We start from the raw sequence: 109,974 nt of genomic DNA, 5'->3' as shown, positions 1-109,974 counted from the left end.
GGGTTCACTTTCTCAAGACCAGCCTACGCCATGTCAAGGGCAGAAGCCTATATTTAAACACATCCAAACTTTTAATACAAACATAGGCTCTGGTCTCACCAATCCCACTGCTCCATCTCCTTTCCATACACTGCTCTTTCTGCTCCAGATTCTCTCTCCCTCCTCACTCCCTTTTCAGCATCAGAACCCACAGCTTTTGGGCAAGGTTGATTCTCTTTTTAGATTCTCCACCACAGCACAGGAGAAAGTCTGCCCTGTGCTCAGCACCTTAGGATGTTAACATGTTAGTAAAATATATAATCTGAAAACCCTCTAAAAAGAGTGTAAGAAAAGGAATTAGAAATTGGCAAACCTAGAATAACTGGATGCCATGTAATTAGTTTATTTGCTATTACCCAGTGATAAGGCCTTTGAGAGCATTATAGTTGTGACTTCCGGGAAGGGTGACTTAGCCTGTGCCTGCTTTTGAGACGGGCTCCTGCCTCAAAAGAAGCTTATTCAGATATATCAGTCAGTTTTTTCTTTTTTTTTGACTGATTAAACTTCTCCCGGGTAGGGAGAAACGAAGAGATTAACCTCAAAGCCTATTTTTGTTGGGGCGACCAGATCTCATTAATTTATGGGACGAGGTCCAGCCGACGAAGGTGGGACGGATTTTCAACAGCAAGCTCTATCTGATAAAGCGAACGTTCACCTTATCTTCTAAGAGAGAACGCACTAACAGGCAAGCACCCTTCTTTCTATATTTTTCTTTTACTTGACTTAAATTGTTGCTGTTTAAAAGAGATTTGCCAGATTGATCGGTTTTTGACATCTCACTGGGGAGCCATAACTTCTCTCTGCTACGCACTAATTAATAGCTTATCTCTGTTTTTGTTGCAAAAAGCTGTCCTGGATTTGCATTCTAAAGATATACACAGAAGAGGGATTTCTATTCCAGATTTTTATTTTGAAGAATATTATATTGTCTGAGACTACTCTCTTTTTGGTCTATTTTATTTTGACGAATCTGTTTTCTGACGACTGCCATTAATTGTTTCGATCCTGGGAACTGCATTTTGTTTACTTAACTATGGAGAGATAAGGCTGTCTGCTCTGTTTATACTGTGATGTCACCAAGTTTGGAGTATTAACCCAATTGTTGCTGAAATAAGAAGTGGTTTTCCTATATTTTTCCTTTAAAATGGCAATTAAGAAAGTGGCTGAGAATCTGGAAATAACTATGTTTCAGAAAATAATGGATGAGATTGAGATAACGAAACAAAACCTGCGACAGGGTTGTAAGGAGCTGAAAATTGAATTGAGTAAAATGAAGCAGGAGATTAAAGATATAGGGGTCCCTGTGAGAGAGGTGACCCTGGAAGGGGTCCCTGTGAGAGAGGAGACCCCGGAGATTGGAACAAACGTGGAACAGGAAAAAGATTTGGAGTCTATGGACTTTAGAAACAAAATCTATTGTTTGGAGACACAGGAGATTAAAGACATAGGGGTCCTTGTGAGAGAGGAGACCCTGGAGACTGGAACAGGGGTCCCTGTGAGAGAGGAGACCCTGGAGACTGGAACAGGGGTCCCTGTGAGAGAGGAGATCCCGGAGATTGGAACAAACGTGGAACAGGAACAAGATTTGGAGTCTATGGACTTTAGAAATAAAATCAATTGTTTGGAACTCAATGTTATCTCTGAAGAAATTAATGAAGATTCTAGAGATAAAGTTATCAATGGCATGGATAATCTTCTGGACTGGAATGATGTGATGGAGCCCAATATAGAGAAAATCTATGGAATTAACTGCAGCCATGTGACAATGGAAAAACTTTCAAGAGATGACCCAGTGTATTTTGAAAAAAAGAACAGAGATATGATTTTACAGCAGTATTTCAGCAACCTATTCAGAATGGATGGCAAGAAAATATTTGGGATAGAGGTAATTCCCATCAGACTCTTACTATATGACTATGGCTTTGACAGCAAGATTATTATGGAATACTGATAATGGAAGATTGGATACTGAAATTACTGGACTTAACAAGACTACTGAAGATGGAAGATGGAAAATGGAACTAATAGGGATAATAGAACAATGGCTACTGAAATTACTGAACCTAACAGATTCTGATGTGATGGATTAATTGAAATGTTTATTTTGACTATGGTTATGACAATAAGATTATCATAATTAGTAATGAGATGGATTAATCGATATGCTTATCTGGAAAAAAAATTGATAGATATATTTCTTAAAGAATTGAAACCTCTCTTTGACTTTTTGTGGAAAGAATAAAGTAATGTTTATGAGATTTGATGATTAAGTAAGATAACTACTGGAGGAAAGTGATTTTATAATATGACTTAAGAGACAGGATTGTTATATATTATAGATTTATAACTGATTTGATCTTTGACAAATGGGAAGTCAATATTTTACTCTTTATTTTTTATTTTTGTTTTTTTTTTCTTTTTTTCTTTTTGTTTAACTATTTTTGATTTTGTTTTTTGTCTTTGAATGTTTTATGATTTCGTCTTGTATGTTTTATGAAAATCTGAATAAAAATTATTGAAAAAAAAAAAAAAAAAAAGAGAGCATTATAGTTGTGTTCCTCACGCAGGTTGATAGCTCTCTCCTCCTATAATGGAGAATGAGGGCCTCAGGGAAGGAGTGTGTCACTCGGAGGACGAAGGAAACGATCCCTTTGAAGGGACCCATCCCTTGGGGGACATGCAAATATACTCTCATGCTCAGGATACTTCTCCTAGGGGTGGAGGGATACTTCTCCTAGGGGTGGAGGGATATTGGTAGTGAGTGATTCGATCATTAGAAACAGCTAGTGGGCGTGCAGCCTGCAGAGTGATTTGCCTGTCTTGCACGAATGTTGCAGATGTTACCTGTCATCGAGATAGCTTGGTAGATAGTAATGTGAGGAAATTAAGTTTGGAATGGAGGTAGACCCAATGCTTAATTTACAGCATACACAAAACATTCCCAGCAATTCCTTGTGTTATAAGAGAAGCCTGCTAAATCAAGGATTGCCTTTGATTTGTAGATTGGGGGGACTGAGGCAGGAATGAGAGAGGAAGATGGTGGGATTAATTGACCCACACCATCCTCCAAATGTTTTTGCTATTTTATGTAACACAGAGTACACCAAGTGTGGGGAACCTCTGTTGCTGAGCTGCAACCCCACAGCCCAGCAAGCATGGCCAATGGCCAGGGATGATTGGAGTTGTTGTTCAGCAACATCTGGGGAACCAAAGGTTCCCCACACCTGGACTACACAAGTCCACCTATTCCAAGATATATTTTTTTCACTCATTCAAGGATTTTATTGAAAGCAATAGTGAAACAGTACTGTTAACAGTTATTTTGTGCTTCAGAAGGAACTGATTCGGTTGAGACTTAAGCTTGCTGCCCACCCTCCTCCAAACCTTTTCTGCCTTCCATCAAAAGTGTGTGTATCTGCTAAGGGATGCATAAGCACAGTGGGTCCCAAGCTTTTTTCCCATACAGACCACTTGAAAATTGCTGATGGTCTTGGCGGATCACTTAATTTTTCTGCCTTTTGTTGCAGTTGTAATGTGCTGTGCTAGGTGTTGTATGATTTTCAACTGTATTTGCATTGCTTCTGTTATTTCTTGGTGTCTAAGGGTTGCCATAAGTCGGAATCGACTTGAAGGCAGTACATTTACATTTGTAATATTACAGTTTGAATTCCATAGAATTCCATTTGGAATACACTAAAATATAATAAAAGAAACAAAAATAGTTAAAAATCAAAATGAGTATTTAATATGGACATGCCATGGGTCACCAGAATGAAGCTCATAGACCACTGGTGGTCCACAGGCCACTGTTTGGGACCCTCTGCATTAGTATCAATTTATGCCATCTATTATTAAGAGGTGGGCAGTAAAAACATACATTTGAGTCACTGCCACATGCAAATAGCTTTTTAATCTGATAATAAACTGTATACAGTGAGCAGATTATGTTATACTGGAGTAGCCACAAATGATAAATTTGAGTTTCCTTTCAAAAAATACCTCCGCAACAAGGGTGAACTGTATACCCTTTGCTGCATCAAGTTACCTTTTTAAAGAACACATCTTACACCACTCCACCCCCAAAAAACACCTATAGAAGCAGGGGAAATCTGTGGCCTCCAACTCTTATCAGCCCCAGCCAACAGTCAATGGTCAGGGACTATGGGAACTGTAGTCCATACATCATCTTGAGGGCGTTATTACAAGACAGGGAAGACAGAAGGCCAAAGCACTATTTGTATGAAAATTGTGCAATATTGGTAACCTGAAAGAAAAGACAACCATGTATACTATCCTATGAACCTGGGTCGGCAGTCGGTGTTAATTCACACAGAGGAAAGCTAGTTTAATGGTCAAGATGAGTGTTCTATCCCACTCTTAAGTGGCAGCATATGTTGGGTTTTTAGTAGTCTTCCATCCAGACACTGATCAAGCAGCATCTGCTTATCTTTCTCTGTATTTTAGTTGAGGGCAGGAGTCTCACCCTGAACTATTGTTTAAGTCATTTCATTTATTCTCCTTTCTGTTGCTTGGCTTTCATCTCAGAGACGGGTTCACTTTCTCAAGACCAGCCTACGCCATGTCAAGGGCAGAAGCCTATATTTAAACACATCCAAACTTTTAATACAAACATAGGCTCTGGTCTCACCAATCCCACTGCTCCATCTCCTTTCCATACACTGCTCTTTCTGCTCCAGATTCTCTCTCCCTCCTCACTCCCTTTTCAGCATCAGAACCCACAGCTTTTGGGCAAGGTTGATTCTCTTTTTAGATTCTCCACCACAGCACAGGAGAAAGTCTGCCCTGTGCTCAGCACCTTAGGATGTTAACATGTTAGTAAAATATATAATCTGAAAACCCTCTAAAAAGAGTGTAAGAAAAGGAATTAGAAATTGGCAAACCTAGAATAACTGGATGCCATGTAATTAGTTTATTTGCTATTACCCAGTGATACATTTTAATATATGCTTTAAATGTGAGTTTTGGGGGGAAATATACTATTTTTTACTTCAGCTGTTTTTGTAGTGAGTTTGACCCCCCCACCTTACATTTTACTCTCTAGCATCCAAGGCCAGATTGCCATCAGCTGCTGACCTCATCAGTTTTGGTAGGTAAGCCCCTTTCTGGTTTTTTTCTTTGGCCCCAAAAAATTTAGCTATAGGATAAGGCACAGCCCTTTATTCCAGGCTTCAAGGTATCCCTTACTTGTCATGATCACTTTCAGAAAGGAATTTTGGGGTGAGCAACACATCTCAGGTCTTAGGCCAACTTAGAAAAATATTTTTATTGGCAGGCTGAGTTTGGCGAGTAAAACCTGCAGTCCTATGGAGTGCAGCTGTGGTTGCAGCGCTGAGGCATTTCATGAACAAGAAATTTCAGGATAATAAGCAAATATTTGTGAGTGCATCATCTTGGGCTATCAAGGAAATCACTGTTTGAGATAGCACCCAAAGCCACAAATGGAGCTATGGACACCCTCTCTTCTTAGAATCATAGTAGAGTTGGAAGGGGCCTATAAGGCCATCAAGTCCAACCCCCTGCTCAATGCAGGAATCCAAATCAAACCATTCCCAACAGATGGATGTCCAGCTGCCTCTTGAATGTCTCCAGTGTCAGAGAGCCCACTACCTCTCTAGGTAATTGGTTCCATTGTTGTATGGCTCTAACAGTTAGGAAGTTTTTCCTGATGTTCAGTTGAAATCTGGTTTCCTGCAGCTTGAGCCTATTATTCCGTGTCCTGCACTCTGGGATGATGAAGAAGAGATCCTGGCCCTCCTCTGTGTGACAACCTTTCATGTACTTGGGAGTGCTATCATATCTCCCCTCAGTCTTCTCTTCTCCAGGCTAATCATGCCCAGTTCATTCAGTCTCTCCTCATAGGGCTTTGTTTCCAGTCCCCTGATAATCCTTGTTGCCCTCCGATTTCCTCATGCACTTATTTCTTACACAAACCACAGTTTGCCTTCAATCCATAATTGGAAACTATGGTCTGAACTAGGTCCAGTTGTTTTGGAGGTAAACTATGGTTTATCTGAACCAAGAAGTACAGGAGAGAATAGGAGTGCACAATATGAGAATGTGAGAGAGCCCAAAGCCTTTCACAGACAACTATACCATGGTTTGCCTCTTTACAGGGAAGCCTACCCAACCCCGGATTGTTTAATATGCCTACTTGTTCCATGGTTAGATATGAAGAGCCCATTATATTGTTACGGTTACCTCACCCACAGCACTTGAACTCCGTGATAATCACTTTTGTGCATGCCAAGGCAGTGGAACAACTATAAATGAAGACCAAAATCAGTCAGCAGTAAAAATTATACTTTTATTTTCAAATTGGTGTTAATCCAGAAGAGAACTGGTACTACATTTGATTCTATGGTGCCATTGAAAAAGGCCAAATGATTTTTGGAGAGGGCATGCAAGCCCATAAAGAAGAAACACAAAGACAACAGATGAAAACCCCAAAATATGCTCCAACAAAAAAATCATTCTAATTTCAGACACTGAAATCTATTTTGAAAAAGCTACAAGAGACTTGACATGAATAAAAATGGCTACACAGATGCAATTTTGCTGTTTTTCTTTTTTTAAACATTTTATTTAAATACAGGTTTAGGTGCGTTTCAGCTATTGGAAAAAAGGCAAAAGTGCATAAGAAGGCAGAAAAAAAAGCAGTGAGAAACCACTTCTCCCAGGGCAGGGATGAAAAAGCTAGGAGATTAAAAGAAGAGTACTTTATTTTAATTTTATTTGGTCCTCTAAAAATATTTATTCACATTGTTATTTTTGCTATCTTCCTCACGAAAAGCTGTCCTTTTAAGGATTGTCTATACATGATTTTGTCTCATTTTGTTAGGAAATCAGCCACTACTGTGTTTGTGCTTCTGCCTTAGCACCAAGAAGAATGTGACATCTCTCCACCCGTCAGTCACCCTTGTTGGCACCTTCAGAAAGTTCACCCCAAGATCAGGTGGTCCCCAGACACCTTTATCCCTCTAAAAATGGTCTTGTTAAAGAAAAACCTGCCACCATTCTCACTGGCCTTGTTATTTCTACAAATGGATCTCTCTGCGGCATGGATATAGTGAAGAGGAGACCAAAACACTCCTCCCTTTATCACTAGTGCAAGTGTTCAAAGGAAAAGCAGGAAATAGAATGTTTTATTTTAAAGAAAAGATTCTAAAATGTTTGGGCTTCTATTACTTTATGAAAAGAATGATTTGGTCATTATTTCTGCCACTGATTTGAGGGGTGTGCAGGAAGTTCATAACTTTAAATTGGAGCGGGGAGCCCAAAGGGGATTTAAAACCCTCCTGAGAGATTAAGCTAGAAATCACTAGTGTGTGGCACTCTTACCAGGTTCAAAGATATGCAAGAGTACTATGGGAGTGACACATCCCTTTTGCTTTCAACTTGAGGGACCAAAACATTGAGGGAGAAAGGTCTCCTTAACTTTTGCTTAACGTAAGCCTATTTCACACCTCTTGTAAAGAGACTAAGCTGGTGCTTTTAACATTGCATATATTTATTCTCTCTGCACCACAAAGTCCACAGACAGACTGAAAACAATGTGGGGAGAACACAAACCCCTGATATGCCTCCTCTATGCACAGAAGGGGAGAAAAGGGGAAATAAAGAGCACATACATGCAAACAGCACTGGAATGGCAAAGAATGTCTGAACTTGGTCCTTCCATATACCAGGTGTCACAGCTAAGAAACAGGAAGAGATTCAGTGGGTTGAAGCACCTCTCTCTGAATGTGCCTTTGACAGGCATTATTAAAAACAGTAAGGTTCTCAAAGTCTGCCTCCAGAGGTCCATTTACCAACTCTTTCAGTTGTTCTGGTTAGAACTGAGACTAAACTATTAAATAAAGTGGCTTAGAGCTACTACTCATGTTACATTAAAAACAATAGGTATGTCCCAGGTATCTCTTCCATATGTAGAGGTTTGCAATCACATTACATCTAAATGACTTAATAGTCATCGGCTCTAAGAACCATTTCTAAGGATTTGGAGCATTGTACAGTAGCTGATTTTGCCCTTCTGTCCCAGCACAGAAGTGACTTTAGTGAGTCAATGCAGTTCTTTAAACGTAACAGGAGAAGTAGCAATCAATGCAGAGAATGGTGACTTTCAAGAATCTCACTCCTGCTTAGAGGAATCTGCCCAGCCCTTGTTCTTACATCATACCAGCCCAACCCTATGCATTTCCAGTTATATAGTAGTTCCCTGCTATTTTGACAGCAACACTCCAAAGAATTTGCTTTTGGTCCATGATACTACCTCAAGTCACTAACAGCAGTTGTCAGCTTGATATTAGACAGAAAGGAGGAAGAGGTATGTTTCTAGTGCAAGGCATTTGTTCCCCTCACCCCTTCATCCAATTGCCAGGTTAGTGGAAAGAGGAGAAAGGATTGTAAACATTGCTTGGCTCAAATGGGGCAAGAAAGGGAGATGATGCTTATCTACAAGTCTGTCTTTTGGCTGACAGGAACTTGTGTTCAGAAGAAAGCTTCACACGAGCTGCCTTCAGAGGAGCCCTATGAAACCTCCAAAGGCAAGAGCAACTGGTCCCAAAGATTACACCTCAAGAATAAGTGTGATTGTTCTTGACTGTTCTTGACTAGGGCTGCTGTAGTCAAGGTTACTCAGAGAAGCATCCACCTACTTCTATACATAAGGTGCCAACAGAATTGAAACTCTGAAAAACAAAGCAAACACAAGGAGGATACTGACAGACGCTAGGGAGCTGGGAGAAGGGTCTATTTGCAGGCATTAGCTACGGGAGTCTTGCATAGGTTGGTTCAAAAGTTCACTCAAAGCTACTTTTGGAGTGGTGGGGAGGTCAGCAGGAATGGTCAGAAGCATCTGGAATATGCTGCTGCTCCTCATACCCTTTCAACCCAGGAGGTAGCACCAAATTAAGCTGTACAGAGTAGTACTCCATAGCTGTTAAATCTTGGGTAACAGAATAGGTCCTGGGCCCATTCTACTCTAAGCTGCTTATCCCCAGGAATACAGGGCACATGTTCTCCTCATGCCCCATATCAAGGCTAAGTAGGTGTACCCTCTTATTGAGCCATGGCATCCAAGAGCCAATGCTTGAGTGTGCTAGACTTTTTTTTTTATCCTAAGCCTTTGCTTCCATACCTCTGCACCAGATACTACTTTAGCTTTTATCTCCCTTGTAGACATGATAAACACGCTGGTTTCTTTTAACTTCAAAGGCTCTCCTGCTTTTAACAAATGGTTTGATTTCTTTCCAACGAATAAGGTTTATAGAAAGGAAGATTTTGTAGAAAATTAATGAGCAAGAGTCAACATGCAAGCAGAGGCCTTGGACAAGTTTTTCAATGGAAATAATCAGAGACTTGCCGAAGTTATTCACAGCTTTACATCCCTCAAAAGCAAGCATGGCTGTGGTCCCTACACCAATTCCTGGTTCCAGGTAGCAAATTGTGCTCGTTTAATTCAGGATTCAAATCAATTCCCAAAATGGCAGATCCCTAGGGAGGGAGGAGGGCACACTGCCGTGTTTCATGAAAGCAGGGGAAATGACAGAAGGACAACTGAGCTCTGAGAAAAGTCTCACACAACAGTAAAAAAGTCACCCACCCCGAGTTTCAATGCCTCCAAAACAAGGCTAAGTTGGCAGAAGAATAAAAAAAATGGCCATGTCAGAGGTTCAGAACAAAATAAATGATGTGACAAGACAGCAGAGAAGGGATAATGGAACAAGAAGCACACAAGAGCCCTCCCCCCGCTTGCTTTCAGGGTGGCACCCGAGTGGAGCTCATATAGCCTCCACGTAGTTGGCTGGAAGCATGCCTGTGTCTCCGGTCCGCTCAACTGTGCCATACATCCAGCCATCATCAATCTGTTGCACATTGATTATGGTGTCACCATCCTGGAAGGAGACCTCATCCTCGTCAGCTGCGTTGTAATCATAGACCGCACGGAACCGCTTCTGAGGTGGGGAAAAGAAGAGTAGGGATGGGTCAGTGCTCAATGACCTTGGGAGTTCCAAAAACAGGAAGGATGGGACTCTTATCCACCCTCTATTTTTAAATACACTGGACCTCCAAAAGTTGTGCCTTCTGAATCCCAGCAGAAAGGTACTTTCACCTCTGCCTTTTGATAGGCATTCTGCAGGGCACATGCTCACCTAGCTTGTGCCTTCTCCCTCTTTATGCTGCTTGTAGTGGCCTGCAGTGCTCTAGTCATGTTTTATGACTTTGTGAATGTACACACACACACACACACACACACACACACGTACGTGGCAGCAGAAACTTATCAATAGGGGGTCGCACTGGTGACAGATGGTTTGTCAAGGTTCGAAACTGGCATTTCCCACAATCTGAGAACAAATTGTACAATTTGAGTACAAATACAACCTGCTCCTTTACAGGTTTGTGTCTAAATTTTATACCCTTCCCCCTTCAGCAGTCAATTGGCATTCTCAGGGTGATATACAAAACAGTAAAAAAAATACTAATATTGCAAAAAGAAAACAGCACAGCATAGCACATAAATACTTATTACAATGTGTGATGGCTTTTGGCAAAAAGAAGTATCTTGACACACAGGGCTGACTTGAACATCTCAGGATCCTTTCTAGCCATATCACTTTAAGGAGAGTAATGTAAACAAAGGCTGAGCGGTAGTGCAGGCCTCAGTTCAATGTTCAAACAGCACAGTCACAGACTTAACAGGTAGTTTAGAGCAGGATATCCCCATCTCCTGACCTGCATTATACATGGTTTTCCACAAATATACCAAGAATAGGACCCGTAAAGCATGTTGTTCACTTCCAATAAATTGCACAAATTTGTCCAATTTGAACACAGTCACTTAACATGTATGCTTTACATACTTCCACAATTTGTTCTTTGGGTTAGGTGGATTTATTCAGAAGCAGCATTTTCTACCTTCCCCACTTCTCAAGGTCAGAGATAGAATATGTCACAGGGAAGGGCTGAGAGCGAGCATCTAAACCTTTTGCATGCTGGCATAAGAAAAGCTACTAAAAACATACATATCAATGCAGGCAAGTAGACTTCTGCAAAAAGCCATTAATGGTTCTGTTTCATTTCTTTTTTCTGTCACAACAGTGAGCTAATGCTAGGCTACTTTACTCCTTTCCTAGGACACACTTACCCCTCCTCCAGATGGGGCATTACGCTGTATTGAGACAGGTGCTGCTGGCTCCTTGTAGCCGTAAGACTGAGAGGCTGGTTGTTGTGGTGGCTGGTGGTGGTAAACTGGAGGAGACAAATGTTACTGTTAACTGTCTGTAGGTCAAATTGAGACTGCAGAGCCTGTCCCAGGCTCTTGGGAGACAATGCAGAATTCTTGCTGACGGTATTTGCAATAAGCAAACGTCACAGGTAGAAAAATTTGACAGTTACTGTCAGGCTACAAAATCTGGTTGAGCATAAGAGCTTCTTTCTCCTCTCTCCCTCCTTATCTACACTACACTTCTGATATTCTATACCAATAGTTTTTTTAAAAAACCCACTTTGCAAAAGGTATTTGCAGCTGTGGCATGCAATCACAGTCATGCATCTTGGCATTCTTCATTTTAGCTGGAGATTATATTGTTCTATCTTAAGGGCTCAAGGTGACCAACTGCAAACAAAACAAAGCCTTTTTCTTGAAAAGTATACAAATCTAAGAGACAATATGCTTGGGGATGCAATGAAAGAGTGAACCAGAAGGCAGGCAATAAACATCAATGATAGTAATCACACACAGAAGACTAGCTACTTCTTTCCCCTTTCCATTTCCTTGATTACCAGCTACCCATCATCTAGTTCATATTTTCCTTTATAAATATTCACCACTTCAGAAATTGAGAACCTGCAGCTCTCCAGATATTACAGTTCCCATCACCCTTGACCACTGGCTACGTTAGCTGGGGCTGATGACAGCTGCAAGTCCTACAACATCGGCAGGGTCACAGGTTCCTCATTCCTGGCCACGGAATAACTGGGGTGTATGGGTGTACGTCTAGGTACAGAACACTTCCAACTATCCACCAACTTTTCCTTGCTTAAACTAGTGTCCCATGCTCTACCTGGTTCCCACTTTGTTCCAAATCTTAAGCAAAAAACTGAACACAAGTTCCTCTCAACCTTATTGTTATTATTCTCTTTGGGGTGAAGGATAATTCCTGCCCTGCTAAATATCCACCTGGATAGGCCTTTTCCAGATTTAGTGGAGAAGGCTGAACTTTCCCTTCACTCAAGAACATTCTGTATCTTGTTTAAAGATGTCTGGAGCTTGGCATTTCTTTGTTGCATAAATCACTGTTTATCTTTGCAGTGTGCACAAAGTCCTCCTTCTTTAGTTTATCTTCCCAGTGTGCATAAGGTCCTCTTATCTTTAGAACATGGATCCATGTATCATGCTGCTAAGGTCCAAAAAATGTTCAGATAGTTAACTTAGCTTTTTGTTCAAGGAAGAAGCAGGCATATCAAATCAAATTAAGTTATTAATTAACAAACCTTGAATGTATCTTAACAAGTTCTAAACAGTAACAGCTCATAAAACATGCTGGTAAATGCATACAGATGCATAAAATAACTTGCCTATACATTCGACAAAGGAAAGGAGTCCCAATATCATTTTCCCTTGTAATTTGCTACATTCTTCTGTGGTTTCCTATTATCTTCCCACACAGCTGTAGATTCACCTATCCAGACTTTGGACACAATACTGACAGACCTTGTCCAAAGTGGTTTCACTTCAGTTCAAACTCTCAGTCCTCAATTACCCTGAGTCTGTGTCAGCTACTCTGTCCACATGTGACTAGGGCTACAATTCACAGATGCATAAGACATTTGGATCAGCTGTGGATGGATAGATGCAGTACCTGGCAGAATATTCTCTTTCCAGTCATGCCGGTCATCCTTGTCAGTCTACCATTGCTCTACCTTCAGCTTAGACTCCGCCTTCCATCTCCTTAGCGGCCATGAATTTCCCTGATTGGCACAAGCAGCTCATGACCATTCTAGTATGGGCTCTACAAAGGCACTACTTTATAATCACACAGTGAACAGAGCCGGACTGCTGGATTTTGGGGGGAGTAGGGAAGGCTGATGTATACCACAAGAAGACCCAGATATTCATGCAAGTATTAGGGTGGATTGTCATTATCCTCTACACCCTTTTTTCTCCAGCACAGCTCATTACCAGGGGTACTTGGTTGGACATGATGAGGCTGCTGGTGTGGTGGCGGCTGCTGCTGCTCCACTGGTCTCCTGTAGTTGGCACCTTCCTGTGAGTTGCGGCGTTCCATTTCTCCTCCCTCTCCACCAGGTGTGCCCATCCTGCTCTTCTCAAACTCTTCATGGTACTTTATCTGTAAAGGAAGGAGACAATATGAGAGCAAGATCAAGAACATACACACATATCAAGTTCTGAGACAAGTGGGAAGGCCTTCAGCTTGTTTGCAGTATAAGGCATTCCCCACATAATCAGTAGGAGCCGTTCTGTCTCGCCTATGAAGTCCTTACAATGCAAGGCTTGCACATTATGCCGCCCCTCCACTGCTGTCACTTTTCTGTCTAGTGCTCCAGATAAAACTCAGTGGTTGCGACTGGTGTGCTGACATCTACTGAGAGTTGCAGGTGAATGAACAGATAATTCTAAGGGTGGAGGGCTCAGCAAAATAGATTCTTTCCTATAATTTGACAGCTGGCTCTCTTCATAACAACAACTTCCCTCCCTGTCTGAGAAGTTACTGCAGCACTGCATATAAACCAGAAGGTGGCAGTGGACAACTAGCTCTTCATGTATTGCGAATTCTCCTGTGGCTGGGGATGCACAAACAGAAGAATGGCTTGGCACATCCTACCAAGCTCCAGACTTTTCAGTCAGTAGACAAGTCAAATACAAATTCTACAATCAGGAATACCAAATTATCGTTCCTGTTGGTTATATGATCAAGCACCTTAGTTGTATTTGATGTAGAGCCATTCAACACCTGCTATCTGAAGATGCAGGGCCAGCATCAGCATCTTTGGGAACACTACAGTGAGGCAGGACACAGAAGGATTGAACTCTGCTTTCTGCTGATGTCACCAAGTGAGGTCAGCTGACTGACAGGGTGGACATGATTTGGGGTAAGTGGCCTACCAGGCCAAACTGGGCCCCAGGCTTGAAGTTCCATATCCCTGCTCTCCTGACAGGGGAGTTCCACAGGGCAGGGACTGCCACACTAAAGGCCTGATCCCTACCCCAGTAAAGGCCAACGAAACCTCAGGAGTGTGAGGAATCACCAGAAGTGCCCCATCAGAGGATCTCACTGATTGAGGTGCAGCATAAAAGAATCAGGTGGTCCTTAAACTACTTTGGGCCCAGTTTGTATAGGGCTTTGTAAATTAGCCTGGTCATGAGCCTGGCCTGGAAGCAAATTGGCAACTAGTGCCACTTTGAGCAGATGGATAATATGCTGCCGGTAGCCTGATCCTGTGAGTAATCTGGCTACTGCATTCTGCCTTAGCTGAGCTTTTGGATCAGAGACTTGGATAGCTCCACAAAAAGCACACTACTCAGGGATAAGGGTGTGGTTCTCTGTGTATGCTTAAGGATATGCACATCACAGTATACAGCATGTTCATAGCCATGCAGGAAACTATGTTTAAGGATATGCACATTACAGTATACAGCATGTTCATAGCCATGCAGGAAACTACACTAACCTTTAGAAAAAGCCAGAACCCTGCACTGACCAAGAAAGGTTGCTACTGGTAACAGCCTTCTATCTCCAATTGTGTTCAGCCAGGGCAGAGTCTAGCTGCCAATTCCCTACATGTTATCAAGCAAAAGATATAGCCATCTGTAGTCACAACTCTGCCTAACAGCCCCAGATACACTTCCACCATTACATGCTATACTCCATCTCATTCTTCCTCTATTGCAATGCAGTACCTGAAGCGACAGGATAAAGGAGATGGAATAAGGACACATTTTGTGCATGCATATATCTGAGAGTTTAGTTGGGAGAGCATCCCGTGCTTGATTAGGGAGCACTGGACCAAACCTCATGTGGCCTTTGGACAAATCACCGGAGCTTCTTCTCAGTCCCTCCTCCAGTGAAACAGGAAACAGAGAGCAATCCTCATATCCACCTTGTAAACTGCCAGAAAATCAGATGGTGGTAGAAAATAATCCAAGTTCTGTTCCAAGAACAGCTTAATTCTACAACCTTAACAGATGAACCCTAAACAATTGGAATATTTGCAAGGAGATATGCAGAGCACAAGGGTCCATTCCCTCACCACTGCTAGTCCTATTAATTCTCTCACATATATACCTCCCACACCTTTTGGCTTCAGAGGTATTGGCCAGGCTAATGCTTCAAGATGACCTTTGCTGCCATTAAGGGAATATACACGGCTCTACTTTTACTTTCCCTTATGTAGCAGTGACCTATCTCCCCCTTTTAACAAACTACATGACAGGAGAGGGAAAAACCCCTCCCAAGGACTCTAGCCCTCTTAGGACAATGCAAACCAGCTTACAAATTAGTAGCTGGAATGTACACAGAGACAGGCTCAATTGCGGCTCTGTTGCTTCACAGATTTCTTCAAGGAGAGTAGGCCAAACTGGATTGGTCTATAAGCATCAGACAAGCCCTTTCCTAAAGCACACATCCAATTGCAGATCTGGGAGGTTTGCAGCCAAGATGGGACTGGACTGAGTCTGCAACTGAAGAGGAAAAAAGCAAAACAAAAAGGCAATTACCCGACTTAAAAACTCAAAATGTGCCTGGCAAAAGAGACCATGGAGCAGAGGGCCTGGGAAGGAAATCCCTGTGGGATTAAACTCATCCTGCAGGGCTCCCCCAGAATTAACTTCCAGAGCGCTAGCTCATGCCAGATGGCCAAAGCAAATTATTAAGGCCATATTAGTCAACAGGCCCTCAAGAAAAGTATTTTACAGCTAGGATTAAACAGAGAGCACACAAAGGAATCATCACACACTAATTTTAACCATTGAAGTCTTGATATTTCATGTCCCATTCTCTCCCACCCTGCTGCCGCCTTGCTTACATGATGCCTCTACTTCTGTCATTTCATGCATTTTTGTTCCTTGTAGGAAGGAACTTGCTTGTACAGTTTGGTCACTTAGTGTAGTCACACCCACATCAGTGTATTCCAGCAGAAAAAAAGTGCATCTAACTTGGCACTGGGGCACATGAGTTCAAATCTCAACTTAAAATAATTACTGGGTGGCCCTCAGAAAATGTCATGCTGTGTCCACCCTTCTTCACTTAGGAAAACAGGAATAAAACAACTTACTGGGCTGTGGGAAGAATGAGTAACATAAAGAGTTTTAAAATAATCCAAGGTGCCTGGTTACATGAGTACTTATTTTTCACCGGTGCATTCAGAACTTGAAATATTTTTCTTCAACCCCAACTGGAAGTTCTTTGTAGTTAAAATCACCATCTCCCACCCATCTCAAAACTGTTGTGGGAACAGGAACTGTAGGCCACATTGTATACTAAAAACTATAGAAATTATCCCTGGAAAAAATGAGTATAAGACTATTTTTGCCATTTTCCTGCATAAGGAAATCATGAAAGAGGAAATCAAGCTGGTCTCCTCCTCCTCTCACTGCGTGCTCACAAGCCAGCGTCAAGCTGTCTGTCCCATTCCATCACAACTTCCAGCAAGAGCAGGTGCTCAGAAGGCGGGGCCCAAGTCCTTCCCAAGTATATATACATTAGGGAGGAGAACAGCAGCTGGTTCAAATCCCCCAGTGCCTGGGCTACTGGAGCCCTCTGTATAAAGTTGGAGGTGGAACAGAGGTCAAGGGGGAAGACAGCCAATTATGACAATAGCAGGCAGTCTCAGAATGGGAGGGAGAAATGTTTGGCTACAGTTTCCAAATTTGGTACAGCAGGGATAAGTCAGTCTCCTTATGGGAGAAGTGGAAATCATGGACCCCTGTAGTCTGATCCTCCAGCTACGTATGGTTCATTACCGTATATTGCCGTGGAATAGTCACAAGACGTTTACTTCAAGGACTCATGGACTGGCTTTTTCTGAGAAGTCAAATTCTGCTACCATTTCCTCATTTTGCAAATCACTCATAGCATGGGGAAGGAGAAGAGGAGAGCACAAATGGTGAAAGTGTTCAGGTTATGCTGTTGGTTCAGCAAGGTTCACCCCTTGGGGGAGAACACATTGCTAGCTATCATGGTGAAAATCGAGGCTGCTTAATAATTTATAGGCAAATGCAAGGGAACGGGGTCTGGGAGATATTGTGGCTATTCAGAGAATGTTACCCATCTCAGAAAAAGTACTTAGCTTTTTCACATGGTTAACTGACTACCTCCAACATTCTTATCACTGGTATGCTACAAGCCCAAATTCTTCTCTTGGACTGATGACCACTTACACCCTGAAGAAAAGTAAAGGAGTCATGATCCAAACATTAGTTTGTATTTCCTGGCAGATATTTTCTTCCTATATCTTCTTGGAAGTGTTTACTAAGCTGCATGTGGGGAAAAGTTATATAGCCCAATCCCTTTAGCAACAGTGGACACTTTGTAACCCGAGTCCACTGTTCCTTCTTACTCCTTTGCTTCAAAGAAAAATTCAATTATCATCAGCTTGGACATTTTATTTTTGCTTAAAAACCAACACACACTATTAACTAACAGCCTCTACATGAAGCGGTTTCCTTTTATCAAGTTTTGAGAAATAGGCACAATCTAGATTTGCTAAAGCACCAAGCTTTTCGATAATATAAATTAAGATGCTGAATATTCTTAAGCAATATTGTTGAAATAACATATACACTTCTTAATCTTGTCTTCTATTACAACATTATAAAGCTCTCATGTATTTTTATACTTTTTGCAAAAAAGAGGAAAAAAAGACTTTTATGTAACATGCAAACTCACTTCCCAACATTTGGAAGTTTAGATATTACCTATAAAAAATATTCATAAGCTATGCAGAACAAGCAATGCTAAGAAGATTAACTACAAAAGGAATAAATTTATTAAATACTTCCCAGTTTCAAAAATTGGACTGCTTCTCCTGATATGCACACACCTGTACCCTTTGATCTTCCGAGGCCCTTCTCCAGGTCCTCTTTGTGGGGGAGGCTCAGAGTAGCGTGACAAGGGAGGGGGGGCCTTTTCGGTTGCGGCTCCCCATCTGTGGTATGCCCTCCCCAGTGAGGACCACCTGACATCTTTGACAACATCTTTTCAGCGCAAGGTAAAGGCTTATTTTTCCCCCATGCATTTAATAGCCTGAGGTTTTGTTGTTTTGTTATTAGTGTGCTGTCAAGCTTCCTGTGGGCTGTTCAGGGGTTCTGCTTATGGTACAGGTATTCATATTTAGGGTTTTCATATGTTTTAAGTCACTTGGAGACCTTCGGGTAACAAGTGACTAACAAGTCTAATAAACAAACTAACGAACAGATTTAAATATAGAATTCAGTAGTACAGCCAAGATTCTGAGAGCCAAAACTATGACCTGCAAGGGGAAAACCAGTTAAATAGCATAAAATATGCAAACAGAAAATGAAATAGGTAGGGTGGCTTACATTACTGATCTGATCCTGAGTCTTCTTGATTCGCTGCAGTTCAGGGGTGTCGGCCACCACACTGAAGCCCTTCCCTTTATTTTTTTCAAACTCCTCCTTATAGCGGACCTGTGTATGAGAACGAGGAATCATAGATACATATATAATACTCACCTAGTGTCAACAATTCCTTTTTAACAGGCACAAGCCCTTACCTGCAGCAGCAGGAAGTGGGTCACATGCCCCTTTGGCAAGAAAATCTATTACTGTTGAGGGGAGCAAGCATTCAAGAGACTGTAGCAGTCACTTTTCAATCTTATTTCAACTAGCATTAGACACTAGTGGACTTCCAAGCTGGAGCATAACAAGCACAAGCTCTTTAGAACAAATGGACACTCAAGTTTTTTCTAGAGGACATATCTAGCTGGATTTTTAAAGTTAGTAAAAGCATCACTAACGTCCACGAGTTCACATACCCATCAATCAGATGGAGTATTGAGTTATTTGCTGAAATATTGTGCAAACGCTAACACTTGGCTAGGGCAATCTTTAATATCATGTTAAAAAATCCACCAAAGAGGTCCAGTGAATTTTCATGGGTTTCACTGAAATATATTATATGATGGGGGCTGAGAGCAAAGGCATAGCCTCGGCCCCATTACACTGTTCCTGGCAAACCTCTTGCTTCTTCATCAAGGCCATGCTTCCACAGAATTTATTGCACTAACTATGAGGGTTAGATTTAAAAAAAACTACCACCAAGTTCTGTGACTTATACATGTTCATTCAAGATACATTTTATTTGATTTTAATGAAGAATACGGTATAGTCCTGGCCTCCCTTCTAACCACTATGCCATATACTATACTGTATGTTGCCCCTTCACTTCGGGCATTCAAGAAGGCCTTCTATTTTTACTATTGCCTTTCCTTAAGATAATTTTGGTGATCTAATTTAGTTTCTCTAATGTGTGTATTTGTTTTCACTTAGTGCTTCTTACTCTACCTGCCCACCGCTTTCAAAAAGCATTGAGCACCTCAGAACCACCACATAAGTGTAGGATGAATTCTACAATGTCAACATCACATTTCAACTATCCTGTGAGTCTCCAATACAGAAATCTGGTAGGCTGACAATGTTCTGTATGATCTTCCAATGCCATCAAGATTGATGGAGGTATCTGTAGCTATCAGGACCAAACATACTGTCCAGTATGTGCTGCTATTCTCTAAAAATAGACATGCAAAGATGAGCGTAGAGGGGGGTTTAATCTATCAAGGATCTTGGTGGTTTTAAATTCCCTGAAAACATAATTCCATGAGACTCTTATCTCTGGCTAACCAGCAAGACTGCAGTGACTCAGTTCAAGCTCCAGGATGGGTACATCTGGAAAGTTCTCTCCTCCAAAGGGAATCATAGCTCTTGGTAGCTGGATGGGCTCACACGTAATATTTCTCAAAACATAAGTCATTCACAAATGTTGGTTAAACATTGGTGGTTGGTTTCAATCTGATAATGCTAATATGAAACCAGTTTTATGGAATAACCCCAAGATTAAAACTGGATGGAAATGGAATGCAAAAAACAAAAGAAACAGAAGTATCTTTCAAATCACCTGATTGGCTCATATGATACCTCTGACTTTCTTTTTTTCATTCCCAACCAGTAGCTGATCAAGTAACTGTTTTCACATAAACCTGAAGCATGCCTTTGCTGAACATATGTATAGCCAACGTTTTGTCTATTCCTCAGAAGCTAAGTTTTAAGACTCCCCAACTTAAAAGATTTCTTAATTTGGCCAGGACGTTATACATGCATGTGCTCTCATGAAGGCTGGAAAGGAGAATAGTCACTAACCGACAGTGGTTGCCATGTTGGCTCCACAACAGATACAAAATAGTTCGAATGAATTGTATTGGCTCAACTTAAAATGATTGAAGTTTGATTTTCCTGAATACTTCTGCCTGATGAAGCTTCCCATGATGCTAAAAAATATAGTCACCCATACACCAACTTCAGATATATTCTTTACCCAATAACTCAACTCCTTCATTTAAGCAACGACAAAAGCCCTCAAGCCATCTGCTTCATGGATGCAAACAGCCTTGCTGGCACTCCCAATGGGAACCAGTAGGAAAAGAAGACAAGGAGCCTTGCTCTCATAGGCTGTGAAGAAACTGCAAGCAACTTCCTAGATCTCATTTGAGAGCCTTGAAATAAATAGAGCACACCAATACAGAGAACTAGTGTGGGTTTAACAGGCACAGAGATATACACAACTACAATTTTAGCAAGCAATGAAGGATCACCCTTGGGAGTGTTCCAATGTGTGTGTAGCCTGTTAGTGAAGAGGCTCTCCAGGAGAACTGCTTCCCAACGCAAGATGTCTAAACAGCCACTTTTTAATTCCCAACTGTATCAGATGTTAGAAACCCTGTAGGTGGCTGCCACATTTGTCCCAAAGGTAGGATATGTGACACGGGCAAAGTGAAAATATTGTAAAGCTTTGGCATTAGATACAAGGAAACCAATGTACGGATGCCGAACATGCTGTCTTACAAGTACCATATATTTGCACAAGGCAAATTGTAAAGCTTTGTATTCTCCATTGTGCATTAGTATACTAGCCAGCTGCTCTGTATAGTTCTGAAAATTGAGCCCTTTAAATTCTGCCTGCTACATAGTTTTATTAAACTTGCAAGTTTGTATACTGCTACACCAACCAGATACTTTTCAAACATCAGAAGATCTCTAGATGCCACTTGGGCTCAATCTCACTTGGGTTACAACACAGGAGAGTTCTCTAGGCTTGGCGAGTCAACATTCTAGTATGGTGCAAAATAATTGCCAGCTTTTCTTCTGCAAGGTGCATTTAATTCTCAACCCCAGGTTTTGGTGGTCCCTACCCTATTTCCTCACACATTCTTCCACGTTTGATGCCCAGGATTAGGAGAAGATGCCTCAAAGTTGTCTGGAGCATGGCATACCATTATCTTACACTTAGTGCCCAAAGGAACAGAAGCCTTCTCCTCTAGTACAGAGCAGTTTCTTCAGCCCAATATGGTGGTGGTGGGACTGCACCGTTCTGGTTAATATGTACCAGGGTGTTTGGGGGCAAGAATGCAAATGACATAACCAAAAGTTATCAATCTGCCTCATGCTGAATATGTCAGTCATATCTAACAGAACACACTTCACAAAATCAATCACAGCTGGTGCACTAGGGCGGCCAGTCAGGAAAGTATACACCTTTAATAGAAATTGAACAGAGATTCTCCTATTTATATATCTATAGTAATGCATTCTCAATACACACAGAATGAAATTGTTCCACCAATAAGGCCCATGAGGAAGTATACTATATCAAACCCTGAATCAGCAGGTGGTCAGACTGGGCACTCATTTTTAAAAAAAATAAAATTAATTCAACAGCCACTGCAGAAAGAAAGTTATGAAAATTATGTGCTGACCCATTTGAAGCAATTCCTCTATGAGATATGAGTCTGCTCCTGCCTTTCAGTGTTTTTAGCTAATGAGTGAAGTCAGAACTGTGATTGACACGTGCTAGAGAGAAATTCAGAATCATATGAACTAATTGGCTTAAGTGAACAAGTCCCTTTTCCAGACAATAGCAAAGGAAGTTACTAGTTCATTTTAAAACTGATTTTGGGTGTTCTATAGTGTGTGTCATTCTAGTTTTTTCCTAGATTCAGACAATGGATAAATACTTGCTTGTTCATTTTGAAGTGGTTTCCCCCCCTCTTTCCTGGCAGAGAAGCGATTGCTGTCTAGAAAAAATAATTTAAAAACCCAGGATTTTTAGTGTAGCTGGACAGTGACTGAACAGTAGTGTGTCCATCCAAAAGCAAAAGGTTGCAGCCAAGACAGGACTTCATGCTGTAACTCAGGCTTAATTTCATGGAAACAATAGTTTCCCCCTCCCGGTACATTAAAAATTACTCTGCTAAACATTAAAAATTACCCTGCTAATGCAAATGCAAGTACAGCCCACTATTAGTATATCTATACTGCAGGGGGAGTACTATACTTGAGAACTCTGTAAAGTAGCCCCATGTTGCTATACTAATATGGGGTGTGTGTAAGAAAATGTAGGCTGTTAATTTGATCGTAGCAGCAACATGGGGGGAAATAAAGAGATTCTTGGGGTTGAGGTGTTGCTGCTGGTTAAACACTAAAATAGGTATATTCATGTTAAAGGTTCAAATCCTTTTTTCTCAAAAGAAAACGGGAAAGGGTGGCTACTTGACCTGTGCTGACAACACTGCCGTAGTTATGAGGTATAGATAAAAAACCACAATGAATGCTCTCAGAATATTTGTATGGGCATCTGAACCTTGGGTGCTGTAAATCTTAAATCTCTTTTGAAAGTGCCCTTCACCTCACCAGATCTTGCACTGAATGTAGTATGGCCAATGTAGATTGACAAAAAGCCTACAGTAACATAGGTAAACCAACTCATGAAACTTTAGTTCTTTGCATGGTGTAGGCTTGACATTGGTGATGGTGGTGGTGCAGGGCTCTTGTGCCTTTAACAGCTGTGTGGCAGGCATAAATTCAACAGGTTAAGCCATTTCTAGTATGGAAATACAATTAGAGGGAAAGCTTCACTTGTTGATATTCTGTATGTCACTACTTGTGACATACAGATTTATTTTTGGACCCTCCATTTTACCCATAAAAGAGGAACTGAATTTGCATATGATAAAATATGCAAATTTTAGGGACATTGTGTCCTCTATTGCAAGTGGGATGGAGGGGCCAATCTACATCATAAAGTTTATTGGCTCCAGAAAATTCTTTTGGCACCTATGCTCAAATATGCTTAGTGTTATTCATGGAGCTGCAAGCTGCAGCATCTTTAAGATATTTAAGCATATATATCCAATTAAAAAAAGAAATTTAAAATGGAAATGGTATAGTGACAGAAATAGTATGTCTTCAGCATCGGAAAAAGCATAATATTTATACAGAAAAATGTCAGAAATGTTCCTAGTAAGAATTATTAGTGGATATTTCAGAAGATATTTAAAAATTCCACTCCACTATTTTAATCCAAATGTCCATTTTCTTCATACTGGGCCGTGGGAGAGCTGGGCAGAGAAAATATTTTTCCCCATCTCTACCTTGCATCTCTCTCATACAACTGCTGCTCAGGCATAAACTCATTAGCTCATTACTGTCTGTAAAATGGGAATCTCCCAGAGTTGTGAGAATTAGAGACAGGATTAAAATTTGCATTGTGAGAGGTCTACTGAATCAATTACAATGGAGAATTTAACATGGGAGTGTGATCCCTGCTGAAGTTCTGCAGACTGTGTGCAAAGGGTGACATTTCTCTTGCACACCAGAGTGAAGCAACAGAATGCTGCAAGTAGAGGAAGTGGCCAGACAAGGCTGGCTTTCATTTTTTTCTTTCCTTTTATGGGCACTAAGCTGGAATCAGCTCAGCATTGATGCTTATGGAAGGCCAGACGTAAGTGAGTCAGCCAAGCTGGCTAGCTCTTTTACATGTCCTGCTCAATGCTGGGCTGTTATGAGTTTGTAGAAAGAGGGTTGTGGGAGTGGAACACTAAGAGAAAGCAGCAGTAATGGGGCAGTCAGAAGAAGAGGGACCTAGCAAGCACCAATCCCCTCAGTAAGGAAGCAATTCTATTCAACAGACCAAAGAAAGAGGATTTATTTCCAGGGCCTGCCACCTCAGTAAAGGAACTATGGAAGTTTTATCCAAGCCATGACTACCATCCCTTCGCTCCAAAACAGTTCTAAAATCAGCTGGGTATTGGGCACAATTCAGCATCTCGAGAATCTCAACATTCATTTTATAAATGAAAATCAAGCTTCTAGCTCTTAATGATATAAAAATGCTTGAAACTGTGGGCATCTAGTGCAAGCTCAGAAGCTAAGGTGGAAGGAGGATGGTCTGAGCTGGATTTCTAGCAGAATTTATCCTAGTCCTAGGAGAAACAGAATAAATCCTGCAAAATAAACACATGCACAGGTTTCCAAGATTTACATGGGTTGGAACCTTCAGATTTCCCTGGTGCAGTTTTTTTTTTTTTAAGTAGTTCAAAATATATTGCCAGGGCTCTGCCAAACCTGCATGGACAATATGCAAAGAAAAAAAAATTAACAGCAAGCCATTCTGTAATTTAACAGTAAGCCATTCTGGTAAAGCCATAAAAAACCCAAAGCCTGTACTAAAAAATACAGTCAAAACACATTAATGGCTGCATTCATATGAACAAAATGAAAAATGAAAGCAGCCCTAATTCCTCTATAAGGAATATTCCCTACTTCTGCATTGTTCACATGCTCTTGTTTTTACAGAAAGAAATTCCTCTCAAGGAAGATTATGCTCAGTTAAGCAATTTCATCCAAAGTTCTCTTCCGTTTTCCAGGAAGAAACTAGCACTCTGTATGGTGGAAAGAGTTGTATGAAGGAACGGGCTTTATACTCATTTATAAGAACCAATGGTTCAGGGTTAAGACCTCATTTTTAGTGAAATAGAAGGAAACATGGTAATAACAAACCTGTGCAGATTTGCTGTATGGAAAACAGCTGCTCAGCTACAATATGCAGCTGCCACATGTCTTCCATGAACAAGGTTGGGCAGGCATCTTTCAAGAATGCTTAAAGGAGAATATCCAACCCTTGAGCAGAACCAAAGAACTCGTAAGTCCCAGGTACCATCCTGCCTCAAAGTATTCCTTACCAAAGGTGCTATTTTCGACATACAAGAAAGCAAAACCACAGGAAATAAGCCCTCTTATTTCACGGTCAGAAGTGGGCTGCAGGCGTTAAAATTAATCCAACCAGAGGACTTGTTTACTCCAACAGAAGATAATTGTGTGCTTCTGGTAAGCTATCGGAACTCACTACGCCTTCTCAGTTACTCAAAATAAAAAGACAGAACTTGTAGAGGTATGGGGGAGGGCCTTCAGTCCCAGAAGTCCTTGGGAGAGGTCCAGCAGGAGCTACAGATGGGACAACAGGCAGATATGATACAGTCCTTGCCCAGAGGGTGTAGAATCTATGTCACTTTTGCATCTAGCACAGTTTATACCATGCATATTCCTCATATGCGAAAAGCAAACCTAGAGCTATCTGCTCCAGTCACTGTGGAGCAGCTCAGTCCACCTCTTAACCTCACACTTCAGGGCTGCCACCTGTTCTGTGCCCTTCCTGCTCATAGTGGCTCTGTGTTCTCCAACATGCACATGTACTGCCATTATAAGAAAGCAATGTGAAGGGGGACAGAATTTTAATGCTACCACAAGCAGCAAAATATATGCCACACAGATAATAGAAAGAAAGGCTCAGATGTGGCCATGTGCACGGAACAGTAATGTGAAAATAAAAGGATAAGAACAGTGCAACGAATAGCCAAGTTTTAGTATTCTTCCAGTTAGAGAGGATGTGTGTGTTTGGGGGAGAACAGTATGAGTGATGCTTTCCAAATGAAAGCTATACACTTCTGAAATGCTGTCCAACAGAAAAATGTTAAACTTCCCATGAATTTGCTAAGAATTTAGCTGCTTTTAGATAAGAGATTGCAACATTAAGAACAGGCATCATTCAGCACATTCAAGTATTGAGCCCCTCCTCATTAGGCCTTGGCTTTGGGCATCCGAGACAGAAGCTTCTGGGTCACTTTGTCAGGCTATATACAAGGCTCTCCCTTCAAGACAACACTTTGGCACTTTGCCTTGAGTCTGTTGTTTCCTGAAGCCACTGCAACTGGGCACCAAAATCAAAACCTAGCCCCCCAGGTGGCAGATTAAAACAGAAAACGAGCACATCAAACATCTTAGAGCAGTGGTTCTCAACCTTTTTGGCTCCATTCCCCCCTTTCACCATTGTTCAGAATATAATTCCCCCCTTCCCAAGATAGTCTCTCATAGCGTGTTGACGTTTCGCGAGTGACGGTGGTGTTTCTTGTGAGAGAAAAATTTCTTAGTTTATATTACAACAGAATTTCTTGGAGCACTTTCTGGTCTTTAAATAATTTAATTTTGCAAATGAAAATAATGCTGCATGTTCAAGAATCGATTTTAATCTGTGACATTCAATAAACTTTATTGAATGTCGCAGATTAAATTAAAAACAAACTACAATTTTACAGATTGTACATAATCTACAGGACATCACACTTTGCTGAATAGTGGTCCCAATTCCCCCCCTGGAACCCTAAAATTCCCCCCCAGGGAAGAATTCCCCCCTTGTTGAGAACCCATGTCTTAGAGAGAAACAGCACTCCTGTCTAGGTGGGGCCTAAATCAGGAAGCAGTTAACAGGCAAAATCCAATCAAGCTGCCTGCCTGCTTATTTCTCACTAACTTGCTTGGCATGAATATGTTGATACTAAGGAGGATGTTTTGATCAGTTAATTGTATTTTATTGATTGTTTTTTGTATCTGCTATTTTAAGATGTTTTGACTTGTGGTACACTGCTTAGAGTTTTAGTTAAATATAAGCCGTATATCAATGGTCTAAACAAACAAACAAACAAATAAAATGAATATTGGAGAGAAGAAAAAAACATTCCTGAGCTGCCTCCTTCCCACAAGCTATCTTGCATCAGCTACATAAGCTGACTTCCTAAATACATTTCCCTGACTTGACCCTCTTGATCATATTAACAGTCTTAATTGTTATGCTGTTTCAATTGTTCAGTTTTCTTGCACATTTTAAATATGGATGTTTTTAATGATTTGATGAAACTGTTTTATTGTAAATTTAAATTGTGTGTACATATTTTTATAATTGGTTTTATACTTGCAAATGGCTTAGAAGCCATTTTCGCAAGTAAGCAGTATATAAATTAATTACTAAATTCCTACCTTAGAAGCAAGCCTACCTGATACAATACTAACACCCTGGCTCATCAAACAAGATTTCTAGCTGGAGGAACCTTTAGCAAGACAGTTCTGAAAGTACAGATTCACAAAACATTGAAGAATTTGAGCATTCACACACACAGCTGAAAGTCCTTGTGATTGCAGACATCAAATCAATGTTAAGATAGGAAAGTCAGGGATTGAAAATGAATCGGAAACAAGTAAGAGTGATGGAGGAAGAGATTAAGTAGTTGAAGAAAAACAACGTAGCTGAGCCACTGTGGAACCTCACTCATTTAACTTAGCCTAATGCAGGGGTCGGCAACCTTTTTGGACCAGCAAACACATTTCAAATTTTGAGAAAGTGCTGTACGCATCCATCATGACATGGGGACATGGCATTACACAACCTTAGAGTGCAGCTGTTGCTGCTTTCTCACCCACCCCTCTGGATGACCTCATGCTTGCTGTGGGACCTATGTCCTGCTGGTCCTGATTGTGGAGATCACACAAAATTGATTCCCTGCAACACACACCACAATGATGGGCAGGGGAACAGCTGTAGCACTGGGGGACCTGAAGAAGACCTGCCCTGGGAGTGAGTAGCTGAGCACCTGGGTGCTTGCTGCTCGCTCCTCTAAGTTGCTGTCTCTTGAGACAGCTGAAGTCCCTGGTAAGTGCTGAAAGGACTGGGACCTCCTGCCTGACTCTGGCTCCAGAGAGAGACTGCAGTTAATCTTGCAGCCTCTTGCATCAGCTCTTAGTTGGGTCAGGAGTTATAAAAGCCCAGCTGCCCTTGGGTGGCGGGGTCACCACCGAAGGGAGTCACCCCTTACAGAGTCCAGAGGGTGAGTGGGCTACCCCTTCTATTTCTTTCTCTTTTTTTAACCAATCTAGAGGAGATTAATAGTGGGGAGGGTATATGGCACATGTGCTGTTCCTGCGCAGGGTGAGAGCCTGTGCAGTGAACTGAACGATAGAAGAAAGTCACCAGATGCCTTCAGAGTGAGAGTCTGTAACTGGAAGAAGGCTGGGCCTCCCTGAGTGTGAGACAGAGGGGAGTAGATGTGCCCCGTGTGAAAGATATTGAGTGGGTCTGACTGTTCCCCTTTCAGAGGCCTACTGCGATAACTGGTTCAGGTAGATTTTGTTGGTGGGCTCTTGTTGGGTCCATATCAGGTGTTTAGGAGGAGTCTTACTAAGGAGGAACATGGGTGATGCCACCCAATTTCAGTGATCACAGGTAGAGGGAAGTATAGCCATGGTGAGTTGATGAACTACCACAGAAGATGAGGGCAAGGCTATCTACACCTTGTTCCTCACTCCCACTCCTCTCATGGATGGGTTCCTCGTTGCTCATCTGCTGTGCCCACTGGCTTGTGTGTGTTGTTGTTTAATGTCAGATCGATACACAATAAGACCACACTCATCCATGATTTGATCGTGGATGAAGGTGCCAATTTGGTGTGCATTACTAAGACCTAGGTGGGTAAGCTGGGAGGAGTTGATCTGACCCAGCTTTGCCCACCTGGATAATTGGTGCAACACCAGCACAGGCTGCAGGGACCGGAGGGGGGGAGGGTTGCTGTGATCTACAGAACTTCCATCTGTCACCAGGAAACCATTTTGTCTTGGAGCTGGCTGTGAGAGCCTGCACCTGGTGTTGGGCCAAGAAGACAGTAAACTAGGGTTGCTGCTGGGGTACCCTCCACTCTGCTGCCTGGTAGTTTCTCTGACTGAGCTGACAGAGGCCATCTCAGCAGTGGGGTATTGGAGGAGCCCAGAACAATAGTCCTGGGTAATTTCAATGTCCATGCTGAGGCTGCCTCTAGTGTTCTGCCTCAGGATTTCATGGCCTCCATGACGACCATGGCACTGTCTCAAGTTGTAACCGGCCCAACACATAGGGCAGGGCACACCCTTGACTTGGTTTCTGCCCCAAATGGAGGAAGGGGTGGTCTGGAGATGGGGGGTGGATGGATGTCACCCCATTGTCACAGTCAGACCACTTCCTGGTGAAGTTTAGGCTTATGGCTCCGATCCTCCCCTGCAGCAGTGGTGGACAGATTAAGATGGTCCGCCCCCAGAGACTAATGGAATCCACTGGATTCCTGAATGCCCTGGGGGAGTTCCCAGTAGATAGAGCAGGTGACCCTGTTGAAGCTCTTGTCATGCTGTGGAAGAGTGAGGCACATCAGGCTCTTGACATGGTTGCCCCTGAGCGCCCTCTCCGGCATTGTGGAGCCCAGTTTGCACCTTGGTACACCAGTGAGCTAAGGGCAATGAAACAGGCTGGACGATGGCTAGAGCGCAAGTGGCAAAAGATGTGCTGTGACGCTGATCGGGCACAAGTAAAACATCATAACTGTGCCTACTGTGTGGCGGTGAGGGCAGCAAAGAAGGCCCACTTCTCTGCCACCACTGCATCCTCCAGTAGCTGTCCAGTGGAGCTTTTCCATATTGTCAGGGGTCTGTTGCCATCAACTCCAGCAAATGGGAGTTTTAGACCCTTCAGAGGCCCACTGTGAATTGTTTGCAAGGCACTTTGGGGGTAAAGTTGCTTGCCTCCATAGCAATCTTGATGCCCCATCCACATCTACTGTAGTCCCCAGTGAGGGGTCCAGTGCAACATCTGCTGCAATTTCTTGAGAACGGTTTCAGTTGAAGTGGCCTGATGACATAGACAAGGTGCTTGCAATGATGTGGCCAGCAGCGTGTCCTCTCAACCCTTGCCCTTCTTAGCTTATTAAAGCTTGCCAAGGGGGTTTGACCGAGTAGATCCAGGGTGTGGTCAATGCATAGTTGTAGGAGGGAATGGTTTGAGCCGCCCTGAAAGAGGCGGTGACCTGACCGCTCCTGAAAAAGCCCACCCTGGACCCATTGGTTTGTGACAATTACTGACTGGTCGCAAATACCCCCTTCTTAGGGAAGGTGATTGAGAGGGCTGTAGTGCAGCAATTGCAAGTACTCTTGGATGAAACAGATTATCATGACCCATTCCAGTCTGGATTCGGGCCTGATTATGGGACCGAATAGGCCTTGGTCACCCTGATGGATGACCTTTATCGGGAGAAGGACAGGGGGAGTGTGACCCTGTTACTCTTACTTGATCTCTCAGTGGCTTTTGATACCATTGACCATGGTATCCTTCTGGGCTGATTAGGTGAGATGGATATTGCAGGCACCATTTTACAATGGTTCTGATCCTATCTCCAAGGTCGTTTTCAGTGAATAGCATTGGGTGATTGTCTTTTGGCCGCTTGGCAGTTGTGTTGTCGGTGCTGCAGAGTACCACCTTGTCCCCCATGCTGTTTAACATCTATATGAAGCCCTTAGGAGCAGTCATCAGGAGATTAGGGGCGAGGTGTCAGCAGTACACTGATGATACCCAGCTCTATTTCTTTGTAACATCTGAATCGGGAGAGGCAGTGCAAGCCCTGGACTGCTGCCTGGACTTGGTGGTGGGCTGGATGAGGGCCAATAAACTGAGTCTGAATCCTAGCAAGATGGAGACGCTATGGGTTGGTGGTTCCTAGGTTCGCATAAATGGTCAGTTGCCTGCTTTGGATGGGGTCATACTCCCTCCAGAAGAGCAGATCCATAGTCTGGGGGTGCTCCTGGATCCATCTTCGTCGCTAGAGGCCCAGGTGACCTCAGTTGCTAGGAGTGCCTTTTACCAGCTTCCGCTGGTAAGACAGCTGAGGCCGTTTCTGAACCAGCCTAGCCTGATCACTGTGGTCCATGCATTGGTAACCTCCAGGCTGGATTACTATAATGCGCTCTAAGTGGGGCTGCCATTGAGGTTGGTCCAGAAGCTGCAGCTGGTGCAAAATGCGGCAGCAAGACTGCTCACTGGGGCAGGGTATTGCCAACATGTCACTCCACTGCTGAAAGAATTGCACTGGCTGCCCATTTGCTACCGGGCCAAGTTCAAGGTTCTGTTTTGGTGTACAAAGCCCTATACAGATTGGGACCAGGATACTCAAAAGACCGTCTTATCCCTTACATATCCAGATCATTGCGCTCTGCAGTTGAAGGCCTCCTGCAGATACCATCTTATCAGGAGGTCCGTTCCACACAACATAGGAAACGGACCTTTAGTGTAGTGGCACCTACCCTTTGGAATTCCTTCCCCTTAAATATTAGACAGGCGCCATCTCTGTTATATTTTCGGTGCCTACTGAAGACCTTCCTCTTTCCACAAGCCTTTTAAGTTGAGACCTTATCCCAGTCTGCGTCTGTGTTGGAATTGCTTTTGAATATATTTTTAAACCTTTTAAAAAAAGATGATTTAAAGCTTTTTTAAAAAAATGTTTTTAAAGATGTTTTGTTTTAAAATATTTTAAAGTCTGTTTTTATGATGTTTTAAAGTGTTTTTAGTGCTTTTGTTTGCTGCCCTGGGCTCCTACTGGGACGAAGGGCCAAGTATAAATCAAATAATAAATAAATAAATAAATGACGCTGTTGCTACCTAAGAGGGAGCATTCCCCCGTACAAGGAAAAATATACAAGGTGGCCACACCACACTTACTCTCAATACAGCACAGAGTCAATGCACACATACATATCACAGCCATACATACATTTGTCTCTCTCATACACATACCTATAGCCACACAAATATCTCCCCATCTCACTCACACCTTGCTCTCCAGCATGCACACACACAACCTCTTATTCTCATAGCCCACCCATACACATCTCCCCCCTTTCTCTCTCTCTCTCACACACCCCTCCCACCTTGCCCAAGCACATCTCTCTTAATCACACATGCAGGACAAACAAATCCAAAAAAGCCCCTTCATAGGTCAAAGAAGAGCCTACCATTAACTCCCACCAAAAATATTCAAAACAAATTCTCCCATTAAAAGAAAAAATCAAGAGGACCATCAACCTGGCGCCTGTGGGCACTGTGTGGTGATCCCTGGCCTAATGATTAACTGAGCCTTAGGGGACAGTAGCATACAAATTCCCAGGGACCCCAAAAAACTGAACAATCAATAGCAAAAAATGGTAGCATTAAAATCATCACAAAGAAGGCTAAGACACATTTGTGCATAAGTCAGAAGACCAGTCAGCGAGAGAGACTTTAAAAAATGACTTTTCAAAACAGAAATGCACATGGGGATGTGCATGCATGCCAAGAGTCTACAGTCTCATACTATCATATCTAAGCATCAAATTCTGTAGCCAGAAGAGATCAAATTAAAAACTTCTAAACAACATGCTTTCCCTCCTCTCCATGCTATATCTAGAATAGAGAAACTTATCCAGTGTTTCTTATAGCTCATAACAATTCTCAATCAAGTGGGGCAGGGGGAAGAATACATTATAATACCCTTCATAGGAAGAGAAGCTGATCCTGAATTATCACCATTAATCCTTGAAGCATCAAGCAGCATCCTCTGCTTGGATCTTACAGTATAACTGCTTGTCTTCAAATGAGTGTTGCCTCTCACCCAGAGAGAAGGAATCTTTCCTTCCTCTACCAAGCAGGCTGTCTCTGTACATCACTCTCCCTCACACTACCCCCCTTGCCCAAAGATCACTAAGCTTACTGTACACCAGGGGTGGAGAACTGGATCCAGCCAATGGACTGGACAACCTCCACCACTGGGCCACTTTGACAGGTGGATGGGGCCACCCACTTGTTAATCACCTGATGTCATTATGACATCAAGTGTCAACTTCAAAGTGGCCTGCTGTCAGAGACTATTAGCTGTTTGGTGCTGACAGAAAGCCCTGTTTTGTCTGTTTGCAGGCATGGTTTGGATTCAATTTGAATCCAAACTGCATCTGCAAATGGACATCTTTCAAAGGGGCTTGTTACCAGCAGTGATCAGTTGACTGGTGATATCAAGGAGCATTACTTGTCAAGGAATAATCAGAAATGCAAAGCGTGCTCCTAACTGTTCATCTGCAGCCTCATCCTTATCTGTTCCATACCTGATGGCACATATGACATTAGGTGTGTGTAGTCTGAGGGAAGCAGCCTCATGGGACAAATTAGGCCTACAAGCTGGATGTTCCCCATTGCTACTGTACACAATGTAGAACATCCCAAGTTCTAACCTTGCATCTCCAATTAAGAACAAAGCTAAGGGAAACTTCAACTGGGGAGGATAGCACTGGGCTGGTGTAGGTCAGCTCCTTCTTTCTTACAAAGGGAAATCTGTAACTGCTACAGATAGCACACTGTCTGATAAAGCAGAGCTGTAGCTTTGTTTGTTTCTGCTGCAATAGACTGTAAGCCTTTAAAAATTCCACCAGACTTTTGTTGTTCTTACTATATTCTGTTCCTCTGTTGCAAGCATATGTCTGGAACACAGGGATTGGCTCAATAAAGCCTACTGATTGTTGAATTTCTAGCTCTTATAGAAAAATATGGAAACACACGACAATTTATGTGAAGGCTTAAAAGTTAAGCCTGATCTTATGAATGCTAGTCTGAGACTCTCACTTCTGAGTAAATGTGTGCAGCTCTGAGGTGTAAGAGGGATAAGAATATAATATGCACACTTGTTATCTTCTCTGCCATTTCTAGCATGCAATGAGCGTTACAATCATTTCTTCACCCTTACAACAAACCTGTGCAGTAGGGTATTTGTCTACTCATTTACAGATAAGTAACAGACTAAAGAGTGTGATGCATCCCGTGTTGCTATTACTACCACTCTTAAGCCATGACTGAAGGATTTGAAAGACTGGAATACACTTGTGCTAGAGAATGCTAAGAGAAAAAGAATTTGCATGCTGTAGCCCTCAGAGCTGACTGCAGTATTGGTCTACTGTAGACTGAAGTAACTAGTTCCTCATTCAGGGTATGAATCTCTTTTTAACTTATCACCCAATGCCACTTGATTCCTGCCCATATTGCCCCACTTGTGTCTCATTCCCATTCTGACTATAATATTCCAGAGTGCTTCGCGCATCATCACAACTTATTTGCTTACCTATTCACTGCACACTTTCAGCTTGCATCTTCCCCAAGCATTTACTGGGTATTTATTAACCTGCAACTCCTTCCATTTCTGCAGATTCCTCAGCTTTTTTTTTTAGGTGTTCTGAATTCTTGTCCATCAATTATTACATCATAAATATCACCTGCTTCTAGTGTGGATGCTTGTCAGAGCTTGTTAATTTCATTTTTTCCAGCTATATTTAGCAGTTTCCCTTTCTAATAACTAAAAGAGTTCTATTTTTAAAAATGTTGAACTTTTACACATTCTCTTTTGGTGCTATATGGAGACCAGTAAAAATTGGCTATAATCGATAAAATATAGCAGTTGGCAATATGTGAAGAAGCTTTAGTAGCCTTACTTGACTCTGAAGCTCGCTTTGCTGCTTTAAGCGCAGATTCTCTGGTGTGTCTGCCACCATAGTGAAAGACTGCTTCGGGTAGTGTCTGCAAAACGAAAAAAACAGGTTGTGTTAAAAGGGCACTATTCTTAATCTGGTCTGGCCAGTAATGAACCATAGCATCTGTAAGTGAAACCAACATCAGCACAGCCTTTATTCATAACAGCTACTTCCCACTTTGTGCCATTCTGAACCTGGTCCTAAACAGACCAACTGTGGATTTTACCCGGCTGTTCAAAGTAGGGAACCTTTTCTGGCCAGCAAAATTTGACAGGTGGGCAGAATGACCCACCTGTCTGTCACCTGACATCATCGTAACATCATGTGGTGTTATGCTCTGAAGCCCTGTTGGAACTTCAAAGTACAGTGCAGAGGTTTAAAGAGCAGCCAAGGGCTCTTTGCAAAAGACGTTTCAAAACAGGCCTGCATTAAGCCCTGGCTGTGTGCACCAGTTTCCCTGCTGGGAACAGGTGTGCACAACTAAACTGAGCAGCATTTAACCCCCGCTCATCAGCTGATGAATGGGAGTTAAATCCTGCCGCTTTGGCTGTGTGTGCCAGTTTCCAGCAGGGGAAGTGGTGTGTGCAGCCAAAACACCATCAAACCCCTCCCCCTGGCCATCAGCTGATAATCACACATCCCCATTCAGAGTGATATCAGTTGATTGGCAAGTGGGTGTGGTTTTTTTCTTAAAGGCCTCACAGACCAAATTTGATGTCCCATGGCAGGCCAAGATAAGCCCGTGGGCCAGAGGTTTCCCATCCCAATCTAACAGAATGGATATTTGGTTTCTACTGCAATTGCTTTCAGGAGGACTGTGAGGAATGATTGAAAAACACAAAGGAAAAAAATGACATTTCCTCTGTGACTTCACTGAATTGGATCAATTACAGTGTACCAAAATTGGAGGGGAGGGAGGAGAAGAGAAGATAACATATACACCTTTTTGCACAGACACCTTGTGAATACAGTAGGGCCCCGCTTTACAGCGCTTCGCTTTATAGCGTTCCGCTAATACAGCGGTTGTGAATTGTAGAAAGGCCCCGCTTTACAGCGCTTGTTCCACTTTTACAGGTGTTTTTTGCTGCCGGACGCCATTTTGGTCAATGTAAGTTAATGGGATCCGCTTTACAGCGGTTTTCGCTTTACAGCGGGGGTCCGAAACGTAACCCGCTGTGTGAGTGAGGCCCTACTGTACTACACTCCTAGCTGGCAAGTTTCACACTCACGCCCCCCCAATATTTGAGGCCTATGACCTCTCAAAAATAAAATAAAAACACAACCGTTTACTCTTTTGCAGATTATCTCACTTAAATGTATCCAAATTTAGACACAATTATCCACTGCCTACCTTAAGAAGCAAATATAAAAGCAGGTGGGGGCAATTGAAAGACAAATCAGGATAGTCAAAAATTTGTCAACCACAGGCTTTAATGCTTTTCCCTCACTGTTCATCAGCTAACCTCAGCACTGACCCAAGAATTCAAAATTTCCAGACCAAAGCAATGTTAAATTGCCTGATTTGGATTGTGAAAGTAAGAGACTACTTCTATGGAAAGTGCAGCTTGCAATGTTTTGGGGTGGAGGGGGTTGTATGTGCAAAACCACTGAAGATTTTCATGAGACTTGCCTAGTATCATTAATTTTGCTTCCATGAGGATAAAACTGTCACCTGCCCCTTCCTCTAGAAGAGCCAACAAATCACACAGCTCGACAGGGAACCTGTCTCACAGATATCTAGGGTGCTTGGCCAATAAGGGATACGTTCCAAGCTTAATCTAGAAACAGAGGTGACCATGTTGAATCCTTAAAAACACCTATACAGTAAAATGCACCAATTGTGTTACTTTGTTAAGATATTTCCGATTAGAAATGTAACTTTCATAAGATTTCCCTTTGTACTAACAGTGGGGCAGACATTTGTGCCACTGCACCGTGAAGAACCTAGTTGTCATACAGAAGAGCTGGTCATGAGTGCACAAGTCAGCATCAATCTGCTAAAAAAATCAGAAACTAGAATAATTCTACATGTGGGCATACAGTGTTTATGTTTCTGCATACTTACTGCCTCACACATCCTCCTAAAATATGCATACACAACTACAAACTATGAACAGAGAGATCTTGCAACTACAATAATTTGTAGATAATAATGGAAGTTACTTGTTCTACATAACTGGGCAGTTTTAGTGCCGTCATTGTACAAAAACAAAAGTTCTCCTACCTAGAGGGCATTGTAGCCAATCAAAATCATTTAGAAGATTATGCCTACAGAAATGCAATGTCATCTGGTGCAGAATCCCTAAGTGTTAACTTTTTAAAAAACCAAATTTCTAGCCCTTGTGAGTAAACATGAAAAATTAGGCCAGCAATTGGTGACCTTATGATTGCATGAACAAGACTCCATGTACTAGGGAGAAGAAACTTCAGTTCCCTTCTCTATAGGTAGCAGAAGTAGAATAAGTATCTATAAACATTCATAATTCTTTTGCATCTTTTGGTGCAAAATTCAGAGGCGTTTTTAAATGCAGTATACACAGAGCTGTTTGGCTCTAATAGCTCTTTCGTTTCAGAGCTTGGCAACCTCATCTGTTCTTGGGCCACACTGGTGAAATGTCTGAGTACTTGCTTCTCCCATCCCCCTCACAAGAACGGTCTGTATTGCTTTCTTGGCATGTGAAGATTCACTACATTCTCCTGAGAATTAACTTCCACTCACTGGATGACAACATCCACTTTGACATTCTGGATGATCTCAGGAGCAGTGAAAGACTCAAGGAGTGGGAAATCCCTGCGCTCTTTCTGATTTCAAAGCTCACGTTGGAATCATATGCCTAATACGCCTAAAATCAGTCCCAACAGAATAGCACTAGAGTTAAATCTGGGAGAATTTCCTTTGAATTCCATCCCTGCAAGGGCACAGACACAATTTCCCATAATTGTAAAAAGAGCCAGTGTGGTGTAGTGGCTAAGGTGTTGAACTATGACCTGGGAGAACAGGGTTCAAATCCCCACACAGCCATGAAGCTCACTGGGTGACTTTGGGACAGTCACTACCTCTCAGCCTCAGAGGGAGGCAATGGTAAACGCCCTCTGAATACCGCTTACCATGAAAACCCTATTAACAGGGTCGCCATAAGTCAGAATCGACTTGAAGGCAGTTCATTTCATTTCAGTGACCTCCCTCAAAGTATTGTTGTGAGAACAGATTACAAATCGCTGTTTGTTCTTGTATCTATTCTAATTTTTTCACCCCACAAAATAATCCACTGATGCTACACAATGATGAGTCATAGCAAGAAGGAGGAAAAATAACCTGTGAGCACAATTTAGCAAAAAGGCAGGAAATCCAGGGTTAAAAATAGAGTTGACTACTCAAAAAAACCAGCAAGCATGAGTGTGTGTTTAAGTGTGCTCTCTGAAAAGAAAAGCAAGAAGCAAGCAACAACCTGCTTAGTATCAGCAGTATTTCCCCTCATCCTGTAGTAGGATACAAAGTATGCAAAACTTCATGGCCATACCATTACCTCTGAGAAGGAGAAGGGAACAGCCTTCTTGTATGCAATTTTATGACATCAGCAGCAGATTATGCCGAATGACCAAGACACAGAAGCAGAAAGGACCACCCAGCTAAGATTGTTAGGTCAGTGCTCCAAATATTAAAAAGGAAAGGATGAAAGAGAGAAAAGAAATGGAACTGTGGCTACTAAGAGCCATTCAAAAGATCTCTGAAGAGGCCATATCCTGGAGGGGGAAAAGGAGAGAGGAGCAGAAATCTCCCTTTTCAAAAGAAAAAGTGGGACATCTGTCTTAATTTAAGGTCTGTTTGGCAACTCATTATTATTATGAGTACTGGTGAAACAGAAAGCAGCCTGCCAACATGAAGGACACCCCCCTCCCCGCTGCCTGTAAGCATGACAAGTCTTTAACAAGAATCTTGCAGCTCCTATGTTTGCCAAAACATTTAAACTCAAAGGGTTTCCCTTAATCCCAATTCAGGTTAACCAGTTTAGAGCAGCTAGATATTCTGTGTACACACGCAGTATGGTCACAGAAGAAGTAGATAGCTAACTAGAGCCTACATAAGAGCATTAGATCTTGAAGATTTAGGTTTTAGGTCTTCAGTTTTGCCTTGTAGCAAGCCACTCTTCCTCAGAGCCTCAATCTGTAATATGAATCAGAAACAACATTCACTAATAGCCAAAAAATCTTGTGTTTTAAGGATGTACCTATAGCCAACAGATATTTCTATCAGACTTCAAAAAGCAGGGAAATTGAGCAGCTATAGTGAATACATCAGGGGAGCGGGAGACCTGACCTCATCTCTGAGATATTGTACTGCCCTACAAATTTGTCAAAATGCAAACACAATTTGGGTTGGTCTTTCACAGTCCAATCCACTTGCTGTGTAGCTTGCAAGAATTTGGTAACATGTGCCTCTGAGCATACGGTGAATGGTGGCAACACCTGCCATCTCCAAAGATGGAGAATTACATTTTTGTATCTTTGTTGGTGTTCTTACTTTGCTGCTTTTCTGTTACTACTGTTTCTACGGAGAATCTAACCTAGAAAATTATATTTCTTTATTTATCCTAGAAATCTATGTGAAATTTATTTTTATTAATTTCAAAGCCTTTTTATTGGTCAATGTCATATGATGGTGAAGATAGCCTTTTTGTTTCAAACTGGAGGTTATGCTCTATTTCTATCATGGGCACATTAACAGTTGAATCTGAAACTGCAGTTTGATGTAAAATCAGACGGGTTAAAATATGTTGCTACTTAAGCAATGACTCTATCTGTTGGAAAAAACAAACTTGGCCTACATAATATGCATGTTTTCAGCCTGCTATGCTGAAACTACTCCACAAGGAAAAGTGGGCATGGTCAATTAAAAACATAGAGCACACCTAGAATTTTGCTAGAATATATTTCATCTCCCACTGTTTGATCTTGTGCAAACTCAGATACTCCTGAGGTCCACTGTAGACTATTCTGCAGAACAGTCAGTGCCATTATTCCACAACTGGTTTTTGGAGCCTTTTTTAGTGTTGCAAAGTGTTGCTATAGTTCACATATTCACAGAAACAGAAGCAAAAGAGAATGATTTACTATAGAAAACTTCACTAAAATTGCAAAGTAAATCAAACATATTTAAAGTGACTACCTGAACGATATCAACTATTTTATATAGTTGTTTCCTCCCTGCTAAAACAAGATCAGCACAGCACATGACTTGTTTCTTTTATTTGGGCTGATTGCAGGTGTTGCCACCACTCACCATATGCTCAGAGGCACATGTTACCAAATTCTTGCTAGCTACACAGCAAGTGGATGGGACTGTGAAAGACCAACCCAAATTGTGTTTGCATTTTGACAAATTTGTAGGGTAGTACAGTATCTCAGAGAGGAGGTCAGGTCTCCTGCTCCCCTGGTGCATTCACTATAGCTGCCCAATTTCCCTGCTTTTTAAAGTGACAGAAATATCTGTTGGCTATAGGTACATTCTTAAACTGCAAGGTTTTTTGCCTATTAGTGAATTTCCCTGCTTTATAGTCCAGGAGATAAGAAATGGGATCCTGTGCAACTCTGCTGAGAATGGATTGATCGTTTGCATGCTTATTGAGTTTAGTGGGATTTACTCCCCTGCAATCATGCTTAGGATAGGTGAAACTGACCACAGGGGATGGGGAGGGAAGGAGGGGGATGGGGAGGGAAGGAGGGGGATGGGGAGGGAAGGAGGGGGATGGGGAGGGAAGGAGGGTAGGTTTAATCATTTGCATGTTCATTGAGTTCAGTGGGATTTACTTCTGTGCAATCATGCTTAGGATAGGTAAAAATGACCATGGAGAGGGAAGCCTGGAGTGGGCAGGGGAAGAGGAAGAAGAAAGAGGGGAGGAGAGGGGAGGAATAAGAGGGGAGGAAGGGAGAGGAGAAGGGAAGGAGGAGAAAGGTAGGTCTGATCATTTGCATGCTTATTGAGTTCAGTGGGATTTACTCCTGTGCAATCATGGCTAAGATAGGTAAAACTGACCACGGGGGAGGAGGATGGGGAGGGGAGAGTAGAGGGAAGGAAGAAGGGGGAGAGGGGAGCTGAAGGAGTGAGAGGAGGAAGGAGGGGACTGGAAGGGGCAAAGGGGAGGTGATGGGAGGAACAAGGAGGGCAGGTTTGATCATTTGCATACTTATTGAGTTCAGTGGGATTTACTCCCTTGCAATCATGCTTGAACATGAAATGGATTGCCTTCAAGTTGATTGAGACCCTATGAATATGGTTTCCATGGTAAGTGGTATTCAGAGGTGGTTTACCATTGCCTTCCTCTGAGGCTGAGAGGCAGTGACTGGCCCAAGGTCACCCAGTGAGCTTCATGGCTGTGTGGGGATTTGAACCCTGGTCTCCCATGTCATAGGATAGGTAAAAGTAACCATGGGGGAAGACAGAGGGAAAGGAGTTGGAGGAGGGAGAAGGAGTGGATTGGAAGGGGATGGGAGGGGTGAAGGAAGGGAGAGGGAAGAGGCAAGAGGGAGGAGGACGGGAGGGCAGGTTTGATCATTTGCATGCTTTTTGAGTTCAGTGGGATTTATTCCTCTGCAATCATGTTTAGGATAGGTGAAACTGACCAGGGGGAGGGGAGGGGGAAGGGGGAGGGGAGGGGGAAGGAGGAGGACAGGAAGGGGAGGAGATTGGATGGGTGGGCACTGGACAGAGGAGAAGTGCCTTTCCTTTCCAAAAGGAAAACATTGTGAACAGTATCATTCTTTTTCAGGGTTTCCCCCACCTTTTTATTCTACAGCAGGCACATATAGCCTCCCACCCAAATTTAAACCAAAGCTGTCCCTGGCCACATCCACAGCAGACTGTTATTTCACTTTAGGCAATTATGGCTTCTCCCAAAGAATCCTGGGAAGCGTAGTTAGTGAAGGGTGCTGAGAGTTGCTAGGAGATGCCCCGTTCCACTCACACGAGATTTAATCAGAGCAGCTGACTGTTAAACTACTCTGGCCACTGGAGCTCTGTCAGGGGAATAAGAGTCTCCTCTCAGCACCTTTCACAAACTACACTTCCCAGGATTCTCTGGGGGAAGCCATGACTGTCTCACGTGAAATCAAAGACTGGTGTGGGTGTGGCCCCGATTAAGCAAGCCCAGCAGCTGTGAGTCTGGCTTTTAGAACACTGACAGTTGATTCTTATTGAGCATGCCCGACATTATCATTGAGTTCAAGCCAAAATTTCTTAAATTAATTAAATATCAGCCAGGCATTTTTTAAAATGTTTAAACTGCAGAAGATGGGGGAGTTGCTCCATCCCCTTAGTCATTTTGCTTGCCCTTTTCTGACCCCTTTTTAGAGTATTTGCAATGCAGTACAGCAGAAATTCATCTCAGAATCACAGACTGGGCTGATAAGAATTAGAAATTACAACAGTACATGTTTGAACTTAATTATCTACTATCTTAATTACTTCTGCATCAAACACACATGGTTTTTACCAACATTTAATTGCTTCCTGTACACATCATACTTAAGTCTCAGACTACTGGAGGAAATGAAAAGGAGAGGGATCTGATAAAGACACTAGCTCATAATGTTCAAAGGAACACAAGAAACTATCCTGAATGCTCAAATGTTCACATATTGCAGGGCTGTTTGGAATCATTACTTGAATCTGAGTGGCAGCTTAAGGGATTTAACAGCAAACTGTCACTGGGGAAGTGGATCTTTATAGTACGAGCACTGTCAGTGGTTGATCTAATATCTAGAGAGATTACAATTGCTTACTAAGTCCAGCATTTCCACACAGATTTTGGCTTCTCAAAGAAAGTATGCATTTGAATAGTCAAGCACTGGCATTAGCAATGAAATTTTAGAATCAGGACCAGAAGTCTGTGCGCATTTGAGGAAAAAAAAAACAACCACTTTCAATAAGAGGCCCAAGTGAATAGCAGCAAGTTATTTTGGCAGAACCAGCTATTCAAATCTGATCTGTGGAAAATGTACATTGCTACCATAATTACAAAGCAAGAGGCAAAAAGGAGTCCAAATGCAGAGAAGGAAAAGTTAGGATCCTCCCTCCTAATATGAATAAGAGAGGCCATGTCACTCTTGGTTTGCCAGTATAAATACAAATGCTTAGAACAAGGCGTAAGAAAATCTCATCTGCACAAGAACTCAGACAGGGTAAATATACAGTAGTTATTTTAAAGGTTTTAATTAACCAGTTGAGTGGCCTTTGCTCACATAAACCATCTTAATGGCTTCTACCTTTTAGTTCTATCACACACTTGAACGAACATGATCTCCATTTCCATATTTATGCCATTCCCAAATCTCAATCTCCTCACTTTACAAATGCCCGCCTTCAGTCTCTGCAGATTCCACCTCTTCCCACTTCATAACAAGGGGATAGGTGGAGAGAGAATCTGTAGCTGCTCTTTTTCTATTATATAGGCAAGTTATGAAGATATACCTACATTTTACCTTTACATAAGATAAGATGAAATTGGCACATGATTATGATGTCCCTAAAGCCAGTCAAGAGAAAAATCCCAGAATTATATGGGTCACAAACGGCTTGCACACATCTTAGAACACTGAGGAGGCACTCACTGATGTAGAAAATTAATCTGAGAGAGAATTTGAAGTTTGGAAAAATGTGTTCAGTTGGGAGGGGTGTCTAAAAACAATGCAAAATCTACAAGAACGTTTCATTTTCTAAAAAAGTGATGCATTTCATCCCTCATTACTAAGAAGTCTTTTCACAGTCCAAAGTTAAGTTCTCAATTTCCCACTTTATCTTCACTGCAAGTGCTTGTGGTCAGTCTTTTAGAACACATAATAGTGTACTACCTACCAGTACCTGTCCTGAACTCTTAAAGGCAGGCTCCAAAGCACAAGAAAACAAAACCAAGTACACATGGGAGGTGTGTTGATTGCCAGCTAAATACTTGATCCTACACTTTGGGGATGTAGCTATGGCACTGGTCACTGGAAGATTTATATTGAAAAGGGAATGGATATAGAGGACAAAACTGAAAAATATGACAAGTTTTTTTAGAACTGCATGGAAGCAGACATAACAGGTAAGAGGGAGCTATTTAAAATCTAGTCAGTCTTCCTACTCTACTGAAAGGAAGTCATTAGCCCCATGAACTACAAAACGTGACATTTGTATCAAGCCTGCTACTAGGCAACAGCAATTCCTGAGAAAAAGATCAAGCTTTTAAGACTCAAAAACAGCAGGATATAAGTAATGCGACGCAGACAAGCTTGGAGCTAGTTAGTTTATTAATATACGGCCATAGACCCATTCAAATAAAATAGTCAATAAAAAACATCAGAATAGTTAAGATACAGAAATATAAAAGTACATCATAAAAGAAATAGCAGTTAAGAGAGAAGAATCCTCTTGTGACTCCTTTGAGCAGAGAAGAGGAACTTAGCCACTGTCTATTGCAGACTTATTAAAATCAGCTAGGAAATATTTCAAAAACCAGACCAATGGCCTGCCAGGAAAGTTCCTCATAATTGGGCCAGACTAACTTGGAGCAAAGGCTCATGAATGGAGAGATTTCAAACAGAACTTAGCAAATCACTCTGAACTAGTTGTGCATATTAGATCACTGTAGTTTTCTGGAAGGACCCACATACAATACAGGAGACAGACTTGAACAGTGTTAACATCCTGCAAGTTCCATACAACTGCCACAATTTGGGCCTCATCATTGCTATGCTCCCCAAGTCAGAAATGAGAGTATCCTTCAGTCACCAGCTGCTACAGAACAATTCCTATGTTGATCCCTAGTGGAAATAAATGTAACTCATACAAGCAGTCTCTGTGACATATCCAGGCTCAAAATCAATGGCAGGAAAGTTGGTGATATATGGATTGCAATCACTCATCCAATCACCTAAAAGGAAAGGTTCGAGATGGGATGACACTCTCAAATATCCTTCAAAGAGGAAGGCAAGTTTTTATTTATTTATTTATTTATTTATTATATCCCACCTTTTCTCTCAGTAGGAGCCCAGGGTGGTAATTTATTTAAAGAATTTTATCTCACTCTTCAATCAAAAAGGCTCCTAGAGTGGCTCACAGTTCACTACAGATAATCCCTGTCCTCAGGCTTACAAACTAAAAGCACATGACATGAAAAGAAAATGGACTGGGAGGGAGGAAGAAATAAGCAAACTCAGGTACAAGTAGCTGGGGACAAGTTCTTCTAATAACTTCTTAGGGTGGAATAGTTTCAGAAGACAGCCAAAAGCTGCTGGTATCTCAGCTTTACTGTTGGAGTGGCTCTGCATCCCTTCTCTATTGAAGCCTGATGTACCTTGCCATGCGAAGAACAAGGAGGGTGGGAGGAGCCTGTCATCTCAGCAAAGCTGGTGGAAGACTCAAGAGAAGGTCACTTCTGGGTTGGTTTCTCCAAAATGACAAGGCCAAATTAAATAATAGTTCTTCATTCATCAAGGAATAGCATTTTTAGATAGCTTCAAGTATTTTTGAGCAAGGATTAAGAAACAGCAGCACTCCAGCAACATGACTATAGTAAGGTCTCCCTGGTATACTGCCATTTTAAGGAGCAACAAGTACGCAAATTAAAAAGCAGTAGCATTCAGACCAGAGATACAGCACTAGACAGTCAAGGATTGTAAAAAAAAAAAAAAAAAAAAAGCTTTGAATATGCCCCCAAAGAGACCACAGGCCTAAAAAGTGCTGATCACACAGAGTACCACATTTGACCTTTTGTGTGCAATTTGTGCTCTCCAACTCGTTACTACAGAACAGAGGGAAGGACGTGGAGACATCTGCACAGAATTTAGGAGTGAAGGGACAGTACATGGACAGTGTGTTGACCCACCAGAACAGCAGCACAAGAAACCAAAGAGGTGATATAGTCATTCATTCTTGTCCTCAGCAACTATAATAAATGGATCCCACTACAGGGACCGTATCAGTTTCCTAAAGTACAGACACTAGCAACAGGTGTTAAATAGCTCAACCCCAGAACTACTGAAAGAAACATTGAAATGTAGTCACCCAATAGCACTATTCCTTCAATATAAGTCCCAACAAATAATAAAAACAAAACTGTTTTAAAGCAGCTGTTCTACAAAAAAGAACATTGTATTTTCCTCCAAGGCAGGGAAGAGGAAATAACTGTGCAACTAGGCCACTAACTTCCTGCCAGCAGCATTTCAAGATATAAAGGGGCCTGCTCAGTGGGGTGTGTACAAGAGAGACGGTCTCTCCAATTAACCCCACTCAAGAAATTCCTTTCAATATCAGCACTCATTCCCTTAGTGTGGAAGGATGATTGCCTGTTCCAGATGCAGAACCTGAACACTCTGGCACAAACTTCCAAAGAGGAGATTGCGACCGATTTGCTTCTCCCCGCTTATTTTGGTGCTGCACTGCATTGAGTTAAGCTGTAGTTTGGCTTAGTTGTTTGAACCTGGACTCCTGATTTAGCTCTCTCCAGATGAACTGTAACCAAGGTTTGTCCTGTAGTTTACAGCTTGTAGTTTGCCCAGGAAAGCAAAACCATGAGTCTGGATTTAGTCAACACACTAAGCTAAATTATGACTTAGCTCAGTGTGGTATAGCAGCAAAATGAAAGAAAAGGAATCAAGTGGCCACTCTCTACGCTCCACAAGTGTGCACATTCATGTTAAATCATGATCTGGCTTAGTGTGACATGTGAACCCGGCCACTGGCTAAAGCCTGCATATACCTAAACAGGCAGCTGCATACGCTGATAAATTTCAAATGTGGCCTCATGTCTGTGTGTTTGTTCTACACTAACAAATCTAACCTTCCAAATAGCTCGAAAGCTGTAGTGTGATATACACGAAGTCACAGAAATCCTAATTATTAAAAAGGTCTGAGCACATGGCATTTTTATGTCTTAACAGACATAAGACATGTAACAAAGTAAGCATCATGCCCAAAGAGGACAGCACTCCAGTATAATAGGACAAATTACATGAAATGTTGGCTTGTGACGGCTTCCCCCTTCACACACTTGAATCAGATTGGTGGGGAAACTGGCACCTAGAAATACATCTGAAAATGGCAGGATGGGTATTTTTCATACATTAAGAATCCCTGGACTGAAGGAGAGAGTACTATACAATATCTCAAATGAAACAATCCAAGGTATGGCAGATTTGTGAGCCAGTGAGGTACATCGGTTGTCCAGCGAGTTCAGAGTTCACATCATCCCACTCAGCCACGAAGTTAACTGGGTGACCTTCAGCCAGTTACACACATGCAGCTTAACTTATCTTAAAGAGTTGTTGTGAAAATAAGGGGGTGGTTAGCCCATGTCCATGTATACCACCCTGAGCTCAATCAGGAGAGGGTGAGATACTTACGTAGTATTCATATTTTCCCACTAGAGTAAAATTCCATTGCCGGCAGCCAGAGTCAAAATCCTTTTTATCAGTATATTTCAGCTTTTTGTTGTGATCCTTACATTAACCCAGTAACATAGATCAGAATTATGCCTGTATTACAGATAGGGGGCAGAGGAATACTGGCTTGTCTAAGACCACCTAATTAATTCATTAAAGTGGTAACATTCAAATCAAGGGCTTCCCAATTCGTATCTCCATCTTTATCACTATGCAGAGTGGTAAGCGGTAGTAACGCAGCCGAACCTCTGCTCACGGCCAGAGTTCGATTCCAACGAAAGGAGGAAGTCGAATCTCCGGTAAAAGGGGTCGAGGTCCACTCAGCCTTCCATCCATCCATGGTCGGTAAAACGAGTACCCGGCATATGCTGGGGGGTAAAGAAAGGCCGGGGATGGAACTGGCAATCCCACCCCATATATATGGTCTGCCTAGTAAACGTCGCAAGATGTCGCCCTAAGAGTCGGAAACGACTCGCACTACAAGTGTGGGGACACCTTTACTTTACACTAGCTCTGTAAATTTGGGGCCATAGGTGTATATCATTCAGCCTAGCTCATTTTCAAATACATTATTGACAGAAGAGGCTTGAAGAAAACCTTTGAGATCAGAGCAAACATGCCCCATTCAACCCACCTCACTGATGCAGGAAAGCCTCAGAGGGCACAATCACACAGTAAAGGCACCACTGAAAGGTTATGTTCAGATTGCCGTATGGCATCAAGGCAGCCGAGAGGAAGCCCAGCCTTCTTCCTACTGCTTTGACTGAGAAATAAGCTTACAGCCTGGCAGGAAGCCAGAGCATGGACAGAAGAAAGCTTGTATTAGACATGCTTGAAAAAGCAAGCTTGCTCCTGCCAGCATAAACGTGGCCTTTTTTCCTCCCCACGCCACAGAAAATGATAGGACATTCATTATGCAATTCCAGTTTTTATGGAGGATGTTTAGAAAGGAGGGCCTTGTACAAGACTTTGCTAGCACTGATCATAGTTGGAATCCCCTCACCCCAAGAATATTATACCAAACAGTTTTCACTTTATATTAATATAGTGTTTTAGGCTTTGCAGAATTCTGCACTTTTGGCAAGAAATAAAGTTTCTGAAGAGGAGGTAGGTTATGAGGAAACATGAACTCAGATTAAAGGAAGGGCAATTCCATCTCTTCAACTCTAGAGCATTTTATACACAGTATCTGTATATTTTCAACCATGTCCTCACATTCATGAAGATTAAAATTAGGCTGTTGCCTCATCAAAGAAATCCCAGCCAGGTTAGTGGTATGGGGTTTACCTAAATCAGAAGTAATAAGCATATTAATAAAAACAGTGGGAAAAATAGTGTATGTACATGTCACAGTAGCCACCATCTTAGAAGAGGCATTCCGGGTTGTAAGAAAGAAAAAGGATGATCTCTAAGGTGGCATTTATGCCCTATAGTTTTTGTCACTATGAGTATTACCTTCTGCCTGATTAATTGGGGGCATTCATAATTCAAACCATTTTTAATCAAATATTGCAGGCCTAATTAGAAGGGTTTTATTTAAAATATTTTCAATCACATAGTTTGAACCTTAGCTGTGAAGGTTTTTGTTTTTAAAGCAAAATACAAGATTCATGAGGATAAACATTTCATGCCAGCTTGACACATGCTGAATGTGGCACATGTAAGACTAAGCCCAGAAAGACCTAGTAGCACCCCACCTTCTATAATATCCTTCCTCTGGATGTGGATTCTGGGTGCCCTTGAAGTCTCTCTTGCAGTTCTATCCCATATACAACTTCCTGAATTCCTTTTCATGTGAAGAATGCCCTGTACTCTATTACTCTATCCAATTACTCATCTTCTCATTCAGCACTGCCGAAGTTCTTATCTTGGTAAGTAGGAGGACAGAGCCTGTACAGTGATCTAAACTATCTTCATGTGCGTGGCAGGCTGAATAGAAAACTGAGGCTTGGGGAGGAGGGGTAAGAGGCGATGAACTCAAAGGAGCACACATTAGAGACAGTGGTCACCTGCCATCATCTTGGCTACTAGTCAACCTTAGCTGATAACTTAGCATTGTATTTAGCTGCCCTTTGCCTATTCGCAGCAGCAACAACCAGGAGCACAGAAATTGACCAAGACAGATGCTGTCTTCCCCAGGACAATAGAGACCAGTGTGAAGTGAAGTATTCCATATCTCCAGATAAAGGGGTAGTGGAAAACATAAGCAAAACCACTGGAACAAGAGCCTCTAGTCCAGCATTTAGAGCTGTCTAAATGTACCATGAGCTACTGGTAGAACAGCATCATTCTTTTTGTTACTACTGAGTCAGTCTTACAGACGTTCAAGGCTAACATAATTTTTCCAGCTTTTGGGACTGCCAGCAGTAAATAGCGTAAAAGCATTTCACTTCCAGCTACTAGCTCCAAATTGCAGATTATAGCTGCATGTACAGGCATACCCCACTTTAACGTTCGCAATGGGACCGGAGAGTATACTTTAAGTGAAGCAATTGTCTTCACTTGTACTGCACGCAATCACCAACTAGATGGCAGCGGCATCATGCCAATAAAATGTACGTTATTGCAAAGCGCGGGAACGTTAAGCGGGGTATGGGGACGTATGGAGCATGTACGTTATAGCGAGGCAACGTTAAGTGAAGCAACGTTAAGCAGGGTATGCCTGTATATTGTATTTTGAAAATCTTCCATGGTCCAAAGATGAAAACAAGATGAGAACATTATTAAGAAGTGGTAGATAGATTACAGAAACAAATGGAACATGTGACCAGCCACAGTGATTTGTCAATGTAAACAAAGGTTTGTGTAAAGCCTGTGAAAATTGTGACTGCCTGCAACCCTTGACCCATGTATTAGTCCAGTGGTTCCCAACCGGGGGGCCATAACCCCCAGGGAGGCCACAAAGTAATCCAGAGGGGGCCACGAACAGTAAAGAAATGAATTATTATACAGCCACAAGAGTGGCTGTATACTATAGCCAGTGGTGATTATTCACATTCCGCAATGTTAAATTGAAAATACCCCCGATGCCATTCTGCTGCTTCCCATAAGCTCACTTCAAAACAAAACCTTACAAAATGTATAGTCCTAAACGCAGAAATGCTTGCTTAACAATACTCTCAATTTTCATGGTGCTACACAAAACAGTCAGAGAGAACAGAGAGTTCAAAGTCTAAAAAGAGAGGGGAAAAACCCAGAGACCTTTTGGACTTTCTTCTCGCAGAGTTCTCATAATCTGTTGAAATTAATTAAAAATCAGCCATGTTCACAGAGTACCTGTAATCCTAATACTGACCTTGCCCCATACTCTGACCTTCATCTTCTGCAGTTTAAAAGTTTAAAAAATGCCTGACTGATTTTTAATTAAATTAAGAAGTGTTGGCTGGCACCCTATGATAACGAGGGGCATGCTCAGTAAGAACCAACTGTCAGAGTTCTAAAAGTCAGACTCACAGCTGCTGGGCTGGCCTAATCTGGGGGCCTCACCCACACCAGACTTAGATTTCATTTGAGACAGTCATGGCTTCCCTCAGAGAATCCTGGGAAGTGTAGTTTGTGAAGGGTGCTGAGAGGAGACCCCTGTTCCACTGAGAGAGCTCCAGTGGCCAGACTGGTTTAACAGTCAGCTGCTCTGATTGAAGGTCTGTGAGGGGAACTGGGTGTCTCCTAGCAACTCTCAGCACCCTTCACTAACTACACTTCCCAGGATTCTTTGAGAGAAGCCATGACTGTCCAAAGTAAAATAAAGGTCTGGTGTGGATGTGGTCAGGGACAGCTTTGGTTTAAATTTGGTAGGAGGCTGCATGTGCCTGCTGTAGAATAAAAATGTGGGGGAAACGCTGAAAAGCAATGATACTGTTCACAATGTTTTCCTTTTGGAAAGGAAAGGGGCTTCCCTTCTGCCCAGTGCCCACCCACCCAATCTCCTCCCCCTCCCTGCCCCTCCCCAGGTCAGTGTTGGACTATGACCTGGGAAACCAGGGTTCGAATCCCCACACAGCCATGAAGCTCACTGACTTGGACCAGTCACTGCCTCTCAGCCTCAGAGGAAGGCAATGGTAAAACCACCTCTGAATATCGTTTACCATGAAAACCCTATTCATAGGGTCAACATAAGTCGGGATCGACTTGAAGGCAGTCCATTTCCATTTTCAAATATGATTGTACAGAATTAAATCCCATTGAACTCAAAAAGTATGCAAACGATCAAACCCACACTCCCTTCTCCTCCCTCCTATCCCTTCCCTCTTCCCCTTCCCTCCCCCTTCCTTTGCCCCTCCCTCCCCCTCCCCTTCCAATACCCTCCTTCCCCTTCCCCCTCCCCTTCCTCCTCCCCATGGTCAGTTTTACCTATCTTAAGCACGATTGCACGGAAGTAAATATCACTGAACTCTATAAGCATGCAAATGATCAAACCTGCCCTCCCCTCCCCCTTCCTTTGCCCCCTTCCAATACGCTCCTCCCCTTCCCCCTTCCCCTCCTCTTCCCCCATGGTCAGTTTTTCCTACCCTAACCATGATTGCATAGGAGTAAATCCCATTGAACTCAATAAGCATGCAAATGATCAGACCTGCTTTTCCCCTCCTCCTCCTCCTCCCCTCTTCCTTCTTCCTCCTCCCCTGCCCACTCCAGCCCTCCCCCTCCCGGTCAGTTTTACCTATCCTAAGCATGATTGCACAGGAGTAAATCGCACTGAATTCAATAAACAAGCAAATGATCAAACCTGTCCTCCTCCTCCCCTCCCCGTCCTGCCTGCTCCCATCCCAGTCCTCCCATCTGCGTTTCCTCCCCTCCCTCCTCCTCCTTCCCTCCCATCCCCTCCCCATCCCCTGTGGTCAGTTTCACCTAACCTAAGCATGATTGCAGGGGAGTAAATCCCACTGAACTCAATAAGCATGCAAATGATCAATCCATTCTCAGCAAACTTGCACAGGATCCCATTTCTTACCCGGATTAAAAAGCAGAGAAATTTACTAATAGGCAAAAAACCTTGCGGTTTAAGAACATACCTATAGCCCACAGATATTTCTATCAAACTTTAAAAAGCAGGGAAATTGGGCAGCTATAGTGAATGCACCAGGGGAGCAGGAGACCTGACCTCCTCTCTGAGATACTGTACTACCCTACAAATTTGTCAAAATGCAAACACAATTTGGGTTGGTCTTTCACAGTCCCATCCACTTGCTGTGTAGGTTGGAAGAATTTGGTAACATGTGCCTCTGAGCATATGGTGAGTGGTGGCAACACCTGCAATCAGCCCAAATAATAGAAGACATGTGCAGTGCTGATCTTGTTTTAGCAGGGAGGAAGCAACATTATTAAGACAGATATAGTTCAGAGGGTCACTTTAAATATGTCTGATGTATTTTGCAATTTTAGTGAAGTTTCCTATAGGAAATCATTTTCTTTCGTTTCTATTTCTGTGAATATGTGAAGTACAGCAACACTTTGCAAAACTTACACTAAAAAAGCTTGAAACATAATTGTGGAATAATAGCACTGACTTCTGCAGAATAGTCTCCAGTGGACCTCAGGAGTGTCTCAGTTTGCAGAAGATAAAACAATGGGAGGTGAAATATATTCTAGCGAAATTCTAGGTGTGCTCTATGTTTTTAATTGACCATGCCCACCTTGCCTTAAAATAAAGTGGTTTAAACATAGCAGGCTGAAAACATGCATCCTCTTTTTTCCAACAGCTAAGAGTCATTGCTGAAGTAGCAACATATTGTAATCAGTCTGATTCTACATCAAACTGCAGTTTCAGATTCAACTGTTAATGGACCCGAAAACATAACCTCCAATTTGAAACACAAAAGGCTGTCTTCACCATCATATGACACTGACCAATAAAAAGGTTTTGAAATTAATAAAAATAAATGTGACACAAATTTCTAGGATGAATAATGAGGGAAATAACATTTTCTAGTTTAGATTCTCTGTAGAAACATTAGTAGAAGCAAAGTAAGAACACCAACAAACATACAAAAAAATAATTCTCTCTTTGGAGATGGCAGGTGTTGCCACCACTCACCATATGCTCAGAGGCACATGTTACCAAATTCTTCCAAGCTACACAGCAAGTGGATTGGACTGTAAAAGACCAACCCAAATTGTGTTTGCATTTTGACAAATTTGTAGGGCAGTATAATATCTCAGAGAAGAGGTCAGGTCTCCTACTCCCCTGGTGCTGCGCATGCAGTTTTAGAAACTGCAGAGGCTCCATTCTTTAGTTTAATTCCACATGAACAAACAGGTACAATCCTTTTTCCACCCGTAATCATAGGTCAGTCTCATCATTCAATTGTTTGGTGCTGCAGAGCCACCACACAATGCGGGCAGTCAGGCAGGTGGGTGGGCGAGCAGGCAGACATCAAGGCATGGGGGGGCATATCCTGGTCTGCAGCAAGGGACGCCTTTCTGTCCTCCAGGAGACGCCGCCCATCAGCTGCTGATACTGCCACCACCACTTCCACCATGACTATTGTGAGGCAGGGAGATGGACAGAGTCTGTGCAAAGCTTAAAAAGCTCAAACTCCATCAGCAAGTTGCAATAATAATAATGATGATGATGAACTCAACAAGAAAAAACACGTGATGAAACACATGCGAGCAAGCTGATCCTACATAGCTTCTTTTTAAAAACTAGGTATATTAGCACTATCTGGAAGTGTAAAATCTATTAACTTTTTTCACATTATAATTATTGGCCTGCATGATTCAAGTATTCAAACTGGCATGTTTTGGGCTCCCGTGGTGCGTTCACTATAGCTGCTCAATTTCCCTGCTTTTTAAAGTTTGATAGAAATATCTGTGGGCTATTGGTACGTTCTGAAACTGCAAGGTTTTTTGCCTATTAGTGAATTTTTTTATTTTATTTTTTAAATTCTTCACTCCCTGGACATTGTCTGCTTCCCACTGCCACTGCAGATGACACCTCCCCCTTGCTCCAAACGAGAGGGAAAGACTGAAAGGCTGAAGCGCCAGAGCACCTTTCAGGTGCACCGAGGGCAGGCATCTGCCTATAAAATACATGGCAGATGCCAAAAGAGGCTGAGTGTGGAGATACCAGGAAGAAGAGGGGAATACTATCACCGACTCGCACTGCCACTGCTGACAACACCCTTACTCAGAACGAGAGGAGAGGGCTTTTTGTGAAGCAAAAAGAAGCAAGGCTGCAAGGAAAGGCTGCTTTCCCCCTTCCTTCCTGGCAGCCAGCCTGCCTGCCTGGGGGGAGGCGGTCAAGAAATATTTTAGCTTAGACTTCCGGGAAGGGTGACTTAGCCTGTGCCTGCTTTTGAGACGGGCTCCTGCCTCAAAAGAAGCTTATTCAGATATATCAGTCAGTTTTTTCTTTTTTTTTTGACTGATTAAACTTCTCCCGGGTAGGGAGAAACGAAGAGATTAACCTCAAAGCCTATTTTTGTTGGGACGACCAGATCTCATTAATTTATGGGACGAGGTCCAGCCGACGAAGGTGGGACGGATTTTTAACAGCAAGCTCTATCTGATAAAGCGAACGTTCACCTTATCTTCTAAGAGAGAACGCACTAACAGGCAAGCACCCTTCTTTCTATATTTTTCTTTTACTTGACTTAAATTGTTGCTGTTTAAAAGAGATTTGCCAGATTGATCAGTTTTTGACATCTCACTGGGGAGCCGTAACTTCTCTCTGCTACGCACTAATTAATAGCTTATCTCTGTTTTTGTTGCAAAAAGCTGTCCTGGATTTGCATTCTAAAGATACACACAGAAGAGGGATTTCTATTCCAGATTTTTATTTTGAAAAATATTATACTGTTTTGAGACTACTCTCTTTTTGGTCTATTTTATTTTGACGAATCTGTTTCTTGACGATTGCCATTAATTGTTTCGATCCTGGGAACTGCATTTTGTTTACTTAACTATTGGAGAGATAAGGCTGTCTGCTCTGTTTATACTGTGATGTCACCAAGTTTGGAGTATTAACCCAATTGTTGCTGAAATAAGAAGTGGTTTTCCTATATTTTTCTTTTAAAATGGCAATTAAGAAAGTGGCTGAAAATCTGGAAATAACTATGTTTCAGAAAATAATGGATGAGATTGAGATAATGAAAATTGAATTGAGTAAAATGAAGCAGGAGATTAAAGATATAAGGGTCCCTGTGAGAGAGGTGACCCTGGAAGGGGTCCCTGTGAGAGAGGAGACCCCAGAGATTGGAACAGGGGTCCCTGTGAGAGAGGTGACCCTGGAGACTGGAATAGGGGTCCCTGTGAGAGAGGAGATCCCGGAGATTGGAACCAACGTGGAACAGGAACAAGATTTGGAGTCTATGGACTTTAGAAATAAAATCTATTGTTTGGAACTCAATGTTATCTCTGAAGAAATGAATGAAGACTCTAGAGATAAAGTTATCAATGGCATGGATAATCTTCTGGACTGGAATGATGTGATGGAGCCCAATATAGAGAAAATCTATGGAATTAACTGCAGCCATGTGACAATGGAAAAACTTTTAAGAGATGACCCAGTGTATTTTGAAAAAAAGAACAGAGATATGATTTTACAGCAGTATTTCAGCAACCTATTCAGAATGGATGGCAAGAAAATATTTGGGATAGAGGTAATCCCCATTAGACTCTTACTATATGACTATGGCTTTGACAGCAAGATTATTATGGAATACTGATAATGGAAGATTGGATATTGAAATTACTGGACTTAACAAGACTACTGAAGATGGAAGATGGAAAATGGAACTAATAGAGATAATAGAACAATGGCTACTGAAATTATTGAACCTAACAGATTCTGATGTGATGGATTAATTGAAATGTTTATTTTGACTATGGTTATGACAATAAGATTATCATAATTAGTAACGAGATGGATTAATCGATATGCTTATCTGGAAAAAAAAATTGATAGATATATTTCTTAAAGAATTGAAACCTCTCTTTGACTTTTTGTGGAAAGAATAAAGTAATGTTTATGAGATTTGATGATTAAGTAAGATAACTACTGGAGGAAAGTGATTTTATAATATGACTTAAGAGACAGGATTGTTATATATTATAGACTTATAACTGATTTAATCTTTGACAAATGGGAAGTCAATATTTTACTCTTTATTTTTTATTTTTGTTTTTTTTTTTTTTCTTTTTTTCTTTTTGTTTAACTATTTTTGATTTTGTTTTTTGTCTTTGAATGTTTTATGATTTTGTCTTGTATGTTTTATGAAAATCTGAATAAAAATTATTGAAAAAAAAAAAAAAAGAAATATTTTAGCTTATAAAGTGGGACCTGTACTCGTAAAGGTTGGGAACCACTGTATTAGTCCACACTGTTAGTGTAAAAACATTTCACTTCTGGCTACTAGCTCCGAATTGTAGATGATAATTGTATATTTGTTGTACTTTGAAAATCAACTGGGAGACACTCCTAGAAAAGATAATGTCTAGCTGTGATGATGTCATCAAAATGGCCACTATACTATATTATTTATCTGTAAATATCTCAAGAACTACTTGTTCCATTTTAATGTGCGAACTATCATTGGCAATTGAATTTTTGAAAATAGACGTTAAGTAATTGTGCTGTACACTATATTTTTAGTTTATTTGCATGACAATGTAAAATATAGGTAATTATTGCCGTTCTTTTTTTGTCTTTTGCTTTGAAAATACAAACTATTACAGATGCAAATATAAAGCATTGAATATTTATCATTATTGAAGTCTGTAGCTTTTCCTAGCAGTATCACATTTTTCAATATGACAATTACTGACTGAGATAGGCACTATTTTGCATGGGCTTCGTATGGTTGCGATATTTTCTGATAGTTCAATTATCATTTCTTGAGCAATGGCCTTCACAGTCACACAGAAATGTACAGCAGAGCCCACTCTTAACACAACATCATCTAGTGCATCTTTCCTTACACTTGCAGGTCACTAATACTTGACAGCGTGTGCTTACATCTGGAAGTGTCATGAAGTCAGATTTATACATTAAATCATCACTTGATATGGAGGCTATGCTGTCTTCATCACCTGAAGTTATTATTGTGTCCCTGTATGTACATAACATTGCTTTCCATTTGTTTACATCATAAATTCTTCATTAACAGGGTAAAAAGTTCTTCGTTTTTATCTTCTGCCAGGAATTGCTTGAAATTCTTAGGGATGTCTACTCCATATTTCACAGCTATTCTGTCTCCTGAACTTCTAGAATGCTGTGTGTCCAATTTCAAGCTTTCACTAAAATATTAGTCAAACACCACATCCCACACAGCTAACTGTTTTTAATCTCATCTGTATGCACAATTCAACAACACATTCACTGTACTGCTGAAGTGTTTAATTTGTTCCTGGTGCCAGCATATGAACAAGAGCAGCTCCATCAACAATAAAAGCAGATGCATCTGGCTACAAAGAAACTTGGCTGCTAAAATTGCATGTTTGCTCAATACAAGAAACAATATCAGATTTACTGGATAGCTTCCGCAGTTTCCCAAATTCAGAAATGGAAGGTGGATATGCAGGGCCCACACCAGGCATGCCGGGGCCCTTGGGCACCAGCCTGCCCCAGCATGTGCACACATCCCTGCCATCAACCAAGATGGCGGCAGGGGCATTAGCCCCTTAGAGAAACCTCAGCTGCCATCTTGGTTAATGGCAGCCCTGCACGCATATCCGCAAAAGACAGGACAGGTAGGTGGAGCCTGTGAACAGGCAGGCAGCTTGGAAGCTCCCTCCCTGCACGGATTGCAGAAGGGGAGTGCTACTCCTCCCCCACCCTATCAAGGGGCCCCAATGCCCCTCGGCCAGGGCCCAACCTGGCCACCCTTTGGTGCCGGCCCTGTGGATATGGGTTGTTTACATGTGAATTCTCCGTGTCTCACTTGACCTCACATACAATTTACAGAACAGAATGCTACCCTTTCTGAGGTCTACTATGTTTTGTTTATCTTTGGACTTCAGTGTAACTTTCTGAGGGCTGAATAATAGATTATTTAATAACATTGTGAATCATATCTTCCCTAATATCAAACAATCATTTATGTATGCTGTTTACTGGTGTTATCCTTTCTTTTAAGTGTCCATAACAGATTTGTGTTATGCTTCATTCATAACTATTATATTATTGTTGATGTTAGCAATTTCTTTATCCTCAAAAGGGTTACCATGTTCTTGAAACACCTTCAACTAAATCAACTACATGTTTCTGGAAGCATTTTGGAAAATAATTGCTATCTTTATGGTGTTTATTTCCAAAAACATTAACATCATGATCCAAGTTAGCAACTTCCTCCGATTTGGAGATCATGAGTGCTATTTGCAGACCTTCAACCATCCACCTCAGCAAAGCACTTTCATTACTGAGAAGTGACAGCGCTGTGCCATCTATTTTTACTAGTTTGTTGTTTTGCTTGTGAATTCAATCACGAGCCATGCATGAGAAGTCTTCCTACTTGTGAAGTTTACTTTTTCAAATTCACTGTACACATCAGTGTGAAGGTCTACAAGATGGTGAAGGCTGTGTACAAAGATGGACAGCAACTTTGCACAGTTCAAGTGGTCCAGAGAAAACATCCAACGGCATATATTTTGAAGCATGGCAATTAAGTCCGAAAAATCACACTAGAGGTAGAGTTTCCAGCTCCATAGCTTTTTTATAGGATCTGAATTGACACGATTCCTTTTGCCTTATTTCAGCCTACTCTCAGAAGATTTCTGCCCGGTTATTATCTTTGTTGTTATAGGTTTCCACCTGAAGAATATGAAGGGTTGTGATGCTAATTTCATGTGCTTCTTTTTACATGCAGTGACTTCAGAATGCTGTCTGCTCTTCCTGATATTGTAATACTAGGTTCTACCAAGTTGTCAGTCCAGCCACTACCTTCTAACCATGTGCCAATCACTGAAATGACAGCCATTTCTATGTGCAGGCCCCTTAGCATGAACAATAGTCTACCCCATATGGTTCGGTATATACACACTGAATTTACTTAGCTATGGCATATACCAGATGGTCTGCCTTTATAATTGGTGTCTGTCTTGGATTAATCTGTTTAAGAATAGTAATTACAGTGTTCATGGTATGGTGAATCATGGATGGAGAATGTGCATTGAACTTTGTGGACTTCAGAACTCTCTTTGCAGGAACTGAAGGCTTCCCATGAGATGATTTCACCATGGTATTCACCAGCGCTTCTTATGTATTCTAATCAGTCATAAGAACATAAGAAGAGCCTGCTGGATCAGGCCAGTGGCCCATCTAGTCCAGCATCCTGTTCTCACAGTGGCCAACCCGGTGCCTACGGAAAGCCCGCAAGCAGGACCCGAGTGCAAGAACACTCTCCCCTCCTGAGGCTTCCGGCAACTGGTTTTCAGAAGCATGCTGCCTCTGACTAGGGTGGCACAGCACAGTCATCATGGCTGGTAGCCATTGATGGCCCTGTCCTCCATGAATTTGACTAATCTTCTTTTAAAGCCATCCAAGCCGGTCGCCATTACTGCATCTTGTGGGAGAAAATTCCATAGTTTGACTATGCGCTGAGTAAAGGAGTACTTCCTTTTGTCTGTCCTGAATCTTCCAACATTCAGCTTCTTTGAATGTCCACGAGTTCTAGTATTATGAGAGAGGGAGAAGAACTTTTCTCTATCCACTTTCTCAGTGCCATGCATAATTTTATACACTTCTATCATGTCTCCTCTGACCCGCCTTTTCTCTAAACTAAAAAGCCCCAAATGCTGCAACCTTTCCTCGTAAGGGAGTCGCTCCATCCCCTTGATCATCCTGGTTGCCCTCTTCTGAACCTTTTCCAACTCTATAATATCCTTTTTGAGATGTGGCGACCAGAACTGTACACAGTATTCCAAATGCAGCCGCACCATAGATTTATACAACGGCATTATGATATCGGCTGTTTTATTTTCAATTACCTTTCCTAATTATCGCTAGCATGGAATTTGCCTTTTTCACAGCTGCCGCACACTGGGTCGACATTTTCATCGCGCTGTCCACTACAACCCCGAGGTCACTCTCCTGGTCGGTCACTGCCAGTTCAGACCCCATGAGCATATATGTGAAATTCAGATTTTTTGCTCCAATATGCATAATTTTACACTTGTTTATATTGAATTGCATTTGCCATTTTTCTGCCCATTCACTCAGTTTGGAGGGGTCTTTTTGGAGCTCTTCGCAATCCCTTTTTGTTTTAACAACCCTGAACAATTTAGTGTCGTCAGCATACTTGGCCACTTCACTGCTCACTCCTAATTCTAGGTCATTAGTGAACAAGTTGAAAAGTACAGGTCCCAATACCGATCCTTGAGGGACTCCACTTTCTACAGCCCTCCATTGGGAGAACTGTCCGTTTATTCCTACTCTCTGCTTTCTGCTTCTTAACCAATTCCTTATCCACAAGAGGACCTCTCCTCTTATTCCATGACTGCTAAACTTCCTCATTTGTTTATCCATTTGTTTATCTTCAGTTGTGTAATTTACCATTTGTAACAAAACATCACATGAACATTTCAGCATTGAAGGAGGTGTTATACACCACTCTGGCAGGGAATTTCTGCTAGGTGTAATATGAGGGATATGCTGGAGCCATGGAAGGAGTCCACAGATGTATTGGAGGATGTATTATGGTCTATATTACCAATTGCAGTGCATGTGAACACGTTATAAATCATATTGTGTTGACAATCAGTTCCCCCTAGTTGGTTGTAGTGTTCACACACAGCACTAGTGACTCTTTCTGATACTTGTTTCACTCTTTCATATGATACTCTTATCTGGGGTGACTCATTTTATCAATCAGTTCTTTTCCCTCCATTGTGTTTGTGCAGCATAGCTCCAACGTACAACGACAAGGGGGTTCATTGGTTTGTCAGATGACATGAGAACTCTACTGATTGTTTTCTTATTCTCTTTCTGCTGTTGAATTTAACCATCTGTGCTATGCTCAATGTTGCTAAACATGTTGTACATTGGTCATCATTTGTGACTTCTTTGGTGGTGATTGGGTTTCCAGTGGACCCACCCTCCAGAAGCATTCTGAAGAACGTTACTGATTTTTTGGAAACACAGTTAACTCCAGTAAATGAGCCTCAGAAAGACCCATCCAACTTTAGATATTCAACAAACATATCATCATGAAGAGTATGCTTTAAAGGCTAGACACATTCCATTGTCATGCAATGAAACTAAAAAGTATAAGTAATTTTGATGTACATATTATAATGTTTGTTTAGAAAATTCATTTACCTTTCCAATGCTGGTTTGCACATTGAATTTGATTCAGTAGCTCTTGAGATATTTACAGATAAGGCATATAGTGCAGTGGCCATTTTGATGACATCATCACAGCTAGACATAATCTTTTCCAGGAGAATTCCTGGCTGATTTTCAAAGTACAATAAATATACAACTATAATCTGCAATTTGGAGCTAGTAGCCAGAAGCATTTTTACACTAACAGTGTGGACTAATACATGGGTCAAGGGTTGCAGGCAGTCACCATTTTCACAGGCTTCACACAAACCCTTTTTACACTGGCAAATCACTGTGGCTTTTCACATGTTCCATTTGTTTCTTAAATCTATCTACACTTCTTAACAATGTTCTCATCTTGCTTTCATCTTTGGACCATGTCAATGTGTGACTAATCTAGGATGGATTCAGAGTTAAGCATGCCTATGCAACTGCTGAAACCTCCTGCCACCTCCTATGTCTGGCAACCCCTTCAACACCCCCATCCCATTCACCATAGAGAGTCAGGGGAACTTACTGAATGCAATGGGCTCAAAAATTGGTGGAAGCAACTTTTGTGAACAGAATGTTACTGTGCATATCTGCCTGCATTTATGAGTAACTTCTACTCTTTACCAAAGCTTCCTAATCCTGGATTGCTTGCTCCTAGCCTTTCCTTCCCTTAGGCAGAAGGCTTCTCAACAAACTTTCTTGTCCCAAATCTTTCCTTTATTTGCATCTCTGTACATGATCTCCATTACTTTCCATTTAGTTTAAAGATCTTCCTGTCTTCTACTATTAGCACTGTCAATCTTTTCCTTCTATATCTACCATCTTACCTTGTCCCATGTAATTCTCCTTATCTGGAATCATCTCCCCAAATCCCTCCTCAGAATCCCTACTTGCTGTTTTGAGAGCTTTTCCTGAATCACTGTCATTAGTTCATCCACTCATCCTTCTTGCTATTCTATCATTTTTGTATTACCCATCTATTCTTAAAATTACAAACATTCTGGCATGGAGCACATCACTTTGAGGACTATGTTGCTGGTACAATCTTTTTGGTGCCAGGTTAAAACATTCTTATTTGCCTAGACATTTAAATTCGTTTTATTACCTCACTTGCTATATGAGGGGGGGAACCTCTGGATAAAGGGCCAGATCACCCCATTGGAAAATTGTCAAAGGCCACATTCCAATAGTGGGTGGTGCCAAACCCACATATAAATACACCATTAACACATACAAAATCACACTCACAGGCACTAAAAGCTGTTTGCTATGGAAAGAGACATGTATTAAATTCTTAGTAACTACACTCAAGTTTCATCTCCCATTTTCTCCATACAAAAACTCTGTCTTGACTGTGCAAAAGACAAAAAAAGCTCAGCAATCCATGCAGAAGAATGCAATGTCAATGCACAGCTGAATACAATATTCAAAGTCTGAAACTTCAAAATGCAACTGCATCCCCCCCCAAAAAAAGGCTTGCAAACAATTGCAAGAATAGGCAACTTTTTTTACATATTTGCAACTACAAGCTCAAATCTTCATGCAACTGGAGTTTCTTACTTCCTACAGCAGATCTCCTTGCACAAGAAGGAGTTGTAATTGCACATCTCGTAAAGCAGATTGCAAAGCGAGTTCTCTCCCCCCCCATGATTATGAAGACTCTACTGCACCTACACTCTCGTTCTCGCTTGTTGCCTCCTCCCTTCCCCCCTCCTGCTGTTTCCACACATCAGCAGGCATGCAGGAATAACTGAAGGAGAAGGGAGTGCAGCTCCCCACTGAACGGGTGACGGGTGAGAGGGAAAAGAGAGGACTAAAATAAGTCCAGCTGTGGGCCAAATCTGGACTGGGGACTCCCCTCCCATTTTATAATGTTATGAAGGATGTGGGATACAATGTTTATACTGCTGTATTTTTACTGTTGTACATCACCTTGAAATTTGTCAGAATAAATGGTGGTTTAGAATTTTTGAAAAGTAACATTCCTATTTATGCAGGTAATTAAGAAGATGCTCTTTTTGCAATAGGTGACCTTTGTTTTTATGTTATTTTTAATGTTTTTATTCTATGGTTGCTTTTTTTAACATGCTGTAAACCACTTTGATGCTTTTACTGAAATAGCGGCATACAAACGTTTTTATAAATAAATAAAATGTCACCTACCATGCTATTGCCACTAACTTCATAACAAATAACAGAAGTTCAACTGTCACAGTAAGTGACAAAGCTCTGGAAGAATACTTTGGAAGAACAGACTAATTTTCATTAACGCTTCCACGGGAATCAGCTCAGATTCTTTCCTCGTGTCTTGTTTCCTAAGCCCAACCACTAACACATGCTGAGACTTACAGATCCATACCGCCCCTTGCAATATACTTTCACACCCAGCTGTACATAACCAGCTCTACAGAGTGCAATGGCAAGGTAATATGAGCATCAGCAACTTACGCATTGCAATACGGCTTCTTCTCATAGCCCTTGTAGTTTTTCATGTTGAGGGTCATCTTGCAGACCTCGCAGTGGAAACATGCTTTATGCCAGAACTGGGAAAATATGAGAAACCAGTGTTAATGTAGGAAGTTTCTAGTGGGCTACTTCTTCCAAGCTGAAGAATGTTATTCCCAGTGGTGGCTATTCTCTACAAATTACATTCAGAAAGTGCTGCAGCAAGACTATTTCTGGAGTATTCACAAGAATTTCACTCCTTCCTAAAAGTCTGTTTAACCATATGCTTGACCCAAGAGCCTTTCCACTGCACTGACTCAACTCAAAACACACTGTTTAAAATTTAAAGAGAGACCAGGGGAAACATTCCTATTTGTTTTTAATAAATAAGCATTATCATCTTATACAATACAGTCAGCTTTAACAAAATTGTACTATATTGGCACATACTGTGCCTTGGAAAATATTTCAAACTCATCACCTGACTGCAGCGAGTCCTCTTCCCCATCCTCCAACAGGAAGTTGCCATATGTGGCCTTAGCAAAGAAATCTAATCCTGATATGCTGAGAAAGGTCTCCTTTCACAGTAACTTTGAAACCAACCTAGGCTTCCCCATCTGGTCTCAGTAAGATCGCTTATCATGCAAGACTGAGGTAAACGCAGCCTTGATTCCCAGACACTCCTCTAAAGGGAATATTTTGCGCTTTCTGATAAGCTGACATAAGACAAGAGCTGCACACTGAGAACAGGTAACACTGAACTGTCAACCAGCAACTATTCAGACAGCAAGTAGAACAACAAATCCCCACTACCACATGGTGAACTGGAGGTATCTTGTAGCCAACAGCATGTCAGCTTGACTACAAGCTCATGGATTTTGACAGCAAGAGCAGAGATCCCTGTACATTTTCAAAATTCATGGTAATTTCTCCCAACTTCTACAGCTTGAAAGTGTAATTATTTAGCCTTGTTATACAAGCTGAGTGAACAGGTCACTTATTTTATCTTAAATGCACTCCAAATCGTTTATGACAATTCTGAACATTATTCAGCACTAACAGCTTAAGAGAAGTGATACATTGAGAAATATGGGAGGTAATGCACATGTTCAGGGATGGCACACCAGCTACATGAAAAAGTTATAATTATAATCAGAAGTTTACATGCTCTGAAAAAATTCACTAGATCAGAGATGTTATAATATCCTTACAAAAATATTTTGTGAATGTTTGTGAAGTCAGCAGTTCAAAAATAAAGTAATGTAAGAAAACCAGAAAGGGATATTAAGATGAAAAACTAGCTTATTTCTAAAGGTGGAGAGCAAAGATGCCTGTGGTAACAATGTCTTTTTATGCCCCCTTCCTAGCAGTGCAAAAATAGTTATGCACAAGGATTTGTAAGGCAATTCACTAAGACAGGTGAGAGACTAAGTCTTACAAGGACTCCTTATCAGCTTTACTTTGCATCTATGAAAGGTAAAAACTTGCCTTAAACAAGTTTCTGTAGAAACTATCAGATACCCTGCAAGGTCAAGTCTGTATTTCATGATGTGATTCTACCTAGTTGGACCTCTCTGTCAACAGGTTCCACTAGCTGACCTGGGCTTTCTTCAAGTGCAAAAATGTCAGCTTTTTAAAGAAGTCTTATCATGAAGTAAATGCCACACTTCTGTTTAAAGCTAGGTTTGCTACTCTTGGAACACCAACATTCAGCAGCGGTGCATTATACTGAAAATACTGACGTGAATGAGTGCACCACACCCAATATTTAAACATAGCTACAACTCAGCATGACAATAGCATGTAATGACTCAGTATTGGAGCAAACCAAGCCTGCCTCACTTTGACTGCCCAGGGCAACAGATTTGCACCTTCACCTATGGCTGAGGGCCAATTCCTCTCGCAGAAATGAATTTCTATATTCAGCTCAGCAGGCCCCTCTGGTTGCCAACAGGCAAAACTGGTTCTTCACTCTTCCTGTGACCAACTACTAGCAGTCTCTAATGCACAGACATGATATACCATTTCAGCGTTAAGTCTTTCAGACTTCTTTGTGTATACACACATCAATAAAATTATTAATAAAGGGGTCATTCAACTCTAAGAACCCCTACCAAATTTTGGATTTTGTACCCCAGATTGGGAGATTTTTAGCGTAAGTAAACAGATTAAGATTTGACAAAATTAGCTATGCTTTTTTTCTGTAATCCATTGCAAAAAATTAGATATTTGGGCAATAACAAACCATCAGAAGGATGCAGGACTGCAGAGAGCCTCAAATAATTTCATAAACCACAATCTTCTCATCTTCAGTAAGTATGCAGACTTCAGGCTGTCTGCAGATTGAATCTCAAACACATGTTACCATGGTCTACTCTATGCAATTCCAATACAGCCCCAAGATGAGAAACTACTCAGCCTTCAAAAATTATTAACAGTTAGAACACACACACACACAAAAACTTTCTACCAAGTGTGTACTTGTAAAGTTTGCAGCCACATAGAAGTTTGTCCCATGGTGATAGCTTAAACTTTCTTTACCTTAAAGATAATAGGTAAGTCTAGTGCAGTGTAGGCCACAGTCACATGAATTGTTTAGTTTAACAGAGATGCTGTAAGTCCTCAACATTTAAGAGGCTCAGATTTATTTGAATACAGTTTAAAATTCAACCCTCCTCCTCACAGAATAAGTGAATGCTTAAAGAAATACCGCTGGCATCAAAAGGTTCCACTCATACTCACCTTTTTTAAACTTGGCAATTATAGTCAGAATTAAGGCACTAACTTCACAGAACAGTTGCGTTCCGTGAAAGTTACCCGATACACTTTCTGGAAAGTAAATATTATAGTAGTCTGCACATTAAGGAAAACCATAAAGCTTATGTCAAATCTCAATTTTAATATAACCTGCCTTTTGGATTCATATATGGTTATATGGAAATGAACCTTTTGTAAACACTGTTTCCTAACAGCAATCTGACACTTCTCCAATGTGTGACACCTATGACCCACTGCTTTGAAATCAGAACAAATGGATATATACCTTGAGTTTTGATGCTGACCAAGGGAGCCTATGTGCCAGTTTTTCCATTCCCTGAACTATCAGAGAGATTAAAAACAGCAGTTCTGAACAAAATGCTCAGGCACAGTTCCACACCAGTTCTACAGCATTTAGTTGAAACCATGTGAATCTCTACTGTGCAGTGAACACTATAATGTACAGTGGGCAATGGTGTATTTTTTGGTGAAGTTGGTATCTTATTCCCTCCCAAAAAACATCCCCTGAAATAATGGCACAATTCTAATTGTCAGTGTGCACGAGTACAACCTGCTCTGAATGAAAACTACCAGTGATTATTCTGTACATCAAATTATACCCCTTCACTGCATTCAATAAAAGGGATTTTGCTTTCTATTGTTTACATGAGGAAACTCCACAGAAACCTCAGCAACAATCAGTTGAATGAAGAGAGACTCCACCATTACTTCAGAACACAAATCTCTCATCAGTAGCTGTGACTTGTGTTAGAATACTTCTCCCCGCAAAAGGGGCACAGTGTGTAGGGTTGGAAAAACTCTGAATGCCTTATCCAGGCACCCCAATAATATTAAATTGTTTAAAACCCAGAATGTGTATGGAGGCAGGAGAGGAATATAATCCTGATGAACCTGTAAACATAGCATATGCCACATAATTGTACAATAAGCAAGCTGCACGTAGCACATTACCTACAGCTCATGACTTTGATTTCTTCCCTCACTTTTAAAACCGTGTTGTGTTGAAATAACATGCTAAACTCAAGCTTAAATTAGATAGGACAGCAGCAGGCTTATTTAAACCTATGTCTGCAGCAACCTTTTATAAAGAGGGGAGTGGTGTGTGATTTAAAAAAAAAATAGAAGGGGAAAGGAGATAATATAACCCCTCTTCTGCATGCAACTTTCCATCCTGATTTTCCCCTCAGTTAAGTTCTGATAGCAGAAGAGAACTTGGCTTGGCAAAAAGCACCTGGGTCCAGAGGCTATAGGCAGATAAGCAGAGGGCTTGGTGAGAATTCAATTTGTTCTAAATATCAGACTCTGTTAAGGATCTAAACCAGTCTTTCCCAACCAGTGTGCCTCCAGATGTTGTTGGACCACAATTCCCATCTTTCTTGACCATTGGCAATGCTGGCTGAGGCTGATGGGAGTTGTGGTCCAACAACATCTGGAGGCACACTGGTTGGGAAAGGCTGATTTAAACAAATGGGCCTGCCAGCATCACATGTAGTTTAATGTATATCAAAAGGTTTGTATGCAAAGCACTTGGTGGGCTATTCCTATCAGGTGGATGCAGTTACATCTAGTTTCAGCTTCAACTGTTAACAGACCAGGAACAAGGAATGGAAAAGAGGGGAGGAAAGGAAAGGAGTAGAATATCTTGAAATTTGGAGAGCTGTGATTGAGACATCTGCATTTTTCAGACTTTTTAAAGTCTGACAACATTTCACTGGGCAAACATTATTAGTGTAATTAAGACAAATTACCATTCTTCTGGTATTGACACTCAAGCAAAACCAAATCTGATCTCTCTTCAATCATGGGATATGACATAAGGATTTAAAAACTTGTTAAACCATCACAAAACTGCAGCAAAAGGAGGAAGTCAACCCTTTCAATACATCTATAAAACCAATTCTAAGTTTTTAAACTTTGAAACACTACAGAACAATCTGAAGGGAGGAGACAAGGGAACAGAATGTAATGTAAAGCAGATGATAGGTTGTTAGTCCCTTTTCATTTTGTCTGTTGAGACACCCAGCTGTGTTTGTAACTGTGGAAAATAAAAAGCACTGGAAAAGTTATCGTTGTTACTGGCTTAATCAGAAGCTAGTTTTAAAACCCTATTGGGAAAAAAGGTGATGTGGCACCTACACTGCTTTTTAAACAATGGTGCACACAAACAGCTAACACAGCTCAGAATTTCTTCTTTTAACCTTCACAATCAAAACTGGAATGGCTCCTACAACACATTCTGCTGTCCCACAGAGTTTTTTTAAAAAATAAACTGCTTTTCTCTAGTATTTTCATGTAACAGTATCTTGTTGGACTGGTAACTTGGTAGAAATGTTATAGGCAATAGCTTACTTATTTTCCTATCTAATTCACTGGCAAGTTAGGAAAAGAAAACAAGGAAAAGGACAGGAAAAAAGCTAGGTTGGAGGCTTGTTCTTGTTTATGTTATCTCAATGTACATACCCTTCAGCTAAAGAGGAAGGTTATAGTGTTAGAGCAAGAGGGCTCAGGGAGAACTACCTTCACATCCACTGTTGATAGGGAGGGAAACAATCTAAAAGAGTGCAAGATGAATGATCCAAGAACACGTCTCCTTCAATGATTTGCTGTGTTGACAGCACATGCTGTTTGCCTTTTTCCATTTCTGTCTGCTAAAGCCAGGTTTCTTCCCCAAAAGGAACACATGGTTGTGATTCAAGCTATTCACTGGTATCAAATTATTCTCAACCTCACTCCATCGTTTTAGGAAACAGCGCTGTCAAACCTACCAAGGCCAGAAATGAGAGTACTGTCTCACACATCCCTCATCACGCCTAAACTAAATCTTAAACACCATGTTTGACCCAAATTCCAACATTTCCCAAGTTTGTTCACGTTTTGGTCACAACCACCCCAGTAAAAAAAAAAAAAAAAAAGCTGCCACCACAGATCACCAGCCTTCCCCAAACACATTCCACATTGTGCACCTCATGACAGGCGAGAGTTGAATTTTAGCTACGGCTACCGCTATACACTAACCTCCATTCCCCCCCTCCCCCAACTCTCCACAACACCACTGCTGGGGGCTGCTTCTCATCATCCCCACACTGCAAGCAATGCAGCACACACTCCGTGCCTCTTTAATCTTCCCAAACACCTTCAAAGTTGCCTCTTCGCCTCTAGCACCCTTGCAACATCCACAAAAACCACATCCTATTCACCAACCCAGAAATTCATTCACGGGGAGGGGGATTTGGTCCCTAACTTAGCAAACAGCTCTGTACCGGTTCCCTTCAACAAGCAACCTGTTATTGCCACCTTCCTAGACTCGAGACACATACACCCCTCCCTCCTCCCCCAGGCTCTCTACTTATTTGCCATGTTCTTCGGCCTACACTCCAACTACGGACCCCCGTGGGTCCCTGCTGCCTAGAGATCTGCGCCCGTGGCAAGTAACGCCCTCCGCTCCCTTTTTATCCAACCCCCCTTACCCAGCCCCACTACCCCCCTCCGCCCTAGCCATTTTTAAAACTACCTCCCTCCCCTTCGTACCATATCTTGGGACTCTCTTTCCGGCAATTCCTCACTTTGAGGCCTGCCAATTCGGCCGTCTTCCCCAAGAAATCTCCCTCCCTTCACGGCACACACCTAGACTTCCCGCAATCCACCACGCACACCCAACTCCCCCGCCCCATTTTTGCTGTGGTTACCAGCGACTCCCCTCTTCCGCTTCCCCATCCCTTCTTCCAACTGCTCTCACTCGCCGCCTCCCCAAGTCTGAACGATGACCCCCAGACCCGTTCTTCTGCCTCTTCCCCCTACCACAACTCACCTTCCAGACAACCCCCTCCCCGGTTCAGTTCACCCTCAGCCCCACCCGACCCGCTCAACAGTTCTCGCGGACACCACCGCAGCCTCCCTCTCTTCACCGCAGCACCCACCTTGTCGAGGCAGTTCACCTTCTCGGTCGGGTAAACGATCTTGCCGCAGCGGGCACAGCTGGGGTTCATGGCGGCTGAAGCGAGGGGGGCGATGTCTGTACGTGCGAGGAAGGGGAGGGGAAGAAAAAAGACCCGAGGTAGGGGTGGGAGTTGGTCCCTGCAGCCAAGAGAACTGCGCCGGTGGCGGGTGAAAGGAGGAAGAGGGAGGGAAGGAAGGAAGGAAGGAAGGAAAAAAGCCGCCTCGGCAACGGCTGGAAGCGACTGAGGAAGGGGCGCGGCCAGGCAGGCAGTCGTTCTTTCCCCTCGCGGTTCTTGGTCTCCTCACACGCGCCTCCGCCTTGTTCCTCGTCAGCTTGAGGGAGCGCGCGCGCACACACACACACGGGGGAGGGAATGGCAGGCGGGGCTGGGGCGCGTACCCTGGAGCAACGGCAAAAAGGAAGGGGGGTGAACACACACCAGAAAAACAGGCTAAAGTCTGGCAGAGGTTTATGTGTCTCGTGTGGTTTTTTTTCTTCTGTCTTTCGTCCCCCGCCGCTTCCTAGGGAGGGTTTCCGGTTCCCCACGGCAGAGCTCTCAGAAAATTTAATCTTCTGTCTGGGGACTCGTAGGACTACTTCAGTCCTCCTATCGCCCACTTACCAAAGAGTAAGCTCCTTGGGACTCAAGCTTAGGGTTGTACTGTGAAGTGTTTCATAAGGCTGCCTCCCAGGAGGTTAGCGGGAGCTGGGTAAAATATGCATTGGATTGGGCTGTAAAAAAGATCGCGTAACAGTCATTACTGAATAAATAAAAACACCGCCAAACAACCCCCCAGGCAGAGTTTGATGTTTCCCATTTGTGGCAGCATTTTGAAACAATAATGCTATCTACTCCCTGCCCCCCAACTAAAACAAGGATGTCGCTTTTCTTTTTTCCCCTGGCAGCCTATACCATCCTGTTTCTTTCCCAAGAAAAAGGAGGTAAAAGAGGAAATTACAGCAGATGTTACTTTGCATGACAACCTGTACCTGTTGAAATTCCACTATTAAAAGTGCAGGAAACGTCTTTTTTTACCAGTCCGCTCTACATCCGCTTTTGAAAGTCGTGTGGCAGGCAGCAATGCAACCGGTAGATAAGTAGGGATGAAAAATGCATCACCTGTTGAAGTTCTTCACTTTGGCTAGATTTTAAAAGGCACATGAGGTGTCAATTTCTTTCTGGTTGCTGGACTCTGCAAAGCATTATGTCCTCTACAGAAAAGGCAAAAACAATGGGGAATGAAGTAAGAGCTCCTGTGTGTTGTGGCCTGATAGGCAGAAAGACTTTCCTCTTTCAACAAGCCTTTTAGGTTGAGACCTATCCCAGTCTGCGTTTGTTTTAGAATTGCTTAATATGTTTTTTAATAATATTATTAATATTTGTAACCCTTTTTTAAAGTTTTTTTTTAATGTTTTTAACGCTGTTTTGTTTTAATGTATTTTAAGATCTGTTTTTATGATGTTTTAAAGTGTTTTTAGCACTTTGTTCACCACCCTGGGCTCCTGCTGGGAGGAAGGGTGGGATACAAATTAAATAATAAATAAATAAATAAAATTCAACAGCTATAGCTAGTCGTCCACCATGGAACTACAACAATCTTTTAGAACTGCTGCTTTTAATAGTGTTTTGTTTGACTAGGTTATTTTGTTTTGAACTTTTGTGAGCCACCATGGGAACATGTTGAAGAATGGAATAAGCAACTGGAAATTCTATACTGGCTGATTGTCTGCCTATTGGGCAGCTTTCTCGAAACACAAGAAATATTCCTGGTTCTGTCTGTATCTCTCAGTGCCAAAGCCTACTCCACTTTGTCAGTGGGCCCAGAATTGTCTAGTGAGGTTCTCCAGGGTATCAGCCTGAAGTTTTTTCCAATCGTGAGATCCTTTAACTGGAGAAACAGGACTGAATTTCAGACTTTCCACATTGTTGGTGTTGTTGTTTTAGTTAGTTAGTTAAATTTATATCTAGCGCTTCTTCCCAGTAAGAGCCCAGGGCAGCAAACTAAAACACTAAACCATATAAAAACAGCCATTAAAATATATTGAAACAAAACATCTTTAAAAACATATTAAAACAAAACATCTTTAAAAACGTCTTCTTTAAAAAGCTTTAAAAACATCTTCAAAATCAATTCCAACACAGACACAGACTGGGATGAGGTCTCTACGTAAAAGGCTTTTTGAAAGAGGAAGGTCTTCAGTAGGCACCAAAAAGATAACAGATGGCGCCTGTCTAATATTTAAGAGGAGGGAATTCCAAAGGGTAAGTGGCGCTACACTAAAGGTCCACTTCCTATGTTGTGCGGAATAGACCTCCTGATAAGGTGGTATCTGCAGGAGGCCCTCACCTGCAGAGCGCAGTGATTGACTGGGTATATAAAGGAGTAAGATGATCTTTCAGTTATCCTGGTCCCAACCTATATAGGGTTTTCAACACCAAAACCAGAACATTGAACTTAGCCTGGTACCAAATGGGCAGCCAGTGCAATTCCTTCAGCAGCAGGGTGACATGCTGGCAATAGCCTGCCCCAGTGAGCAGTTGTACTGCATTACCAGCTGCAGCTCCCGGACCAACCTAAAGGGCAGCCCCACATAGAGTGCATTACAGTAATCCAACTGGAGGTTACCACTGCATAAACAACAGTGGTCAGGCTATCTCGGTCCAGAAACAGCCCCAGCTGTTTTACCAGCCAAAGCTGGTAAAAGGCACTCCTAGCCACTGACTGAGGTGACCTGGGCCTCTAGCAACAAAAATAGATCCAGGAGCACCCCGAGGCTACAAAACTGCTCTTTCAGAGGGAGTATGACCCCATCCAAAGCAGGCAACTGACTAGTTATCCCAACTCGGAAACCAACAACCCACAGCGCCTCCATCTTGCTAGGATTAGACTCATGTGCTGGCCACCGAGTTAAGGGCCCTACTCTCTTCACTCTTTTTTTTAATTTGCTGGCCAAAAACCCACTTCTCAAAGTGCTGTTCCTTCTAGTTCTATCTGCCCAATTCAAATCTCTCTTTCACACACATCCTGCCTCTCTGGCTAATCATGTGATCTGAATAAGGACAGACTAAATAATTTATTTAAATTCTTCCTGTTGAGTTACATCAGTTGAACTGAAAGAAAAGCACTGAGTTCCCAAAAATGCTTATTCTTTATATCTTGTAAACAAAAATTAAAATACACAAGTGTGCCAGCTTTTACTTCTCTACTCTTCAGTCTTCTTCCTAACAATAACAACTGTTTTGTTTTTTAAAACTGTGGAGCTGTTTTTTTTAAAACACCCAACAAGGAAAGGAGTGAGCAGCCAGAGCTGTCTCCAAACAGCAGCCAGGTGGGGCCCTGGGTGAGGGGCCCTGGGGCTACAGGTGCCCCTGAGGGACCCCTCCCCCTTTTGCGATTCACAGCAGGATTGCTGCCGCAGATTGCATGGTGAGAGCTCCGGAGCCCCCGCCATTCCCTTGCTTCAGCCTACCTTTCTTGGCTGTTGTGTGATTGCGCACGCAGCACTCCCCTTAACCAAGATGGCGGCCAAGTTTCCCTAAGGAGCTGAAGCCTCTGCCGCCATCTTGGCTGATGGCATGTATTTCAAAGAGGACATCTACTTCCACTTTGTTTTATTTGAGGTTCTTACTGGATTCCTATGCACCTCCACCACTCTTAAGAAACATTACACTGAGTCAGTCCATTTGTCCTGCTAGCTCAGTATTGTTTACACTGACTACCAGTGGTTCTCCACAGTTTCAGGCAGGCGTCTTTCCTGGCTCTACCTGGAGATGTTGGACTTTCTGCATGCAAAGCAGATACTCCAATACTGAGCTATGGCCCTTCCAATGCTCTGGATGTGGAGGTGTTTTTTTTTTTAAAAAACCTGCTAGTTGAAATAAAAAATGAGAACTGTGTGGAATCCTTAAGGGTCTATCACACGTCCATAGACATGTGCACACACTCCTTTGGGGGGATGCTCCATGGGGAGGGGTGTTACATGCTGGTGCAGAGGGAGAGGAGGCAGCAGTTTGTATATATGTATTTTAGACAGTATGTAATTCAATATGGCAAAGAACCAATGAGGCATAATCCTTTGTGGCCCAGTATGCAGAGAAAGGTTTTTCTCCCTCTCTCATAATACTAGAACTCGTGGACATTCAAAGAAGTTGAATGTTGGAAGATTCAGGACAGACAAAAGGAAGTACTTCTTTACTCAGCGCATAGTCAAACTATGGAATTTGCTCCCACAAGATGCAGTAATGGCGACCAGCTTGGATGGCTGTAAAAGAAGATTAGTCAAATTCATGGAGGACAGGGCTATCAATGGCTATTAGCCATGATGGCTGTGCTGTGCCACCCTAGTCAGAGGCAGCATGCTTCTAAAAACCAGTTGCCGGAAGCCTCAGGAAGGGGGAGTGTTCTTGCACTCAGGTCCTGCTTGCGGGCTTCTCCCGGGCACCTGGTTGGCCACTGTGAGAACAGGATGCTGGACTAGATGGGCCACTGGCCTGATCCAGCAGGCTCTTCTTATGTTCTTACGTTCTTAGTATCTCTGAAGAGGGAGGTGGGCAGAAGGGGCTAGATGCTGCCCCGACGTTGGCCAGAAAGGTCAGCCCCTTTCAGGAAAAAACGATTGCTGATGCAACTGAAGATTAAATGATTACAAAAAGGGAGAGGTGTAGCTCATCTTCTAGCACCCATCAATCACGGGCACCTTCTTACTTGCTGTGCCTCAGGAGCAGAGTTTTGCTATGGAAGAAAGAGCCACACAGCAAGAAAAGAGAACAGAGTGGTTATTTATTTATGTATAAAAGTATTTGATACCACCATATAATAAAACATCAGGGTGATTAACAATATTAAAACATAAAACACCATTTAAAAAGAAAAATACAGATGTTCACACCCATTACATTAAATATTGATTTTAATTAATATAAAACAAATAAGGAAAGTGATAAATATACAATTAAAATCATACAGCATCTAGCACAGCACATTGCAATTGCTACAACAGAGAAAAATAACTAAGTGAACTGTCAAGACCCTCAACAATTTTCAAGTCTGACTCCCCTTTCTGCCAGGCTGGATGAGTTGGATGCCGTGGATCCCCAGCTGCGCGGCAGGCTCTCAGCTGCTCTGGGCTCCGCCAGTAGCAGCCGTCTGCCGCAGCTGAGCCATGGCGCTGCCAGGGGCCTGCTGGCGCCACTGGGAGTCCACTGGGGATGGCCAGCCTGGCAGATGGAGGGATGGCAGAAGCCCCAAAACAGAGCCCTCCCGGTTCCGTTCCACCTGGAAACTCCACGGGCCAAAAGACCAGCACAGTAAAAATTTATAATGGACCACTACAGAGAGTGCTTACTCCCCAGGAGGCCGATTTGTGGGAAACGGTGCTTCCCTGTTGTCTTGTGCATGCGGCTCCCAACTGAGCCAGCGTTCAGCCAGGCCAGTGACTCCTGAACAGGAGGAGAGCTTTCTGCCGGCTCTTCCTCTGCCAACCCCCCTTCAGCTAACTCCCTGGCATTTGGATTGCTCTGCTCGTTAATTAAGATTGAGAGCAATGAGGATAAGCCCTGAAAAATGACCTTCTGCTTCTACTGCTCTATAATATTAAATGAATGATGTCTTTTCAGTGCACTTGTGATGCCTTTTAAGTGTTGTTATTTAGTTAACAAAATTTATATACTGCTTCATTGTAACAAAACCTCTCAGCTGTTTACAAGAAATATTAAAATTATGAATAAAAACTTTTAAAAGACAATTAAAATCAGCAGTAAACTAAAAAGAGATTAAAACACATCAGCATCTATGTGTCTGGATAAGCTTGCCTAAATAGAAATAATTTAAGCAGGCACCGAAAAGAATACAGTGAATTGTTAATTTCTTTTAACTGTCTATCCACACTACGCACCCAAAGCAACCAACAATGATAAAACATAACATTACAATATAATAAAAACACACATATCAAAAGATGTACAAAAAAAACCCAGTAAAAGCATTAAGCCAGATAAACCTAAGAATAGAGCTACCAATCCAATAGCAAGACAGCATTGATTGATTGATTGATTAACTGATTGATTGAATTGCTTCTTACTCTTCATCAGAAGGACCCTTACAGTGAAGGACAGGTTACAGCAATATAATAATACAATATTAAAAATCAGTTAAAACAATTTACAGCAAAGGAATAGGATGTAGGTCCTAAAAAATCTGTCAGCCTTCAAAGGGGTGAGTTAGGAAGTTGGCTGGCTTCAAAAGAAAGCATGGGGGTTATATTCAGGGAATCTCAGCACATGAAGAGGGTTAACCTTCTGTCCCGATGCACTCCCCCTGAAAATTGCCCCACTACACTTTGATTAAACTTGAAAAAGCCTTCTATTATAGGGCCCCCAATGATTAGGACCCCTTCAGTGGCAATTTGCATTAAATAAAACCTGCACTTAAGGTCACAGATATGGAGCTAACATACTGCTAGTTTGGCCCTGAGTTCCAGACAAATTTTACTGTGCAAGTGTTTCCAAATCCACTTCAATGCCTCTTGACATGAAAGCACAGATGCTTGGAGTCACAAATGGAAAAAAAGACTATTAGGAAGATTCTCTAGCCAGTTGGTGTGAACTAGATCCATCTTGTGGTGTTGTTGTTTTTTTAAATTAAGCAAACCAACAATTTTAAATCAATGAAGAATACAAAAACATCTGACACCATCAGCAAATGTTGGACATTAGTACCCTCTGGTGTTCTATCGTGGTAATGTCAAAAGAAATGTTTTGTGTGAAACGTTCAGCAGCAACATAGTGTTTGTACGCATAAAAATAAATAATAGAAATATTTCCTAGAGAAGGATGGGGAGGTGGTGGTGGTTTAGGCCTCTTCTATGTCAAACCATTTGGTACTTCTTCCATCCCCAGTTTCTAAACTTAAATTTCCTAGTCTTACAATTCAATCCTACGTGTGTTTTCTATTATTTATTACATTTACATTTATATCCCACCCTTTCCTCTCAGGGAGATCAAGGCAATATACATGGTTGCTTTCACCACCAATTACCTTCAAAACAGCCCTGTAAGTTAGGCCAAGATATGGTGAATGGCCCAGGATCAACCAGTGAGCTTCATGGCTGAATGGGGATTTGAACCTGGGCTTTCCCAGTCCTAGTTTGATGTGACATGCAAACCACTACACTAAACCTCAGAAACAAGTCCCACAGACTTTAATGCTGCTTACACTCAAGGAAGTGTACGTAGAATTGTAGCTTTATGGTGCGTTTATCGGTCATTGATAATTGTATGGCAGGGAGGGATTTGGCATGTTTTTACCCGCTAGTATAGCAATAGGTTTTGATCTGTACATATATTCCCATCATAATGGCTGTTTGTTCACCACTGTATTTAGTCTTTACACATGCAACATCAGAGCAAAAGAAGTGGCCTTTTGGTGCAGATATCAGAAAATTGAAAACATACCCTTTCTTTTAAAGTAAAGTTTCTAGGCATCATAACAGTGGAGTGGAGCCTGGTAATGCATATGTTGCATCTGCTGAAATTTCAGTAGGTCACTGGGCAAGGATGGCTCTTTGGGGTTGTCTTCTCCTAGGGCTATGCTTTCTCTCTTCCAAGTTCTTTACTCAGGTAATTCCCTCCCTTCTCCTCAGTTCCACTTTCTAACTGGTTTATAGACATGTACACACACATACACAGAGTAATGAGGGTGCACCCACACTCCTTTGGCTGTAGGGGGATACAAATACTGTTTCTATTCCCTGGAACATGCCTCCATTGCTGTTTCCCAGAAATCAGAGTGAAATTTGTGTTACTAGTTCAATCTGCCCACCTCCACCTCCACATTGCTGGCAGAATTGGTATGCACTTGTGCACATATAAGGTTAGTATTTAATTTAATTTAAATACATTTATATCCCACATTTCATCAAAGGAGCTCAAAAGCAAGATACATGGTTTTTGCCTGTCTCCACTTTATCCTCACAAAACCTTGTGTGGTAAATTAGGCTGAAACACAGTGACTGACCTAATTGTAGAGTGGGGATTTGAATCCTGGTCTTGGATTTGAGTTCATTTTCAGCCCCTACACCCAGACCTGACAACAGGGCAACACATTCCCCCAGGGTCTTCTGCTCTGAAAACAAATATCATGATTCTAGCTACTGTGCTTTTGATAGCAGCCTGCTTCCCTGGATCATAACTTGTGCCCCTGGTGTGCCCAAGGCAAATAGGGATGAAAAGACATACAGCTCCATGAAGAAAGGAGCTGGATTGTTCTGCCAAGAACCTTCTGCAGAGGCCGTGCTCTTCTCATATCTCAGAAAGGCCACTGGATCAGAACTGCTTCTGGTATCTAGTGCCCACTTTCTGCTGCTTCGCTGTGAGTCTCATAAGGCAAACAGGGTCCTCCTTCTGGCTGTCAAGATTGTTTCCTCCCCCCAATCCATTTTAAAAGAACAGAACTTTGCCTTTCTTGAAAAGAAGGCACAGAACAGAGTGAGGGCAAATGACTTCCTGCTTTGTAAGAACAATGACCCAGCCAGACACTTTTGTACATTGTCAGCGGACTTGAATGAGGAAATAAGGCCATGCCCCTTCATCAGAGTGGCAGGGCAAGGTGACGCAGAGCCAGACAACAAAGAAGGATCTATAAAGAGATTTCACAGGAAGTTAATTGTTCACAGAAAACTCAGTAGATCTCATACAGTTCTTCTTTTTGCTTAGTTCAGTGGAGCACAAATTACATCTATGCTTCATGTCTACAGACCCTCCAACATTTAAAAGGTGAAACTTGAGGAGCTTGAGCTCAGTGGTAGACATCTGCTTTATGTGCATGTAGAAGGCCCCAGGTTCAGTCCCTGGCATCTCCTGGTAGAGCTCAGAAAGACCTTTGTCTGAAATTGGCGAGAGCTGCTGCCAGCCATTGTTGACAGTACTGGGCTAGATGGACCAAATGGTCTGAATCAGCAGCTTCCTATATTTCTTCCTAAGGGTCATTAGCTTTTTCCCCGTGGTATCTTCAGTGTAACTGAAATCTACCCTCCCATTAAGGAGCCCATTAAATCTAGGCCTGCTGTCTGGGTCAGCAAAGAGAACAAGTCTTGCTCTCTTCTATGTGACAGCCCTTCAAGTATTTGAAGACTGCCATCAGGGCACCCCTCAGTCTTCCCTTCTGCAGGCCAAACATATCCTTCCAGTTTCTTCACCCTCCAGGCCAAACATACCCAGTTTCTTTGCCCTTTCCTCATAGGACTTGGTTTTTATGCCCCTGACAACCTTTGTTGCCCTCCTCTGAATCCGTTCCAATTTGTCTACATCCTTCTTGGAGTGTTGCATCCAGAACAGAACATGGTACCACTCCAAATTAGGTCTGATTTATTTATTTCAATAATCCTCTCCTCTGTTAACCAAAGGTTCTTGCTCTTTTGATTAAAGATATTATTGCAAAAGCAACAGAATACTGTGGCACCTGAAAGACGAACAAATTTATTATGGAATATGCTTACATGGACTGGAGTCTACATCTTGACAGTTAAATGAATGCAAAATAAGTACAATGACCCTTCACAACAGTAATCGGTGATAAAACAATCATCTTAGCATTGCTGAGTAAATTTAGTGGGACAGGAAACCATTGTCTATATTCAGAGCCAAATAAAAATAATGCAATTATTGAAAAGTAGTAGTTTAGCAGTTTCATGCTGGAGTTTCCACTTGAAGTTTATTTAGCAACCTCAGCAGGGAGGAATATAACAGGGTATGTACTACATGGCAATGTTCTGTTCATGTACATGAATTTAGATGCATGTCCACTAGAGAAATGATGAATTTATTTGTTTGTTGTTTTGTGTAATGTGTATCCTGCCTTTCAACCACTTGTTGCCCAGGGCTGCTATCCTCCCATGCAGCTGTCCTCCCACTCAGAGATTTAATTGTTAATGACTGGAAAGGGCCTTGAGTTGACCCTGAAGAACAACAACTCTAGTAATCCACAAAATTGTATTAAGGCATTCCTCTAAAGCAGGCATACACACACATATATATACACAGAGAGAGAGAGATCATTAGAACAACTTGTCACTAAGAACTTGAACCTGAGTTTGCTTATTTCCTCCTCTCTCCCAATTAATTTTCTTTTTGTGTCATGATTTTTTAAATTGTAAGTTTGAAGGCAGGGGATATCTTTTTGTGTGATTTGTAACTGCTGTTGGAGCCTGTTTTCGCTGAAGAGTGGAATACAAATCCTTTAAATAAATAAATAAACGAATAAGTTGCCTTCCTCTTTGAAGGATGTCTTGGGAGCATCATCCCATCTCAAACCTTTCCTTTCAAGTGAAGGCTGTTGGATGAATAGTTGCACACCTACATGTCACCAGGTTTCTGACCTCTGTCTCTGAGCCTAGACATGTGATGTTGGAGGAGAACTTTGTGGATACCACAGACCATGAAAAAGACAAATATTTGGATGTTAGAACAAATTAAACCAAAACTATCACTAGAAGCTAAAATGATAAAACTGATTTTGACCTATAAAGCCTTACACAGCTTAGGACCTGATGAACCGCCTCTCCCGACATGAGCCCACCCGTATACTATGCTTAACATCCAAGGCCCTCCTCCAGGTGCCTCCTCCAAGGAAAATTCGGAGGCTGGCAACAAGGGAGAGGGCCTTCTCAGTGGTGGCCCCCAAATTATGGAATGATTTTGACGAGGTGTGCCTGGCACCAACACTGTTAGCTTTTCGGCGCCAGGTCAAGACTTTTCTCTTCTCCCAGGCATTTTAGCATGTGTTTTTAAATTGTTTTTAATGTTTTTTAAATTGTGTTTTTAAATTGTTTTTTGTGTTTTAAAATTTGTATATTTGTTTTTAATGTTTTTAATTTCCATAAACCACCCAGAGAGCTTCGGATATGGGGCGGTATATAAATGTAATAAATAAATAAATATGTATTTTTACATCTGCAGTGTGTGTGTGTGGAGTCTTTCCACCAACCCTGTGGCGTAGGGTTGGTGATTGGAAACTAAGGCAGCTCACGGTAAGAAATAAATCCCTTTAAAATCCAATAACTATAAAACAAGTATAAACAGTTGCAAAACAGCTTAAAGTGGCATGATTCTGACACTTGGGTTGGGTGAATGACATTTATGTATTTATTATTTGATTTATACCCTGCCATTTCTCCCAGTAGGAGCCCAGGGCGGCAAACAAAAGCACTAAAAACACTTTAAAACATCATAAAATCAGACTTTAAAATATATTAAAACAAACAGTATTTAAAAACATTTTTTAAAGCTTTAAAAACATTTTTTTTAAAAAAAGAAAAGGTTTAAAAACATATTAAAAAGCAATTCCAACACAGACTCAGACTGGGATAAGGTCTCAACTTAAAAGGCTTGTAGAAAGAACAAGTTTCTTATCACTTGAGGCTGCAGTTCTCTGCACACTTCCCTGTTTGAGTAAGCCCCATTGAATACATTGGGACTTGCTTCTCAGTAAACAAACATAGGATTGTGCTATAAATATATTTACAGGTTGTGTAAATAATAAACATATTTGATAGTCATGCTTATATCAATATTTCTTCATACTGTGTCCCAGTAAGTATATGATTTCACATTATGGTTGTACAATACTTCCTCGACATTTTAAGTGTGCCCTTCTTCCTTGGGGTGGTCATGGTTCTCCATTATTTTCATCCTGAGGGGCAGATAGGCTGAGAGAGAGCCCATGGTCACTCAGTACATTTTATAGCTTGCAGTAGGGCCCGCTTGTCAGTGCCCCACTTTTCAGTGTTCCGCTAATACGGCTGCGCCAGCAGGGCGATCAGCTGTAGCGTGGGGAGCTCCAACCACCGCGCTCCAGCTGACAGCTATCAGCTGTAGCGTGTGAGCTCCCCAAGCTCCAGCTGATTGCGCACTCTAGCTGTCAGGGATCAGCTGGAGCACACGAGCTCCCTGCGCTACTGCTGATTGCACACTACAGCTAACAGGGATCAGTTGGAGCATTCAATCTCCCCGCACTCCAGATGATTGTGCGCTACAGCTGACAGGGATCAGCTGGAGCATGTGAGCTCCCCGTGCTACAGTTGATCGCACACTCCAGCTGATCAGCTGTAGCACAGGAAGCTTGCATGCTCCAGCTGATCACATGCTCCATCTGATTGCGTGCTCCAGCTGATTGCTCTGCTGGAGTGCGGTGGCTGGAGCTCCCTGGGCTACAGTTGATCGCCTGCTCCAGCTGATCAGCTGTAGCACAGGAAGCTCGCATGCTCCAGCTGATCACGCAATCAGCGGTAGAGTGGGGAGTTCACACGCTACAGCTGAGTAGGGCCCCACTTTCCAGTGGTTTTCGCTTTTTGGCGGGGGCCTGGAATGGAACCTGCCGTATGAGTGGGGCCTTACTGTATTTCCATTTTGAAAAAATAATTAAAACCATTTACATGCAGGCAAAGTTCATTAAGTAGATCCACACAATACATTTAAAGCACATCCAGCTCGCATTTAAAGCGCATGACTTCCCCTAAAGAATCCTGGGAAGTGTAGTTTCCCCCTCACAGTTATAGTTCTTACCACCCTTAACAAACTACAGTTCCCATGATTCTGTGGTGGGATTCATTTGCTTCAAATGGGTGTTGAATGTGCTTTAAATGAATTGTGTGGATCTGCCCTAGATGATGTGCATTCAAGAGTGAGTTGAAAAGAACCATTTTAAAAGTTTTTTTTAAACAGGGGAAGGGTTGTAGCTCATTGGTAGGGCATATGCTTTGCATGCAAAGGTCCAAAATTCAATTTCTGGAAAAGACTATTGCCTGGCATCCTGGAGAGCCAATGCTAGTCCAGGTCATCAGTACTGAGCTAGATGCTACCAGATGGCTTGAGTCAGTATTATGCAGATTCCTTTGTTCCTAAAGGTGGACAGAGACTCAAGGGCCACGGTGACTCCACAATTTATGTATTTTATTTACAACATTTATATATCACTTTATTGTAAAAACTCTCAAAGTGGTTTACAGAAAGAATTAAAAAATTATTGGCAAAAACAGTTAAAGACAGGTATTTAAAAACATCCAAAATAATAAAAACCAACAATGAGTTAAAAACAGATTTAAAAACACATAGCTTCTACATGCCTGGATAGACTTGCCTAAACAAAAATGATTTTAGCAGGTGCTGAAAAGAGGAGTGTGCCTAATGTAAATAGGCAAGGAGTTCCAAAGTGTAGGTGCTGTCACATTAAAGGACTGGTTTCTTACAAGAGCAGAACAAGTACTACGTGGCACCCATAACATGGAAAACATACCTTGAACTTGGCCTGGTAGCAAATCAGCAACCAATGCAGATTTCAGAACAGAGGTGTTATGTACTGATAGGATCTCACTCATGTCAACAGTCCTGCCGCAGCATTCTGCATTAACTGCAGCCCCCGGGTCAGGTTGTGCAGCATGGGGATTTCTGTGACATTGGCTGACTGGCTGACAAGAATTTTTTAGTTTTGGTTTTTGGTTATGAATCCTGAGTGGTTGTGGGATGCTGAGTTGTCTGCCTTACTCATAGGAATCTTGTTGTGGTTGGTATGGTATTGCATTTAAGAAATCATCACTGTCTTTTGTTTTTCTTTTCTATTTGCATTTCACTTATCTTTAACCTCCCTCCCTCCCTACATCCATAGAAGCCACAGCAATGGTTCCATGCACTCAGCTCAACCCCCTTAAACCTACTGATGATGCACCCTGTTGGTTGTATGACAGTTTGTTTCTTGCCCAATAGAGGTAAAAGAGAATTCACATATTTGAAAGTGTGGCTACAATTGTTGTTACCTAAGCTGCTGTCTGTGAAGGTAGACCAAACCATGTGTTTTCTCTCTGTCAATTATTACTCACTGGAATTGGGTTGGCTGTCAAATTGAGTTTATAGCAGCCCACAGGGTAGACAGAAAAGGGTAGAGAATCTTACTCTTACTCATTTCTCAAACCTCTTTCTGAAGTGAAGAGGCAAATCTGTTTGCAGCAGCCGTGTTAAAAGATAGGGGCAGGGCATTCCTGGCAGGGGGTTGCCAACCCTGCTTTGATATGGATATATTTGATATGAGTATCTTTGTAGAGGATCCCTAGTTAAGCTTTACCAACAGCACAATCCAAACCATATCTATTCAGAAGTAAGTCCTATTGAGTTCTATGGGGCTTCGTCCCTTATTAAGTGTGTTTAGAATTGCAACCTTCAGGGGCATCCATCTTTATCCTGAGTGCTCTCATCTAATATCTCCACAATCCAATCCAATCCAATCCAATTTTATTACGGCCAAAGGCCAGTATAAAAGTAAAACAAACATCATAAAACGATTATTAAAAGAGGAACATATCTCCACAATACTAGGCTCCTTTCTTCCTATAGTGGCCTTCTGGTGACTGGCCTGGCCTAAGGGAACTGAAACCTTTCTTGCCGAAAGCAAGTAGACTAGATTAAATGTTCCTTATCTAGGCCCCATGTTTTAGCTAAGATTTCTATCTTAATTTCCAATCAGTTAAATGTTTTTGTTTGAATGGGCTGAAAACAACAGAATGAAATTCAACAGGGATAAATGCAAAGTCTTACCCTTAGGAAAAAAAAACCAAATGCACATTATAAGATGGGGGATACTTGGCTCAGCAATACATGTGAGAAGGATCTTGGAATTGTCGTTGATCACAAGCTGAATATGAGCCAACAGTGCGATGTGGCTGCAAAAAAGCAAATGCTATATTAAGCTGCATTAACAGAAGTATAGTTTCCAAATTGCATGAAGTATTAGTTCCCCTCTATTCAGCACTGGTTGGGCCTCATCTTGAATATTGCGTCCAGTTCTGGTCTCCGCACTTCAAGAAGGATGTAGACAAACTGGAACAGGTTCACAGGAGGGCAACAAGGATGATCAGGGGACTAGAAACAAAGCCCTATGAGGAGAGACAAAGAACTGGGCATGTTTAGCCTTGAGAAGAGAAGACTGAGGGGAGATATGATAGCACTCTTCAAGTACATGAAAGGTTGTCATACACAGGAGAGCCGGGATCTCTTCTTGATCGTCCCAGAGGGCAGGACACGGAATAATGGGCTCAAGTTTCAGGAAGCCAGATTTCGACTGAACATCAGGAAAAACTTCCTAACTGTTAGAGCCATACGACAATGGAACCAATTACCTAGAGAGGTAGTGGGTGACACGGGAGGCATTCAAGAGGCAGCTGGACAGCCATCTGTTGGGAATGGTTTGATCTGGATTCCTGCATTGAGCAGGGGGTTGGACTTGATGGCCTTATAGGCCCCTTCCAACTCTACTATTCTATGATTCTATGAATTGTAGTACTACAAGCAACTGTCATTGATGCTTAATATGTCATGCTTAATGACATCTCTTGGTCCCACCCCTGAAATCTCAGGGTTTGGGATGCTTCTGACTTGGCAACCCTAAATAGGAGTACTGTATTTGCTTTATGATTACTCATATGCTTCCCAGTGGCCAAGTCCTCTGGGTGGCTTACAACAGCAATACAAGCATTTAAGATACGATTATAAGCCATTATTTAGTCACTGAACTACATTTGTATAGCTAGAGCCACTGCATCTGGCTACAGGAGAGGGAGAGAGATGGAACTGCAGGGCCTTCACATCTGCTCTGCTTAAAGACTAGCGACTTTTGATTTCACCTCTCCTTGAAATCTTTTCAGTTTGGCTGGTCCTTACAAAAATTGTGTAACCAAGAAACTAGTGCCTGGGTTTGCTTTTTTCCTCCTCCCTCGCAATCCCTCTTACTTTTGTGTTGTGACTTTTAGACTGTAAGCTTGAGGGCAGGGACGGTGTTAACACTGATGCTAGGGCAGAGCTTCGAAAAGTTACTTTTTTGAACAACAACTCCCATCAGCTCAATCTAGTGGCCATGCTTGCTGGGGCTGATGGGAGTTGTAGTTCAAAAAAGTAACTTTTCCAAGCTCTGTGCAAGCTAGGGGATCTATGTTTTCAATCAATCAATCAATCTTTATTTACAGTCTTAGACCCATACATAAAAGATAGCATAGGAATACACATTAGAAGCACAAATTAAATATGAGAGTAAACAATTCGTTTCTGCTGGGCTGCATAAATGAACTTAGCAACTTGGAAGGTAGTTTGTTTATCAAAGCCCGAGAGTAAATAGGCAACAGACGCTTCAGAGGACTTGTTGGAGATCTTTAACAGTAGTTCCTTAAGATATTTAGAACAGAGTTGAGAATACATACGGCAATAGAAAAGACTATGAGAAAGGGTTTCTATATCTGAGCCACATGGGCATATGCGCTGTTCGTAGGGGATCCCCTTAAATCTCCCTTCCAAAATCGCGGAGTGTAGGGAATTGAATCTTGTTTTAGAAAAAGCTAAACGGAATTTGGGAGTCGTAAGATGATCTAAATACGTACTTATCATTTCTGGGGGAAGATTAATATTCAAGTATAATGGGGAGCATCTTTTAGACGCTAGGGAAATTGATGTCTGATAATCCATATCCTTGATTCTTGATCGTAACATTGCTAGTGTGACCTTTGGTGAATAGGATATTAAATAATCTCTCGAGAGACCCATTTGTAGTAATTTCGCTTCCAATTTGAGGTTCCATTTGGAGGGCCAATTATCATTCCAGAGCAGGGATGTCAGGCCAGATGAAGAGTCAGTTGAGATTTTGACCCAGTATTTAACGGTTGTCAGCCAAGCCTGGGATTCCATTGACAGGAATCCGCATTCTAATCTCAGTGCCGCCGCAGGCACGCATCTGGGGACACCTAACAAACGTCTAAGGAAGGGAGAAAGGATAGTTTCAATTTGGGAAGCCCAGGAATGTATCCAAATTGGGACTCCGTATAAAATTTGTGGAATAAGTTTATTTTTAAATACCTGTATGATCGCAGGGATAAATTGTCCTCCTTTAAAATAGAAAAATCGGATCAGGCTATTTAGAGAGTTCTTTATTCGTCTTATCATTATTTTTAAGTGGAAGGACCAATTCAGTGAAAAGTGGAAATTTATTCCCAGGTATTTATAATAATTGACTTGTTCTATGGGGTGATTATTCACTATCCAGATCGGGGAAGTTACTCGCTTAGAAAAAACTAAATTTTTTGTTTTATCGAAGTTGATGTTTAAATGATTCTCGGTACAATAAGACATAAAAGCCCTTAAGGTGCGCTTTAAGCCGACTTTTGATAGTGAGAGAATCACGGTGTCATCAGCGTAAAGTAAAAGAGGACATCTCTCGTCTGCAATCTTAGGGGAATGAAAGTTATAAGAAAGGCAACAATCTTTCAGATCATTTAAAAACAAATTAAAAAGAAGCAGAGCAAGTACGCAACCTTGTCTTACCCCTATATTCGTAGGGATACGATTGGATAGCCCTCCCTCATTTCCACAGCGAATTCGTAAAGAGGTTTGTTGATGTAACTGGAATATCAAAAACAGGAGTCTTTTGTCTATTGAAGTTTTGGATAGTTTTGACCATAGAATGTCCCGGGGAATTGAATCAAACGCCGCCTTTAGATCTATAAAGGCGGCAAACAATCCATTTCCCTTCTGTTTGCTGTACTTTTCAGCAAGATGTTGTAGAATCAAGCAATGATCAAGGCCCGAAGATCCTTTTCTAAATCCTACTTGTTCCTTGCCAAGTATATTATGTTCGTCCATCCATTGCTGAAGTTTCACTTTCAGGTAGGACGCATATAACTTGGCAATTATTGATAGAAGGCTAATTGGCCTATAGTTAGCAGGGTCTTCTCTGTCCCCTTTTTAAAAGATGGGGATAACAATTGCTTCTTGCCAAGAGGTTGGAAAAAGGCCTGATTCATTGAGTCTAGTGAAAAATTTTGCTAATAAGGGGGCCCACCAATCTGAGAAGTTTTTTAAGAGTTCAGGTGGGATAATATCAGACCCAGGTGCTTTACCAGTTTTTAGACCAGCAATTAATGTCTTAATTTCAATTGGACTAACTGAGGGCCAAGGTGTTACCAAAGACGGATCCGGAGGTATAAATGTGTTATTCATTTTAAAGGTGGAATTATTGAATAAAGTCATATAATAACATTCCCATGTAGTCACAGGGATGTTACAAAGTACTGGGCGGGAGGGTCTGAAAGCTTTCGTAATTATTGACCAGAACTCTTTAGCGTTTTTAGTTCTTGACGCTCTAATAAGATTGTTCCACTCCTCTCTCTTCGCTATATATTTTTTGCTAGTTAAAGTTGCTTTGTATTTACGTTTGATTTGATAATAAATTGGAGGAAGGAGTTTAAGTTGTTGCTGGCGATAATATAAATAAATTTGCAGTAGTTGACGTTTGAGCGATAGACAGTCTCTGTCAAACCATTTATGGCCCCTATTTCTTGATACATTGGATCCTACAGACGCAGAGCTAATTTTCTTTCCTATTTGGTCAGTTAAAATCATGTATAGGTTAAGTAATTCTTCATGGGAGTCAGAATTCATTAGGTGACTCCTAATGTCCATGATTTTTAAAGAAAATAAGAAGGGTTCAATCATTAAAGCTAAGGAATTAGTCCATGAGTATCTTTTATATTGAGAAGTGTAATGACTTACAGAAAGATTAAATTTGGCATTTAAGCGAAATCTCTCATAAATATAACATGAGAGGTTAAGAGGGAGGTGATCACTGTTTAATTTTGTGCCAACTGTAAAGTTATCTATCAAAGGGAGCAGTGTAGAAGATGCCAAAGCATAATCGATTACACTGCTTCCTAGCTGGGATATGAATGTAAATTCAGCGCAATCATCTAGGTTCTCGAGGCCAATTAAAATAGTCAAATGGTGTGAAGTAACAAAACGAGTTAGGCATATTCCCCCAGTATTAATCTTTGTGTCTTTCGATTTTCTGTCAAATGGGAGGGCCGATTGGTCACAAACCTCGCCGTGCCACAATTTGGAGGAGAACAGGGTATAATTGTTAGGGCCTATCCTCGCATTAAAATCGCCCATTATTAATAAATGGGCATGAGGTTGGGCCATCTCCAAATCTAGTGTGTATTGGTCCAGTTCGTCCCAACGTTGTTCTGTAACAGCGTTGGTCAACGTAGGGGGAATATATACATTAATAAGTAATAAAGATATCGACCCAAAAGATAATAGAGCCGCCATCGCTAGAGGATCCAGGGATTGCAATTGGAAAGTTTGTATGTCCAAGGAAGTAGATATTAAGATCACCATACCCCCTTTTGCCCTGCCCTTCGTTGGAGGTTGAGCAGGTATATGAAAAGTGGTAAAACCGTTTAGGTATGGTTTGTAGGATATCCAGGATTCTTGGAGAAGAATGATGTCATATCGTGAAAGGTAGATGCTCCATTCATGATCGTTTAATTTAGCGTTCCATCCAGCGATGTTCCATGAGAGGACGTTTAAAACTTTGTTACTTGTGTGAATAGAATTGTGAGCCATTGAAGGTAAGGGACAAGCATTTTTAGAGATGAAATGAGCATTATGGCAGGGTTGGTGAGAATGTCAATTTAACTCAGTTATTTGGTTTAAGATATCTGTGTCGTCTATAAAAATCGCTCCATTTTTAATGCCAGAACGTTGCCTTAAATTACAAGTAGATGTAGTTGTAGCAGCTATTACTTTATTTTCTTCGGCAAAGAGATTAAACGTGTTTTGACATGAGTGTTGTAAAATTATCGAGTCTTCAGCATCATGGGAGAAGATATTTGTCTTTGGGACTGTTTTGCAACCGGCAGGAAAATTTGTCCTTGGGTGGTCCGTCTTTAGCTCGTTATTGTGGTAAGATATTTCTGTTTTACTTTGGTTCTGAGGCATCATTCTAAGGCGATGAATCAGATTTAAAAACCTATTAATTAAGGTCTCACATTCAGGTTCAGATAGTGAAGAATATAATTCCACAAGTTGGATTTCCTTGGGTTCCATCACTTGTGCTAGTATCCCTGCAGTATGTAAATGGGACTCCTTATCAGAATGGTTAAATACGTAGGGAGGAGATTCGTGTAGAGATGGTAAATACGGAGCTGTATTAGAGTTGTTAGTAGATGATACAGCGCTGCGAGGCGATGGATAGATACAAGGTATTTTCAATGGAATGGGAGGAGATAGGTCAACGTAGTATCTCTGGACAGAGAAGCCCATTTTACCCAGCAAGTGTCTTTGTTGCAAGATTTGATTAACTACGTCACGAGAATGGCATGTAATGATCACATGCCATTCATATGGAGCGAAGGGTAAGATTTTGAAAGATCTTATAAAGTTTCTGCGTCTGATGACACCCAGAGTTTTGCCTATGACAGAGTCCAAAAAAGGTATATTTGGTAGCGAGTAATGACGTTCATTGACTATAGACTTATAAGAAATAGCCACTTTATCAGTTTGCAAAACTAGGTTGAGTGGAGATACTGAATTGTAATTAGAGTGGTCTTGAATTGATTGCAGAGATGATTGTAGGTCACAGGTGGGCGGGGAAAGATATCTATTTTGTTCAGGTTGAATACTAAGGGCTCGTGACAATGAATTTTCTTCAGAGTTGACAGAATTTGGGTAGCAAGAGGTTTTTTTGTTCTTTATAGATGCTTGTTTTAAAGGAGATGGCTTTCGAGAGTCCAGCATTTTAAACAAGGGTTTATAATTCATCTTGTTTGTATTGGCCGTTTTGGGGTTCTTAATATTTTTTGGTTTCTTGGTTTGGTTTGAGGTGGGTAGATTTTTTTTTGTTCCTTTCTTCTGGTATTGTAATCTCGTGGAGAGTACTGAGGCATTTTGATTTTCCTGTGGTATAAAAGTCAGAGAACGAAATGCCTGAACCAGTGTAGTTAGTAGTTGGTTTGTTTTGGAGATATAGGTTTTTACAAGTTTCAGTTCGTCTAGCAAGATTGACTGCTCTGTCTGAGTTTTAGTCTGTGCTGGTAAAGGATGTTCCTTTCTCGATTCAGAGCGCGGAGTTATAAGCTCTTTAGATAAATGCAGGGAGTCAATTGTTAAAAGAGAAGAAGGGATTGTTGCGTTAAATGTGTTCAGCAAGTTGTTAAAGCCTGCATCCTGTAATTCCTCTGCCAAGGATTTACCCATGGGAGAGTATATAGAAGATTTAGCTGAATGGAGATGTTCCAGCGTCCAGTCGTGTGAGTTACGCGACGGAATGTTTGATTGTAGTTTTAAAGGGGACTGTCGAGTTTCAGGGAATGAGTCGTTAAAAGAGGGGGAAAAGTTTGTAATTTTAGTTTGCCGCATGCTTGGCTTTGAAGTGTCCGAAAAAAAGATTTCCAAGTGCTAAAAGTTGCTACTTGTTAGATTGTTGATTGTTGATGTCAGTAAAGCAGTGAAGCAGCACAGAAGAAAACCGGAAACGGAAGTTCCGATCTAAGAACATAAGAACATAAGAAAAGCCTGCTGGATCAGGCCAGTGGCCCATCTAGTCCAGCATCCTGTTCTCACAGTGGCCAACCAGGTGCCTGGGGGAAGCCCGCAAGCACGACCCGGGTGCAAGAACACTCTCCCCTCCTGAGGCTTCCGGCAACTGGTTTTCAGAAGCATGCTTCCTCTGACTAGGGTGGCACAGCACAGCCATCATGGCTAGTAGCCATTGATAGCCCTGTGCTCCATGAATTTGTCTAATCTTCTTTTAAAGCCATCCAAGCTGGTGGCCATTACTGCATCTTGTGGGAGCAAATTCCATAGTTTAACTATGCGCTGAGTAAAGCAGTACTTCCTTTTGTCTGTCCTGAATCTTCCAACATTCAGCTTCTTTGAATGTCCACGAGTTCTAGTATTATGAGAGAGGGAGAAGAACTTTTCTCTATCCACTTTCTCAATGCCATGCATAATTTTATACACTTCTATCATGTCTCCTCTGACCCGCCTTTTCTCTAAACTAAAAAGCCCCAAATGCTGCAACCTTTCCTCGTAAGGGAGTCGCTCCATCCCCTTGATCATTCTGGTTGCCCTCTTCTGAACCTTTTCCAACTCTATAATATCCTTTTTGAGATGAGGCGACCAGAACTGTACACAGTATTCCAAATGCGGCCGCACCATAGATTTATACAACGGCATTATGATATCGGCTGTTTTATTTTCAATACCTTTCCTAATTATCGCTAGCATGGAATTTGCCTTTTTCACAGCTGCCGCACACTGGGTCGACATTTTCATCGTGCTGTCCACTACAACCCCGAGGTCTCTCTCCTGGTCGGTCACCGCCAGTTCAGACCCCATGAGCGTATATGTGAAATTAAGATTTTTTGCTCCAATATGCATAATTTTACACTTGTTTATATTGAATTGCATTTGCCATTTTTCTGCCCATTCACTCAGTTTGGAGAGGTCTTTTTGGAGCTCTTCGCAATCCCTTTTTGTTTTAACAACCCTGAACAATTTAGTGTCGTCAGCAAACTTGGCCACTTCACTGCTCACTCCTAATTCTAGGTCATTAATGAACAAGTTGAAAAGTACAGGTCCCAATACCGATCCTTGAGGGACTCCACTTTCTACAGCCCTCCATTGGGAGAACTGTCCGTTTATTCCTACTCTCTGCTTTCTGCTTCTTAACCAATTCCTTATCCACAAGAGGACCTCTCCTCTTATTCCATGACTGCTAAGCTTCCTCAGAAGCCTTTGGTGAGGTACCTTGTCAAACGCTTTTTGAAAGTCTAAGTACACTATGTCCACTGGATCACCTCTATCTATATGCTTGTTGACACTCTCAAAGAATTCTAATAGGTTACTGAGACAGGACTTTCCCTTGCAGAAGCCATGCTGGCTCTGCTTCAGCAAGGCTTGTTCTTCTATGTGCTTAGTTAATCTAGCTTTAATAATACTTTCTACCAGTTTTCCAGGGACAGAAGTTAAGCTAACTGGCCTGTAATTTCCGGGATCCCCTCTGGATCCCTTTTTGAAGATTGGCGTTACATTTGCCACTTTCCAGTCCTCAGGCACGGAGGAGGACCCAAGGGACAAGTTACATATTTTAGTTAGCAGATCAGCAATTTCACCTTTGAGTTCTTTGAGAACTCTCGGGTGGATGCCATCCGGGCCCGGTGATTTGTCAGTTTTTATATTGTCCATTAAGCTTAGAACTTCCTCTCTCGTTACCACTATTTGTCTTAGTTCTTCAGAATCCCTTCCTGCAAATGTTAGTTCAGGTTCAGGGATCTGCCCTATATCTTCCACTGTGAAGACAGATGCAAAGAATTCATTTAGCTTCTCTGCAATCTCCTTATCGTTCTTTAGGACACCTTTGACTCCCTTCTCATCCAAGGGTCCAATTGTCTCCCTAGATGGTCTCCTGCTTTGAATGTATTTATAGAATTTTTTGTTGTTGGTTTTTATGTTCTTAGCAATGTGCTCCTCAAATTCTTTTTTAGCATCCCTTATTGTCTTCTTGCATTTCTTTTGCCAGAGTTTGTGTTCTTTTTTATTTTCTTCATTCGGACAAGACTTCCATTTTCTGAAGGAAGACTTTTTGCCTCTAAGAGCTTCCTTGACTTTGCTCGTTAACCATGCTGGCATCTTCTTGGCCCTGGCGGTACCTTTTCTGATCTGCGGTATGCACTCCAGTTGAGCTTCTAATATAGTGTTTTTAAACAACTTCCAAGCATTTTCAAGTGATGTGACCCTCTGGACTTTGTTTTTCAACTTTCTTTTTACCAATCCCCTCATTTTTGTGAAGTTTCCTCTTTTGAAGTCAAATGTGACCGTGTTGGATTTTCTTGGCAATTGGCCAGTTACATGTATGTTTAATTTAATAGCACTGTGGTCACTGCTCCCAATCGGTTCAACAACACTTACATCTCGCACCAGGTCCCAGTCCCCACTGAGGATTAAGTCCAGGGTTGCCGTCCCTCTGGTCGGTTCCATGACCAACTGGTCTAGGGAATAGTCATTTAGAATATCTAGAAACTTTGCTTCTTTGTCATGACTGGAACACATATGCAGCCAGTCTATGTCCGGGTAGTTGAAGTCACCCATTACTATCACATTTGGATGCTTCCTCAATTTCATATCTCATCTCAAGGTCTCCCTGAGCATTTTGATCAGGGGGACGATAGACCGTTCCCAGTATTAAGTCCCTCCTGGGGCACGGTATCACCACCCACAACGATTCTGTGGAGGAGGCGGCCTCTTTTGGGGTTTCGAGCTTGCTGGATTCAATGCCTTCTTTCACGTATAGAGCAACTCCGCCACCAATACGTCCTTCCCTGTCCTTCCGATCTATGTTTTCAATAAATAATACACAAATATAATGCAGCATAAAGGAACACGTTTGTGCCTCTAGAATTGTCACTGTGCAGTGCATTCACAAAAAAAGGACACCATCATGACATCCTCAAACTGGCAGCTGCAACACTATTTCGGTTCTTGGGACATTAAAAAAACAACAGCGAATGAGTCCCCAAACTCCCCTCTTTTCTGCCTCATAACAAAATCTTCCGTCGAGGGAAGAGGGGAATTCTTCCTTGCTTGGGCACGAAAATGGTTCTCGGGGCAGAAAACCGAAAGTAATTTTGTGAAATCACGTGGTGCCGCAGCCTGGCAGGCTTGTTTCGCGGCTCGCTGGGGAGGAGGAGCTCGTTGAGACGGAGGTCGGAGGAGAAGCCTTCCTGGCAGGTGAGTCCTTCGTTGCGAGATGCGGGGACAAGCCTTCCCCCCCGCACTGGCCCTCACAAATTCGACACAGCCTCGTTGCCCTCCCCACTCCAGATCTCAGATGGGAGGATCTTTAAAAGTTGGCCTAGCAGCCGCGCTTCCCGCAGGAATCCCAAAACTGCAGGTCAACCCCATGCGTGTTTACATGAGCATCATTCCAGCTCGTTTCAATGAGACTTACTCCCTAAGTGAGCTCCGCTGATTTCAGGGGGACTCGCCGCTTGTTATTTTTGTATAGGGTTACAGCCTGACAATGTAGACCGAACCATAGTCTGCTCAGCAGTAAGGCCCGTTGCGTTGCATGGTGCTTTGCAGCCTTCCTTCCCCCAGCGCTGCTGGTTTTCAACTTAGCGAAGCTGAGCTTTCCTCCCTCTCTCCCCCAGCGCCGGACTCCCAAGCAGGAGGCCTTCCTAGGCTAGTTTCTGGGCTGATCCAGCAGGGCTCTTTGTGGTCTTAAAGATTGAAAGCACTTTGCTTAGTCTGAAAAGGATCAAGAATCCCAGTAATGTAGTGCCAGGCCAGGCAGGCACACGCACAGTCTCTCTAAGAGACACACAGGCATGCCCCTTATTCAAAAGGATGGTTTGAGACGGTGTCAGAGCCAGTGTGGTGTAGCGATTAGAGTGTGGAACTAGGAACTAGGACACCAGGGTTCAAATCTCTGTTCAGCTATGAAGCTCACTGGTTGACTTTGGGCCAGTCACTGTCTCTGAGCCTAACCTACCTCACAGGGTTGTTGTAAGGATAAAATGGTAAGGGGGAGAACCATGTTTGTATGACACCTTGAACTCCTTGGAGGAAAAGTGGGATATAAATGTAATAAATAAATTAATGTAATAAATAAACATACAAGAGCAGACAAAATCTCTCATCTATACACACAATCTCTATCAAAGACACAACAATCTCGCTCTAAGGCACACAAACCCTCCCTCCCTCATACACACAGCAGTGCTTCTCCACCCACTGTGGTGTGTGATTCATTCTGCCACTCCCTTTTCTTTCCCCATCAGGTTAAACTGTGACATATCTTTTACACTCCTGCTTCCATAATCCTCCATGTGTACTCAGAAGCCTCTCATTGTGCCCTGGCTAATGGAACAGTTGGATGCCCAGCGATACCCAGGCGTGTCATGGCTAAACCCTGAACGGACACTGTTCCGAGTGCCATGGAAACATGGGTCACGGCAGAGTGCTAGCTCTGAGGATTTCCAGCTCTTTGAGGTAAATTGCTGTCCTGGCAGGGGTATACTAATCCGGGGTCTTGGGGGAATGTAGATCCTTTACTTTTTGGAGAGCAGAGTCCCAGCCAGGTCCCTAGGTACGAGGCAGTCATCATGAAAGGGAGCATATTAGCCACTGAGAAGAGTCTTTGTCCTTTCATGCTGATTGGAGCCAATCAGAGTGAAAGCAGGTGAGTTGGCCAGTGAGAAGACTCTTCTCAGTAGATAACACATAGACTTCCCTTTCATGTTGATTGTTGTTATGGAGTATGGACTCAGTGATGACACGATCAAGGGAGATGAGGGAAAGTGGAAAACAGGACATGGCTATGAGGGGTCATGGTGTGATTATTATGAAGGGAAACAACAACTTCAAAGGATGAGAACCCCACTTTAACCAAAGCTGAATTACAAAATTGGGCTAAGTGGTACGCTAGCTTAAGTTACTGGAGTGATAAATATAATGTTAATGTAAATTTAATAAATAACACAACTGAACATGATTTAAAACAACCAAAATATACAATTAAAATTTAATCAATACATATAGAAACATATATAGTGCCGTGAAAAAGTATTTGCCCCCTGTCTGATTTTCTGCATGGTTGCATATTTTTGGCACTGAATGTTATCAGATCTTGAACTTAACCTAATATTAGGGAAAAGGGAACCTGAGTGAACAAATAGCACAAAACCCCAATCTATACAGCAGTATGTAAAGGAATACCAATGTTAACATAATTTAACATCTTAAAATAAACAACATTGCGTAAAATGTTATGTATTATCACAGCACTGTCAGTGTGCATGGAGGTGCTTTATAGAGTGGAAGTGGTAGGTCCCTGCCCCAAGGAGCTTACAATTTAAAATTAAGCATAGGGGAAACAACAGAAGAAGGAAAAGGAAGTGGAGGCAGGGGTAAATAGGAAAGCAATATACAGTTGTTTCAGTTACACATGCTTAAGCTTAGTTACAGGATAAGTCACAGAAGGGCATGGACTAGGAGGTGGTGTCAAAGCCTTTATGGAAGAGGTGGGCCAGATTCAAAGTGTTGGTTTTAACCTATAAAGCCTTATACGGCGCGGGACCACAATACCTGCTGGATCGCCTCTCCCGATACAAATGTGCCCATACACTGCGTTCTACATCGAAGGCCCTCCTCCGAGTTCCGACTCAAAGAGAGGCTTGGAGGGTGGTAACAAGAACTAGGGCCTTCTCAGTGGTGGCCCCCGAACTGTGGAATAGTCTTCCCGATGAGGTGCGCTTGGTGCCGACATTGCTATCTTTTCGGCGCCAAGTTAAAACCTTCCTCTTTTCTATGGCATTTTAATCTAACTTTAAATTTGTTTTAAGTTTTCAGTAACTGATTTTAGATTTCTTATTCTTTTATATGTTTCTGTTGTATCATATTATGGAATTTTATTGTATATATTTGTATTCTTTGTTGTACACCGCCCAGAGAGCTATGCTAGTGGGGCGGTATAAAAATCTAACAAATAAATAAATATAGGTGCGATTTGAGGAGGGATGTGAAGGAAGAATGAGAGGTGGCATCACAGGGTCTACTGGGAGGCAGCTTCAAGCATATGGCGTAGTAATTATGGGGTCCTTTGAGGGAGCAGAAGACCTTCAGATGGTGGAGGAGACCACCAGGTTGTACAAACAGAGGTCTTTCTGAAGCACAACAATATACATATTGAATATCATCCAAAGTTGCCTCAAGATCTGCAGTCAAATGTCTTCTTTGCTCGGCTAACACCTGCAGTTTATGCTCACTGACACTCTCTGGTTGGGTAGTTGCAAGTTCCTGAGCTTCTTGTAGTTCTTTCCTATTAGATGCCAACTTCTCCAATACCAGTTTCTTCTTCTCAGGTCGTACAGTTCATTTAATCCCCTTTCACTGGGTCTTATAAATAAATTTCTTTGTGAATAAGAGCCGAGCTGTTCTACTGAGCCACTCAGTAGCTGAAGAGCTATTGATAAATCTCTAGATGGTTTGCATTAGATTGGCAAGAGTTTCTGTCTTGCATTGTTTTTAACAATAGCAACAACAAAACAGTCCCCCTCTCTCCAAATTAGCCTGCTGAATCTCAGAAAGTTGACAGAGGGCAGGGGGAACCAGGAATGGATTTTGAGTGGAAGCATTGCGAGTTCACTTACCTAGTACTGAAAATCAATTTGTGGGTTGAGTATGTGCTCAAGAGGCATCCCATTTTGTCATCTGAAGGGTATGCCTGCTCCCCAGAACCACTGTTTTGCATCTGGTTTCTGGTTGGTTGACTTCAGTTTCATTTTTAATAAAAGCATGAGAAATTATTAGATCCTCTGCCCAGTCCCAACAAAGAGGGTATAATTACTTCTCATGGGAATATATATTATGAGTCTTAATTAGCTTGGATATTTTAAGCCTGGTGGTACAGAGAACATAGGCTTCAGAAGTGAGGGGAAACACTTTCTGGCCTCTGCCATCCACTGGTGTGTGTGTGGTGTGGGCTGCTGGGTTGTGTATGTGTGTGTGTTTTTAAAGATGGAGAGGTCTACCTGTTCAGATCAGATGATAACTGCTCAGATTATGGAACTTCTGTGATTGGTACCTGAATTGGCTTGCTTTCCTCTTCTTTCACTTCTCATTTTTTTTGTTTTGTGCCATGTCTATTAGACTGTGAGCCTGCAAGCAGGTACTGCCTTGCCTTTTGGTCTCTGTACAGTGTTTAGACATTTTACAGCACTTTATAAGAGATGATGGTGGTGGTGGTGGTAATAATAATAATAATCATTTCATATGCTTGAAGGAGTACTCTGCTTGGTGGAGTGTGGCCCCCTGCCCTGGTTATGGATTTTTATATCCATTAATGCCTCCTATTGAGCCTATGTCCTCTTGTGTATTCGTTGTAAAAGAAATGTTCTTAAGGGTGTTTATCTATTCCTGTTAGGGATGGAAGGATCTGACTATTTCAATTCTCTCAGTTTCTCATTTTTCCAGTCTTAAATTTGGTTCTTCCACATTTCTTCAGCAATTTGTGATTTAAAAAAAATCTTCATGAAAGTTCTCAGGCATTTTAGTGAGAATTCTAAACACATTTTAGTAGGCAGTTTTGACTAATGTACAGATATCTGCAAGCATTTTTTTCCAAATGTAATACATTTCTGTATGTTATTTTCACAAATATATTCATTTTCATGCCTGCTTTTGCCTAATACAGCCTTTTGCAAACATTGCTTAGTTGGAGAACTGCATTGTAAAATTCAGATAGCTGCGAATTTTGAAGGATGGCTGTGTTTCAGTTCTTACACTGTTTTGGAAAGTGCAGATTATAAATTCGGCTTGAAATGAGAACTGAATTGAAACTTTCGTCCATTCCTATTGCCTATGCAAGAGCTCTCTTGATTATGGTCTAATCAGACTAAATGACCACACTGTGATGGATGACAACACATTTATCTAAATTTCATGATAGTATATTGGAGCCTCGTATTGAAGCACTAACCTGGTAGCCATAGACGGCAAGGAATTGCATGCAGGCGAGTGAACAGGCCAGTGGAGAAGGGATGGAGCGTTCCCTCCCTCCTCTGCGCTCAGCACAAAAACTAAGTGGGATGCCAGAGGTGGGAAGCCCCTCACTGCTTGCCCAGCATAGAAATGCAACAGGCTACAGTGCTGGAAGAAGATGGAGCTCTCCATCTCTTCTCTACCCCATAGCAGGCTAGCATTTTTTTTAAAAAAAATTGCAGGCTGTAACTTGTGTGGGTCCCTTGGGAAGGGGCCATAGCTCAGTGGTGGAGCAGAAGGTCACAGGTTCAGTTCCCAGCATCTCTCGGTAGGAATCCTGCCTGAAACTCTGGAAAGCTGCTGCCACTCAGTGTTGACAGCAGGGCTGTGGAGTCGGTACGCCAAACCTTCGACTCTGACTCCTCTATTTTTCTACTGTCTGACTCCGACTCCAACTCCTCTATTTTTCTACTGTCAGACTCCGACTCCACCCAAAATTGCTTCTTGTCAATCAAAATTTATTTGGAAGTCGGAGTCGGTACATTTCTACTGACTCTGACTCCACCCAAAATTGCTTCCGACTCCGACTCCACAGCCCTTGTTGACAGTACTGAGCTGGATGGACCAATGGCCTGTAAAGGCAGCTTCCTGTGTTCCAGTATACAAGGCTGGCCTATTGGATCTTTGTCCTAGTGTATGCTGAATTTCACATATTAAATAACGTTAAGTGGGGGGAAGGAATCTGTACGACACAATGTGTTAAGAAGGTACTGTACGTAACTTAGAATCAAACTCAGTCAGAATTGCATCATTCAGCAGGGCAGGAATGGAAACCTGCAGCCTTCCAGATGTGGCTGGACTGCGTCTCCCATCACCCCTAAACGTTGGCCATGCTGGCTGGGAGTTGGAGTCCAGCAGTGTGTAGAGGGCCACTGGTTCCCCATCCCAGCAGCAGGGTTTAGAACTGCCTGTGCCAGCTGGGGCTGACGGGAGTTGGAGTTCAGCAACGCCTGGAGGGTGCCAGGTTGGCGGAAAGCTGGTTTAGAAAGTGAAGAGCACACAAGCATATGGTCTTTCAAGTGTTGGCTGAACAAGGGAGGAAAAAAACACATACTCAGTTTTACAGGTGAGTGGAAGAGCCCTGAGACAACTAATCTGAATCAGTTAAGATGACACAAGGGTTGCCGTGGGTCTTTCAAGTAGGCTGTCTTGATGGGGAGAAATGACAGGGGTGTGTGCGAATGAGAAGCATGCTATAGGTGGGCTTAGAAATCTACCATGGCGGAGAAAAAAATAACTCTGGCCTGGAGGAGGCACCTTCCTTCCTTCCTTTCTTCTAGGATTGGGCCATTGCCAGAGGCCACTACTGCCCAGGGTTTGGCCTGCGGACCCCGTCTGAATGGAAAAGAAACTTCCGCTCAGCCCTGAACCGCAAGGAGGAGATAAAGGTGATTCAGGATAACAGCACAGACTCAGAAGATCCCCACAAAGTGTTTGAAATCCAGCGTACTGGAAGTAAGACTGGACAACCCAGAGGCCTGGGGAGGGGCTTCCGGTGGGGATCCCTAGGCGAAAGATGCAAGACAGCTGAGGAGCTGTGGGTCAGATGGAAGCCTCCTTGTTTATAATCTTCTCTTGCAGGTCTGGATGGCTGTGCCCCAGGGGCATCAAACCCAGCGTCTAGCGACATTTCCCCTCTGTCAGCTGGCAGCATGGGGCTATGTGGAGGTGGTTCATCTTCTAAGCAGGTCAGTGCTGCTTCTGGCCATCCCACTCCCAGCTTCCACGGAATGGGGAAGTGGGGAACAGAAAGAAGAACTAGAGCGGCTTGGAGGAGAGGGACCGGTTAGGATGTGGGAGTAGAATGAGGACTAAGGAACGTAAGAGCAGGAGAAGAATTGGGCTGGATCAGACCAGTGGCCCATCTGGTCCAGCATCCTTTTCTCACAGTGGCCAAGCAGTTGCCCATACCGGAGTGCAAGAGCCCTTGCCTTATCTGTGGTTTCCAGCAACTGGTGATCAGAAGTGTCCTGCCTCTCTGTGGAGACAGAGCACAGACATAATGGCTAGTAGCTTTTGATAGCCTCGTTCTCCATGAATTTGTCTACTCCTCTTTTAAAGCATCCAAGTTGGTGGCTGCCACTGCCTCTTGTGGGAGCAAATTCCATGGTTTAGCTATGCGTCGTGTGAAGAAGTACTTTTCTTTTGTCTGTCCTAAATTCCCCAGCATTCACTTTCATTGGATGTCCCTGAGTTCTAGTGTTATGACAGAGGGAGGAAAACTTTCCTCTGTTTACTTTCTCCACGCGATGCATAATATTACATACTTCTCTCATGCCTCCTCTTACCTTTTCTCTAAATAGGGCAGTTGCTCTACCCCCTTGACCATTTTGGTTGCCCTTTTCTGACCCTTTCCCATCGGTAGAATATCTTTTTTTGTGGTGAGACAACCAGAACTGTACACAGTATTCCAAATGTGGTTGCACCATAGATTTGTATAAGAGCATTATGCCATCAGCAGTTTTATTTTCAATTCCTTTCCTAACGATCCCTAGTATGGAGTTTGCATTCTTCACAGCTGCCGCACACTGAGTCAACATCTTCCTGGAGCTATCCACTACGACCTCAAGATTTCGTTCCTGGTCAGTCACTGCCAGTTCAGACCCTGTGAGCATACATGTGAAATTAAGATTTTTTTTTGCTCCAGTATGCATAACTTTACACTTGTTTACATTGCATTGCATTTGCCATTTTACTGCCTGTTCACTCAGTTTAGAGAGGTCCTTTTGGAGCTCTTTGCAATCCCTTTTTGTTTAAACAATTCTGAACAATTCACTGTAATCAGCAAACTTGGCTACCCCACTGCTAACCCCTAACTTTGGATTGTTTATGAACAAGTTAAAGAGTACAGGTCCCAATACTGATCCTTGGGGGACTCCACTTTCTACATCCCTCCATTGGGATGAGAACTGTCCATTTATTCCTACTTCCTGTTACTTAATCAGTTCCTGCCCCACAAGAGGACCTCTTCTCATATTCCATAGCTTACTCAGGAGTTTTTGGAGAGGTATCGCATTGAAAGCTTTTTGAAAGTCAAAGTACACAATGTCAGTTGGATTCCCAGTTTCCCCAGGACAGATGTTAAGCTAATTGGCCTGTAATTTCCAGGATCCCCATGTTATCCCTATTTAAAAATTTGTATTACATTTCCAATCCTCTAATATGGAGTTGGATCTTAGGGACAAGTTACATATTTTTGTTGGAAGATCAGCAGTTTCACATTTGAGTGCTTTGAGAACTCTTCGGTGGATGCCATCCAGACCTGGCGATTTGTCACTTTTTATTTTGTCTGTTAGGCCTAGAACGTTGTCTCTCATCACCACTGCTTGCCTCAGTCCTTCAATCCTGTAAAGGTTAGTTTGGGCATAGGGGCCCACCCTATATTTTCCACTGTGAAAACAGCTGCAGAGAATCCACTGAGCTTCTCTGCAGTCTCCTTATCACCCTTTAGCAGACCTTTGACTCCCTTGTCATCCAAGGGTCCAGCCACCTGACTCTATGGGACCCGGTATCAGCACCCACAATGATTCTGTGGAGGAATCTGCCCCTTTTGTGATTTCTAGCCTGCTGGACTCACTGCGCTCCCTGTCCTTCCTATAGAGTTTATATGCAGGGATAATCGTGTCCCACTGGTTCTCTCCATTCCACCAGGTTTTCATTATGCCCACTATATCAATGCTGCCCTCTAAAACCAAGCACTCAAGTTCACCCATCTTGGCTTGGAGGCTTCTGGCATTGGCATATAAACATAAATAATGCCTCTTTTCAAGACGTTTTGGCCTGCAGTGCTTTGACCTCTCTGAATTGCTATCCTGTGTCCCTCACTCACAATGCCTAGTTCTATGCCTCCCCTATGTAAATTACCAACTTTTTCATCTTCATCCCATGGGGGAGATTTGTTCTGAACTCAACACTCCTCAGCTCCTGTCTGCTTCCCTCCTGCAATCAGTTTAAAAGCTGTTCTGCCGCCTTTTTGATTTTAAGCATCAACAATCCATCACTATTCATGTCGAGCCTGTCCCTTTTGCACAGGCCCAGCTTGTCCCAAAATGTTCCCCAGTGCCTAACAAATCCAAACCCCTCCTCCCAACACCATTGTTTCATCCACGCATTGAGACTACAAAGCTGCCTCTGTCTAGCTGGTCCTGCATTTCAAAGAAGGCCACTTTGGCGCTCCTGGCTTTCAGCATCCTACATAGCAACCTCCATTTTGCTTCCAAGACCTCACAACTACATTCCCCATGTTATTGATGCCAGTGTGCACCACAATCACTGACTCCTCTCCAGCACTATCTACCAAGCTATCTAGATGATGGGCAACCTCTGTGCCAGGCAGGCAAATTGCCCTGCAGTCTGCATGCCCATCATCGCACATCCAACCATCGTATGTTCCTAATGATCCCAGCACCCACTACCAGGATCCCTCCATCCCCCTGGAGAAGTGTCCTCAGCACAAGAGGGTATCTGCGCATCCCCCAAGGAATGGTTCTCTTCTAAGAGATTGTTTCCCTCTTTCTCGAAGTTACACTGTCCTTCCTTGAGACCCTCATTCTCCATGATAGCAGGAGAGAGCTATCATCCTGGGAGTGGGACACAGCTATCATGTCCCCAGAGGTCTCATCCACCAACCTCTCTGCCCCTCTCAGCTTTTCCAGGACAGCCACCTTGGCCTCAAGGGAACAAACCTGTTTCCGAAGAGCCAGGAGCTCATTGCACCAAGGACACACCTACAACTTCTGTCCCAGGCAGATTGTTGAAAGGTGACAGACAGTGCAAAACAATGGAAAGCCCCCATGCTGCAGCTAGATTTCTACCTGCATAACTGTTTTTGTAGTTTATGGAGTTACTTTATCGGGAGCTTAGGTTTTGTTTAAGTTAAGGGAAGAAGAGGCAGAGTGGTATGTCCTGGCCCTCTTTCTCTGATAAGCCTTCTCCATTCTGGGGAAGGGCCATAGCTCAGAGTTAGTGCATCTGCTTTGCCGACAGAAGGTCCTTGGTTCAATCCCCGGCATCTCCAGGTTGGGCCCAGAGTGGCCCATCTGAAACCCTGGAGAGCTGCTGGCAGTCAGTGCAGACAACACTGAGCTAGATGGACCAATGCTGTCAGTATAACGCCGCTTCCTATGTTCTTGTCTTTCAGGGCGATACGCTGGAGAGCGTGCTGAATTCCCTGGATCTCTGCAGCCCCATGGAAGGTGAGTGATGTGGATCAGAGAGGAATCCCGCAAGGGGTTGAGTAGGATGCTGGGGAAAAAACGAGGGACTAAAAGGAGGAAATGAACAGAGGGGTGTTTCCCAAACCATGTTCTGCACTCATGATCAAGCCTGCAAATTGACTTATTTTGCAAGACTGCCTATTTTATGTAGAGATGCTCAGTTTTCTTGGAGACATAGAGGTAGGGTGTATGCTTGGGGTCAAGTGGCCATACAGACCACAGAAGCTCTCCCCCCTTCCAAATCCCTTGCACCCGTTTCCAGTTTGCATATCTTTTAACACAGACCCACATTGTTAGAATATGTAAGATTGTGTTCCTTCTTTTCCTGCTGAGCAGCATTAAGCTGACTCAGTCCTAGTAAGCGGAGCTGGAACTGGTAGAAGAGGGATGGGGAATCTGTCGTCTTCCAGGTGTGGCTGGACCACAGCTGCGATCACACTTGCCCATTGGCCATGCTGGCAAGAACTGATGGGCCTGACAGCATCTGGAAGGCTGCAGTTCCCCATCTCTGTCGTCAAGAAATTAAGAAGTTTTGCATGCCATTTTAATCTGGTTTCTATACTTGTGTATACTTATACTTATATATTTGTGTGTATATATAGATCCACAAATACTTTCCCCTATCCAGAGCCTGTGGGGTGGGTTAGAAGTCTAAACTAAGTTAAATTCTGCTCCATATAATGGATCATATGCATGAGACAAGAAACAGCTCTGCATAAAAGCAGCCGAAGGTGGTGGTGATGATGGTTGAACAATGGAGACAGGATTACAACTTGGACATTCTATTTTCAGCCTCCCATCCCACCTCCTAGAATGTTTTCTTTCCAGATCCAGAAAGAGGAATTCTGCATCCCAGCCCCATTACAGCCCATTCCGAAACAACAGCCAAGCAGCTGTAGCTCAGTGGCAGAGCATCTGCTTTGCATGCAGAAAGATCCCAGATTCAATCCCCAGTATCTGGGAGAAACCCCCTCTTTGAAATCTGGAGAGCTGCTGCCAGTCAGTGTGGACAGTACTGGGCTAGGTGGACCAATGGACAGACTCAGTAGAAGGCCACTTCCTATGTTCTGCCGTAATGCACCAGGGCCCGTTTCCCAAAGATTCCAAAATTTTGGCATTCTCAGGTTTGCACTCCAGAATCAACTCTTTCTGTTTATGTCTGTTGAATATCAAGTTTTGTCCATTTCTTTCCTACAATATCTCATATTTGGCTCTAGGAGGAGAAACTCCAGCTGGCTATGGAGGCCCACCCTCAATCAACTTGGATCTAGATCTTCCCACAATCTCAATGCCGCATTTGGAACAGATTTTGGGAACCATTGAGTTTGGTGAGCTTCTTGGATCTGGAAGAAATACTGTGCAGCTAAAGCAGAGATTGCCACCAATAACCCTTTTATCTAGGGGTTGGAGGAGAGAAGGCAGATATTTCATAGATCTTTGCAGTAGATCAGCAAGTGTTTTTGACTCCCAGTTGTTTGACAGTAGCAGCAACAAAACCCAAAACCGCTTCCACCATTTAAAAGGTTAGGCTGTTGAAATGAACAAAGCTTAGGACAAATCCAGGAATGTTTTTTTGTATGAAAGAACTGTGAGCTCGCTTAAGGTTCTGAAAACAAATTCCTGAACTGAGCATGCAGATAGGTGTGCTTCATCCAAAGGGTATGTTCATCCCACACTGAGCCTTTATGCTGCACATGGTCGCATTTGGTTGACCTTGGGGTTCTGGTAAGAAACCAAAATAGATCCCGCAAGCCTGGAATCTGCCACTCCTAATCTAGAGTAGCTGCCTTTCCCAAGGAGTTTCTGTGTCTCTAGTACTAGAATTCAGCATGTAAAGCAATGATGGGCAGAAATTGGCCTATTTCATTTCTGCCCACTTTGCGGCACTTAAACTGGCAGGAGTCTTGCCAGAAGAAAGGGGCCAACTGTCACGGTTTCCCTCCTCCTCCTCCATCCTTCTGTATGAAAGGTAGGAAGTGAAGCTTGCTGTGGAAAGAAAATCCAATCTGGAATACAAATACTTCTCCCCTTTAGGAGGGAATTCTGACCCGATACTCAAGGCTCTACCTTCCTATAACCTAATTTTCTTCTTGTTATTTTAATTCGGGGCGGGGAACATTTTTCACCTCAAAGGCCGCTTTCCCTTCTAGGCAAGATTCCAAGGGCTACATGCCAGCAGTAGGTGGGACCAGAGGCATAAGTGGGCAGAGCAACAAAAGTAAATTTTACCTTTGTATAGCAGACTCGTTGCTATACACACTCTTCTCTGTCCTCCATCCAGGCAAGCAAGCGGCATTCTCAGAGTTCGCAGACGCGTTCCAGCCAGGCAGAAGCACTTGAAGGGCAAAGCAAGGGCCAGCAAGGGGTGTAGCTTGGGGACAGTTCCACATAGGGAGAGGCCTGGAGAGCTGGGCTTGGCCTCCGGGCATTCAGTTCCTTGCCTCTCTTTTAAGTGGAGGACTCTGTTTTCTCTTTCCCAGAGTGATACTTGGAGCTAAAATGTTTATGGGCAGCTAAAAAGAAATGTTATTTGAGGAAGGTGAGGAACATAGATATATATGCCTGCCTAGTGCAATGATGCAGAGAGGAATAAGGGAGAAACCATTTTCTGGTTTGCTTTCATTCTTTTGACTCAGCAGTCTTCAAATACTTTTCTTTTGTTGAGCCAATCCTGGGCAGTTGGGATGACGCCAGGAAGGAAGTACAGGGATTTCAACGCCATTTTAATTTGGTTGGATATTTGTAGGCATTTTTTTTTAACTGTTGCCTGTCCAGCTGGAATAGAAGTCTAAACTGTATGAGTTCTGCTGCAGGTATCAGATTCTGGACACAAGGAAGGCAAATGAACAGCTCTGGGAGAAAGAAAGATCAAGTGCGGCTGTGATAAAAGTCAGGGATGAAGCTTGGAAATTCTATCATCAGCCTCCCATCCCACCCCCTAGAGTGGGGGTCTGGGACCCTTGGTCCTCCAGATGTTGCTGAATTACAACTCCCACCTGCTGCAGCAAAGATGACCAATGCCCAGGGATGATGGGAGTTGTAGTCCAGTAATATCTGGAGGGACAAGGGTTCCCCACAGCTGCCCTAGATCATCTGCTTTCTTTCCAGATCTGAAAAGAGGAGCCCCATGTCTCAGACCCGTTGCAGCCCATTCGCTCCAAAAGAATCAGAGGAACTTTGGGTCTGAGCATCATTTGCCCCAGTGTACCAACTACACCAGGGGTAGCTAAAGTGGTGCCCTCCAGATATTGTTGGACTCCCATCAACCTCAGCCAGCATGGCCAATGGTCAGGGATGATGGGAGTCGTCCTACACCTGGAGGGCACCGTGTTGGCTTACCCTTGGACTAGGCCATTCTCCCAGAGATTCCAAAAATGCCAGTCTTTTCTGCCTCCCTCCCTAGATTCAGTCGTGCTTTGCATGTTGGGTATTGAGTTTTCATTTGTATTTTTTTCTTCCCTGATGCTCCACATTTAGACGATGAAGGCCTTCCCCCATCTAAGATGGATCTGGTTCCACCCACATGCACGACACCGCCACTGGAGCAAATCCTGGGAACCGACATATTCAGTGAGCTTCTTGGATCAAGAGGCAATATTTTCCTATGTTTTTAGTAATAGAATCCAGCACGTGAAGCAGTGGATTTGGCTTGGCAGGACCACCCTCCTGTCAGTCATCTGATATCGTAATGACACCAGATGACTGATAGGTTGGTGGAACCACCCACCTGTCAAAGTTAACGCATAGGGGAGACAGTGACCAAGTAGGAGCTCAGTCCTACTTTTTGCAGGCGCAGCCGGACCAGCTGTATCTCCACTGGCCTCACACCTGACGTCACATGTCACAGTGTGGTGTGCATGGTGGGTCTGGCAAGCTGCCGGCGTACAAGCAGACCACAAGAACGCTTTAATAAATGCTCCATCCCCTGCCCTTGCAGTTCTGCTCACTGCTATTCTAAGGGGAATTTGGTAGAGTACCAGCGGACAGATCAAGCTAAGGCTAGAGAGAAAATGAAGCAGTATTTTCGGGGTCATCTTGAGGGGCATGTGGGGTGTGGCCACTGTGGTGTTGTAGTGGTTAGAGTTTTGGACTGGGACCTGGAAGCCCAAGTAGAACATAGCCATCAGGGTGAGTAGCCATTGATAGCCTTAGCCTCCATGAATTTTCTAACCCTGTTAAAGGCATCCGAGTTGATGGCCATCACTGCCTCCTGTGGGAGTGAATTCCATAGCTTTACTATGCGCTGTGTGAAGTACTTTCTTTTGTCTGTTGTGAATCTTCCTGCATTCAGCTTCATTGGATGTCCATGAGTTCTAGTGTTATATGAGAGGGGATTTTTTTCTCTCTAACCGCTTTCTCCATACCATGCATCATTTTATACACTTCTATCGTGTCACCTCGTACCTTTTCTCTGAACTAAAAAGCCCCAAATAGTCATCTATAAGACTGCGCTGTTACATTGAATTACCAAGGATGCCTGGCTAGTTTGGAAGAGGTTTGGCAATGGAATGCCGATTAGCTGCAACTCAGTGGTGATTCTAGAATGATACTTGGGGGTGTGCATGTCAAGCCCTAAGTAGCTATTTTCCTGGGGGACTAGCAAAGGGTATGTCTACGGCAGCTGAGAGACAGGAAGGGCGGATGGTGTTTTGCACCTGGATCCCCTAAACAATCTTTTCTCTCCTCTTCAGAGTCAGATTTTGA

At 42.4% G+C, this 109,974-nt stretch overlaps 2 protein-coding genes across 6 annotated transcripts in view; one reads left to right on the top strand and one right to left on the bottom strand.

Annotated features, from left to right (window-relative positions):
* Positions 1 to 6,350: 6,350 nt before the first annotated feature.
* On the bottom strand, positions 6,351 to 71,655 carry LASP1 (LIM and SH3 protein 1). Of its 5 annotated transcripts, none has more exons than XM_061588647.1 (8): positions 71,638 to 71,655; positions 70,628 to 71,047; positions 63,936 to 64,030; positions 34,781 to 34,865; positions 18,623 to 18,730; positions 13,244 to 13,412; positions 11,207 to 11,310; positions 6,351 to 10,013 (listed from the first exon to the last, which is right to left on the bottom strand). In XM_061588647.1, exons 2-8 carry the CDS (start codon positions 70,694 to 70,696, stop codon positions 9,840 to 9,842), a joined length of 804 nt encoding a protein of 267 aa, XP_061444631.1. In that variant the 5' UTR covers positions 70,697 to 71,047; positions 71,638 to 71,655; the 3' UTR covers positions 6,351 to 9,839. The 5 variants fall into 5 exon arrangements, with proteins under 5 accessions (XP_061444631.1, XP_061444630.1, XP_061444629.1 ...); XM_061588646.1 differs by lacking the exon at positions 71,638 to 71,655 and adding an exon at positions 71,270 to 71,284; XM_061588645.1 differs by lacking the exon at positions 71,638 to 71,655 and having other exon boundaries at positions 70,628 to 71,557.
* Positions 71,656 to 95,171: 23,516 nt separating this feature from the next.
* IRF3 (interferon regulatory factor 3) overlaps positions 95,172 to 109,974 on the top strand; it is a 20,788-nt gene continuing 5,985 nt past the window's right edge. The window contains exons 1-8 of the mRNA XM_061589912.1: positions 95,172 to 95,242; positions 96,295 to 96,505; positions 101,335 to 101,509; positions 101,636 to 101,742; positions 105,195 to 105,249; positions 106,488 to 106,598; positions 108,748 to 108,840; positions 109,962 to 109,974. The exon at positions 109,962 to 109,974 is cut by the window's right edge and continues 356 nt beyond it. Of these exons, the coding sequence (XP_061445896.1) occupies positions 96,341 to 96,505; positions 101,335 to 101,509; positions 101,636 to 101,742; positions 105,195 to 105,249; positions 106,488 to 106,598; positions 108,748 to 108,840; positions 109,962 to 109,974 (719 nt within the window). The 5' untranslated portion in view covers positions 95,172 to 95,242; positions 96,295 to 96,340. The remainder of the gene's footprint in view (positions 95,243 to 96,294; positions 96,506 to 101,334; positions 101,510 to 101,635; positions 101,743 to 105,194; positions 105,250 to 106,487; positions 106,599 to 108,747; positions 108,841 to 109,961) is intronic.

Source organism: Rhineura floridana, chromosome 11 (genome assembly GCF_030035675.1).
Source record: "Rhineura floridana isolate rRhiFlo1 chromosome 11, rRhiFlo1.hap2, whole genome shotgun sequence".
In the NCBI taxonomy this organism is placed as follows: domain Eukaryota; kingdom Metazoa; phylum Chordata; class Lepidosauria; order Squamata; family Rhineuridae; genus Rhineura; species Rhineura floridana.
This window is presented reverse-complemented; position numbering and strand designations above follow the sequence as displayed.

What these genes read in the sequence shown, in the direction of transcription:
- LASP1 (XM_061588647.1), bottom strand. Translation starts at nt 70,696, where the DNA reads ATGAACCCCAGCTGTGCCCGCTGCGGCAAGATCGTTTACCCGACCGAG. An exon ending in AGGTGAACTGCCTCGACAAG is followed by an intron (nt 64,031 to 70,627) that starts GTGGGTGCTGCG and finishes ATATTTTCCCAG; the next exon opens with TTCTGGCATAAAGCATGTTT. An exon ending in AAGAAGCCGTATTGCAATGC is followed by an intron (nt 34,866 to 63,935) that starts GTAAGTTGCTGA and finishes TTCGTTTTGCAG; the next exon opens with ACACTACCCGAAGCAGTCTT.